Source organism: Podarcis melisellensis (assembly GCF_964234715.1).
Source record: "Podarcis melisellensis genome assembly, chromosome: 8".
Lineage (NCBI taxonomy): Eukaryota > Metazoa > Chordata > Lepidosauria > Squamata > Lacertidae > Podarcis > Podarcis melisellensis.
Genome location: NC_138540.1, coordinates 29,292,389 through 29,436,567, shown reverse-complemented (window position 1 = coordinate 29,436,567; position 144,179 = coordinate 29,292,389).

Sequence of the window (144,179 nt, the reverse complement as noted above, 5' to 3'; positions counted from 1 at the left end):
GGCTGACAGGTCAGGCAGCAGTAACCTTGCCTGCTTTGTTTCAAATATTTATGCTATCAATATATTAAAAACAAAAACAGGAATCCCTGTCTTTGGGTTACGTTCCTTACTGCTCCTGCAATGAAAGATGAGATAATTAAAAAAAGCGACAGCTTTAGCCGGAGTGTTATTTACTAGCCGATAGCAAGAACATGGTTGCTGGGTATTTTGTTGTTGTTCGGAGAGGGAGAGCGATGGAAACAGCTTTGGGGAAGCTGCAAAGGATTCTGGGACATATTCTAGGCAGCACCCTGGACGGGAAATCTGAGCCAGGAATGAGCTGGTTGAGGGACGAAATTCTTGCGTAAGGCACAAGGGCTGGCACCAGTTTTTGACACTGTCAGGTAAGTACCAGGGCCCTGGGGCCCCCTGATTCTGACGCCACTTAATTTTGTTTTATTTTTATGTGGTGGAAGCTAAGAGGAGAAGCAGAAGGAAGGGGTAGTTGCTGAAGCTGCCTTCTCCGTTCCTGCATTGCAGGGGGTTGGACTAGACAATGACTCGCGTTTCTTCCAACCCTGCAGTTCTATGATTCTATTATTCTTCCCCGCTAACTTATCTGGGTCTGATCTCCAGTGTGGCTGCTTTCTGTTGGGGCTCAGATTTCTTGCCAAGACGGTGGCAGGTTCTATCATAGAACTGGGAGGGACACTGTTAAGTTGTGGGTGAACATATCAGACGACACAGCGATTCTTCAAACAGCTCTTGTTTATTCAGAGGCCAGAACAGAACTGACTGAAGGGCTCAGTCAGCCTGCTTATATAGAGCTCCAGTACAACATTGCTGTAGCAACTTTCTAAAACTATCCAATCACTGAACGTCACTTTCGATCCTTCATTTGCACAAAAACTATCCAATCACTGAACGTCAGTTTCAATCCTTCATTTGCATAACTATCTACAGTATCCCCCTGCTGGCCCAGGGTGAGAACTTCAGTACATAACAGACACAAAGGGTCATTTGCTCTAACTCCCTGCAATGCAGTTTCATCTTCAAGAAAAGGAAGAGAATTGGTGCTGTTCGCAGTGCCACCGGCCACCTGTCCCCAAAGCTTGTAAGATTAATTGGGACCCGTCCAGCTGGGCAGTGTTTGGGGGGAGTGGGAGCTCAAAGGCCACTTTTATTCAGGGCTCCGGTGAACTGACGCCATCCATGGGACTCCATGCTCTTAGATTCAGATATCTGGAGGGCCGTCACTCAGAAGATGGAACAAACAGGCTCTCTGTTGCTCCTGAAGTAGGACTAGGACCAATGGTGGAAACTGGGGAGGAAGCAAAATTTGTGGCTCAACATTGGGAGAAACGTCCCAATGGAAACAGCTCTTTGATAGTGAGACAGACTGCCTTGGCAGCTGAAGGGCCCCCCTTCACTGGCAGGTACAAAAACATAGGCTGGACACAGTCATCTGTCAGGGATGCTGCAGTTGTATCCTGTACTGAGGAGGTGGGGTTCACACTAGACAACACACGAGATACACACCCAATCCTACAAGTCATGTCTGGTTGTCAGTAGAAGCAGGGATTTCTGGGAATACAAATGCACATCAGAAGGAGGCTCACTGCTTCAGGAACACACTTGGAGGTCCCTTTTTGGCCTCTATTCAAGTGTAAGCAAGGGCTAGCCCTCTGGCTGTCAGACTCTTGGACTCAGGGGAAGATGAGCCTTACCTCACCTACTGCTAAAAATGGAGCAAATGGAGGGTGTAACCTGGGTGCAGATACTAACAAACATAAGTCTCCGTTTCAGTGGGAAACAGCTTTGAGCCTGTGTGACAGCGTGTGGGTTTCTCACCCCCAGTTTTAGCTCCGGCCCTCACCCAGCACCGGAATGCGGCCCCTGACAGCTTCTCACAGGGTGTGGCTTAACAATCAACCCTTCTCTTCAGGGAACTCTGGGGACTGTAGTTCTGGGAGCAGTCTAGGCACCTCCTAACAACTCTCAGCACCCTTAACAAACTATAACTCCTAGAATAATTTGGGGGAAGCCGTGACTGTTGAAAGTGCATTAAATGCATGGTGTGAATGTGGCCTAATCTGACAGACAAAGACAAAATCCACCACTGGAAAACATCTGGGAACATTCCCCATGCAAATTGCCAACAATTAGCTTTACTAGGTAATTGCTGACCTGCAGATTGGCAGGTGCTGCCTCCTCACCACCCACGTCTCCCAGCCTTGTGCTTGGTTGTTGTTTAACCGATCAGCTGGGCACAATTCACCTTGCCACCCTTCATATTCATACTCTCCCGTTTCCCAGTTTTGAAGCTTTGCATGGATCAAAAGGATCACCTCAGGCATTGCTCCAGGCAAGCCCAGAGCAGGAATGGGAAAAGCCTGCGGCGCCCCCCCTCAGAGGCCTTCACAGCAGGGGCTGCTGGGAACATTTACACACTTTGCTGGTTTCCTGCTCAGGGTTCACTAGGCTTGAGCAGGAGTCAAAACTGATAACGCCCGTATCCAGGTAGATTTCCCGTTCAGCAAACTTTATACTTGCAGCCACGATATCTGTTTTGACACAGAGGCCTGCAGTATGTGTGTTCCTGTTGTATCAACTGCTCATTTGTAATTTCTTCAATTGGGGATGAGGGAGTTCTAGGATAGCAGCCCAGGCCTCAGCAAGTCTACCTGCCTCTCTCACCTTTTTGCAGCTTGAGGGCCTCATTCTTTCATAGGCAGCCTTCAGGGGGCCACATGCTACTGGTGGGTGGACACAATGGCCAAAGTGAGACGGAACATTGAGTGTGTTTTTTAACTTAGTTATGACATCCCAGGCACACGCAAGTCAGAGTTTTCTCCACACAGACGTCCCACAAGACAAGGAAGGGAGCAGGATTGTACTTCAGGTCAGGCAAAAGAGCTCGAGGAAGTTGTGGAGCAGGGTCAGCCAGGAGAGGTGACCTGGTGAGAGGCAAGGTGTGTGTCTGAGAGTCCTAAGGCATCTCTCTGGTTTCTCGCAAAGCTTAGTTATACAGAGATGCAGAGAGCCAGAAACTATATTTGCTGTGAGTTTTCCAAGATCTGCTTCTCAGGATGCCTGCCAATTCTTGGGGTGGGGTATTTTTGTTGGGGGTCAAGATTTCATGGAATTGTACAGTTGGAAGGGACCCCAAAGGCCATCTAGCCCAACCCCCCAGCAAAGCAGGAATCACAGCTAAAGCATCCCTGGCAAATGGACACCCAACCACAGCTTAAAAACCTTAAAATCCACCAGTTTCTGAGGGAGTCTGCTCCACTGTGAAACAGCTCTAATTGTAAGGAAGTTCTTCCTGATGTTAACTGGATTCTCATTCCTTGTCATTTGAACCCATTACTTCAGGTCCTATGGTCTGGCAGCAGAAAACAAGCTTGCTCCATTTAACTTTGGAGATGTTAATTTTGCTGTTACTGATATTAATCCCCCCTTGCCGTATCTTTATGTTGAGATATATTATGGCTTACACAGGGATTGTGAAATTGTGTTGTTTACATTCTGAGATGCTTTTATTTATTCCTTATTACTACTTTTGTTATGTTTCCGTAACCATGTAAAGCTTTTCATGTTGCAAGCCGCATTGAGTGTGGTTTTAACTATGGAAAGATAGCATACAAATAAATGGTGATATAGTTTGCCCTTCCAGGAGACAATAATGCAGCAATGGAACAAAAAGAATAGGTACATCTTGTGGGCCAGATTCAAGCAACCCAGCACACCAGTGGATGCCAGCACACGGACCCCCACAAGCACAATGGGGCTTCCCCCCCAATTCCCCCAATTCTGCTCTAGAGGGTTAGGAGAGCCCTCCAGATAGGGGGATTGTTCCACCAGGCAAGAGGAAATACTTGCATTGACAGAACAATCTTAATAGTGCAGTGTTGAATTCCTCCCGTGATTTCCTCGAGTTCCACTTTCCTCAGTCTGGGAAACTGTTGCTCCCTCAGACGTCGAGCACAGTTGAAAAGTTCTTTCAAAGAAAATAAGATATGAGTGAGAGGGTGTAAGCTCCTCACCTATGAAGGACAATTACTCTCTTTCACTTGGAGGGTGTGTGTGTGGAAGAGATACCATCTCAAATGCCTCTTCATGCCAGCAGAACCCTTGAATTATGCTCCTCTCCTGGCCATAAAAGACACACGTAATAGTCACCCGTCACGACTCAGGTCCTCGGGATCTGCTGCCAAGGTGTGAAGTTGTTTCACAGACATTCGGCAGCATCTTCAAGTCTCCGTATCCACGAAACGGACTCTGTATTCATCCGAAGACGCCAAATAGCCACCGGGAAGAATCACATCTGCTTGGTGTGAGGCTGTTGAAATTATCCGGAGGGGCTGAAGCTTTTGCAGACATGGCGTTCTCTGGCTGCAGAGCACGAAATTGGCAAAACTCCCTTTTAAGAAGAAGCACTTTGTTTCTCTTCCTGTCATTCCAACAGCATGGGCTGGGGCAAGGAGTGGGGGGTGCTCCTTGCAGCAGGGCCTGTGCATGTAACCCCCTCCCCCCGCGAGGTTATCTGAGGAAACGGAAGGACACCCCAGAGATCCATCAGTCAACACTGTGCTAATATGACAGCAGTGCACAGAACAGGTGCACTTCCAGAGCGTCAGTTTTCTGGGAGGGTTTCAAGTGCATATCGTAATTTTAGGTTTTAAAGTGAGTGGAAGCAACAAATCCACTTGTTTAAAAATAAGAACGCAAGAAGAGCCTGCTGGATCAGGGCAATGGCTCATCTAGGCTGGCATCCTGTTCTCACTGTGGCTGACTAGATGCCCCAATGGGAAACCCCCAAGCAGGACCTGAGCACAAGAGCACTCTCCCCTCCTGCAAGAATTTATGGGCAATGCTATAGAGCGAGATTTCAGCCAAGACTTTTATGCGACTGTCAGCACTCAAGCCTGTAGCAGGCCCTGAGGATGGGGGATATTGTGGTGGTGATGAAGACTTTATTCAGCCTATGCACAACTACCCTACTCTGACCAAAGCAAGAAGGGAGCTGCATAGAGACCACCCAAGGGCCCTAAATAGACCAGAATGGGTCATACTGGACTGCCTGATCCATATAAAGGCTTTGACCCTTAAAGCCCTAAACGGCCTCAGCCCAGTATACCGGAAGGAGCCTCTCTACTATCGTTCTGCCCGGCCACTGAGGTCCAGCACCGAGGGCCTTCTGACGGTTCCCTCACTGCGAGAAGCAAAGCTACAGGGAACCAGGCAGAGGGCCTTCTTGCCCGCCCTGTGGAACGCCCTCCCATCAGATGTCAAAGAGATAAACAACTACCTGACATTTAGAAGACATCTGAAGGCAGCCCTGTTTAGGGAAGTTTTTAATGTGTGACATTTTAATGTATTTTAATCTTTGTTGGAAGCTACCCAGAGGGACTGGGGAAACCCAGCCAGATGGGTGGGGTACAAATAAATTACTACTACTTCTACTACTACTACTACAAGTGAGGCTTACTGGCTAGACTGAGGAAGGATGAAACTCTATGTTATGAGCTTGACTCTGGGGCCCCCACCATGCCCAGAGGAAGACTGGGATGGAGTTCAGAGCACTTTCATTGCAGGGGAAGCCACAGTGCCTTCTGCTGTGCCTCTTGGCTAGGAAATGATTCCCAACCACCATCACTGAGACACAAAGGCGGGGTCCCTAGCAGTCACCCCAACAATGAGTCCTTGCAGAAGCCCAAAGACTCAGAATCGGGGCCCTTTAAGGAACACAGCTGGCTCTCCCAAAGAGGTGGAGCCTAATGCAGCCCAGGCCTCCCCTGCCATTATATGGGCTCAGATGGCTTCAGACCCCTACTGAAGAAGCACAATCTTCCCATGGGCTAGCTAGCAGGACCCACTGACACTGTTCAGGGTCCTGATTCTTTTTGACCTAGAAAACTTGCCTTATACTGAGTCCCTCTAGCTCAGTATTTTCTACACTGACTGGCAGCAGCTCTCCGGAGATTTCAAACAGGGATGCTTCCTTAGCCCTACCTGAAAATGCTGTTGGGGGTTGAACCTGGGACCTTCTGTATGCAAAGCAGATGCTCTGTCACTGAGCTACGGCCCATTTCCTCTGTGAGTCTCAAGTCCCATAAAAACAGGACACTCTGTTGCTGCCCTGGGACAGTCATTCCTTTCCTCCACCCCCGGACTGATACTGGACCCATGCTTGGAATTCAGAATAGCTTGGCTAATTGATACAAGTGCCTATGAGCACCTGCCTTGAGGCATGAAAAAGAACCGTGAATCTTAACAGCGGGACTTGCAGCATTGGGTTATGCACAACAGGAGGAAGCGGTCCTGTGTTGACCTCATGAGAAGGGCAATAAAGTCAAATGAGATGCATTTCATTCCTTTGGAATTTATCAAGCCCTCCCTCTCTCCCTTGTTCAAGAAAGGTCAAGATCGCCCTTTCTTTATGCAGAGGCACCACAGGGGATGAGAGTAATCGAGTCAGTGGCTACAGCACCTCCTCAGCAGAGAGATTTAGCATCTGGATAATATGTGTGAAGTTCTTAAAAGGCCATAAAATCATCAAGGAAAACTAATAGACGTGTCCACCTCCTAGCCGGCCAGGAAGACATTTTCTTTCCCTTTCATTTCACCCGATCCAGATGGCTGTAATTTGGGGACTTGCATTTCTGATCTCCTCAAGCCAGACAAGCCAGGGTGCAAAGTTTGCGTGGCATCAGGGTCTAACAGCAAGGCGATAAGGGTTCAGGATCTTTGGCTGTACTGGCTGTTAATCTTAGAGTCCAGAGTGCAGAGGTTGCTGTGATGTAGGGCTGCCCTTGGGCCTAATTCAGAAACTTCAGCTGATGCTGAATGGGGAGGCCAGACTGCTGATGGGGGGCATCTGCCCAAGTACTTGGGGCACCATTCTTAAAACATCTGCACTGACTACCCACTGACTACTGAACCAGGTTCAAAGTCATGCTGTTAATTTACAAAGCCCCAAACAATTTAAGTCCAAGATACCAAGATCATCTGCAGGAGTGTTGTTGGTCATTTCCCAGGTAAGGCTCATTTGACAACAATGAGAAACTGAGCATTTAAGGTCATCTGCCCAGCCCTGTGAAATGCTCTGCCACTAGAGATTCAGCAGGCAGGCACCTTCTGGTTCTTGCTTCCTGACTTACACGCAGAGTTTCATTGATAGAGAAATTTCCTCTCTTTCTCCCCCTCACATTTTTGGGGGGTTTGTGTGTGGATTTTAATAACAACAAGTTACAAGGAACGAAATAATAATTAGTTTCAAAATGGTAAGTTGTCACAATTGCCAATAAGGAAAAATGGGATACAACTATGCAATTTACTGAGTCAATAATAAAATATACCAAAAGGGAAAGGATGTGTCGTCTATGATTACAAAGCGTACCATGGTCTGAAACAAAACCATTGCAGGTGTGTGTTTTTTTAATTTCAAAAAAGAAGAAGATAAAAAGTGACTTTGAACTATACTAAATCCAGACTTTCGCAGAGACCTGTGGGACCCAACACTTCTGAGCCACTGTTTGTATATAAGATAAAATGGCAAAGAAAAAACCTCAAGAACATTGTTGTTGTTGTTGTTGTTGTTGTTTTCACCCCTGGACGCTTTTAGCTCATGTGAGATTTTCCCCCCAAAGAGGTATGATTTGCCAAGACTTGGAATAGAAGAAGAAGAAGAAGAAGAAGAAGAAGAAGAAGAAGAAGAAGAAGAGGAGGAGGAGGAGGAGGAGGAGGAGGAGGAGGAGGAGGAGGAGTTTGGATTTGATATCCCACTTTATCACTACCCAAAGGAGTCTCAAAGCGGCTAACATTCTCCTTTCCCTTCCTCCCCCACAAAAAACACTCTGTGAGGTGAGTGGGGCTGAGAGACTTCAGAGAAGTGTGACTGGCCCAAGGTCACCCAGCAGCTGCATGTGGAGGAGTGGAGACGCGAACCTGGTTCCCCAGATTACGAATCTACCTCTCTTAACCACTACACCACACTGGCTCTCCATTATTGGAATGTCAATAAATCCAGATTACTGAAACCAAAAGTCTTCCAGAACTTAGCAATTGTGGCCACTGTCAAAAGAGGTGAGACCAAGTTCCTGGCAAGCCACAGGTTCCTGTTCCCTGGCTTACTAGAGTTTTGCTGTGCGAGAAAACCCCTCTGGGTCTCATGCCATCTATAAATAAAAGCTTACAGATCAGCAGCCCTGAAAAAACAAAGCCAGAGTTTCTTGGTTTTTCTTTTCTATACATATAAAAAATAACTCCATTCCCCCCAAAGCTTTCCATTATTCTGCATTTGGCAGCTTAAATGCTACCCTGGTTTTTACCATGAGGATAAGGCCTCCGACTCCATGCATCTGTAACACCCCCTCCTCTCCTCACCCCCCCCCCCCGCTTGTCACACTGGACTTTTAAAGAGAGCTGCAGGCAAAGGCTACCCATGGAGGATCCAATCGACCCGCTCCAAATAACATTTATTCTCTAACCAGGCGCACTGCTGTTTTGCTTTATTCTATGCCGCCCAGGGCTATTTCATTACTTTCTTCACGGATGCAACTGAAAAGTTAATTTTACCCTCTGTCCTTTTGTTTTCCGCCAGAGGTGCAAAAAACAAATGAGGGAGCAGCAACCTTCTGTGTTTGGTTACCTGAAGAAAGGACCAAAGAAATGTAGAAACGTGACAGGGTGTCTCTCTGCCACTGACCTACTCTGGTTACTTAGCTTCTCTAACTGGAGATCATTAGACGGCAAACCCCTCAGGGAGGTTTTTTTTTCTGGTGCTCTGATATTTTGTAGGGGTCTAAGATTGTGGAAGCACTTTATTCCTTTATCTATTTCATAAAATGTACATACAACTTGATTGTAGGAAACCTTCAAGTGGTTTACCAAAGGAATAAAGAAATAGGATTATTAGTTCAATAATAGTAATCATCATCATCATCATCATCATCATCATCATCATCATAATATGCTGCCCATCTGATTGTGTTGCCTCAACCACTCTGGGCGGCTTCCAGAAAAATATAAAAACACAACAAAACACCAAACAATAAAGACTTCCCTATAGACATCTGCCTTCAGATGTCTTCTAAAAGTTTATCTGTTTGACATCTGGCAGGAGGGCGTTCCACAGGGCAGGCGCCACTACTGAGAAGGCCCTCTGCCTGGCTCCCTGTAACCTCACAGTGAGGGAACCACCAGATCTCCATCAGAGTTAAAACACTAAGAGAATTAAAACCAGCTATAAACTAAAAACACATCAGACTCCTACCTATCTGGGTAGGCTTCCCTAAAGGAAAATGCTTTTAGGAGGTGCTGAAAAGAGTACAATGAAATTGCCTGCCTGGTGTCAATGAGCAGGAGTTCCAAAGTGCAAGTGCCACCACACTAAAAAGTCCATTTCTTACAAGGGCAGGATAGGTGTCCCGTGACACCGGCAACAATGCCAGTTCCGCAGATCAAAGCGCTTAAGTGGGCGAATATAGGGTAAGGCGAGTTATCAAGGGCTTTGTATGCTAAGAGTAGGGATGCAGGTGGTGTTGTGGTCTAAACCACTGAGCCTCTTGGGCTTGCCGATCAGAAGGTCAGCAGTTCGAATCCCCATGACGGGGTGAGCTCCCATTGTTCAGTCCCAGCTCCTGCCAACCTAGCAGTTCGAAAGTATGCCAAAAAGTGCAAGTAGATAAATAGATACCACTCTAGCAGGAAGGTAAACGGCGTTTCCATGCAGTGCTCTGGTTTCACCAGAAGTGGCTTAGTCATCCTGGCCGCATGACCCGGAAAAACTGTCTGCTGACAAACGCTGGCTCCCTCGGCCAGTAAAGCGAGATGAGCACCACAACCCCAGAGTTGTCTGCAACTGAACTTAACTGTCAGGGGTCCTTTAACCTACCTTTACCTATTATGCTAAGAGTAACACCTTGAACTTGGATCAGTAGCAGATCAGCAACCTGTACAGATTTCTGAACGCTGGTGGTGTATACTGATGAGGTCTCACTCCTGTCAGCAATCGTGTTGCAGCATTCTGCACTAACTGCAACTTCCAGATCAGGCCTGAGGGAAGCCCCACAGAGAGCTCATTGCAGCAATCCAGTATTTAGTCTTACAACCAGAGGGCTTGAAAAGCCCACCAAGCAAGTAATTCTTGTTATTAATATTACAATTAATTTATTAGCCACCTTCTAAACAACCAACTTAAGGCAATTAACACACAAGACAATTAAAAGCAATTAAAAACGCTCATGGCAAAGACCCATTTTCCCAGCAGGAACAAAAATGTCTTCAACCGTTTCCAGAAAGTACAGCTAATAGGCGCCTGTTGTATCTCAATAGGGATGCTGTTCCACAGGACAGGACAGCCGCAGTAAAAGCTCCACTTTGAGTTCCTGCAGACGAGGTTGCTGAGATCTTTGGAACTTGCAAGAGAAACTCACCTGCAGACTGCAGTGAGCTACTGGCTGTTTAAAAGGGGTAAGGTGGTCTCTCAGGAAATCTGGTCCTGAGCTGTATGGGGCTGTATTTGTTAGCACCAGCACCTGGAACTTGTCCTGGTAGCAAACTGGTAGCCAGTGTGACTCCTGCAAGGAAGGTGTTATATGCTGGTGGTATTTTGCCCCCACAAACAACTTAGCGGCCACATTTTGCTCTTGTTGCAGCCTCTGGACTGTCCCCAAGGGTATCCCCATATGGCGTGCATTGCAGTAATCCAACCATGAGATTACCAATGCATGGGCAACTGTAGCAATGAGATAACGAGAATCAGAAAAGTGCAGCCAGGGGACTGGCTTCTCAAGTCAATGCTCTTCCTCCCTCTGCCAGCATCTCAAGGCTTTTGTGTTGTAGCAAACTTCCTCCAACTTTTAACGTTTTCAATCCAATATACCCAAAGCTGGAAGCCCAAAGAGAGCCTCGCTAAAGCTCCGTCTCTCTGTGAATAGAATTGCAAATGAGGCTTTATTTGTTTTAAATGGTTTCGGTTAAAGCTGCCGCTGCCCGCCATCCAGGTTCCTTAACGTCTTTGGGGGGAGCTCCCTGATTTAGATTGATGCTTTCCAGTCTGCCAAGCAATCAAAGCCAGGCTCCAGGAGAGACTTTAACCGAGACAGATTCAGCCAGACTATAAACAGTTTGAACTTTCAGTGTATTTACTGCTCACTTGCAAAAATAATGGTGTGCAGTTCTGAAACACAGCACAATCCGATGCAGATGGGGAAACTCTGGCCAGGTTCGGTTGGCTGGCTGGTGACCTTGACCTGACCTCCGGTCAACAGCATGGCTGTGAATTTTGGGGAGAGAGAAGGCAAAGGACAAGGCAGCAGGGTGGCCAGCAAGGTGCAAATGCACTGGTGGGAACATTCAATTGTCTCTGCCAGTGTGTTTGAACCATGCCAACCTCCCTGCTGCCTCACTTCTCTCCCTGCTGGTAAGCTGCAGTGATGCTGGTGGTAGGAGGTCAGGTAAGCACTGCTACCTTGCTGTGGTCCTCCTATCAGCCCTTAGTCAGCAGGGCCAAAGGTCAGCCATAGGAAGCTGACTCATATTGAGTCAGACTATTGGTTCATCTATCTCAGGATTATCTATACTGACTAGAGCTGCTATGCAGGATTTCAATCAAGGAACTATCCCCAAACTAGGGACCTTTTGCATGCAAAGCAGATACAAACTTAGCTGTGACCCTCCATGAAGAAGAATGGGAATTGTAGTCCAGAAGTATCTGGAAGGCAACAGGTAGAGGGGTCAAAAGCTGGGTGTGGATTCAGATTACTGAGAATGGGTTTTGACAGGAGAGTCAGGATCAGGGTATGGAGGTTTGTAGTTCTTGGAAGCCTGGGGCAGGGCTTGGCAATTTTGGGTGGGTCAGGGTGGAATCAGTAAACCTTTCCTATTAACTCAGTCCCTTGGCTCAAAAATGCCTGCGTTTATTCAACAACATTAGGTTCAGATCTTGGGAAGCCGCTATTAGGATTACAACAAGATAGTGTATTTGAGACACTTTGAACACTTTGAAAGTGAGATTTTTTTCAAAAAAAATCAAGCATTATAATACATTATAATACTGAACCTGAGGCAAAATACTGAATGAGCAAGCAAAATATCTGATGGTCGGCAACTCTAATCCAAAGTGAAGGAAATTCATTTTGATTTCAGGAACCGGCTTTGAAGTTTCTGCAGGATTACTTTTGACAATGCCTTTTTTTTCACAGGCATTTAGTTTAAAGGGCATAGAAGAATGTGAATATATTCAATCAGGAGATTAAAATGAAAAAAACAACAACCCACTTCCCTACACATCCCTAGCTATTCAGTATCCTGTGGACATCTTGTTGAAGAAAGTAAGAAGAGCTCTGCAGCAGCTGGGTCAGGTCAAAGGGGGAACATCTGGTCCAGCCTTGTGCTCTTACAGTGGCCAACCAGATGTCTCTTCTGAGGAGCCCACAGAAGAAGAGCCTGCTGGATCAGGCCAGTGGTCCTTCTGCTCCAGCATCCTGTTCTTTCAAGGTCTGACCAGATGCCTGTGGGAAACCAGTGAGCAGGACCCAAGTACAAGAGGAGTCTCCTCTTTTGTGGTTCCCAGTGGCTGGTATTCAGAAACACTGCTGCTTCCAACAGTGGCTAGGAGCTATGCATATGTCTAATCCTCTCTTAAAGCCATCTAGGTTGGTGGCCGTTTCTCCTGTTGTTGGAAGCCCATGAATTCCAGTGTTAGGAGAGAGGGAGAAAAACCTTTCCTTATCTACTTTCTACATGCCGTGCATAATTCTATACCCCTCTATCATGCCACCTCTTACTTGTTTTTCCCCTAGCTCTCTCAACCTTTCCTCACAAGGTTCGGTCATCTCAGTCACCCTCATCTGCACATGTTCCTGCTTGTTAGTATCCTTCATAAACCGTGGCACCCAGAACCTGCAAGTGGGAGAGTCATCCTTCATCTTTAAAAGCTTGGCAGGTTGGGTGCAGGAAATGTTGGGATGTCTTCATTGCTTCTGTCAAGTTCTGAACTCCTTGCCCTGCTCCTGAGCTGTGACTCCTGAGCACTGTACTGTTGCTTGCCTGAATAAGATCTCTTTCTTACTTACACATAGGAGTCTTTGACTCTTGTGTGTTCGGGGCTGACCTGATGTAAGACAGGCAGCCTCACGCAGTGGTGGAGCTTCATGCTCCGGCACCAGGGGGATAGAGAGCAGGCAGGTGCAGGGCTGGCATGCATCCCAGGGTAGTGGCATGCATCCTGGGGGCGTGGTGCGCCACCTGCGGGGCATGGCACCCAGCACGGATGGGGGGCAGCCGCAATGGTATCCTACCGGGATTGCGCTGCCAGGGGTGGTGCGCTCCGCCCGCACTCCTCTTCCTCCACCAGTGGCTCATGCAGAGCACGTTACACAGGGGCTCCATTCCCTTCTGAACAATCGTCTCTGGGATACATGCCAGTGGTGGGTGGGGCCAAATGCAAAAGTGGGTGGAGCAACAGATGTCTGTTTTGTTAGCTTCTAAACCAGGGGTCGGGACGCGGGTGGCGCTGTGGGTAAAAGCCTCAGTGCCTAGGACTTGCAGGTCGGCGGTTCGAATCCCCGCGGCGGGGTGCGCTCCCATTGCTCGGTCCCAGAGCCTGCCAACCTAGCAGTTCAAAAGCACCCCCGGGTGCAAGTAGACCTTACTGGCGGGAAGGTAAATGGTGTTTCCGTGTGCTGCGCTGGCTCGCCAGATGCAGCTTCGTCACACTGGCCACGTGACCCGGAAGTGTCTCCGGACAGCGCTGGCCCTCGGCCTCTTAAGTGAGATGGGCGCACAACCCTAGAGTCTGTCAAGACTGGCCCGTACGGGCAGGGGTACCTTTACCTTTTTTTAAACCAGGGTCAGCAAACCTACTGCACCTTGGGCTGGTGTCTCCAGCACCGATCGCGTGTTGGGCCGGAGGGCGGGGCAGTCCGTGCCCATACACGTGCACACATGCTATTTCCAGCACACTTCCGGGTTGGAGGAGCACTGGAAATAGCTTGGGCGCATGTGCACGGGCCTCCTCTGACCTGGATGTGGACTGGAAATAATGCTTGCGCATGTGCAAATAACGCTTGTGCATGTGCGCAAGCTATTTCCGGTGCTCCTCTGAACTGGAAGTGGGCAGCCGCACAGCGCAGCACCGGTAAGAGCGGGTGGTGGCAGCGGGCGGTGGGGGTCGCTGCGGGCCGGATAAATGAGTCCCCCAGGCCTTATCCGGCCTGCGGGCCTTAGTTTGGGGACCCCTGTTCTAAACTTACTCACACCCTCCTCTCTGCCATTTATCCAGGCAAGCAAGAGGCAGTATCAGAGTTCAAAACCTGTTCCAGCCTGGCAAAAACACTCTTGGAAGCAGGGCTGGTGAAGGCTGTGGGTTGGGGGGACAGGAGTGTGATGGGGGAGGGTTGTGATAGGAGAGGGAGTGGGGTCTGGGGTAGAATCATAGGGTTGGAAGGGACCACGATAGTTATCTAGTCCAGCCCCCTGCAATGCAGGAATCTTTTGCCCGACATGGGGCTCAAACCCACAACCTTGAGATTAAGAGTCTTATGCTCTACTGATTGACTGATTGAGCTAATTGTGAGTCCTGAGTGCCAGACAGAGAGACTTGGAACCTGAGCCTGAGGTTCTCAACCCCTGAGATAGGCCTTTGGTCTGATCCAGCAGGGCTCTTCCAAGGTCCTTATGCTCATCCAGTTTTAAACTCCCCTCTCTTGTTCTTTGCACTCCCCTGCACCCTCAAAAACACCTCTGTCATGTGAATTTGTCAATTTCCCTTAGTCAGTGTCTGGGTCAATATCAAAATATCACATACAGTTCCCATAGGTTCCTTTGTTCCTTTATCACTGTGCCACTAAGGACTTTCCTTTTGCTTGCTCTCCCCTCCCGCAACCTCTGTTTACCTTTGACACTTAGAATGCATCGTCACGGTAAATATTGGTTAAAGGAGGGTCATGTGCATTCCATTCTGGTCTGGTCTCTCCATATGAAATAATCCTGCTGCTTTAAGATAAATAGTAGAATCTGTGGTGGCTCGCTGTGGCCCAAATCTGAAAAATCTCCTAGGCCTCTATTCCAATTAAAATTGATATGATAGATCACCGGTGTCACAGGAGATAGTAGGAGGCTAATAAATTGTGCTAACTCTCTCCCACACACACTTCTGCTTGAAGAAATGGCTTATTTCTTAAACTCTGGCGGTCTGTTTCTTGTAATGGAATCCACTGCCTAACAGCTATTTCAGGATCAAATCTACCCTCTTCAGTAGTTATTCATGGTAAGCTGCTAAAAATGCCCGACAGAGGAACTAACTAGTAGTTTTCATAGAATTGTAGGGTTGGAAGAGACTCCAAGGATCATCGAGTCCAGTCCCTGTAATGCAGGAATTGCAGCTAAAGAATCCCTGACAGATGACCATCCAACTTCTGCTGAAAAACCTCCAGAGATGGAGAGTCCACCACCTTCTCAGGGAGCCCATTCCACTGCTGAACAGCTCTTTCCATCAGGAAGTTCTTCCTAATGTTCAGTCAGAATCTCCTTTCTTGTAATTTGAATCCATTGGTCGAGGTCCTACCCTCTGGAGCAGCAGAAAACAAGCTTGCTCCATCTTAAATATATGGTGTGGAGCTGCAGAGCTTAAGGAATCTTAATTTAACTGTCTCCCTTCTAGTCATTCATAACCCGCCTGAAATTCCTGAAAGCATCCCTCCTTCATTCTGGTGTGTGAGTATTCCACAGCAGACAACTAGATTACTCAGAACAAAACTGTTGCTGTTGCTTGGATGCAAGAATCTCTAAGATATGGGCCCCACCTCCTGTTCTGCTGTGATTTCTGCCCCCCCAGTGTGGCGGATCGTGTCCATAGGCATCCTATATTACTAGCCGCAGCATCCAGTGATAAAACGTAATTGCTGAGCAGCAAAACAGATTTCTGTCTAATAAAGCCTGCCTTTATTGTGTTGTTTAGCACCACTAAAAGGGTTTACTGCAACAGGGAAGCAATTTTCATGGTGGAGATAATGGCAGGGAAGGGGGTAAAAAGAGCATCTCACCTCCAGCAGCTGCCCAGGGTTGGATCCTGCCAATGGCCTCATTATGAGGGTGGTTGGTTTGCCAGAAACTCCACTGAATGTCCAGAGAAGCCAGGAGGAGGATCTATCCTTCCTACTTCTTACAGGTCATGGGGCCTGCTAGGCCGAGTAATTTCAGGATTTGCTGCAAAAGAGGAGGAATAAAAAGAAATAGTGCCTAGAGTGTCCGACTAGTACCTGAGAGAAACCAGGCTTCAAATCCTCAATTGACCATGAAGCTCATTGTGTGTGACCTTGGGGCAGTCACTCCTCACAGGGCTGTTGTGGGGATTAAATGAGAAGGGGCAAACCATGTATACCGCCTTGAACTCATTGGAATTAAAAGGTGGGATATAAATGCAGCTAATCGTTTTATATTAACATGCTTATTCCTGAAAGTTAGAAACACAGGAAACATCCTTATAGTCAGACTACTGGTTTATCAAGTTAATGTTGCCAAATGTGGCCCTCAGGATGCTCTAGCTGGCCCTCAGGACTCTCCCCCTTGTCAAAGCACTCCCCCTGCCCCTTGCCACACCCATCACCAAGTGCTTTGGTCTGGCTGCAATATGTGTTTAATCTGTGCACCTGCCTGGACGGAAAGAGGTGCATCCATAGAAAAGAGGCCCAGCAGAACTGAGCTTCTCTTATCTCCCTTTTGGTCAGCTGACAGTTGAAGGAGGGAAGACCTGATGGAACTTCCTCACTTCCTGCCTCTCCTGCTCTTGCAGCCAGCTGGAAGGGCTGCTTCCAGGTGTCATAGAATCACAGAACTATACAATTGTAGAGTTGGATAAGAGCCCCAAGACTCATCTAGTCCAGCTCCCATCAATGCAGGAATGACAGCTAAAGAACCCCTGACAGATGGTTATCCAACCTCTGCTAAAAACCTCCAATGAAGGAGAGTCCCCCACCTTCCAAGGGAGTCCGTTCCACAGTTGCTTAACTCTTTCCATCAGGAAGTGCTTCATAATGTTGATACGGAATCTCTTGCCATTTCAATCCATTGGTTTGGCTCTTTCCCTTTGGAGCAGCAGGAAACAAGCTTGCTCCATATTCCATGTGACAGTCCTTCAGATATTTGAAGATAGCTATCATGTCATCTCTCAGTCTTCTCTTCGCCATGCAAAACATCCTCAGCTCCCTCAACTGCTTCTCATAAGGCTTGGTTTCCAGAATCTGGATGCGATGGCCTGGGATTCGGACTCAGATGTGAACCTGAGGGATCCCAGCTTGCACAGGATTCTCCGCTTCCAGAACCAGCTGAGCCAGGGCTGGGGCATGAGCCTGAAGGGTCCTCACCTGTGCTGGATCCTCAGGTGCAGGCATCAGCTGAGTCTGCTCTGGTGATGGAGGACCCATTGCCTGCAGGTGCTCCACTCTCAGCCCCGTCAGAGGAAGCTGAGGTCGCCTCTGGGTCCGGTAACCCTACAGCCTCTCTTGAGCTGCAGAGGTTCAGGGCAGAGAGAACTAAGTTCCCGCAGGAGGAGTGCTCGCCTCCAGGCCAGGAGAGGCAAGTCATCAGAAGATCGGGGCCACCCTGTGCGTCGGAGCAGATAAAAGCCGGCCAGCCCCAGTCCCAAGTTGCGGGAGCAATATTGTTGGTTGCTAGTTCTTGCCTGAACCCTGCCTTGCTTTCCTGCTTGAGCTCCTGACATGCCCTGGCTCTCTGCTTGCAAGCCTGTTCCTGACTTCACCCGGCTCCCTGCCCTGCACCCAGCTTCAGTACTATGGACTGCCTCCACGTTGCACCTTTGACCACGGACCAGACTTGGACCTCGCCTCTCGGGTAATGCACGGGACCAGCACACTGGATCATCTCAGTTGCCCTCCTCTGTGCACATTTAAGTTGATCAATATCCTTCTTAAACTGTGGTGTTAGCCAATGCCATGTCCTAGCTTCCCAGCTCTCCTTCTGCTGCTAGCAATTTCCACCAGCACCCCCTGTTCTCTCTCTCTGTGTCTGTGAAGGAGCAGACCTTTGGGGTCCCACCAAGCAGAATGTACAGGAGGGTCCCCAAGACAGCTGGACTGGTTTACCAATTTTTGGAAATACGTGAAATAATACATGTTGCCATCTAACACACGATCATCAAGTCCAGATTAAATAAAAATTAACTAGTGATATTGAGCATTCTGTAGCTGTGCTTTAAACAGCAGCTACAGGAATTAGCAAGTGAATCTTTTCATGGCATGGAGATAAATCAAGCTTCAATTGAAAGAGAAGCAGGGCAAAAAAATCCCGGGGAAAGCCTGATCCATTGGGACAACCAATCTCCCCCTCACATTTCCTCCTCTCCAGCCCTCTATTTCCCACAACTTGGCAGCCCTTTCTTGATTTCCTTTTAAAACACTTCTATGGCCCCTGGTGAGATTTAGGATTGATTTGAAAGTGTTCTTACTGACTTATGAGGTTTTAAATAAATTCCAGGCTGTGCATACCTTTTCAATCTGCGTTCTCTTAACACCCCTGATTGGTTTTTAAGATCTAAGGCTGGAGATTTATGGAGCTGCCTTCACCTAGAGTTTAGGCTTTTTCTTGCTAACTTGTGCTGGGAACATTAATGGGCCCAGGTTTTTTATTATTATTATAATACTTTCAGAAAGTGGCATGAAAAGGTTTTCTGCACCTGATAGAAGAACATAAAAAAAGATTCATAACAGATCAGACCGATGGTTTGTCTATCTTGCCCGGCTGGATGGCTGTGGAACCACACAAATCTTGGCTTGGTAGCCTCCGGCATTTGCTGTTCCTTGGTTGACTGACCCTTTCACCTGCAGCTCTCTGGTTGGTTGTCCACTGTGCCTGTCATTCTCTCATTGGTTATCCCTTATGCCTACTATTTCCTGGTTGCTTATCCCACATGTCTACCATTCTTTGGTTGGTTATTCCCAATGTCTGCCATTCCCTGATTGGTTTTCACTTGCGTCTGGCATCTTGCCATTTTTTCTCAGATGGAGGTTATTGTCACACAACATTCAGAGGCATTGATAGACCTATTCTTCATATATTCTTCTAATTCTTTATTTTAAAAAGCACTTAAAGCTGGTGGTCATTACAACATCATGTGTCCACTATAGGGTCAAGAGCTATTTTCTTCTCTTGCTCCTGCTATGCAGATTGGCTCCCCCTCTCTGATGGGTTTTATCCTCAGAATGACCTACTTCCATGCTAGGTGGTTCAACTCAGCCCCAGGCTCTGATCTTTGGGCTTGAACCTCAGGCTGTTCCAATGAGCTCCTGCTTCAGACACCAGACACTGCCCAACGTCACCCATGGTTCAGCATGACAGCCTGGCATCCTGCCCAACACACGCAGACAGAGGCTCTTACTTGGAAGACAGAAAGAGATCATTATTCAGACTAGTAATGGGACAAGCTTGGCAGCAAACACAGTGCTCAGGAATCATGATTTGGGAGTCCAGGAGCAGAGCAAGAAGTTCAGAGTCAAGACAGAAGTGTTGAAGATGTCCCAACAAGTTTTTTTCACACACCCCGAAGAGCTTTTATGGACAAGCATGGCACACTCATTCATGAGATTCTCTGACAGTGTGGGAATGTCAAGATTGCAGACACATGCTCTGTTGGGTCAGTGGGTCTGCCTCCATCTGCAGAGGTGGTGCCTGGTTCTAGGACTTCACCATCCTGTTTGGGCTCCTGTGCAGTTGCTGCCATCTTCCACCCCTCCAGCCCCTAGTGAGGCTCTCCACTTTGTATCTCTACTCTCCCTCCCAAAGCAACTGAACTCAGGATGGAAGAGGCAAACCCCACTCCTCCAACCCAGGTTCCCCCTCTGTTTCTTTCTCCACCTCCATCAGAGCCCACCAATCTGACCTCAGTCCTGACAGTGCTGTGGTGGCTCTATACAGAAGATAAGCCTATCTGCTAGGACCATAGCATAGTGCATGATCACATGCATTGCATGCAGAAGTTACAAGGCTGAACCCTTGGCACATTATAAACCCTGGTGAGCCACTGCCAGTTGCAACACAGAAGCTGATGGACCAGTGCTCTGACTTGGTATAAGGTGCCTTCCTATATCCCTGTTTAAAACAGCCCTTTATTGGGAACCATGAGGACTGGGATCCTATGCAGTTTCAAGTAAAGGGCCACTGCTCATCCATAGGGCACTTGCTTTGCATGGAGAAGGTCCCAGGTCCAAAACTCAGCATCTTCTGGTAGGGGTGAGAGAGATTTCCTATCTGAAGTTCTAGAGAACTGCTGCCAGAGGAGACAATACTAGGCAAGATGGGCCAGTTAGTCTACTATAATTTCCTCTCTTTTCCATGGTCAGAGACAGTAATGTTTCTGAATACCAGCTGCTGGAAACCACAGGAGAGGAGTATGCTATTGCACTCAGGTCCTGGTTACAGGTTTCTCGAGGCACCTGGTTAGCTACTGTGAGAACAGGATGCTGGACTAGATGGGCCATTGGCCTGATCCAGCAGGGCTCTTGTTCTTAGGCTCCCATTTCCCATTCCTTTGCTGTGGGAATGCCAGTGGATTTGATTCAGTAAACCCCAGCCTTGCCCGCCTTGCGCTGAGCATGCTCCACCTGCGTTCTGTGAATTATATTAGCCGGGTCTTATAATTCTCTGCCGAAGATAGATGGAGAGATGTCGGCACGAATGAAAATCCATTCATATCCATAGACAGCCTTGTTACTAAACGCAGAAAAAGGGAGAGAGTTCCTTTTGTGTCTTTCATGGTTGCTAGGTTAAGGAATGAAAAGGCACTTAAAAACCAGCCTCGCTCCATAAAGAAAGCCATCATGGGCTGATAATGAAAGTCCCAAACATTCAATATTGCATTTAACCTTCAATTAGTAGGGAATAAATAATTCGAGGGAGACAGGATGCTGAGGGCAGCGGAGATTAAAGGGGCTTGCTTCCCTCACGGCCCTGTCCCATGACCCATACACCAATTTCTTTCTTTTTTGGGAGGGGGCGGGGAACAGATGCCGTTCCCATTGGGAGAGATTGCTTGGAAGGCAGGAAGGCCAACAGCAAGGGGGAGCCAGGGCCATAGACAGGGGAAGCCCACTCATTCTGGTTTTCTCCCCATCCTCCTCTGTCCCATCTGAGTTCTGTAAAGGCACCACTGGGTCTATGGTGGAAGAAGCTGGCTGGTAGCCAATGCCATCCCCTGGACTCCAGGAAAGCAAGGAACAGAGTGAATGGGGTTGGCCGAGGGTAGGCTGAGTTTGGTGGGGCACTGCCCCACTTGGCCTAACTGACTAGTCTCCATTGCTTGGGCAGGAAAGGAGACACGGTCAAAGAGATTATGGGGCAGGCAAATATGGACCCTTCTGAAATTCTCTACATTCAAATTCCTCTCTGGGTTTGGACCTCTGTTTTAATAATAATAATAATAATAATAATAATAATAATAATAATAATAATAATTTTTATTTATACCCCGCCCTCCCCAGCCAAGACCAGGCTCAGGGCAGCTAACAACCAATAATAAACACAAGTTGATTAAAATACAATTTAAAAAGATTAGAATACAACATTAAAACATTAGGATGCAGCCTCTTCACAGGAAGAGAAAGGAAAAAGAAAGAGGGGGAGGGAATCAACTTGATTCTAAGCCAAAGGCCAGATGGAACAACTCTGTCTTACAGGCCCTGCGGAAAGAAATCAGATCCCACAGAGACCTGGTGTCATGAGACAGAGCGTTTCACCAGGCCGGAGCCAGTGTTGAGAAGGCCCTGGCTCTGGTTGAGGCTAATCCAACTTCCTTAGGGCCCGGGACCTCTAGTGTGTTGCTATTTATGGACCTTAAGGTCCTCTGTGGGGCTTACCAGGAGAGGCGGTCCCATAGGTACGAGGGTTCTAGGTCGTGAAGGGCTTTAAAGGTCAAAACCAGCACCTTAAATCTGACCCTGTACTCCACCGGGAGCCAGTGCAGCTGGAAAAGCACTGGGTGAATATGCTCCCATGGCAGAGACCCTGTGAGGACCCTTGCTGCAGCATTTTGCACCTGCTGGAGTTTCTGGGACAGCTTCAAGGGCAGCCCCGCGTAGAGCGAATTACAGTAGTCAAGCCTGGAGGTGACCATCGGGGCGGGAAAGGTAAGGGACCAACTGCTTGATGTGGCAAAGGTGGAAAAATGTTGCCTTGGCTGTTGCTGTAACCTGCGCCTCCATGGAAAGGGAGGCGTCAAGGATTACACCCAAACTCCTAATGTCACTAACTGGGACCCCGCAAGAGAAGGGAGTTGGTCCCTCATCCCCATACCATCCCATTGCATTGGCTACCAGCCAACCTCTGTCTTCAAAGGATTTAGTTTCAATCGGCTCCCACGAAACCATCCAGCCACAGCTTCCAAACATCTGGTCAGTGTATCCGGGATCGAGTCAGTATGGGCATCCATCAGCAGATAGAGCTGAGTGTCATCAACATATTGGTGACAACCCAGCCCAAAGCTCCGGACAATCTGGGCAAGGGGGCGCATAAAGATGTTAAAAAGCATCGGGGAGAGGATTGCTCCCTGCGGCACTCCACACACCAAGGAGCAGATGCATAGGCATGATTCCTGTAAGAATGCTAACACCATTGTTGATAGTACTGGGTTAGATGGACCAATGGTCTGACTTGGTTTAAGGCAGCTTCCATTGTTCCTACGGGTCAGGTCCCTTACTAGAGTGGTCCCTTTGGGGCATCTGGTTGGCCACTGTGGGAACAGGATCCTGGACTAGGTGGACCATTAGCCTGATCCAGCAAGCTCTTTTTATGTTCTCAGAAGGCAACCAGTAACATTGGCCAGGTGGGGGATACAGGTGCCCCTCCCATCCATGAAACTGCATTGTTGCAAATATATGGGGGTGTCCCCCTCTTTCTTGATTACCTGCTAGAAGCAGAACTCTGGAATTCTGCCATCCTAGGCAGCTGTCCGTCCTGCATTTTTGGGGCTGAACCAGCCCTGTGTTGGCCTCTGGTTAGTTCTCTAAATAAAAAGTCAATTTTTACTGATGACATTGCAAATCAGTCTGGCAGTAAATAGCAGGAAGCTGTGCTTGAGGATACAACCAGCTGTAAATTAAAGCTCTCCGACATTGGAGAGCCCCCACCTTTAATTATCTAAGAGGACCTCCAGGAAACAAAAAGACTCTTGAGCTGTAATTATCCATTTGTTCTGCCGTCCAAGGGCAAACTAGGTTGGAGTGGTTATTTTTTATATATATACTTTATTTCCCCTTTTGAAATGCTGATTAAGAAAATGTACTTGGGCCTTCTATACTAATGACACCCTTCTCCTGTCAGAGGTGCTGTTTTCTTGGAGGCTATCCTGGATTTCAGAAAGGCTTTGGCAGCACTCTAAGACAATAGAGTCAGGAGAACATTAAAATATATATCCTTAAGTGTAGGAAGAAGAAATCGCCAATTGGTATGTGAGATTCGGTTTGGACAGAACTGATGAGTTATTGATGGCTGTCTTTTCCTGGAGTTAAGAGTAGGGCCTGGGGATGTTTTAGCTTGAAATGTGATGGGCAGAGGGAAGAGAATATCCCTTTTAAAACACTCATCTTTCTCTTGGCTGGATCCAAACTTTTGGAGCATTTCTGGGTACTCTAAAGCCTCAGGGCGGGGGCCTGGGCCCCAGATTTGCATATGCTGAGCATAGAGTATGATTGGGTCTTACTTTCTAGGGACGGCACGCATATGCAAAAATGCTTATAACCAAACCACGCCTTGGAACCACCCTTTACATTCCAAGCAAGGCAGTGAGCTTTTCAGCTCTTAGGCTTGCTTACTGAGCTGTGGGAAACTCTTGCAAGATCTCGCGGGGCTGTCCAAGTTCCCATGAGAGCATCCCAGAGCCCAGTAAGCAAGGCAGAGAGCTTCAAAGCTCTTTCCATGCTGGGAAAACCCAGCGCAAAAGGAACTTGTGAGCCATCCACCCTGATTGCAATCATTTTCAACACTGTGTAAGGTTGAAATCACACAAGTTAATTGTGTGCAAGATGCAATTGTACTGTATGGACAGAAATTTAGGTAAGAAGTGGGGGGGGGACCCCCAAAGATATTCTGGCACTTGCTGGCAGTATCTCCTATGGTGCCTTCAAGTTGTGTCATTTAGCATCCCTTCAAACATCCTGCATGGGGTTGGACTAGATGATCCTCAGGGTCCCATCCAACTCTACGATTCTAGTCTATTATTCTCTCAGAAGTTGGTGGCCTCTTCTTCTATCCCTGGGATAGCCACGTGCCAGGCATTCTTTAGCTGTGACTCCAGCATTGCAGGGGGTTGGGCTGGATGACCCAACAGGCCCCTTCCAGCTCTACAGTTCTACGGTTTTCTGTTTTCCACCTTCCTCATGTTGCATTAGAGGCCCAAATGGCAGCTGTCGTTGCAACCTGACACGTCAAGTGGAAGGAGAGCTTTTATGCTGACCTGAGCCTTGTTCGTAAATATAGGCTCAGCAGTCCCCGCAGTGCTGAGTTGTTGGTGCTGTTTTGCAAAATAAATGAAGTTGTGTTTCTCCCCTCTGTCTCCCAGGAATGAGTTCTCCCCCTCCCTTTTATTGCTGCTATAATAAACAAATGTTTCTTTTCCTAAGCTGGCCTTTTTGGGTTTGTCAGAAAAAGCAGCTGAGCATTGCCCAGACCTCACAGTTGCAGGTCGGAATCTCAAATGCCGTCAAGGAACGCTGATGATGCAAAGAGAGAAGACTGACAATTGCAAATTGTGTGCTGGAGGGGGAGGAATGCCATGAGAAAACTGCTATGGCTGTTCTTGGACAGGGATAGCCTGACTTCATAGCCCATGTGTTTGTAACCTCAAGCTGGATTATTGCATCATGTTGGGTTGCCCTTGAGCCTGTTTCAGAAGCTCCAACTAGTGCAGAATGCATTGTAATACCATTGTGCTCGGGTTTGACTTGTAGGTTTCCCAACAGAGGCATCTGTTGGAATTTTATATTTTGGTTAAAGGACAAAGGGATATGGTATAATAGGAGAATTCCCTGGGTGCCTAGGTTGAGGTTTGGGGGCAAATACTCTTGCCCCAGCAGAGATTTAAAATCACAAAATATGCAGCAAAGTAAAGCCTGGAAAGATAGGCTGTTAGACCTTAAACTAGCCCCTCTGAGTTGTTTCTAAAGTTCCTCACTTCCTCTTGCATAGAAAAAGACCACACATTTGGTAAGTTTACTTGCAAACTCCTCAAAGGTCAGATTCATGTGCTTTCCCGTACAGCAGCAAGAAAGCACAGGCAGTATAACACAGGTTCCAAAATGGCAAATGATTTGTAACGAAAGCAACACGTTCCAAGCTTGGAGCCCCTGTGAACTCTCTGATCATAGCTGATCAGGGAAGGTGACAGCAGCCTCTTGCATCTGACTGGTTCCCTCTTGCTCACCCCACTGCATCAGCTGTCTAGTTAGAAACACGCCCATCAAGCAAGCCCTGTTTTTTCTTGTTGACATCAGATAACCTTGACAAATTCTCTTATTAAATTTAATACCTTTGATCAATCACTATAAAAAACAACAACTCAGCCATGAATTATTCATAGGTGAGGGATTGCTTCCCAGGGTTTTTATGGTTATTGGGCTACCTAAATTAAACATGGAGGTAGTGTTGTTTAAGACAAAAGCAGGGTGTGATGTGTGTGTCAAGGATAAAGGTCTCGGGCTACCAACAATCTATGCACTTTCATTATGCCCCCCTCCACATCAATCCGAGGCCCCATCAAATTGCTGCAATGAGATTTTCTCAGGGCTTGTTACCTTAATGATATGAGTATTTAGTAACAGGGAGGGGGCCCCACACTGGGGAGACTTGAGGTGTTCTGCAGCAACTGACTGCATGTTGGGATGGGTCAGTCTGTCAATTTCAGTTTTTCTCAGTTCCTCATTTTTCCAGTCTCTGCAGTTCATTTATCTGTACACACACACACACACACACACACACACTTTTGCAGAATGATTTTCCAACTACAATGCATTTTATATGTTACTTTCATGTTTGCATATATCCATTTTAATGCACTCTCTATCCTAGCATATGCGTTTTCCTGCAAATTTATTGGCTGCAGAATTGCACTGCAAACATTTGGAGAAGGGCAAATTTGAAGGATGGCTGTGTTTGGGTTTTTTCATTGTTTTGGAATGTGCAAATTGGGTCGGTTTGCCTTTCAAGATGAACTGAATCAAATCCCGTCCCACCCCCCATCTTTAACTGCTCACATATTTTAAGCACAGATGTGCATGTCCCAAGTGTGTCATAGGCTGCATTTACATTGCAGTTTATTTAATTTTCACAATGTTTCCCTAACTGTTGATTTCTGCATTACATGCATCCCTCCCACTCATGCGTGATCAACTAGCTGATGACCGTGTATATATGCAGCGCTGGGAAATAGTTAAATGATTTAATTAAGAACAGGAAGTGGGGGGTGGTGAGAGCTGGAGAGTCCTTGTAGCTCATGAGGAGACCCTCCCTAGAGTCTCAATAAGACTTCAGTGAGGGTGGAGAACAGACTGGAGGTGCAGCAGAGCTTTGCTTAGGTTGCTTAGCCTCCCCGCCTAACAGCTGATGTGTAGGGTAACACAGCAGCAGCTGCCTCTTGCCCATACATCCTTCAGCCTCCTGCTGGCCCCAGAGCTTCAATTCCAGCTGTGGATATTTTTGGTACTGTATTTTTCACCTGGATTGGAGAGGGAGCCGCAGAGAGGGCATTTAAAGGGTGTTTAGAGGGCGCTCCCTGCTTGCGTGATTTTCACCTTGCATGGTTTTCACCTGGAAGCAAATGACATGGAAATGAGCACTGAACATGCGCTGCATTCTACTATATTTCTGGAAGTGCATTTCACAACGTGAGAAAACTCCAGTGTAATGCAGAACTTAACTGTTAGGGGAACAGCATGAAAATGGAATAAATTGTTGTGTGAATGCAGCTACAACAGCACATCTGGTACACAGTCTCCACCTTCCTCCAGAGGGAGCTAATTTATTCCATTTCTAGGCTGGCCACGTTCTCTACTTTACAGAGGGCAGTACTCTGTTTGAAGAGCTGTCCAGTCCAAATCTGGTTCAAAGATGCAGAACCCTAAGAAGGGGGGCCTTGAAATTGCCCACCTACTGTGAGCACTTGGACAGCAGACTGAGCAGGTTCAGGGGTCACAGGCTCCCCTGTTAATGGTGAGATGGATTATCCCTATTGTTTTGGTCTATGAAGGCAAGGCTTTACTGGTCAGGAGTTTCAGGACCATGGACAGCTCTGAATGAGCAACTTGCTCCAACAAAGGTTGTCCTCCTCTGAGTTTAATGTAGTTGGGTAGGAGAGCTGAAAATAATGCCAATATATTTCACATCTGGCCTTTGGGGGTGCAGATAGTACATGGGTAAAGGTAAAGGGTTAAGGGACCCCTGACCATTAGGTCCAGTCACGGATGACTCGTGTTGCGGTGCTCATCTCGCTTTATTAGCTGAGAGAGCCGGTGTGCAGCTTCCGGGTCATGTGGCCAGCATGACTAAGCCACTTCTGGTGAACCAGAGCAGCACACAGAAATGCTGTTTACCTTCCCGCCGGAGCGGTACCTATTTACTTGTACTTTGATGTGCTTTCGAACTGCTAGGTTGGCAGGAGCTTGGGCAGAGCAAGGGGCGCTCACCCCGTTGCATGGATTTGAACCGCTGACCTTCTGATCGGCAAGCCCTAGGCTCAGTGGTTTAACCCACAGCGCCACCCACATCCCAGTACATGGGTCTAAAAAGCCTGGGACACAACTTTTCATGGCCCTCTAGCGCTACGCTGGCTCATTTACCAGAAGTACTGTATTTAGTGTTAATCTGTAAGTGTGTATTCAATTCTGACCAAACTAAGCCTTCTAGAGCACAATGTATATCAGGCTTAGGGGGAGGTGTCCGTGAGGGTCCAGGTTGTGTCCCTGCAGTTAAAGGAAGTTTTTCTGGGGAGTCATGTCCCTTGGCCTCTGTTGTTTCCTCTTCCCCAACAGCAGCCTCAGAGCCCCACAGTTGGTCTTGCTCCTTCACTGGCAAGTCTCCAGTCTCTGAGCCTTGATTGCTGCTGGACTCTGGTGCCACAGAATCGTAGTGTTTGAAGGGACCCCAAGGGTCATCTAGCCCAACCCCTTGCAATGCAGGAAGCGCAGCTAAATCATCCATGCCAAATGGCCATACAACCTCTGTTTAATAGCCTCCAATAGAGGAGAACCCCCCCCCCCACCTTCTGAGGGATTCGGGTCCACTGCTGAATAGCTCCTACTGTCAGAAAGTCATGGCAATACCTAAGGTCCAACTCATGCACAGAGGCGCAGGGGAAGGGGCGACACCGGAATGCCATGTTTTCACCCCCACCCCGTGCAGGGATATAGTCGGCTTTCTGGCAGTCTCCTGCTGCAACAGATTTGCACTGGCATTGGCTTGCAAGCTGCTGCTGCCTCCGCTGGGAGTAGATACACTTTCTCAGCAGTCTAAGGGCCCCTCCCACCCACCTGTCCTCCGCTTTCCTGAGCTTCTCCCCAAGGAGCCCAGGACTGTTGGCAGAGCAGCTGGATTTATGCATTTGGCCTGCTTCCTACCACCCCCTCCAGGGACACCATTTGTCCTTTCAGTGGTTGCTTTTTTTTGTCTGTGTCAGGAGGAGCAGACTGACGCGGCTTGCTCCAGAAAAGAGACAAAACAACAACCCAGTGAAAACGCGAGCTTGATCAGGTTCCAAAAGGTGTGCTTGGTTGTGTTGCCAGGCTGAGGCAATCTTGGCCTCAAAAAGCAGGGCATCAGGAAAAAACAAGTGTCGTCAAATTAAGAGGCATGATTGGCAAGGCGCTCATTAAGTTTTCCATAATGTGTTCGTTGCCTTTCTGCCACCTTTTCCTCCAAAGAGCGTACAATAGCCTCTCCCTCCTCATTTGAGCCCCACAACAACCCTGCAAGGTAGGGCAGGCTGGGAGAAGGCAGTGACTGGCTCAAGGTCACCCAGTGTGGTTCATGGCAGAAGGACTGGCCTCCCATGTCCTAGTCCAACACACTAACCACCATACCATGCTGGCTCTCACCAGTGCAATCTGCTAGAAATGGCCTTGTGGGATACTTGTGTGTGTGGTGACGGGGGCAAATATGGTCCATGGGCCAGAGATTTCTCACTGCTGGTCTACACTGACTGGTAATGGTTCTTCAGGGTTTCAAACAGGGGGCTTTCCTGGGTACACCTGGATATGCCAGGGATCAAACCTGGCCCCTTCATGCCAAGGGGGATGGGAATACAGGTGATTTCCAGGTGCTGTCCCATCCAGGCACTGGCCAGATTTGTTTTTGTTTTTTTAAAATAATTTTTATTCATTTTTCAAACACATAATAAAAAACAAACAAAACACAGGCACTGGCCAGATTTGGACTTGCTTCACACAGCAGTGATGTGGGGACCACATTGCCTTCAAACCATACCCTGGCAAGGATGCACCCGTGACTCTCCTTAGCTACAGAAGTTCAGTGATGGTGTTTTGGCAACCTTTGCATGCCATCACTGATCTTTTTATCAAGGTCCTCTCCGGAAAGAGAGCCTAAAAGCCCCACCTGGAGCCGTCAAGGCTTTGTTTTCACTTGCTTGTCATAAGAGCTTTTCTGTCAGCCTTCTGTGGCTAAAGGTATTTGTTTCCTACTGGCAGAATCAAAATGTAGCATATTACAATTACATCTCGACCAAGGACAAGGAGACCCTGGGAGGCTTTTCTGACTTGGTGGCTGCAGGGTCATTTGAACTTTGCTGATTGGTTTGGAACACCCCCTGCCCCTCCTCTGAGAAGCTTTTCATTTGTCATGATGATCAATGGCCTTTGCGATTCAGCCTTGACGAGAAGGAAGAAAACCTTAGAGCAGCCGTTCATACCTCGCCTTGGAGATCTGAGGCATCAGCTTTGAGAAAGCTTGAGGATTTAACACCTCCATAGCAGACTTTGCCCAGTGAGAGAGATTCCAGCGGTTGCATGTGGAGATGAAGAGAAGGCACAGTGGAGCATAATTCTGCAACAGCACAGCAATGGGGATAGCGCTGACCCAGAGCAACTCACTCTCTGGCAGTTTCCTTTCCTTTCCTCCTTTTAGCAAACCTCACCACCAGCAGTGAAAATGGCTTCTTTGCAATTCGGAAGAAGAAAATATTCAGCATGGCTCATTTCATTTTGTTTCGTTTTTACATAAAATCCAAAATGCAAAAAAATTAAAACAATCCAAGTTACAGAATACAGAATACAGAGGTTGGGTTTTCCAGATAAAGCGAGAGCAGGTAATGTAGAAAAATAAAAGCAGCAAGACATGCCGTGAAAACCAAATTTCACAATTTGGTGGGGGCAGAGAGTTTTGTATATCTGAATCTGGTATGTAAGAAATGAAATAAGAGCTGTTTGATAGTGGAGCAGGCTCCCTTAGAAGGTGGTGCTCTCTTTTTCATTGGTGGTTTATGAAAAGAGAGATCAGGTGGCCACCTGTCTGGGATTCCTTAGCTGTGATTTCAGCATTGCAGGGCGTTGGAACAGTTGACCTTTGGGGTCACCTCCAGCTATACAGTTCTATGATTCTATAAATAACACCAAATGGCGAAGAAATGTTCCAGGTCTTCCTTACCCTTAGAAATATGCCATTCATGGGTCATTTTCAGTAGCTGAAGCCCACATATTCTTGTACCACAATGAGAGTCTGAAGTATTCATTGCAGCCAGCGGCCAGCATCTTCTGTTGAAAATTGCTGTTTGATCATCTCACCAATTCAAAAGGGCAAGTTGTGGGGAGGCTTCCACAGGGCATTTAATTTCTTTTGATCTCTCCCCCCCAAAAAAACCCCAATCCAAAATTTGGATGCCACAGCGCCTTCCCAGAATACGTGGGAAAATGCCCCCCTGCTACCGCAATCAATCCTGTGGGGTGCTTGATGTCATATGAGAAAGCATATGATAGATGGCCACATGCCAGTGATTCTCCCGATGTGATTCGTGCATTTCAGGGGGTTGAGCTAGATGGCCCCTTGGAACCCCTTCCAAATCTGCAGTTCTATGTTCCTATGATTATGATATGATCACCAGTGGATCTCGCCCCCACCCACTCATCAATTGTGTGGGGAAGGAAGGATTGCTCTGTTTGTTGCCACCACTTTGGAGCCTAATCATTTCTGAAATAGTTTAGGAGGGGGAAAGGAGGCTGTACCCCACTACAACACCCAGCTGGGTTCTCCATTGAAGAGAGTCATGTTAATACCCCCATCCCTTGAGTCTCAAAAAGAGAGAAAGAGAGACATACTTGGAAGCTGCAGAGCCGCAGGCATTTATTTTTTTTGCTGCTGTGTCTGCCAGGCTGACCCTTTCCATCACTGCCTGCCACTTCCTCCGCTGGCTGATGGCTCAGCAGTGATGGATGGGTCTGCTTCAGAAGGACCACTGGCTGGGGATGCAGCCGGTATGATTGATGGTATGAGATGGTGTTTATAGGAAGCTGATCGCTGGGACTCAGCATTGTAACCGTTTGGTGCTCTGCTTGAAGTTCATGTGGACGGGCAGGGAGGAAACGTAAGGGGACAGGAAGAGCCTGCTGGATCAGGCCAAAGGGGCCACATCTAGCCCAGGTTGCAGTCTGCAAAGTGGCTGACCAGATGCCTGGGGGACCCAATCGCAAGAGCCCTCTCCCCTTCCTGTGGTTTCCAGCAACTGGTATTCAGAAAAGCAGTGCTGCCTCCAACTGTTGAGGCAAATGAACATTTCAAGTCAAAATAAAACTGGGTCAGTGTGTGCAAGTCTATACTTCCCCCTTGACTCCACCTAGCTCCTAGCAACTCCTAACTGTGATTGGTCAAGCTATGGTATGGGGCCAAATCCATATTTCCTTTTCTTCAATCCATGTTCCATATAGCGGTGATCATGGCTGCTGTCAAACTGGCATCTGTTCAGGGCTGCCCCAAGTTGCCCGGTGACCAATGTAACAACCTCATGATGAGTTCTGACACCTATTTTTCCTGGGGAAATAAAGCATAGGCTAGTAGCCATCGATAGCCTTCTCCTCCTCCATGAATCTGCCCAATCTTCATTTAAAGCCATCCAAGTTGGTGGCCATCACTGCCTCTTGTGGGAGTGAGTTCCATAGTTTAACTATGCACTTGCATGTAAAATTACTGGCTCTTCCAACATTCAGGGCAGATCTACACACAGAAAAAAAATGCTATAAACAAGTCATAAATTAAAATGTTATAATATACGCAGTGTAAATAAGATGACATAAAATGATGACGGTAAAAGATTGTTTTATTTTGTTTTATTTCTGTTTGTGAAAATGTAATAAAAAGCAATTAAAAAAAGAAAAAGAAAATGTTATAATGAAAGGAAAAAAAACCACTATGTAAAATCACATTGAAAAGTTTTGTGCTCTACAGCACCATCTGATGTTGCATGTTTATAACACATTTAAAATGCTGGTTTTTGACTAATGCAGCTGAGTCCTCAGCTTCAGGAAGAGGGGCTCCTCTGCTTCATAGAGGAGAGCACTATCAATTAGCCAGATACCCCAGCAGAACCTCCACTGTTAGAGGCAGCAAATCTCTGGGTACCAGATACTGGGAATGACCTCTGCCTTTGTGCTCTTTGTGGGCACATCTGGCTGTGCTCTCTTGGAAGCAGGATGCTGGGTTTGATAGGCCTTTGGTCTGACTTAGCAAGGCAGTTCACATGTTCACAAGGCAGTTCACAAGGCAGTTCACAAGGCAGAAGTGGATGCCCCCACCCCGAGGGCTACATGCATGGGTGTCTGCAGGAATATTTCCAGGGCGGGGGCAAAGTACAACTCTAAAAGGGGGCAGGGAACCATCTAGTTTCTCATACAAAAATTGAGAAGCATAGTGCCTGGACATTTTGCTTAATATCTCCAGTTTTGGAAAAGTTGGGGATCTGGAGATTATGGTTCATCTAGGGGTGGTAGGAAGAGCCATAGCTCAGTGGTTAGAGCACCTGCTCTGCATGATGAAGGTTCTGGGTTCAATTCCCCAGTAACAATTCCAGGTGAGGCTAGGAGATATTCTCTGTCTGAAATCCCAGAGAGCCACTGCTGGTTACTGCTGTGGACAATAGTGATCGAGAATGGACCCAGTGGCCTGACCTAGGTCAATCCTTGGCTACACACAGGTAAACCCCCCCACTATAAATAAGTCATAAATTAAATTAAATAAGTCATAAATTAAATGGCCTCAGTCCTGTATACCTGAAGGAGCATCTCCACCCCATCATTCCACCCCGACACTGAGGTCCAGTGTCAAGGGCCTTCTGGCGGTTCCCTCGCTGCGAGAAGCCAAGTTACAGGAAATCGGGCAGAGGGCCTTCTTGGTAGTGGCATCTGCCCTGTGGAACACCCTCCCAGCAGATGTCAAGGCAATAAACAACTATTTTACTTTTAAAAGACAACTCTTTTAATGTTTTTAATGTCTGACGCTGTATTGTTTTTAATATTCGGTTGGAAGCCGCCCAGAGTGGCTGGGCGGTGTATTAATATTCGGTTGGAAGCCGCCCAGTCAGATGGGCGGTGTATTAATAATAATAATAATAATAATAATAATAATAATAATAATAATAATAATTTGTTATAACAAAAGAAAAAAAACTCCATTTAAAAATACACAGGTAAAGTTTTGTGCTCTACAGCGCCACCTGATGCCACATGTTTATAATGCAGTCATAGCGTTGTAACATGGCTAATGTGGCTGAGTCTGTTGCAATGTGGCCAGGCCCTCTGCTTGCCTGGATGGAGGGGTGTGTTTTTGTGTGTGTGTGTGTGTGTGTGTGTGTGTGTGTGTGTGTGTAGAAACCTCTTGTTTTTGCGTGGGTTGCATTACAGGCTCCATCACAAAGAGCAGGCTTCCATCTGTTCTCTGTCCACTTCTTGCCTCTGGCCTTGCATTGCCGCATTGCCATGTGGCCCCTGGAAGGTTGCCCCATGAGGAAATCTGGCCCTTGGGCTGGAAAAGGCTCCCTCCTTTTGCTCTAGGGAAATTCCCACTGAAATAGTGCACCTGAAGGTGCTTCTTTTCATTTCAAAAGGGCTGATGTGGGAGGCTTCTCCTGACAGGTTCCATCTCTCCCCTGCAGAACTGAAATGCCAGAGAGGGTCAATGCCTGTCTCTCCAGCCAAACGGCCTTGCAGTGCTCCTTCTGATGTTCCCTGGCACCTGAAATCCATTTCATTTGCTTATTGGGCCTCCACTGGGTTTTCTAATGTAAGGGAACAGCAAATCCTTTGCCAACCTTTGTCCGTTTTAATAGGTTACCATTTTGATTAAATTTTTTAAATAGCGCTGAATGATGGAAGGATTCCAGTTTGTGATGAATTAAGCTTTTGGCTGCTCAGATTTATATGTGGCATAAAGTTGTCTTTACACATCGGAAATCTATTCTTTCCCCACCATTTCTTAATGCAAAGCAACACACTGGGCAATTTATAGCCACGGCATTCACTTCCAAAGCCTTTCCACAATTGCACTGCCCTTTTGCAGCAGAAGTGATCCCTGAGCATGAATGAATATGAATCCAGGTAGAAGATGCCAATGGACAAGTCCTAGAGCAGTTATAAAGGTGAAGTGTGTTGCACTTGATGTCTGCAGCAGCAGCTTGGACCCATGCCCCAGAGTCGCTGGAATTTTGCAGACACAGCACCCCAAATTTCCTAATGGTTTCTGCCTCTCCTCAGAGATGAAGCAATATCCCTCTCTGCATGCAAAGCAGATGCTCTCCCACTGAGCTATGGCTTGCCCCTTGTACCGCAGCAGTAGAGCTGCTTCTCTCCATGCAGAAGGCCTCAGGTTCAATCCCTGATGTCTCCAGGGAGCGGTGAAAAATACCTCAGCCTGAAGCTCTGGAGAGCTGCTGCCAGTCGTGTCCAAACTTTTTTCTAAGAGGGCCAGATTTGATGAAGTGAAGGGCCGTGGGAGCCGACCAAAGGGGCAACCAAAGATGTTGGCCTTCTTTTAGGATTGAAGTTGTTGAGGTTTTTAAGAATTTTACCCCAGGAAATAAACTGCCATAGGGGCCAGATTAAACCAACTAGTGGGCCGGATTAGGCCCCCGAAACTGACTTTGGACATGCCTGGTGTAGACAATACCTCTGATGGTAAAAAAATGATTAATTTGGCAACATGGGAAGACTAAAGATGAACTTGCTGTAATTTGAGCAGTTGATCTGAGAGACTTGGCAGTCAAATAGAGGTGTCATAAACTAAGGAGGAAATACCTCAGAGAAATTTACAAGTTTAAGTCTAATTAATGCATGAAGGGGTTAACACCATGGAGCAAGAAGTCCTGCCAGGCTTAGCTATGTCACTGTCACTCCCCCTCACCCTGGGACAAAGGAAATCAAGCCGATTGTTCACCTTCAGTCAACCACAGAAGTTCAGCATGTGAAGATGTTTTCATCTGGTTGCTTTAGCTCAGACCACATAGCTCTTACAAGCCATTGTTGTGTTCATATACCAATAATTTAAGAACTTCCACCACTGTAACTAAGCCAAGCTTGACTGACTGTGTTTTCTGACTGATGTATGGAAAAGCACATGAATCTGACCTTTGAAGTGTTTGTAAGTATACCAATTTTTAACTTAGCCAATGTGTGTTTTCCCCCCTATGCCTGGGGAAGAGGGGAACTTGGGAAGGAACTTAGAAGGGCATCCTAACCCCTGTCCCCTTTCTAATATTTTTTTTATGGCGTGAAGTTCTTTTGTTCCCTGAAAAAGAAGCCATTAAAAAGTGCCACATCTGTAGGGACTAAGTTTTACACAAGAAAGGGGACAGGGTTTGGCTAACTACTATGGAGAGCATTTTGTGCTTCGCTACCCAGTGTGGTGCCCAACTTTTAGCATGGAACATTGCCACTTGGCTTTGTGATGAGGATCTCACAGCCCTCAAGAAAAAGCTCTCATGTCTCTAATGTTTGCTCCCAAATTAAGGTTTCCAGCTGACTATTTTCACAGCAACTGGGTCACCTCTTTGTTCCAGAAAGCTGCCCTCTGAGAGAGTAACATGTCATTCCCTATTGTGCTGACACCCCTTATGACAGTGTTTTGCTTCCTTTGTGTCTCTCTGGAATGGTTTACGGGATCCTAAATAAACTCATGTCATCCGTGATCCTCAATAAATCTTCATTACCTCACGCCTCAGTTGCTGCTCTAAACATTTCTCCTCCACCCTAATCATTCCCAAAGTGACCATCACTCTTGCTCAGGTCGAGAAGTTAATAATATTTTATCTCCAATGTGTACATTTAGCCCAGATTTTATTTCCAAGCTTTGCCTTTTACAAAAAAGTAAATATCATCAGTTTTGCAAAAGAGAAGACATTTTGGAGAGAGATTGAGTGTGAATTCTCCATCAAGGGGCCAAATCCTGCTCCCTCTTGTGATGGAGTAAAACAACTGGGAGGGAAATGAGGAATGACTGAGAACTATTGAACGAAGAGATGCTTCTTCAAATGCCCTTCATCCAAATCTTCTCCCCAGAGTTTGAAACCCCAAATTTCTGATGTGGAGCCAACACTTTCTGAATTTCCTCTTGTTCCATTTAAACTTCTCAACATCCACACCCAGTTTGCTGCAGCTTCCAGTTATTTCGGGTCATTTGTGTCTTTCCACCCTCCATAACTGGGGATGGACAAATGCTGTTTCCCCATTTATGGAGGGGATGAATTTGCCTCACTCCTCCTCCCCTGGAGAAAGGGGAAAAGGTAGTATCTCCCTAGGAGAGAACATTATGGCCATTTAGTTACATTGGTTGAATCTGACGAGCTAGTTTGTTTTGCAGATCCTCAAGCTGTTATATTTAATAAATATAACCTACTTATCCACATTTGGTTGTTTTGAATGTTCTTCCTGGTGTGCTGGTAAAAAAGCGTTTGGTCTGCTCTTTTCAGTGGACGATCAGATTGACCTGATTTGCTGATTCCCCAATCTTGCTCACAGCCTGGAAAGCAGCTCTCCATTGGATGACACACTTTCCCAGATTTTGCAGTACAGTTCTGCTTCCGAAAAACGTTGTCACAAGAAATCTATATTTTACAAAAAGGACAAAACAGAGTGTTTCCGGAGGTGGCAGAGAGATATTTCCAAATTTGTCTGGCAGGGCAAAAAGCCCAGAATCAAGTTTAAGATATTAACAGATGCAAAGGAAAGAGGGGGCTTTGCCCTGCCAGACTTAAGGTTGTATTATGAAGCCGCAGCTTTCTGCTGGCTAAAGGATTGGCTACTTCTTGAGGACACTGATGTGCTAGATCTCGAAGGTTACAACAATGATTTTGGTTGGCATGCATATTTGTGGTATGATAAAGTTAAGATCAATAAGGCCTTTAAGAACCATATTGTCAGAAAAGCAGTGTTTAATGTCTGGACTAAATATAAAGACTTACTGGAAAATAAAACACCAAGGTGGCTTTCACCTTTGGAAGCTAAGGCCCGAAAAGGAACCAGTATGGAAGCCTACTGGCCAAAATATTGGGAACTGTTAGAAAAAGATGGAAATAATTGGAAATTGCAGAGTATGGAGAAAATGAAGGACAAAGTGCGAGACTGGTTACACTACGCTCAGATTAAGGAAACTTTTAAAAGTGACAAAAAGTTAGGATTCCAGGTGGAGAAATCGAAGTTGGAAACAGAACTGTTAGAACCTAAGACCAAGGTACTTTCAAGAATGTATAACTTGCTGTTGAAATGGAATACACAAGACGAAATGGTTAAGTCGGCTATGATAAAATGGGCACAGGATATTGGGCATAATATTATGTTTGAGGATTGGGAAAGGTTGTGGACCACTGGGCTGAACTTTACTGCATGTAATGCCTTGAAAGAAAATGTAATGAAAATGATATACAGATGGTACATGACCCCAGTTAAACTTGCTAAAATATACCATTCGTCAGATAACAAATGCTGGAAATGTAAGGAAAATGAAGGAACATTCTACCACCTCTGGTGGACTTGCCCTAAGGTGAAGGCCTTCTGGGAAATGATATATAATGAGTTGAAAAAGGTATTAAAGTATACCTTCACCAAGAAACCAGAGGCCTTTCTTCTGGGCATTGTCGACCAGAAGGTGCTAAAGAAAGATAGAACATTTTTTATGTATGCGACAACAGCAGCAAGGATACTACTCGCTAAGAATTGGAAAACTCAAGATCTACCCACACTGGAAGAATGGCAGATGCAACTGATGGACTATATGCAACTGGCGGAGATGACTGGCAGAATCCGAGACCTGGGAGAAGAAAGGATGGAAGAAGATTGGAAGAAATTTAAGATTTACTTACAAAAATATTATGAATTATTGGAATGTTAAAAAAGATGCTTAGTTATAAATAATTGGCCATCACTAAAATAGATTAGGAACTGATGACAAGAGAGATTAAGAAAAACAAATTTGCAGGAGAACAATTTTATTGTAATTAAATAAGCAGTTTTAAAATTTGGAAATAAGATGATAATTTGCTGGACAAAATTTATTAATGATGCAAATGGGAGTGGGAGGCGTGAGGAAGTTCAAAGAGGATATGAAATTTTGTTAAACAAAGTAATACTGTTTATTGTTATTGGATGTTTTTTTTTCTTTTCTGTAAAAACCTTAATAAATATTTATTTAAAAAAATATATATATTTTACAAAAAGAAAAGTTTGCAAAAATGCATGTTTTAGGAAAGCAATCAAAGGAACATACGAACATCAGAAGAGCCTGCAAGATCAGGCCAGTGGCCCATGCAATCCAGCATTCTGTTCTCACAATGGCCAACCAGATACTCATAGGGACACGGGTGGCGCTGTGGTCTAAACCACTGAGCCTCTTGGGCTTGCCGATTGGAAGGTCAGAGGTTCGAATCCCTGCGACGGGGTGAGCTCCCGTTGCTCTGTCCCAGTTCCTGCCAACCTAGCAGTTCGAAAGCACACCTGTGCAAGTAGATAAATAGGTATCACTGTGGCGGGAAGGTAGACAGTGTTTCCGTGTACTCTGGTTTCCATCATGGTGTTCTGTTGCGCCATAAGCGGTTTAGTCATGCTGGCTACATGACCCGGAAAGCTGTCTTTGGACAAATGCCGGCTCCCTTGGCCTGAAAGTGAGATGAGCGCTGCACCCTTTGACTGGACTTAACCATCCAGGGGTCCTTTACCCTTTACCTTTTTATTATTACTCATAATGAGAAGCCCACAAGCAAGACAGGAGTGGGAGACCTGGTCCATGCATGAAACAAGGTGAGGAGACTGGTTGTGTATGGATGACTGGAAAGTTTCTAATAAGGGCAGGAACAATCAGTGAAGATGGTCCCAGGAACTGTACATCACAGAGAGGTTGGTCAGAGATGGCAAGGATAATGAGACAGTTCAGACATGGCTGCTCCATCCACTTTTAAAACCCAAGGCAGCCCAGTTTTTTCATTTGTCCCTGTTTCCTCTTTTTGTAAAGGTGTCAGGGATGCACTTTTGAAACATTTAGTTCACTTGGCTTATTAGAACTGACATCCTTTCTTCAGGTGTCATCCACACCTCCCAAGTCTCTGAATTCAAGTCTGTGAGCTGGGGAAGGACAGATGCACCTCCTGCTCTCTGGCGCCTATGCACTCTAATGCATGCACATCAATGCGACTGGCTGACCTAGGTGGTTTGTGAAATCCATGACTGCATGAAATGAAATGGACAGATATCCACCCATCCCTAGAGGGGGCCGGATTAAACTCCTCTTCCCATATGCCACAATCCCAGTCCTGATCACATATGGCTGCTGTTTTAAAAACGAAAAATTTCTCAATAACCTTCCAGATATAAGATATGCAATCACACATTTCCCATATCTCGTCTGTTTTCGACCGCTGGCATCTTGTAGTGCCACTCAGCAGCTGTTGAGGTTTCTCTCGAAAATTATGCAGAGATGGCTGTCTGGAATACAATTAGTACAGGAACTAAATTACGAGGCAAATTAGTACAGGAGAGGCAATTGTAGGGTAAATGAGTATAGCAGTTTGCCTCTCCTTGGGGGCCTCCAAGACCTTTTCCCCACTACCCAATGATACAAGAGCTCAGGGTCCCCCAGTGGGACTTTTTCAGAGTAGATTCAGGAGGCAACACTTCCCCACCGAAACATGCAATCTTAGACTGCTACTGAAAGTTGCAATGAGCACCACTTTTGAGGATATTCAAAAAGGGGATTAGAAAATTTCATGGATGACAGATCGTGTGCATGTATAAATCTGCAGAAGAGCTTTCCATGAAGAAGAGTCCCAGGTTCAATCCTCAGCATCTCCCGGAAGGGTTGGAAATTTCACCGGCATGAGACCTTGGAGTGCTGCTGCCAATCAGTGTAGGCAATACTGAGCTTGATGGACCAAGGATCTGATTCAATATAAGGCAACTTCCCACATTCTGCCAGGAGGGAGAGGAGGGGCAATGCAGGGTTGCTGCTGCTTGCAATAGCAACCACAAATCTCTGATAATTCCCCCTGGATGCTTTGGAAAGCACAGTAGACAGACTAAAGGGTTGGGGGAGTTGGGCATATTTAGCCCGGAGAAGGGGAGACTGAAGATGATTGCCATCTTCAAATATCTGAAATGCTGTCACACAGAAGATGGAACAAGCTTGTTTTCTGCTGCTCCACATTTTATTACCCAAACCAATGGATTCAAATGACAAGAAAGGAGATTCTGACTAAGCATTAGGAAGAACTTTCTGATGGCAAGAGCCGTTTGACAGTGAAACAGACTCTGTCAGAAGGCAATGGACTCTCCTTCACTGGAGTTTTCTAAACAGAGGTGAGGTGGCCATCTGTCGGGGAGACTTAATTGGGATTCCTACTTTGCATGGGTTGGACTGGATGGCCTTTGGGAATCTCTTCCAGTGCTACAATTCTATTATTCTATGCTTCTAAGTCAAGGTCATTTGGGGAGGGGGGCAATTTGAAAGTCCTGTCCATGGTGGATAAATGAAATACTGATGCAGATGTTGGTCATGCTTTGCATGGTTACCTGGGACTGTTCGTTCTTCTGTACGTCTCTGACCTGGTTTAAAAGCATTTTTCACCACCATGAACTGGAAGTCATTGGAAAGGCTCTGCTGATTAAGGATCAGTAGGATAAAAAAGGTAAAGGACCCCTGGACAGTTAAATCCAGTCAAAGGCGACTATGGGGTTGTGGAGGTCATCTCGCTTTCAGGCTGAGGGAGCTGCCGTTTGTCCACAGACAGCTTTCTGGGCCATGTGGCCAGCATGACTAAACCGCTTCTGGTGCAATGGAACACCATGATGGAAACCAGAGCGTACGGAAATGCTGTTTACCTTCCCGCCACTGCAGTACCTATTTATCTACTTGCACTGGTGTGCTTTTGAACTGCTAGGTTGGCAGGAACCGGGACAGAGCAACGGCAGCTCACCCTATCAGGGGATTTGAACTACCAACCTTCTGATCGGCAAGCCCAAGAAGCTCAGTGGTTTAGACCACAGTGCCACCCACATCCCTTCATCAGTAGGATTGCTAGTCCACTGATAAAATGTGGTGTCCTCCAGGTCTAGTTGGGCTCCAACTCCCACCATCCCCAATCAATGGCCATGCTGCCTGGGGCTGATGGGAGTTGGAGTCCAGCATCAATTGGAGGGCACCAGGGAAAGGCTGACCTCCCACCTGGAGATAGCTCATAACTAGTAGTAATGGATAGAGCTATCCTCCATGAATTTGTTTAATCGTCTTTCAAAGGTAATCTAAGCTGATGGCCAACCATCTTTCTTAGCTATAGTGCAGGTGTGGGGATGCTGTTGAACTCCCAGATCCCATCATCCACGAACACTGTCCATAATTTCTTATGGGAGTCTAACAACATCTGGAGGACACCATGTTGTCTACCTATGGATAGTGAACTAGATGAACCACTGTTTTGGCTTGATATATGGCAGCTTCCTATCCATGACTAGCTAAAGAGAGACTTGTTCATCAGCATTGTACACCCAAAATGGGCTTTGGATATGTTGAACACTGGGGCACCTTTGGGATAGCCAGGGATGGGCTCCACTTGACCCATGATGGAACCAGAGCAGCATCAGCCACAGACTGGGAATTCTATCCAGCCACGGAAATCGTTACGGTAATCTCTGTTTATTCCTCTTTGGTCCTTTGCGTCTCTCCTGTCAGCCAAAGAGGGAAGAGAAAAATGGCGAGTGTCACAGCTAGAGAACCCTGAAAAGGTCAGAGTCATATTTCAGGATTACCTTTCAGGGCTCCCCCCCCCCGAGATCAATATGTAGAAGCATCTTCCTCGACATGATCACAGCTCAAACATTTCCCACAAGGAACTTGTGGGCCAACATTTTAATAAGTGACCAGGAGTCTGGTTTTGAGACATTAGGGGCTGGCTTTTGTCTTTGGTATCCAACCACGGTATTTCTAAAACTCAGACCACCTGACTTTCTCCGTGGACCCAAACTGCTCTTATTTTGGAAGTGGGAACGCCACTGTTCTGTTTATTAATTGTAGAAATACTCTTGTATTAATGGCTACCAATGGCTACTAGCTGAGATGGCTATGCTTCACCTCCACAGTCATGACCGTCTTGACTCCTCTTCTTAGGAGGGAAATTCTCCCACACTCTAGGGCAGGAGCACCATTCCTGGGGGTTGAAGAAAGGCCCTTATGCAGGAAGAGCAGGTGCTCTACTACTGAGCAACTGCCTCTTTATAAAAACACTGCACTGAAAGAATCTGGATGCACTTCTGTATATAATCAGATCACAATGACTTTTGGGCAGTGTTTTATTATCATCATACAGATCTGGGCCAGCCAAGGCACGTGAAAGATGCAAAGGAAGCCAAGGATCTGAAAGTCTTGCCAACCTGTGCACGTTCCAAGACTGGAATTAATTTTAGAGCTTCTCTTGGCTGAAGCAGAATTCTGGAACCTGAAATGAGGGGTAAATCAAATTTAGAGAACAATCAAGGAGCAGGAAGAGCAGAAGGAGAGGGCTATTGGTCAGAGGCAGTTGATATTCTGAATAGCAGCCGCTGGAAACCACAGGAGGGGAAAGTGCTCTTACATTTGGGTCCTGCTTGTGGGTTCCCCATAAAGGTCAGCCACTGTGAGAACAGGATGCTGGACAGATCTCATTGGCTTCAATGAGCCACTTCAAAAAAGAAACAGACCTTTGTCAAAACACCAGAGCTAATTTTAAAACCATCTCAATCATTATTGTGCTCGTCTCCAGAATAAGCCTGAAATTTTTGCCAAATAGACACATTTTTGTATGCAATTTTCCCCAATATATGCATTTTTTTTGCAAAGCAAATCGTTTGTGTGTGTGTGTGTGTCCCATATGTGCATTTATATGCACACTTTACCTTAGCGTATATCCACACTGTTGGGAAACTGTGTACGTGCAGCTACTCACACAGAGACAGCCAAAAAGCAATGTGAAGGAGTAAGTCTGCCTGGTGATACAGAGGCATGGAGACAGCTCCATGATTGGTCAAGCTCTCTCAAGAGAGTCATAATTAATGGCCTACTAACTGGAATGTGTTAGTTCAGTAGTTCATTGGTTCAGTGTCAGTGTATGAGTTGAGAGCTGTGTGAGAGAGAGCTAGCTAAAGATCCGTGTTCTGTTCCTGTAAATAGTCCACTGTATATAATAAACACCTAACTACAAGTTTCTGGTTCCTGCTTTGTCTATCCTGTCTGCAGCCAAGTTGCCAATTGCTTCCGTGGATTCTGCGTTTACTCTGCTAGGTCTGGCTAAGGTCCTGCAACTAGTCAGAAAGCTGCGAAACACCAATAGGTTTTGCCAATACACACTTCTGTTTGTCTCATGACACCTAGGCACAGGCCGAAGAGGTTTTTCTTCCTGGTTTACTGCTGAATTGCAACAAATGCCAATGGGGTTTTCTGTGGCTTGACATTTGTTCTGATTACGCAGTTAATCATAGGTTTTCCTGGGGAAAGCGGTGGGACAAAAGAAAAACCTATTGTGCCTGTGCCTTGACATCAGGGACAGATGGAAAAAATCATGGTGCAAAGGGAAATATAGATGAGAGCACTTGAGGGCTCACTTGATTTGATCTTTTGGAAACAGCTCCCTTAAGACTGGATCTGGAGGGTGGGGCAAGGCAAGGAAAAAGACATGGACTCACACTTTCTAGGCGTGCGAAATGTGAGCAAGGCCTTTGCCTATGCATTTTTGCACACATTGCTTGGCTGGAGAACTGCGCTGCAAAATTCAGAAGTGCACAGTTCAAAGGATGGCTGTGTTTCAGTTCCTTATTTCACAGAACCATAGAACTGTAGAGTTGGAAGGGATCCAAATGATTGCCTAGCCCAACCCTCTGTGCTGATGATGCTGATGATGCTGATGATGCTGACGATGCTGATGATGCTGATGATGCTGATTCATTTCCATCCTACCTTTATCTTCAAGGAGCTCAAGGTGGTGTGCATGGTTCCCTCCTCGCAAGATAAGTTAGGCTAAGAGGCAGAGACTGGCCAAAGGCCACCTGGTGAGCTTCACAGCTAAGTGGGAATTTGAACCCTGGTCCCGCCCAGCTCCTATAGTCCGATTAAGTATTCCGATTAAGTATAAGATTAAGTATTCACCTTGAAATGCAAACAAATCAGCTCTCTTGCCCATTGTTTAATGCCATCTCCAGCTTCCTCTGCTTGGCCTTCCCATCCCTCATTGTGAGGCTATAAAACCTCTGTGCTTTATAATGATGCAGAATCCCTGACTTGCATGGACCTCTGCCCCAGCTACATCTTTGTCCCCATTCAATTAAGAGCCAGTCCCCTCTAGTTGCTCAGAAGGGACTTTCCGGAGCCCCGGAGGGCATGTTGCTGGTGACGCTCTGAGCTATCACAGGGACCGACTTGCAGAAGGAAGGCACTTTGGATTGTCTCTGCTCACAATGGAGCCTAATGAGAAAACATGCCACAATGATTATAGATAAAGGCAATTACCACAGCATAATTAGTTCCAAACACAAGAGCTTTTTGTCAAGCGGCCGTGGTGCCATCCTGGAGTATTCTACAGAGTTTTGGCCCCAATCTTTAATCAGCAGAGCCTCTCCAATGAGCTCCGGTTCATGGAGGCGCAAAAGGCTTTTAAACCAGGTCTGAAAAGTGCAAAAGGAATAAATAGCCCCAGGGAACCATGCACAGCACGACAGAAGTTTGCATTGTTATTTCATTTATCCACCATGGATAAATTGTTCCTGCCAACCCACCGCCACCTGGTGACCTTGACTTGCATGCTTTCCAAAGCGGCCTGGAGGAATTATGGTTAACTCTTGGTTGCTATTGAAAGCTGCAGCCCGGCGCTGCCCACTCCTCTACCCCAGGCAGAATACAGCAAAAGGGAACATGGGAAACGGCCTTATACTGAATCAGATCCTTGGTCCATCGAGCTCAGTATTGTCTACACTGACTGGCAGTGGCTCTCTAGGGTTTCTGTCAGAGGATAATAATTCCAGCCCTACTGGAGATGCTGGGGGATTAAACCTGGGACCTCCTGCATGCAAAGCAGGGGCTCTAACCACTGAGCTATTGCCTTTCACCTCATGATAAAATAAGAGCCTCGTCCTCATGGTTCTGAATAGAGGGTTGTTTTAAACACCAACGTAAGAAGCTTCCTTCTACCGTTCAGCTCAGTTTTATCTACAGTGACCAGTTTACAGGAATACAAAACCATAAATCCATACAGCAAGCACATAAAGAAGTTAAAAACAAGTTGAGGTTTTGTCTTACTAGCCTTGCAATGCCTAAATAAACATCCTGTTTGACTGACCATTGGAGTCTGGATTTTATTGGCTGTCCAGGCTGAACCCATCAATACCAGTTGCTGGAGGCCACAGGAGGGGAGAGGGCTCCCGGGCTCAAATCCTGGCTGCTGGTTTCCCATGGTTGGCCATTGGAGAGCAGGATGCTGGGCTAGATGGGCCTGTGGAGTGATCCGGCAGGCTTATCTTGTTTCCTTAAAGCATCCTGGATTCCTTTAACTGAAGAGGCTCTTTCCGCCGATGGTGGAGCTAGATACTGAGATGTAGGAGCTGCAGCTCTCACCTAAGGCTTCATCTGAGTTAGGGATGCTGCTGAAACAACATTTGAGTTCTGCCCCTATGGAATCTTCAGCCTGAGCACTGCATGGAGCTGTCCAGGGTGCTGTCGCTTTGCCTTGCTGTGCTCCAAACAGAACACTGATGACTATTGCTCCCTTAATGGTTCGTATTACACTTAATGTTTGACATTTCATTATGACTTTATATGTGTTGGAAGCCACCCAGAATGGCTGGGGCAACCCAGCCAGATGGGTGGGGGTATTATTATTATTATTCATGGTTTTTCTGGGTCAGACCAAAGCCACCAATTGTTGGTCTAGATCACTGGTTCCCAAAGTGGTTAGTATTGCCCCATAGAGTGGGTGGGATTACCTAGGGGGTGCAAAAAGGCAATGGGGCAATGGGGGGGGGGTGCTGGAGGTTTAAATGACTGCCAGACATTAAAAATCTGGTATCACTGGATCACGTTCCATCACTTGTTTCCATCAGCTGCCGTCCACGTAGCCATCTCAGTCTTCCTTTACTGAAAACTGGTCTCCAGCCCATTAAAACTGGTGGATAGTTGTGTCAAGAGGGAGCTGTCCCTTGAATCTTTGGTGGGAGGGCATCCGATCTCTTCTTGGGGCAGGATTTTCTCCACGCAAATGAGGACCACAAGCACCCTCCCCTTACTTAGATGGTTGCCCCATAGGCATCTGCATTTGCCCTAGCAATCATTCCGCCCAGGATTGCACAGCAGACGTGACCGATACCACAATATCTCAGAGGCTCTGGAATGGAGCTGGAGCTCGGAGCATCTTCTGTGCCGTTGCCAAGTTAAATGGCTTTAAGATTAATACCAGCATAAGTAATTGTTTACATTAAACTCCATTATGCTCAATAAATAATTAAGGAATCAGATGGAATGCTCCGCTTAACATTGGGCAGAGCAAGCAGTGGGAATCTGTGCTAGAGAAGGCCACGTGTGCACAAGCAAACTCAAATGCACCCCCCTCCATGCGCACATGCGCGCGCACCCCCCCATCTCTTACAGCAAATGAAAACCATCCATATTTCCCCCTCGTTCTTGCATTATGCAGGAGTGACATTTTCTGGGCATCAGAATGTGTCTCTTGGAGAGCGAATCTGCAGGTGCTAGGATGTGAAGGGAAGCCATATGGATGCCTTCATCCTGCATGCCATTCTTTGGATTCTCTAAACTGTTAAAAAATAAATAAACCATTGTGCAGCTGAGCATGCTCAGATCCACAGGGGGCACCTCACTGCCATTGGAGGGAAAGCTTGGCGAGCCCATTTTCCCATATAACATTTATTGTTTTACATTTAAGAGTCTTTTCCAGGAATTAAATACACTTGGTTTGTATAAGACCAGTTTGCTTACCAGAATCTAAGGGGAACATCTCATTTTCTTCCTCTGCTTTGGCGGGTGGTGAATTTAAAGGGCACTGTTATGTTTTTGGTGAGACTTTAGCAAATGGGTTACCAGACTGATTGAGAAGATACAGCCTCAGGAGCATCAGAAGCTGTGTCATACCCTTGGTCTATTTAGCTCAGTATTGTTTATACTGACTGGCAACAGCTCTCCGGGGGTTTCAGGAACACCAGTGTGGATTGAACCTGTGTGCTCTTCCACAGAGATATGTCTGTTCTCCATCCTTGAACAGGATAATGCATGTGCATTGCTTTGAAACTGATATGCCAGCATTAACGATCAATATTTTGCATTTATTTAGCAAATTTCCAGTGTCCTTAAATATTTCATTTCCTACCCTTCAATCTTCACAGCAGACCTGCATGGTAGGCCTGCAAGGGCTAAGATGGGGTAGTCTGAGCAGTCTGTGAGTATGACATAAAAAGGTAAACTGACCATTAGGTCCAGTCGTGGCTGACTCTGGGGTTTTGCGCTCATCTCGCTTTATTGGCTGAGGGAGCCGGCATACAGATTCCAGGTCATGTGGCCAGCATGACTAAGCCACTTCTGGCGAACCAGAGCAGCGCACGGAAATGCCATTAACCTTCCCACCTATTTATCTACTTGCACTTTGACGTGCTTTTGAACTGCTAGGTTGGCAGGAGCAGGGACAGAGCAACGGGAGCTCACCCTGTTGCAGGGATTCGAACCACTGACCTTCTGATCGGCAAGTCCTAGGCTCTGTAGTTTAACCCACAGCGCCACCCATGTCCCTTGTGACATAGCTAGCCTCTAAACACCTAGTAGGACCTAGGCAAAGATATTCCAGAGTGTAGCTGCCAGTCAGTGCAAACAGCACCGAGTTAGATGGAGCAACAGACCGATTAGGCAGTTTCTATGGTAGACTGCTTCTCCAAAGTGGAACTCACGGCATGTGACTCTCTTCTCCACTCCTTCTTTTCCCTTTGTATTCTCCTTTGCACACTCTCTTTCCTTGAATAATATAAACAGGATTAAAAACAAGCAAGCAAGCAAGCAAGCAAGCAAGCAAACAAACAAACAAACAAACAAACAAACAAACAAACAAACAGAGAAAAGCCACCAGCAGGTCTTAGTAGCACCCAAAACTTTGCCTTCCTAATTACTTTAGATCTAGGGTTGTTTATTCAGCCCTCTCCCTCCTTCCCTCCATGCCTCCCCCCCCCCACAATTCACACCATTCCAGGTCATTGATTGATCATGTGCTCCTTGTTTAAAATTGCAGCCTGTGCAAATTGAACAATAGTTCAAAGCCAACATTGGGGTCATTGACTTAACGTATTGAAGAAATGTCCATGTGGCATGATATATTCTCGTTCCATGCCATTATGGCTTTATTAGGCTGAGAAGCTGCCTGCTTAGAGAGGATTTGAGCATGCTGTGGTCTCTTCTAAGTAAGCCCCTTTGGAGAAAATCCCACTGGGGGATGTTCCTGAAATCCTTCTCATCTTGAATTCTCTGTGGATTTTCTGCATTGCTTGGTTTTTCTTCCAAAGAAGAATCGGTGTCACCTCCCAGTCTTCTCTTCTCTAGGCTAACCATACCTAACTCCCTAAACTGTTCCTCACCAGGCTTGGTTTCCAGACCCTTGATCATCTTGGTCACCCTCCTCTGCACACATTCCAGCTTGTCCATCTCCTTCTTAAACTGGGGTGCCCAGAACTGGACATAGGACTCCAGGTGAGGTCTGACTAAGGCAGAATATAGTTGTACCATTGCTTCCCTTCTGGGTTTGGGTGTTTAGTCTGTGGTGTAACCTAAGGTTACCAGATGTTTTTCCAATGAATCCGGGGACACTTTAAGCAAGCAAGCAAGCAAGCAAGCAAGCAAGCAAGCAAGCAAGCAAGCAAACACTACATGTTGAGGAGCAGTCCCATCCCAACTCCTACTTGTGTGCAAGCAGGAGGAGGCAAGGATCACTCAGGCAGCGCGATGCCTCCCTTCCGATTGGAGCAGCCCCAATCCCATTCTTAAAAGGTAAAGGGACCTGACCATTAGGTCCAGTCGTGACCGACTCTGGGGTTGCAGCGCTCATCTCACTTTATTGGCCGAGGGAGCCGGCGTACAGTTTCTCGGTCATGTGGCTGGCATGACTAAGCCACTTCTGGCAAACCAGAGCAGCGCATGGAAGTGCCGTTTACCTTCCTGCTGGAGCGGTACCTATTTATCTACTTGCACTTTGACATGCTTTCGAACTGCTAGGTTGGCAGGAGCAGGGACCGAGCAACGGGAGCTCACCCCGTCATGGGAATTTGAACCGCCGACCTTCTGATCGGCAAGTCCTAGGCTATGTGGTTTAACCCACAGTGCCACCTGCGTCCCATTCTTACTTGCGTGCAAATAAGAGGGGGCGGGGACTCCTCAGCTGGGAAGGGATGCTTCCTGTTGCCTAACTGAGAGATCCCTGCCCCCTCCTGCTTGCATGCAAGCAAGCTCTGATAGGCAGCGTGAAGCCTCCCTTCACAGCTTAGTTGCTGGGGTCAGGGAAGGTGGAGGTAGCCCGGAAGCTGCATCTTAGAGCCCCTGCACCACCTTCATATGGAGACTTCAGAGCAGCTCCTGAAGCCAGCCAGAGCCAACTGCTCTGGGCTGCTGAGACTGCCACTGCTGTGTTTCCCAGGGATATTAGATGAAATCTGGGGACATTCCAGGGATGGAATTTGTCTGGGGACCTATTCACAAATCCGGGGACTGTCCCTGGGAAACGGGGACATCTGGTAACCCTAGTGTAACCAGCTAGCATTTGGTCCTAGGCCACGTATTGGCATTTCCGTCTGCTAAAAGCGCACAGGACTTCTGGGTGCACCGTAAAGAACTGGTGTCACAATTGTTGAATGGCTTATCAGATGGAGGTGTTCAGATGGCGGAAGGCCCATGAAGGAAGCCTAGTGGGAAGCAGAACTCTCAGAGCAATAAGCGGCAGAGCTAAACATTACGTTTGACTTTGTAAGGTTGTTGTTTATCAGCTTTATTAACAGAAACAACACCTCCTATCAGCCTCTAATGACCCACAGCTCGCTATGGAGGGGATATCACTTGGCAGACTAATTATTGTACTGATAGGAGAATTGCGTACTCAACATTTCCCATTTGTGTCAAAACTGGCAGTCTCGATAAGATTGCTTTATCTGAGTTGCCATCAGCCCTGGGACGCTTTTGCCAATTGTTCTCTTAATGTTTTGAAAACACACACAAATAGATCATTAAAAAAGTTGATGGGAGTTGTAATTCGGCTATATCTGGAGTGCCACATTCTCTCCCCCCAGTGTGGGCTCCACCCTTACATCTTGGCTTTGCCCCAGATGTAGAAGCTCCATTCCATCCCTACTAGCCCCCTGGCTCCACCCCCTGGCTACATGGGCTCTTGGAAGTGGTGGGGGTCCCAGTTCTTGACTAGCCACAGATGTCTGATTTGGGGAGAGACTGTAGCTCCCTCTTGTCCTGCTGCTTCCCAGCCCATGGAAAAACAACAACACTCTTTAGTGCTCAATCGGAGCAAACAGCAATTTGAGTTTCCCCTGGATTGCCGTTTGTTCCTATCTATCATTAAAGAGTGGGTTTTCCCTTGGAAAGGAGTGAGGCAAGGGGAAAAAAATAAACTGCTCAGGTATGTGCCTAGAAAGTGCGGGTCAAGCGGAAAACTGCCCGGATCCGTGCTTTCTAGACAAGTGGCAGTGTGGATGAGCCCTCAGTCACAGAGCATCCATCTCACATGCAGAAGGTCCCAGATTCCATCCTCAGCTTCTGCTGGTAGGGCTGGGAATGTCTCTTGCCTAAAACCCTGGAAAGCTGCTGCCAGTCAGTGTAGGCAATACTGCGCCGGATGGGCCAATGGTCTGATTTGGTATAAGGCAGCTTCCAGAGTGTTCCCATTATTTGCACACTGACTCTGTTTTGCTGGCTTTTGCTTAGTGGCCCTACTCAGGGCTTTAGGATGAGGTGGGCTACACATATACAGTGGTATCTCGGGTTACATACGCTTCAGGTTACATACGCTTCAGGTTACAGACTCCGCTAACCCAGAAATAGTACCTCAGGTTAAAAACTTTGCTTCAGGATGAGAACAGAAATTGTGCTCTGGCGGTGCAGCGGCAGCAGGAGGCCCCATTAGCTAAAGTGGTGCTTCAGTTTCAGGTTAAGAACGGACCTCCGGAATGAATTAAGTACTTAACCCGAGGTACCACTGTAAACACAAACAATGGATGTGGGTGGCGCTGTGGTCTAAACAACTGAGCCTCTTGGGCTTGCCGATCGGAAGGTTGGCGGTTTGAATCCCTGCAACAGAGTGAGCTCCTGTTGCTCTGTCCCAGCTTCTGCCAACCTACCAGTTTGAAAGCATGCCAGTGCAAGTAGATAAATAGGTACCACTGTGGCGGGAAGGTAAACAGTGTTTCCATGCGCTCTGGTTTCTGTCACGGTGTCCTGTTGTGCCAGAAGCGGTTTAGTCATGCTGGCCACATGACCCAGAAAGCTGTCTGTGGACAAACTCTGGCTTCCTCGGCCTGAAAGCGAGATGAGCGCTGCAACCCTATAGTTGCCTTTGACGGGACTTAACCGTCCAGGGGTCCTTTGCCTTTACCTTAAACACAAACATGCCAGGGGATTTCTGCTGTTCTTTCCTATTGCAAATAAAAATGCCATGGAACCTGACTGATTTGATAACTGGGGGAGGGGGGAATCAAGTGTTCTTTTGCGATGTAAGCAAGATGTTCATCAATTAATTTTTCAGAAAGCTTTCAGGATATTACAAGAACTTCCGTGCTGACAACACACCATGTGGCTGTGTTTGTGTGTGTGGCTAACGCTGCCTCTTGTTTATTAATGGATGTTCCAGGAACATGTGGAGTTGCTAGGATGTAAATATTTGAAACCCCTGACAGCCAAAACCTCCTCCCCCTCCTCCGTCACATCGTTCTCAAATCAGAGGTTGCTATCAAGAGAAAGTCCTGCATCTCCCTTTTCGCAAAACACATAAAACGTTTGACTTTGAGGATCTAATTGTTCTTTGCCTGTCTGATGCGTCTCTATCCCTCTTTTTTGCCACCCTTCGTGGAGGAAACCAAAACAACAACGCAGGAGCTAATTAATTATTTGTGCACCATTGAAAATAAACCAGGAGCATTAAATGTAGCTGTCAGCCTTCTCATGGGGTTGAGTTTTCCGAGCAATTAACTCGGGTACTGAATCGAGGGCATTGATTTCTTTTAAAATAAAGTCAGTTTGATGATATTTGATCATTAAGACCTAGTCCCATAACTGATGCAGTTTTTTTTAGGGGTAGGGATGTGTTCATTTGATTTGCTTTCATTTCCTCATTTTTTCAAACAAGCTCAGTTTTCCACATTTCCACATCAGTTCACAATTCCTTTTTTTAAAACTCTTGTGAAAATTAGCTAGCATCTGGGTACAAATTTGTCTTAAACCCCCTGATTTGCATTCAATTTTGCCTAATGCACACAGTTTCCCCTAATTCACTGCATTGTAATGTTATTTTCATGAATAAATGCATTTATATGCACACTTTACCCTAGGGCAGGCATGGCCAAACTTGGCCCTCGAGCTGTTTTGGGACTACAACTCCCATGATCCCTGACCACTGGCCCTGTTAGCTAGGGATGATGGGAGTTGTAGTCCCAAAACAGCTCGAGGGCCAAGTTTGGCCGAGCCTGCCAAGGGCTTTCCCACACTTGCTCTTGTACCACTGCTTTTCCCTAGTTAAAAAACTAAATGAAAAACACTCTTTAGCATTCCATAGGAGCAAATGGCAATCAGATTTTCTGTGGATTACTGTTTCCTTCCATTTAGAGGTAAAGAGCAGGTTTTATCTGGGAGAGGAGCAGGGCAAGGGGAAAACCACTTGGACCCACACTTTCTAGGCATGGCAGTGCCAGATTTAGGGTGGTGTGCAGTTCTGCTGCACAGGGAGCCAAGACAAGGGGGCATAAAATTGAGAAGCTCCATTTGGGGAGACGACAATTTTTGGCCTCACACAGGGCACCATATTATGAAAGATTACCAAAGTCCACCCCTGGACACAGGAGAAGTGGAATTGTGGACGAGCCCCTAATCTATGCATTGCTTGGCTGGAGAACTGCATTGCAACATTGGGAGAAGAGTGAATGTTGAAGGATGGCTGTCTCTTGTTCCATTTATTGTTTCAGGTAGTGCCTATCAGGTAGGTTCTCCTTTAAATGTTACCTGATGCCAATTTCTCTTCTGTTCCTACCGAGGGCATTGCACTAGGATCACGACTCGCAGAATATATTCCCCAGTTAAGAATCCCTGTGTTCAATCTGCAACTGCGGCTTTTTTGGGGGAAGAAGGGCAGGATATTATTATTATTATTATTATTATTATTATTATTATTATTATTATTATTTCCCACTTCACCTCTGAAAAAATTAGATGGAAGCATTATTATTTTTCCCACTTCACCTCTGAAAAAATTAGATGGAAGCATTATTATTTATTCAGCTTCTTAGTTCCTTTACACATGTGTTTCAGAGAGACATGGGAAAATACTAGAATGCACAATGCTTCAATAAAACAAAAAAATAATTAAAAACAAAGCCCAATACAATTTATTGCCCATCCAAACCCCCAGGCCCAACAAATTTAATTTTGAAGTCTATTCCGTTTGCATGATTTTGACTTCCCCTCTGTGAAAAAAGTTGGCTTGATGCAACATTGGAAGAGCTGAGGACACCCGGTTTCCTTCTGATGACGTGAACGCAACTGACTCGGCAATGTCTTGCATTCGTCTGGAGGTATAAAAACTCCCTTTAAGCTGTTATTAACCCCATCTATCATAGTGTCCTGGGGGCTGAGAAAGAGGCACGATGAAATTGATAAGCAAGGGCTTCAAGGTTAAGGCAAACCAGCAGAAAACGTGCCTTCTGCTTCCAGCTAAAGGGTTGCTCAATGAGTGACGATAGCAGGTGCTTTGCGGAAGATGGTGGAGAGAGAGAGAGAGAGAGAGAGAGAGAGAGAGAGAGAGGGAGAGAGAAGGATGCTTTCAATGGAAATTCTCCCCCACAAAGTTTGCCCTCAGGCAGTTCAAGGTCTCCTTCCAGGTCTTTTCTCCTGCCACTGTGAGCAGGGCTGCAATTAGTCATCCAATGTCCACGGAAAACTCCCACTTCTGTGCCCTCCCATTCCAAGGGAAGAATTTAAATAAAACAACCATGCGGATGATGATCAGTGCTGGACCAAGATGTTAAAATGCATTAAACTGGGGTCATCCCTGGACAGAGTCTGGTGTGCAGTGGTTCGTCTGACCTGGGGTGAGTTAAGGGGAATGGCACAGGTGCTTTGCATGCTCAGATTCAAGCTCTGACATCTCCAGGCAGGATTGGGGGGAAAACCTCTGTGCCTAAAACTCTCCAGAGTCGCTGGCAGTCAGTGCAGACAATATTAATCTGGCTGCAGCAATGGCAGGCTGCTGCTTAATGCTGGAGCCCCCAGCTTGGCATGCCAAAGGTACCAGTTTCAATCTGGGTGGGGATGGGAAAGTTCCCTGCCTCTAACCCTTGAGAGACACTGCCAGCCAGTGTAGGACAATACTGAGACAGATGGACCAATGGCCTCACTTGGCATACAGCAGATTTCTATTTAAACCTACCATGAGGACTAGAATCTTGATTATTGTTCTGTGAAGGACCACAACTCAGTTACTGCATTAGTCCTGATGGTTCTTCCTCCTCCTCCTCCGAACAAGGCATTCTGGGAAAGGCAGCCCTGGAGAGTCCCTGCATTGCTGCCATTTCATTATGGTGCCTGGAAGTTGTTCTAAATTTAGTTAAGATTTGGAAGTGTTGGCTTTGTGCTAAATTTAAAGCAGAATTTCTAGCTACTGTGATAAAGCACTGGCTGGTAGAGGCACTGTTCTCGTCCAGTTCACCCAGAATGCCTTACCTTGGCTTAGCCAGGATTTTTTTTTTGGGGGGGGGACTATAATTATGGGGGAGGCAGAACCAAGTTACACAATTGGTCAGTTAGTTAAGTATATTTATTTCTTTACTTGGTTGGAGGAGAAGCTGCCCCCTGCCCCCCTGGCTATGCCCCTGATGCCTTACTATGAGGAAAGGTAAAAAGAAAGGTAAAGGATCCCTGGATGGTTAAGTCCAGTCAAGGGCGACTATGGGGTTGCGGTGCTCATCTTGCTTTCAGGCTGAGGGAGCTGGCGTTTCTCCACAGACAGCTTTCTGGGTCATGTGGCCAGCATGACTAAACCGCTTCTGTTGTAACGGGACACCGTGACAGAAACCAGTGCGTATGGAAATGCTGTTTATTCATCCTATGTGGGGCTACAAAGAGCCTCACCCCACATTTCTGACAAGCCACACAGCCTACTCTTGTGCCCTCAGTAGCATGTTCACCCCAGGCATAAGTCTGAGTGACAGGGAAGATTTTTAATGCATTGTTCCCTCCTGACATTTGGCGAGCACGTCTCATGATTTCCTATTGTGCTCTTAGATTTGGGTTCCCAAGGCACCTCACAGAAATAAAGGCCACAACTTGCTGTCTCTCAGTTGAGCTGGCTGCAACTGTAAATAATAAAAAACTATTGTGATTCATGCCTCTTCTTTGCTAACTAATCAGAGAATGGAGATCTGGGAACTGGAAGAACTGAGCTCTGAAAAACAGGACTAGAAATGGATTGGTTAACACAGGTCGGCCTGTTGGAAATCCAGCGTGTCTATGCTTACTTAGCTTCCTCCTGAGTGCAGAGATTGCTCGTTGAACTCTCAGCGGCTTGTTTGAATTCAGTCTCATTTCCTTCTTGGGTAGAATTAGAAAGCTTTTCCTAATGACTCGGCAGCTGGGTAAGAGTCGAAAGTTGCAAAAGCCTCCTGTTGGGTTACTTTCTCCAGGCAGCCAAAGGAACAATCATGGAGTCCGATTACATCTACATGTGGGTGCTTTGCTCAGTGTCAAACTTCTACCAAACACCTTCCAAAAGGAAGAGGGATAAGAAAAGGTGAACCCAATAATTACAGCGCCATGGTGGTAGGATTTCTGCGGGGGTGGACTGCGTTCTCGCACACAGTCAAAAGAACGGATCATTTCTGGTGACAGGCTGGGAATTAAAACAACGGCAGCTTCCAAAAATTAAGAAGACCCCGTCTCCTGAAATTACAGCAGTCGACGGCTTCGACAATTACAGCTTTTACAGTTCTGCACTGGTGTCACAGCACAAAATGAAATGAAATGAAATCTTTTGGAAAGGAAGATTGTTGTGCCTGTTTTGGAATCATTTGAATATCTCACAGAGTTAACATGGGGGGGGAACAGGGAGGAGAAATATCCAGCCAATGTCATTTGCACGACGTGCTCTTCCAACTGTTCCTATTTACTAAGGACAGTCCTTGTTTATTCTCTGGACTGTGTCCCTTGTAAACCATTGTCCCCGATTTTATTTTGTTTATTGGAAGGATTTGTTTGCTGGAAGGATTTTTACTCGATTCTTCTGCTTAAAAAAAACCAACAACAACTTTGCAAAGTTTGCAAAGGGATTGGAAGGGGAAGAGGAAAAAAATCACACCCAGTCACTGGTTTTTAGGGATCACCCACACTTATTTTTTGCCCTGCATTTTCTAGGCACAGGTCCACAATTCAAAGCTCTGCATGCGAGAGCTTTCTTCTTGCCCTGCCACCTTTAACATTGAATTGGAACAAATGGCAATTTGGGTTTTCTGTGCTCCAAGTCAGTGGTAAAGTGATTGCCATTTGCTCTGATTCAGTGGTTTTTGCAGGGACAAACAACAACCGCAATAGCACTCAGACATGGAGCATTCAAGCGTGGTTCTGTGCCTAGAAATATGGCACTAAGGAAGACTGGACGAACCCATAGTTACAAAGTTTTCATAATGAGCAGCTGGAATGAAAAACAGCTCAAGGAACCAAAAATTGCTAAGCTGAGCTGAGTGGAGTGGCCCTGCTTTCCTTCTCTTCCACCCTTTGGAATAGCTTCTGCAAGGTGAAATTTGATGGAGCAAGGAGCCTGGTGAAGCTGGTTGAAGGAGTTGAGAAGAGAAGACTGAGAGGTGAAATGACAGCCTCAGCATATGAGGGAGACCAAGATGATAAAGGATCTGTAAACCAAGCCTTATGAGAGATGGTTGAGGGAGCTGAAGAAGAGGAGACTGAGATGTGATATGATAGACATTTCCAGATATCTGAAGGGCTGTCACGTGGAAGATGGAGGAAGCTTGTTTTCTGCTGCTCCATTGAACCAATGGATTCAAATGACAAGAAAGGAGATTCCAACTCAACGTTAGGAAGAACTTTCTGACAGTAAGAGCTGTTCAACAGTGGAACGGCCTCCTTCTGAAGGTGGTGGGCCAGTGTGGTGTAGTGGTTAAGAGCAGTGGACTCGTAATCTGGTGAACCGGGTTCGCGTCTCTGCTCCTCCACATGCAGCTGCTTGGGCTAGTCACACTTCTCTGAAGTCTCTCAGCCCCACTCACCTCACAGAGTGTTTGTTGTGGGGGAGGAAGGGAAAGGAGAATGTTAGCCGCTTTGAGACTCCTTCGGGTACTGATAAAGTGGAATATCAAATCCAAACTCTTCTTCTTCTTCAAAGGAGGCTTTTAAGCAGAGGTTGAATGGCCATTTGCTAGGGATTCTTTAGCTGTGATTCCTGCATCGCAGGGAGGTGGACTATATGACCCTATATGAGCCTTCCAGCTCTACAATTCTATGACAGGTGGATGGCTGTGGATGGGCTTCCTGCTAGGTTAGATATTGGAGTGGCCATGGCTATGTCCCCGTTGGCAAGGGAATAGTGGACTAGATGGACCTTTGGTCTGATCCAGCCAGGCAGTTCTTATTGAGAGCCAGCCGTGCTGCAGGGAAGAGCCAGTGGCTGGCACTGAGCGGCCTGTAATAAGATAAAAGGGGCGGGAGGGGGGGCGAATGTGCAATGACCTTAAGTGACATGGAAAGAAATCAAATCTGTTGAAAATTCATTGAGCATAAAAGGGTACTTTTTGACATTTCAGAACAAGAAGTGATGAAAAACTATGTTTCTGCTCAATCATATTGTATTCCCCGAACCTCTCTGTGTTGCCATAAAATGCCACACTGGTTATGAATGTTAATGATGTCATTAAAAATGGTTTGGGCAGAGCGCATCGATTTTTTCCCTCCTCCAGAAAAGGCCCGTTATTTAGAGGCACCGGAAATGAAAATGAATGGAAATGGAAATGAAGCCTGGAGTGCACAACGTCGTCGTTGGCTTAAAAGAATCGTTGGCGTTTCCATTGTGAGACGCCTGGAGTATAAACAATCAAACCGGGAGGTGCGGAAGGAGAGAAAAGAAGGAAAGAAAAAGGGAAGATTTTGACTGATGAGAAGCAAACCTCCCGTGAAAAAAATTATGAATGAAGTAATTATTAATGTGCAGCCTGTTTACACAGTTTGGAGAATGAGTCGAGTGAAACTCTTGACAGTCGGCGGGCACAAATGAATTTCAGAAGCAAAAGAGCTCAGCAGTCGAGTCAGGATTATTAATGAACTTGTTGGTGTAATGTTATTGGAAACTGGACTCACTCCCAATTAATAACTCTGTAAATATAAAGCTATTTATTACATTTCTGCATGGCAGCGCATCCTTCTTCTGCGTCTGTTCAGATGCAAAAGAGCCAAGGCTAGACTGAGAAGCCTCCTGTTCCATGGTCACCTGTAGAGAAATGGTTGAAACAGCTTTGTTATTCTTAGGCTCCAAATCTCTCTCCCTGGCTTCCAGAGTTCTGAATTACACGGTCTGCTTTCTGGAGCAGGGCCAATGCATTAAGAACCCTCCATTGCTCCATTTCCTATTTTCTGAATTTTGTAAAGAAAGATAGGACAGTCCTCACCTTCCCATTGTGGACATGGGTATTAGGAGAACACAATCTTGCTATGGGGAAGTGAGGCCTCCATGAGATCTAGCATGCTGCACAGCAATGCTTTTGGGAGGGAATTTGCCTCTGGAGGTATCCAAAGGAAATAAACATTGGAGGGAAATTAGAGGAATTCTCTCTATTATTTAACAGAGGCATCATTCTAGATTTAAGTAGGTAGCCATGTTGGTCTGATGTAGTCTAAACAAACAAACAAACAAACAAACAAACAAACAAACAAATAAATATTGTCCAGTAGCACCTTAGAGACCAATTCCAAACACCCAAACCATATTTGAATATTTTTTAAAACCATCTTTTAAAAAAAAGAAATTCAGAAGTAACAGGGTCCAATTTTATGGTTCAGGGACAGCCTGGGCAAAATAGATACTTCTCCGCAAGACATCTGAAGGAATGAATAGATGATGCTCCATGCAAGGCAGAGGGAGGGTCATTCCACAGAATAGGGCAATGGCAGAAAACAGCTATTATGTGGTTTGAATTTCTCCATTATTCTTTGTGACAAATCTAACCTTGGTAGGGATAGGTGAATCTGTCAACTTTGGGATCTTTCAATTTCTCATTTTTCTAGCCCAAAGTTCAGGATTTTTTGAAAAGTCATCATGAAAATTAACCAACATTTTAGTGCAAATTTCTCCTAATATGGAAATTTCCCATATACATATACGTATTTTGGCAGAGCAATTTTCCCAAACGTGATGCATTTTTTTTTTTGCCTGTTACTTTCAGTAATATATGTATTCTATGCACACTTTGCCACAGTATAGGCAATTTTTGTATACATCCCTTAGCTGGAGAACTGCACTGCAAAATCTGGAGAAGTGAAAATCTCGAAGGATGACTGCGTTTCAGTTCTCGTATTGTTTCAGGAAGTGCAAATCAGGTAAGATCTCCTTTAAATGCAAGCCAAATTGAATTTCTCCCTGTTCCTAAGCCTAGGTGCAGCAAGTGTCTTGTGTGAAGAGTCTCTAGGCCATAACTCAGTTGACTTGCTCACCACTGTACGGAACCTCCTTGCATGGCAGAAACCATGCAGTTTGCAATGCTGCCTACAGTTCTGTTCTGTGCACCTCCAAAAGGATATTGTTGGAAAAGGATCATAATGATCAATGGGTGGAGTGGCTCCCCTATGAATAAAGGTTGCTGTGTTGGGGTTTTTTTTTAGTTTAGAGAAAAGGCAACTAAGAGGAGACATGATTGACGTTTATAAAATACCACACATAGGCATGGGTAAAGCGAATAGAGAAAAGTTTTTCTTCCTGTCTCATAAAACTAGAACTCGTGAACATCCGATGAGTGTTGAGAGATTCAGGACAGATAAAAGCCAAGTATTTCTTCATGCACACCCTCCAACATCCCTCAGATTAAAATAGAGACATTTCACTTCTCCCTTCAAATGACCCTCCTCGACTCCCCCATTTGTTGTCCTCCCCCGTAGAGCATTTATACCCCCACTACAGTGGTACCTCTGGTTAAGAACTTAATTTGTTCTGGAGGTCCGTTCTTAACCTGAAACTGTTCTTAACCTGAGGTACCACTTTAGCTAATGGGGCCTCCCACTGCCTCAGTGCCGCTGCTACGCAATTTCTGTTCTCATCCTGAAGCAAAGTTCTTAACCCAAGGTACTATTTCTGCGTTAGCAGAGTCTGTAACCTGAAGCACCTGTAACCTGAAGCATCTGTAACCTGAGGTACCACTGTACACCAATGGGTCACAGCACACACACCCTCCACCGTTCTGAGAAAACTCCTAAATCCCAATTTTATTAATTTTATTTTATTCTTATTTTATTCTTTGGTAGTTTTACAAAAAGAAAAACACACAAGGGGGCAAGATTAGATGCAGAAACGCAAAGCATTTCCCCCCTTCAAAACTCAAGACTCCTTGCCCTCTGCTCCACTCCCCCTTTCCCCCCACCAAGAGTGGTCTTGCCCTCTTCCTGCCTCTCCTATGAGGCTGGGTCTCAATGGCAATTGTAACAAAAACTAATCCATTCAAAAGTATGTATTCTGACAAGGATTACAAACTCAACTAGAGATTACAGACTCAAACAGAGTTTACAAACTCAAACTCATAAGGATATGTATAATAATTCGTTACAGTATTAAATATAGGAGTTTATGAGTAGAGATAAGTTCATGTTAGTCCATGGTAAGATTTGACGTGAAGATCTGAGTTTCAATCGTTGAGCAGAAGTCAGAAGTCAATTATGGACCAGAAACCAGGACAGGGCCCAGTTTTGATCTTTCACCTTCATCAGCTGATTTTTAAGGGGTTGTGTAAGTTTGAAGAATTCGTATGAATGTATCCTGCTATTTTCTACGTTTCTCAAAAATAACAACTAAGTGTGGGTAGATCAACGAGCTGTCAAGGGAGAAGGTTGGCAGTGGCAGCCATGGAGAGGCCCTGGAGAGGCAACAGGATGCCCCCTCTCAGCCCCCCTCTGCCCCCTCTGCACTCACTCAGAAAAGAAACTCTGGTTCATCCTTCTCCCTGAGCTTGGCAGGGCTGACACTGGCAGGGGAAACAGAGACATTCCAGGGTCAAATCAGAAGCCGGGATGTCTTTTGTAATTCTGGGACTGTCCCTGGAAAATAGGGACATTTGGAGGTTACGCTTCAAGCAGTGCTTAGTTAAACTGTCAAACTCCCTCCCATAGGAGGAAGTGATGGCTCTGAGCTTGGGTGGCTTTAAAAGAGGACAGGGCAAATTCTTGGAGGCTGTGATTGCTATGCCCTGCCTATCCATGGTCAGAGGCAGTACTGCTTCTGAATACCAGTTGCTGGAAGCCACAGAAGGGGAGAGTGTTCTTGTGTTCAGGTCTTGCTAAAAGGTTTCCCAGATGGGGGCATATCTAGCTGGCCACTGTGAGGACTGTATGCGGGACTAAATGGGTTATTGGTTTGATCCAGCAGACTCTGCGTATGCTCAGTGACTTTCCCTAGAAAAACACTTCCTTCTGTTATCCATTTCTCAGCAAGGCCAAATACCACTGGCTTCACCTCTGTCTGCAGCCAGTCAGCAGTCCAGCTGATCTGAGGATGCATCTTTTGTGAAAACATGACTTTATTGTCATCATCACAGCTCCAGGCAACAGGAAGCTGACAATAAGAATAATTTGTTGGTGGGATGTTGATAAAACCCCGGTTATTGCAAGCCATAAATTAAATGCGGACATTTTTTTGTACCTCTCTTTCCCACCCAGGGAGCAATATCCACTCACAGCAAACTCCGAGGAGAGGCAGGCATATAGAACGATCCATCAGCGTCAACAGCCTTACCGAGAAGCCCCATAAAAATTAAGGAATAATTTTTCAGCACAATAAAGGGTTTTACGGATGCTGAAAGAAGGAAGAGCACCAAAGCGTTCCTGCCCTGAGGAGGCGGATGCACGAGCAGGCGAGATGGGAGAGGGGATTTCTTTCCCTGTTTTTAATTTGCCAGGCTCTTGTAAACAGCAGATTAAAGGAAGAACAGCAATTCCAAACAGCCCGCTTGCGTTAGGGATTCGCTGCCTCAAAATAACAACAATTTGCTTAGCGGATGAAATGTTCTGGGTGCGGGGGGACAGATGTAGCATTTTAACAGCAGCATATTAGCTTCATCTGCTGGGCTATGAACCCTGCTTTGAAAAATGCTTTATTCATGGGCTGCCAAACATGCAAGTCAGGCATGGGATCGGCTCTCAGACTTCTGTCTCCCTTTGTGCTCCAGGTGGGCAGCTTAGGGACTGAAGAATCACAGTGTTGGAAGGGTCCCCGGAGGCCATCTTTCTCAACCCTGTAGGAAATCCCGAACCAGATTTAGGGAAGTAAATAAAAGATAAAATAAAAAATAGTCCAGAAGCACCTTAGAGACCAACAAAGTTTGTTCTGGGTATAAGCTTTCGTGTGCATGCACACTCCTTTAGGGAGTTGGTTCTCCTAGTGCAGAGGTGGAAAACTCTCCAAAAGCCTTTGTCTGGCCCTTGGGACTCTTCCCAAGTCACACCCCTCAATGACTTTGCTGTGAATGCTCCCCAAGAGCTCTTGTCTGTCTGGGATGTGTCCCTGAACTGTGAGCAGGTCTGGATGGAGGAGGAGGAGGATGTGTCTCTCTGGAAGTCTCACTTTTACATCGCTGAAATGTGGCCAGCCGCACAAAGATAAGAATCCCACCCAATGCCCCACCCACTTTTGCCTCTGGCCCCGCTCATCACTGGCATGCACCCCCCAGAAGGTGAGCAACAAGGGAATGTGGTCCTCAGGCTGAAAGAAAGGTTGCCACCTCTACCCTAGTGAGAAAACCCTGCTAGACTGCTCTCCTCCTCTTCACCTTTCCACCATGAGAACAGGGTGCTGGACTAGAAAGGCCACTGGCCTGATCCAGCACACTCTTATGTTCTTTTGTATGTCATCATCTAATACTGCAGCTTTATAGTAAACATCTTGTACATGTCAAGGAGGCCTCTGACAACCCTTACAATCTATTGCACAGGCAGAATTTGAAATCAGGTCACTTTGTTCTGCCTCAGTGTACTTTTTATTATTATTAAAAAATTGAACTTTCTTTTTTCATTTTTGTAATGGAAATTGAATAGGTGCAGAAGGTGTGGACATTAGGCTGACTTGCAGTGCACAGATCTTTCAAAGCAAGGGAGAAAAATGGAAGCCTCCAGCATAGGAAAATAAAGGTTTTAAGAAATTAGAGGAGAAGTTTTATGCACGGCACATCCAGAGATCATGCTGTTTGACTCTGCCTTCCTCTCTGCTCTCCCAGTGCAAGCTTTCCCACTCCTGGTCTTCGGTCTCAGACTTCACTACTACTTAGCACATCAACATAAGAAGAGCCCTGCAGCTAGATCAGTCCAAAGACTCTTCTAGCTTAGCATCCTGTTCTCACAGCAGCCAACCAGATGCCCCAACAGGAATCTAACAAACAGGGCTTGACGACAACTCCATTTCTTTGTGTTTGCCAGCAGAGGCATAGTGTCTCCAGCAGTGGAGATGGAGCATAGCCATCTCCAAAATGTTGCAGTTGTACGCTTGCAAGATTAGCTTAAATGTTGATGATGCATATATTTTGGAGAAGGGAGTTGGACTAGATGACACTTTTAGTCCCTTCCAACTCTACAGTTCTATGGGAACCTTCTCCTCCATGACTGTGTCTATTATAAGGCCTAGAGAAAGCACTAGTAGTGACGTGTGCATGACCACCTAGCAGTTGCATGGGATTTGTGAACCCTGCTTCCTGGGTTCCTGCTCAGCACCCTCTCTGTTACCCCAGGCTGACTCTCCAGCTGCCATGGAGAGTCTTGTAGAAAGGGAACATGACCTCTTTGTGGCCTTTCACGTGATTGAGCTAATGTGGTATTTATTTATATGGCAGCCTCAACCAGGGGGTGACCAAGTCTTTTGCTTCACACCACACATCTCTTGCCCCTTGCCCTCCTTCTGTAAGCTATTCGTTTCTTAAAAAGTTGTTTAAAGCCCAGTTGGCCACACTATGAAATTCAGTGCTGGTGGGACTCCACCCAACCCACCATCTTTATCTCCCAGAATCATCTCTGTCTATAAATTAACATATGCATACATGTGTCATGGGATGGTGGCCTGAATTCTTAGGTAACTAGCAACACTGCTGGCTTCAACTCAATCTCATTTTAAGGTGCAAGTCTTGTGTAGTGGTTAGAGTATTGGACTAGGACTCAGGAAACCAGGGTTTGAATCCCCACTCAGCTCATAAAATTTCGTGGGTGATCTTAGGCCAGTCACTGCCTCTCAGCCTAACCTACCTTATTGGGTTGTTGGGATTAAACAAGGACTAGGATCAGGGAGACCAGAGTTCTAATGTCTCCACTTAGCCATCTCGCTCACTGGGTGTGACTTTAGGCCAGTCACTGCCTATCTCATAGGGTTGTTGTGGGGATTAAATGAGGAAGAGGAGAACCATGTATGCCACCTTGAGTTCTTTGGAGAAAAAGGTGGGATAGAAATACAATAAATAAAATTCACAGCCTTTTGAATGTATGTGATGAGGAACGATATACAAATTTAATAGGTAATAAATAAACTTCAGAGCGAGCTCTGAGACACACAGAAAGAAGAAAATCAAGAGGAAGATCTGCATCCTTTGCAAGCTAGTAGGAGATGGTGGAGCATCTGTCTTCTACAATCCCGGTCCTTGGAGTATAATGAGATGAAAGTGGAAGAGGGGAGCCCTGTTCTCTGACATGCCTCTGTATTGTGGCTAGTTAAACCATCATCTGTGGTGACAGTAAAGGCCCAGCCTGACGTGGATTGCACTGCCTGCCACTTCCTCTCAGTGGCGACCTCATGCATCACTGCAGGATCCCACAGGACAAGCTTCATGCAAAGGCAGAAGTTCTCCTGAGAACCTTGAATGAGGATTGCTTTCAAAAGAAGAAGGACTGCTTGATGTTGCTCTGGAGAATAATTTTTCATGACAAATTGCTCTTGTAATTGGCCCAGCTCCTGCCCCGCTCTGAGTTTCAGACGGCTTCCTCAGAAACCAAAGAATGGGAAGATGGAAACCTCTTAAAGAGTGGGATTTTGTAGGGAAAGCACCAAGGCAAAGGAAAAGAGAATGCTCAGACATGGAGCTTTAAAGCTCAGAACTATGCCTGGATAGTGAAGGGGAAAAGGTAAGTGTGACTAAGCCCTAGGTCAGCAGACCAGAGTCTTAGTGCTCTGTCTGTGGTCCTGATGGCATTTCTCTGTCATCCTAGACACCGGATCAAGTTGTTGCAAATGCTGCTTCCTAACTGTACATCTTAAACAGCATCTTAAAAAGCAGAGACATCACCTTGCCAACAAAGGTCCGTATAGTTAAAGCTATGGTTTTCCCAGTAGTGATGTATGGAAGTGAGAGCTGGGCCATAAAGAAGGCTGATCGCCGAAGAATTGATGCTTTTGAATTATGGTGCTGGAGGAGACTCTTGAGAGTCCCATGGACTGCAAGAAGATCAAACCTATCCATTCTTAAGGAAATCAGCCCTGAGTGCTCACTGGAAGGACAGATCCTGAAGCTGAGGCTCCAATACTTTGGCCACCTCATGAGAAGAGAAGACTCCCTGGAAAAGACCCTGATGTTGGGAAAGATTGAGAGCACAAGGAGAAGGGGACGGCAGAGGACGAGATGGTTGGACAGTGTTCTCGAAGCTACCAGCATGAGTTTGACCAAACTGCGGGAGGCAGTGGAAGACAGAAGTGCCTGGTGTGCTCTGGTCCATGGGGTCACAAAGAGTTGGACACGACTAAACGACTAAATAACAACAACAAGCTGTACATACCTAAATCAACCTGGGCTAGATGGACTCTCAAGGGTCATTCCCTGCCATTTGCTGTTCTACTCTGTGACCTCTGTTTCAGACAGAATAAGAACAGCCTCTTTATGTAGCCCCTACTGCAGATTATCCAGAGGCCATTTGTGTGAAATGCTAATTGGAGCAAGTTGTCTGAACTGGGAGCGGTCCATGGTTCAGTACTGTGTGGCAGCTGTCCATAGTGCTGTAGATCTTGTACCTGACTGACTCCCTACATGACACAGTTACAGGGAGGTAGCCAGACAACACCATTACTGGCCCCAACAACATCAAACATACCATCTCAGGACGATTTAATTGCTCATCTTCTAACATTGTGTATGCCATCAAATGCCAACAGTGCCCTTCAGCTTTCTATATTGGACAAACAGGACAAACCCTACACCAAAAGATAAATGCACATAAATCTGACATTAGGAATCACAAGACAGAGAAACCAGTAGGAGAACACTTCATCTCCTAGGACATTCTGTACAAGATCTCAAAGTAGCTGTTTTATTACAAAAGAATTTCAGAAATAGACTGGAAAGAGAAGTTGCTGAATTGCAACTTATTACCAAACTTAAAACCATGGAGAGACCTGGTCTGAATAGAGACATTGGATTCTTACCTCATTATACATGATAAAGCTATTTTTAGCCATCTCACCCCTTGCTTTTTCCTATAAGACCAATTGCAGTAATTAACAATCGTCAACAGGTTTACCACACCTATCAGCCAACCACCCATTTCCACCACCCTTCTGAGTAATACCCCTCCCCACCCTCTCACTATATATGAGGGTCTGGTGACTTCTGTTTCAGTGTATCTGAAGAAGTGTGCATGCACATGAAAGCTCATACCAATAACAAACTTAGTTGATCTCTAAGGTGCTACTGGAAGGAATTTTTTTATTTTGTTTCCCTACCTGACCAATGTCTGTGACCTCTCACTTATATGTGTGCAGGCCCACAGATTAAAGTTAGGAACTCCTGCTGACCAAAACTGGATAGGTAGATGGATAAATAAGATTTGGTTTCATGCCACTTAAGGATCACACAGTAGCAAAGGTGCCTCTGTTTATTTTTCTGCGGGAGGCCCAATTCGTTGCACAGCCTGTGAGCTTTTTCCAAATGAGTAATCAATTATTCTTTATTAGGTTCATTCCCTTCATTAGTCATTTCTTCAATGCCTTCCATGCTTCATTAGCCCCTTCTCAAGTAAAAGTGGATTTCAAGAGCTACAAAGCACTGGATAATTTATTTTATTGAGCAATTTATTTTCTGGGTACATTTTTAAAGGTCAATTAATCAATCTAAATGGAAGGGTGAAGTCTGGCTCACCATGGAGCTTCTGCCTTGAAGGAAGGGAGATTGGGAAGTATACACTCATGTGGCGTATTGGCTTATCCCCCACCAAAAAAATAAATAAAAAATCTCTACACACCTGGGTATTGCAAAAGACACATTAAGAAATGAGATTGCTTTATTGTGTCCTGAACCTGGAATGGCACTTTCACAATTAGCAGTGATTAGGTGCATCATTAAGCAGACTGCTGGCTTCTTGGGTGAAGCAAAATAGGATAGTATACATGACTATCGGAGATGGGAAAAGATGCAAGACGACCTTTAAAGAAATGTAGAGCTTGCTCATGGCGAAATTACACATTATAGCTGATGGGAAGGGGAGTTGCCACTGCAAGAAGACATTGGTCTTCTTCACTGCATTGGTCCTCTGTAGCATTGAGCCGGGCAAGGGGATATTGTTGCATTCTGAATTTGTGAAGCCCATGAGGCAGATCAGGGCAAGGAATCTTTGAATACGATCATGTCACATCACACATTTTCCTCCCCCCCCCCAATAATCACATAAAAAAGCAAACTGCTTATGGATTTTGCATGTTAAGCAAATATTATGAACAAAGTAAATAATAAATAACTGTGATATCAATCCAACAGTAAGTCACAAAATGCAAATGCCAAAGATCTTAAGGCATCAAAAATTTAGAATAGCATTCAATTCAATTAAACCCAACCTTCCACAAACTGATGTCCTCCAAATCTGGCTGTTGTTATTATTTCAATTTTTTATCCAGCCCTTCCTTCCAACAGAGCCCATTGTGGCAAACACATCAAATATATATATTCATTTAAAAAAAAAAACATTTTATAACCAGTTGGAAACATTTTCTCAACCAGAGATTTCAGGGTTGCTTTCAAATTCATCCTGGAAGTTAATAATGATGGAGATGGATAACCTTGCCAGGCAGGGCATTCCACAATTGGAGAACTGCCACAGTAGAGTCTCTGTCATGGGCCAATGCTAACTGAGTAGCCCTTTGTGGCACTACTGCCACTAATGCCTCAGTTGCTGATTGTAGGGTCTGAGAAGTCTCTGGGGAAAGAATTTTTTGTTTCTCCCTGTCTCATAACACCAGAACTCACCTACATCCAATGAAACAGAATGTTGGAAGGTTCAGGACAGATAAAATTAAAGCCCTTCTTCATGCAACACATGAACTGCAGGAACTCATTTCTGCAGGAGGCAACCTGAATTGTTTCAAAAGAAGATTAGACAAATTCATGGAGGTTAAGGCTATAAATAAAAGGGAAGTGGGTGGCGCTGTGGGTTAAACCACAGAGTCTAGAAGGTCAGCGGTTCGAATCCCCGCGACGGGGTGAGCTCCCGTTGCTCCGTCCCTGCTCCTGCCAACCTAGCAGTTCGAAAGCACGTCAAAGTGCAAGTAGATAAACAGGTACTGCTCCGGCAGGAAGGTAAACGGTGTTTCTGTGCACTGCTCTGGTTCGCCAGAAGCGGCTTAGTCATGCTGTACACCGGCTCCCTCGGCCAATAAAGCGAGATGAGCGCCGCAACCCCAGAGTCGTCCGCGACTGAACCTAATGGTCAGGGGTCCCTTTACCTTTACCTTTTAACTAAGGCTATAAATGGCAACTAGCCACAATGGCTATGCTTTACCTCCATTGCCAGAGGCATAAAGCCTCTGAATGTCAGTTTCTGGGAATTGCAGGAGGGGAAAGTGTTCTTGTGCACCACAGTGGTCTAGCAACATACACATTTAACTTGCAGGAGTTCAGCTTTACGCGGTTGGCGGCCCATGGTTGAAATCTCACAAGTGAAACATTTGGAAGGGAAAGAGCTTAAAAGCACTTTTTGCACAGGAGTTTCCCATCACAGAAAGTGCTTTTCAGGTCTCAGACTTCCTTACTGGGCTCTGAAGATGGTTCAGAAAATTCAGCAGCCGGGATGCTCACCAGGACAAAATGGTTTGAGCATATTACACTGATCCTGGCCGGCCTGTGCCAGCTGCCCATTAGTTTCTGGGCTTTATTCAAAGTGCTGGTGTTGACCCATAAAGCCTTGCACAGCCCAGGACCACAATAACTCAAGGACTGCCTCTCCCCATATGAACTGACCTAGAGCCTGTTGCTTCACAGAAATGTTGCTTCATCTCCTTGATCAATTTGGTTGTCCTTTTCTGAACCTTTTCCAACTCCGCAATATGCTTTACAAAGCTAAGTGACAATAACTTACAGTACCTTGTACACAGTACAATGGTACCTTGGGTTACATATGCTTCAGGTTACATACGCTTCAGGTTACAGACTCCGCTAACCCAGAAATAGTACCTCGGGTTAAGAACTTTGCTTCAGGATGAGAACAGAAATTGTGAGTAGCGGTGCAGCGGCAGCAGGAGGCCCCATTAGCTAAAGTGGTGCTTCAGGTTAAGAACAGTTTCAGGTTAAGAACAGACCTCTGGAAGAATTAAGTTCTTAACCCGAGGTACCACTGTATTATCCCAAATGTGTTGCACCACATACCGGGATAACGGCATTATGATATCAGCAGTTTTATTTTCAATTCCTTTCCTAATTCCCCCTAACATGGATATTCTGCTTGGCCGAGCATGCTCTTTTGGTTAATCACCACCCTAAGCTTTTAAAACTAACCCATAGCTGGCTGCTGTAGAGTCAACCGGCACAGCCTGCTGTAATGGTGTGGGTGTCAACAAGTGCGTCCCTCTTTTATTCCCCAATTTTTCACCTTGCAAACAGGCAGGAAGCAGGGATGCAGGTGGCCCCTGGCTATTGCAAGGGCCGGTCCCATGACCTCCTTGCCGCCCTCACTCCAAATGTAAGAGGGAACGGATGTGGGGGCGGTCGCTGTGATGGCCCTTTTATGGCTGTTTTAAAGCTCAACAGGCCGGAGAGATTTAATCATCACAGCTTGTGAGATGGGACGGAACGCAATAAGCATCTGTGGCTTTTAGGAGGAGTGTCAATGGAGAAGGAAAGCAGAGCCAAGACCTGGGCTGTCCCAATGAAATCTCTCAGGAGTGGGCAGAGCCTAATGGGATGCCTCGTTTTGTGGGGAGACTCAAGAGTCTCCGAAAAGCTTGAAATGGTAAAGGGAAATCCTGCCGTCCTTTCACCACTTTGGCACTACTCCCATGTTTTTATTTCTTTAATTTTCCTTTGCAATAGGGAAGAAGAAAAACAGATAATAATAGTGGCAGTGATTGCTAAAACAAAGCAACAATAGCAATCCATTTGCCAGTTGACACTGAGAAGAAGAATATCCCACCAATCTTGTTTTAAGCATGCACATTGATATCAACGGTCCAATGAGGTGAATCTCCACAACCTCTTCCATCTGCACTTAGAAATACAGGAAGCTGCCTTATCACGAGTCAGGCTATCAGCATATCTAGTTTAGTGCTGCTGACTTTGGCCAGCAGTGTCTCTCCAGGGTTTCAGACCCTTGAGCCCCTCTTTCACCTGCTGTTAGGCATTCAGTTCTCTTGATTTGACACTGGCAGGTTAGTGAAAACAAGACCTTATTGCTTTATTTGTTACATTTATCTATCACCTTTTCCTCCAAGGAGCTCAAGGTGGTGTTCATGGGTCTCTACTCCTCATTTATATCCTCACAAGAACCCCATGAGGTAAGTTAGGCTGAGAGGCAGTGACTACTCTGCCAGGTCCTGGTCCAACACGCTAACCATTAAGCCACCCTGGCTTTAAAGAGTCAAGCCATTGGTCCACCCGACTCAATATTGTCTACGCTGATGGACAGCAGCTCTACCTGGAGATGCTGGGGATTGTACTTTGATCTTCTCCAAGCAGGGCACCAATTCTCCTACTGCACTATAGCCCTTCCTCTGAAAATAAGACAAGAGTCTAGCCTCCATGGTTCTGAATAAAGGACTGATTTAAATTAGGATGTAAGGAACTGCCTCATATGGAATTGGTCCATTGGTCCATGTAGCTCAGTCTTGTTGACACTGGTTGGCAGAAGCTCTTTGGGATTTCAGAGAAAGGAGGACCCTTCCCTGGCCTTCTGCATGCAAGGCATCTGCTCTGCCACCAAGCTATAGCTGCTCAGTCAAATATAATTCCTCAGCAGCATCAGCCTTAGCAGAAAGAACAGATACAGGAGGCCTGAAGGCCTATAAGCCCAAGTAGATGTGATGTAAATGGCTTCATATGTCATCATCAATGTTTACCTTCTGACACAGGATGATGATGATAACAACAACAACAACAACAACAACAACAACAACAACAACAACAACAACAACAATTTATTTAAACCCCGCCCATCTGGCTGGGCTTCCCCAGCCACTCTGGGCAGCTTCCAACAAAATATTAAAATACAGTAATGCATCAAACATTAAAAGCTTCCCTAAACAGGGCTGCCTTCAGATGTCTTCTAAAAGTCTGGTAGTTGTTATTCTCTTTGACATCTGGTTGGAGGGTGTTCCACAGGGCGGGCACCAATACTGAGAAGGCCTTCTGCCTGATTCCCTGTAACTTGGCTTCTCGCAGTGAGGGAACCAGCAGAAGGCCCTTGGTCCTGGACCTCAGTGTCCAGGCTGAACGATGGGGGTGGAGACGCTCCTTCAGGTATACTGGGTCGAGGCCATTTAGGACTTTAAAGGTCAGCACCAACACTTTGAATTGTGCTCGGAAACGTGAATTGTGATAGGACCCTAAGTACACCACTTTGAATTCTGTCATGGAAGAAAGGTGGGATACTAATGTAATAAAAGCAAAAAGATAATTCATAGGATCCTAGAATTGTAGCACTGGATGGGACCCCTAGGGCCATCTAGCCCAACCCCGTACAATGAAAGAAACATAACTAAATAATCCATGGCAGATGGCCATCCAACCTCTGTTTAAAAGCCTCCCATGAATTCAGAAGGTGGGATAGCACACTTTGCAAACACGTGAAGAGGACTGCTTTGTGTGTTCACAAAGGGTGTGCAACCCCCCAACCCCCTCTTTTTGGTGTCCTGTGTCTTTATTTATTTCAATTGGGGGGAGGCAGGAATCGCCACACAAAGGCTGCACAACCCCCCAACCCCCTCTTTCCCCCTTATTATTTTCCATTAATTAATAAGAAAAGGCACTGTGTAGGAAAATTATCAAAGTGAGGCATCTGGGCTGACATTCTCATGGATGGTATGAAGAGTCTGTGTAGCTCTTACCTAAGTTTTTGGGTTGCCGAAAGTTCATGAACTTCCTTTCTTCCATTCTGCAAATTACCACTCATGCCAAATCCCCACACTTCCTAAAAAAGCCACCCTTGGCAGATGTGTAAGCACAGGAAGGTGAGAAACTTGTCTACCATGTGTCCAACAGGGTGTCAATTTCCTTGAAAAAGAAGAAGAAGCTGTCTCTTTTACTTTTGAAGAAATCAGTGTGGAAAGATTTTTCCTCAAATGTAAAATAAACAAACAAAAAAGCTAGAGTTACCTGGGAGTTCTTCCATTCCCCATTAACCATAGAATCACAGAATTGTAGAGTTGGAAGGGACACCAAGGGTCATCTAGTCCAACCCCCTTCAAGGCAGGAATCACAGCTAAAGAATCTCTGATGGATGGCCATCCAACATGTGCTTAAAAATGAAGGAGAGTCCACCAGCTTCGAGGGAGTCGAACAGATCTTACCATTAGGAAGTTCTTCCTAATGTTTTGTGCTAACCAATTAAAGCGCAGGTAACTCCTCTCATGAAGAAGGGTCATAGTTCAGTGGCAGAGCATCAGCTTTGCATGCCGAAGGTCCCAAGTTTCTGGCGGTTCCCTCACTGCGAGAAGTGAGGTTACAGGGAACCAGGCAGAGGACCTTCTCAGTAGTGGTGCCTGTCCTGTGGAACACCCTCCCATCAGATGTCAAGGAAATAAGCAACTATCCTACTTTTAAAAGGCATCTGAAGGCAGCCCTGTTTAGGGAAGTTTTTAATGTTTAATGCTGCATTGTGTTTTTAATATTCAGTTGGGAGCTGCCCAGATTGGCTGGGGAAATCCAGCCAGATGAGTGGGGTATAAATAATAAATTATTATTATTCAAGCCTTGGCTTTTTCAGGTAGAACTGGGAGGTATTTCCTCTCTGACACTGTGAAGAGCTGCTGCCAGTCAGTGTAGACAATACTGAGCTAGCTGGATCAATGGTCCGAGTTGGTATAAGGCAGCTTCCTATTTGAATCAGTCCTTTATTCTCAACCATGGGGACTGGAATCTTGTCATCTTTTTGGTAGGGGAAGGGCCACAGCTCATTAACAGAGCAGTTGTTTTGCATGCAGAAAACAGGTGTATTGTCAAGTATAGGAGTTCCCTTCTCTCTTCAGTGGCTCACTGATAAGAATTAACGAGCATATGGTAGATTTATAGTCCTTTTATTTCAGCATTATGTTACAAGCACAAACAGGCAACCCTCCGCAAGCATATCAGTTGCCTTCTCTGACTCCTCCTCACTTCCGCAGCAAGAAGCGCTCCAATGGGAAGTCCCTCCCCCCTGCATCTCCTTTGTTCTCTGACATGCTTGGACCTCCGAGTTTCGGGGGGGGAAGGGAGGGGGTTCCCCCCACTCCTGATTGATGCGTCACCCAGCTGCTCCCTCCCTTCTGGTTGCTTAGCTACTATCTCATAGCTGGGTAGCTCCTCGCTCAACTGTGTAGCTTCTCTGTCTGCCTGTCTCTCTGTTTCTGGAAATGCTGGACTTGGGGTGGGTGGTGGGTGGGCAAATATTCCCCCTGCTCTTCTGTTAGGAGCTGATCTCCCTGCGATTGCATTCCCCAATCTTCCAATCTAGACCAGCCCCTGACATGTATCCTGTTATAAGCTGTGGTGTATGTACAGAAATTCAGGTATTCATATTGTCTTTTTGGGAGACTCTGGGCAAATTTAAATAACAAAAAGAAATCTATGTCTTTTTTTCTTTTTTTTCTAAAAAATAATCTTATCATTTTTATTTTTATTTTGTAGGGTAAGGGCCATAGCTCATTAGCAGGGCAGCTGCTTTGGGTGCAGATCTTTTGCCAGCGAAGAAAACTTCTGGAAAATGGGAGGATATATTTCAGTAGGCAGGTTTAACACCACTGAAACACCAGTGTAGTTGTATCAAATGTCACAATTGGATGAGTGGATGGCAAATTTGAGTAGGGTAGAGTGCAGTCTAGTTAAGTTTTGGAAAGTGGAAATAGAGGGTATCTTGTGATATCTCTGGAGACATTCATAATAATTACGAAGCAAATAATGCATTTATCAAATGTGATCCTTGATTGTAATTAAGTTCTAAGGAGTGTTGTGCAAGGAATGTGAGTCCCTTGATTGAGCTGAATGTAATTGGAGCTGTAAATACCATCATAATGTTATTTATTAGTTTTGGAACATACATCCCTATGCTTGAAACAAAATAAAATAAATGAACATGTCACATCCAAAACATTATACAAATGGAATAAAGAGGAGGTACTATTACAATAAAAATGAGTCAATGCAGTGAGAAAATTCCTCTATAAAAGGGGTGAAGGATTCAGAGAAAACAATCCATTTGTAAGACTTAGTGGGCATTCCATACATCTATGCGGAAAGGTTGGGTGCTACAACTGAAAAGGCCTTACACTTTAGTGAGGGACCCAGCATGTATCCCTGGCACACAGAGTGCAGACCATGAGATTAACATGAGACAACAGTGTGATGCAATAGCAAAAACCGCTTATGCAATTCCAGGCTACATCAACAGTTGTAGTGTGTCCAGATCAAGGGATGTAATAGTACCATTCAATTCTGCCTTGGTTGGACCCCACCTGGAGTCTTGTGTCCGGTTCTGGGCATCCCAGTCTAAGAAGGATATTGATAAGCTAGAAGGTGTGCAGAGGAGGGTCACCAAGATGATGAAAGGCATGGAGGCCAAGCTTTCTGGGGAATGGTTGAGGCAGCTGGGGATATTTAGTCTGGACAAGAGAAGATGGAAGGGTGAATATTGGAAGGGCTATCACATGGAATATGAAGCAAACATGTTTTCCGCTGCTGCAGAAGGTAGGACCCAAACCAATGGGTTCAAATAACCAGAAAGAAGAGTCTGATGAAACATTAGGAAGAACTTTACAGTGGTAAGAATTGTTTGACTGTGGAATTTCCTCCCTTGAGAGGCAGTGGACTCTCCTTCTGTGTAGGTTTTCAAACAGAGGTTGGATAGCCGTCTGTCAGGAATTCTTGAGGTGTGATTCCTGCATTCCAGGGGGTTGGACCAGATGACCTGTGGGGTTCCTTTCAAACTCTACAGTTCTATAATTCTAGGAAACTCTAAAGTAGGTGAGCCTGACTCCATCCTAGAAGTCATCTCAACAAGTGGCTGCCCTTTGTTTGCAGAATGCGACCCCGGTTTTCAAACCCATCCTGGGCAAAGTTTCCACTGTCACCTTTCCTCTCATCCATCTTCTGCAACTCCCTGGGAAGCCAAGTCTCCAATTTCATCTGCTGAGCTGCCACACGGGAGAGCGTTTGATTTGTGTGGCCTTGTGCATTCCTTTAGCTTTCAAGCATCCAGCTCTGGGCATGTCCTTCTGATGGAGATTACCAGATATTTCATCCCTCCCAGTAGAGGAAGGGAGACCAGTTAATCACAGACTCATAGTGCTTGTAGGGGGAGCTTGCAGGCCATCTCTTCCACCACCTTACCTTATGCAGGAGAGCCAAACCACCCCCAGCAAACAACTCTCCAGCCTGTTTGAAGCAGTGGCTGGTGCCCTTTGAGACAGAGTGGAAGTCAAGGAGAGCAACAGTATGGGGACCCGGAATCAGTGACAGCCAAGTACATGCAGGTACTGCTATGCAAGGTTTTTAAATTTCCATGTTATCGTGTATATAAAAGAGAGGACAGTTAAAACAACAGATGACAATTAAAACACAAAACACGTAACTATAAAATTGGTACACAGAATGAATACACTTGTACACAGGTTATAATAGCAAAATCCAAGTAAAGAAATATTAGCGTTACCTGATGATTTAAGTATAGGTCTGGATTTGCCAGGCTTTTGACAAGGGTTGTCTCGAAAATGATGCTTCTGCTCTATATTTAATGAATGCCAAATCATATAAAAGGTGTCTGGAGGCTCTAGCCCTTGCTGACATCTCAAATTATGCATAATTTTCTCCATTATAGCTATATTCCAGAGTTAGCGGTGCCAAGCACCCCGTGTGAGATTTGGGGTTGCTTTTCCTTTCCCCCCCCCCATATAATTTTTATTAATCCACAAATAAAACAAAACAAAGTGCATAAATTTCACATCTTTTCCATTTCTTATTTCTCTTTTGGACTTCCCTCAACTGTTCCGTAAATCATTCATAGTCGTAATTATAATTACACATTTCTCAAATTTGTATTGACATTATTTATCTCTTTTTTTCTTATTCCCTTTAGACAATACTTTTTACTTTTCTTACAGTGCTTCTTTAAATCCCTTAAGCATCTGTCCTTCACTTAAACATTCCAGATATTCCACAAATTTCCCCCAGTTCTCGATGAACTTTTGGTCTCTTAAGTATCTAATCTTCCCTGTCAATTTGTCTAGCTCTGCATAATTTAACAGTTTTATTCTCCACTCTTCTATGGTCGGTATTTCTTGCTGTTTCCAACTCTGGGCCAGTAACACTCTTGCAGCTGTGATTGCGTATCTAAAGAATTTGCAGTCTTCCCTTTTTATCTCATTTCCTATCATTCCCAACAGAAAGACTTCTGGTTTTTTCGTAAATGTGTATTTTAAAATCTTCTTTAACTCATTGTATATTTTCTCCCAGAAGTCTTTCACTTTCTTACAATCCCACCACAAATGGAAGAAAGTACCCTCTTTATACCTGCATTTCCAGCACCGATTGCATGTCTTGTACATTTTTGCCAGTTTTACCGGCGTCATGTACCATCTATAGAACATCTTCATCGTGTTTTCTTTTAACGTCATACAAGCAGTGAATTTTAATCCCTCATTCCACAGTTTCTCCCAATCTTCGAATTGTATATTATGACCCACATCCCTGGCCCAGCTGATCATCACTGACTTAACTTCTTCGTCTTCCAAATTCCAATATAACAACAGTTTATACATTTTAGATAAATTTTTGCCATCATTATCAATAACCTCACTTTGAAATTTCGATTCCTTATCCGCAAAGCCTCGTTCTTTACCGTCTTTCTTAAACATCTCATTTGTTTGGAAGTAGTGCAGCCAATCGTATACATGTTCTTTTACCTGCTCATACGGTTTTATTTTCCACTTTCCCCCTTCTTTAAATAACAGTTGGCCATATGTTATCCAATTACTTCTCATATTGGTTCCCTTTACGCTCAAAACTTCTAGGGGTTGCTTTTCCATTGTGTTGCAATTAGCACTGGAGTTGCCAAGATCATATATAAGACCGATTCTTTTGACAATATATCTACATGGGTATCATAAAAAAAATATTTAGAAACACTAATTTGGGGCAGCGAAAAATAGTTTCTTTAGTAGCATTTTACATTCCTGTCAAAATTAAATCCCCAAAATTACGCAATGCATACTATTGACGCTCAAAGAGAGAAGGTGAAGGTGTATCAATGGCAAGGATAGCCCAGAAGGCTGTCTGGCTTGGCATCTGGCTTCCTGAAAATTTGTGGACCTTTACCGATGCCCAGTGACGTCAGCCTCTGGCTCTGGCTCAGATGATCACCCAAGAGTGCCTGTTTGCTGACTTTTCTAAGACTGCTGCTTCCCACAAAGCCCTTTGAAGGTGATCCACGCTCTGTAAACAAGCATCTGGCCACAACCCTGCTGTGCTTCTTTTTGTGATGGAAACAATCAGCTATAAATAAACCTCTAGCTCCTGCCCAGATTTGGTGTGGAGGGGGAAAAGAACTGGAGCAAGGAAATGTGGTTGTCATCTGCCTCTCAAGGCATTCCATCCTGTCAGTTGCCCTTTCAAATTTCCATGGGGTGGCTTAACTTTCAAGAGAGAAGGACTATCAGAAGCACATTAGGCCAGTTGTTCAACATCTGCATCAGCACTGACCTCTGAACGTGCAGGATGGAAGAATTGGAAGCCACTGATGAACTCTTTTACCTTCAGGTAATTTCCTGCTAAAGCAATCTAAGCCTCTAGCCATCTTGTGGCACTGGGTTCCCATTTAGTAAATTGACACTGTGTGAAGATGGCCCAAATTCAGCTTCAGGAACTGGGATTTAGGTAGATTGGCATTAAAATGTGAATGGAACCAAATTTCCCGTCTGTTTCTACTCCTCAGTAAGATCAGGGGTTGGCAGGGTTGGGGAAGGGTGCCAGTGACCTGACAGCTGTGACAATATGTGTGCATGCACAAGGTCCGGAATTAATTTCACCAGATTCTCCTGGTGGAACCAGGATGATGATGATGATGATGATGAAGAAGAAGAAGAGGAAGAAGAAGAAGAAAAGGAGGAGGAGTTTGGATTTGATGTCCCACTTTATCACTACCCTAAGGAATCTCAAAGCAGCTAACAATCTCCTTCCCCTTCCTCCCCCACAACAAACACTCTGTGAGGTGAGTGAGGCTGAGAGACTTCAGAGAAATCAAAGAAGTGTGACTAGCTCAAGGTCACCCAGCAGCTGCATGTGGAGGAGCAGGGAATCGAACCTGGTTCACCAGATTACGAGTCCACTGCTTTTAACCACTACACCACGCTGGCTTTGTGCAACGCGAGGAAGATGTCGGAGGCAATCATGCTTCTGAATACCAGTTGCTGGAAGCTGCAGTGTGTGTGTGTGGGGGGAGTGCTCTTATGCTCAGGTTTCCCAATGGCATCTGGGTGGCCACCATGACAACAGGACGCTGGACTAGGAGCCACGTGCCAGGAGGAATGACAAAGGAATGGAATGTGGAGAAAATAACTTCATCCTTAGACATGTGTGAAATGCAACTTTGTCACCGGGAAAACTTTTAATGCCTGATTTGTTCCCTGCCGTTTGACATCTCTGCCATCTGCTGAGACTAAAAGTCCGCTTTGCACGATCCTGTTTCCTCCACCCACAAAGGGTTTTTTCTGGGAGCACTGCAGGGCTGTATGGGGAATGGTGGCGGTTGGCAGCAACGTTGCCAGCCTCCTGTAACATGATTACACTTTCAAGAGTATAAATAATTATTAATAAACCATAAAGAGCATGGACTCTGTTAGAAAAAGCAGCAGCTAACAGATGGTCCGTAGTTAACCATAAAATTATTTTCACTTGAAGAGACTGGGTGATGTAACAGCCTGTGAGATCCTAGGACCTTTTTTTTAAAACAGGAGCAGAAGGCATGCAGGGTTTAAAACTTTTATGAACGCGGCCCCATCTGGCTATGCTTTTGATGATACAGTTTAGTCCTTTCTGGTTGATGGAGGAGAAAACTGGGAAGAAACCATGCTAGAGGAGATCTCCTCTTTGATACAAGGTTTTAATTTATGGCAGTTCATCAAAGCTTTGGCCTAATATGCCCCCAAGAGACCTCTGGATCATCCTTTGTGGTCTCCAAATGCTACAGCGAGGAAGAAGGTACTCCTCTCAAGTTATCCATTGTGAATGTGGATATCAGTGTTATTAAAATAGTCAGCAACAGCACTCTCTTATGCATGTCTGCTCCTATGCAAACCCTGCAGAGTTCAATAGGGCTTACCCCCAGGAAAGTTCATAATGTACTTTCCCAATCACCGCTTTCCAAAATTCTCTTTACGATTGGAAGAGAATTTCATTCAGTTTGCATCCTTCAGGGAATTCTTCAGATTTCACAGGTCTTTTAATTTTGTGACATGGGGGGAAATGTACCAAAATGCATATGGCATTGTATATTTTAATAATGAAATAGATTTAGAAATGTGTACATTGGGATAAAATCCACATTTAAATATTTGTTTTGGAAAAATATATTGATTGTTTGCACAGACATTTTGCAGGAGGGAAAAAAATACAGATGGAAATTGAAATGGGCCAGAGTAGACGTATGCATAAATACGTGTGAGATAGACATAGAATGGAAATAGGTGGCTTCACCCATTCCTGCTTCTGATAGTTGTCTCATTTTCAGGGTGCAGGGTTTGGGGGGTGCATTATTATTGCAGAGTGGACGTGGGTGTTGAATATGTTCTTCCTTCAAGTAAAAAGGGTAAAAGGTAAAGGACCACTGGACAGTTAAGTCCAGTCAAAGGCGACTATGGGGTTGCGGTGCTCATCTCGCTTTCAGGCCGAGGGAGCTGGCATTTGTCCGTAGACAGCTTTCCGGGTCCTGTGGCCAGCATGACTAAGCCGCTTCTGGTGCAACACCGTGACAGAAACCAGAGCACATGGAAATGCCATTTACCTTCCCGCCGCAACAGTACCTATTTATCTACTTGCACTGGCATGCTTTTGAACTGCTAGGTTGGCAGGAGCTGGGACAGAGGAACGGGAGCTCACCCCATCATGGGGATTTGAACCGCTGACCTTCTGATCGGCAAGCCCAAGAGGCTCAGAGGTTTAGACCACAGTGCCACCCGCTAACCCCCTTCAAGTAAACACTTCTCCAGGACTCTCCATCCTCTATGAATGTTCTGGCTCCCACTGGATTAAGGACTCAGACTCAGATTAGTGCTCAATGCATGAAGGTCTGACAGAAGCCTACAGTTGTGGGACTTACATGTGTACCCCTGACCCCCTACACACCTTTAACCCTCCTGTGTTTCAGCAACCACAAATAAGGCCTTTCTTTCTTAAGGTTCTTCAGAGACGGAAAAATAGTATGGGTGGCAATCACTTCACAAATTTATTATTTATTGCATTTATATCCTACATTTCTTCCAAGAAGCTTAAGGTGGTGTATATAGTTCTCTTCCTCCCTATTTCATCATCACAACAACCCTGTGAAGTATGTTAGGCTGAAAGACCGTGATTGGCCCAAGCCCATCCAATGTGTTTCATGGATGAACGAGGATTTAATGTCCTTGTAAAGCACTCTAACCACTGAAAAAGGTAGTTTTGGCCTATCAAATACCAGCGTGTGGCTCCCAGGAGATTTTATATGAGGAACATGAAAAAAGTTGCCCATTCCTGGCTTACACAGAGTTGTAGCCAGCTAAGTCCTACTCTGAGTAGACCCATTGAACTTAATTGGCCAAAGTTAATCATTAATTTCAGTAGGTTTACTCTGAGTAGAACTAATATTGGATGCAACATCCAGTTCTACAGAAATACTCCTCGTCTCAGCTTCTGCTCCCTGAGAAACAAGTGAGCAAATTAATTCTCTCTAATTGGAGCTTCACTGAAGTATTCAGAAATAAGGAATGAAGCTGGTATGAGCGATTCATCCTAGTTAAAATGGAGCCGTGGAATAAGAAAAAAAAGAAACATAGAAGGCAACAGAGGCCAATAGAGTTTAAGTAGACATTTCAAGGATAAAGATTAATATAAACTATCAGCAGGGAGGCTGTTGCAAGATACAAACAAGCTGTTAAGGTGGAGAATTTAAGGATTCCTACAAATTAGTAATGCAAGGAAGGATAATTAAAGGGGGGGGGAGCAGCTGTTTGCTTGGAGAAAAAAAATATTTTCATGGCCACTGACAGAATTGACTGTGCAAAAATAAAGCAAAACAAAAAATGAAACAAGGAGGAGTGAAAGGCTAAGAACACCACCATCTTTTCAAAGTGGAGATATTAGTGGAAAGGAAACATGGAAATGGAGATAGAAGTGAGAGACTTGGGACAGAGTAGAAACAGCCACAGCATATATGGGAGACCAAGATGATAAAGGATCTGTAAACCAAGCCTTTTGAGAAATGGTTGAGGGAGTTGAAGAAGAGGAGACTGAGATGTGATATGATAGACATCTTCAAATATCTGAAGGGCTGTCATATGGAAGATGGGGCAAGTTTGTTTTCTGCTGCTCTGCAGGGGAGAAACTGAACAGATGGATTCAAATGACAAAAATGGAAATTCTGACTCAACACTAGGAATTACTTTCTAAGGGAGTGTAAGAACTGTTTGACAATGGAATAGACTCCCCCAGAGGGTTCTGGACTCTTCTTCATTTGAGGTTTTTAAACAGAGGCTGGATGGCCATCTGCCAGAGATTCTTTAGCTGTAATTCCTGCACTGCAGAGGGCTGGACTAAATTCCTCTCAGGGGTACCTTCCAACTCTTCAGTTCTATGATTCCAGGATACCCATAGCTATTTCCATTGCCAAGAAATGGCGACAGCCCAAATGAGGTGGTGGAAGCAGGCTTAGAGCTGTCCTAGCAAGCTTTCTGTTGGAGTAATGTTAGGATCCTGGACAAGGCCTGGGGTGCTGGTCAGTGCTTAAGAGCAAGGCTTTCAGGACCATGGACAGGAGAGCTTAAGGTAAGAACAGGAGGGAAGTTGCTTCAGTACAGTGGTACCTCGGGTTACGTACGCTTCAGGTTACAGACTCCGCTAACCCAGAAATAGTACTTCGGGTTAAGAACTATGCTTCAGGATGAGAACAGAAATCGTGCTCCGGCAGCACAGCAGCAGCAGGAGGCCCCATTAGCTAAAGTAGTGCTTCAGGTTAAGAACAGTTTCAAGTTAAGAACGGACCTCCAGAACAAATTAAGTACGGTACTTAACCTGACGTACCACTGTATTGACTTGTTGCAACTGCCAGAGCCTTTTCATCTTGCCTGGTGGGTCCAGACTGAAGTTCTGAATGGGAAATATGAGGAAGAGGTGTTGTGATCACAAGGAGATTGTGGCATTTCAACAGGTTGTCTCTTTGGGACTTATGCAGGGCAACTGTATTAACCTGAAATTGCTTAGCTAATAATAGAATAAGAATTTAAGAAGAGCCCTACTGGATCAGCCCCATGGCCCATTTAGTCCATCCTGTTCTCACAGTGGCCAACCAGATGCCTTTCGGAAGCCCCCAAGTAGGACATGAGTGCAAGAGCACTCTGCCCGCCTGCAATTTCCAGGAACTGATATTCAGAGGCTTACTCCCTTTGACAGTGAAGGTAGAACTCAGCCCTTGTGGCTAGTACTCACTGAGAGCCTTGTTCCCCACAAATTTGTCTAATCCTTTTAGGCTGCATCCTTTAAAGAGGTAATTATGCATAGAAATGTATGATGTCACGGGAAAGGGGTGTGGTCTTCTGGTAAGACCACAGTCATACGGGTGATGGGTTTCCTTTAAAGGCCATCACAATAAGGCACTGGACAGCTGCCCAGGCGTCATTGACGTAGGAGGTCACCATAGGAGTAATGAGCTATCACCCTTGGCTACTGGCCAGTCTTTTGAAGTCACCAGTCAGGGGAGTGGAAAAGTTTGGTGGCATCATCTTGATTAGCCTTTGGCTAATTAAACAATCTATGGCATTTCAAACTGTGAGGGAGGGTGGTTATCCTTTTTTGTTACTAGGTAATGTATTTTTGTGTTACAGTGGTACCTCTGGTTGCGAACGGGATCCGTTCCAGAGCCCCGTTCGCAAAATGAGCAGAATGCAACCCGTGTCTGTGGGCTGGGATTCGCCGCTTCTGCACATGCGCGTGATGTCATTTTGCGTGTCTGCAGATGCGCAAGCGGCCAAACCTGGAAGTAACCCTTTCCGGTACTTCCGGGTCGCCGCGGGATGCAACCTGAAAACGTGCAAATGTAACAAGAGGTATGACTGTATTATATTGTAAACTGCCCTGTTATCCTCAGATGTCATTATTCAATAAAGAAGAAGAAGAAGAAGAAGAAGAAGAAGAAGAAGAAGAAGAAGAAGAAGAAGAAGAAGAAGCATATAAACCCAGTAGTGCCCTTGCTTAATCCTAGTTCGGATTACAAAACATGAAAAAGCAAGATATACGTGTAATAGCTATGGTAGACTTCAACTACCCTGATACCTATTGGAACTCAAACTCTGCCCATAATGTAAAATCCAACTAATTCTAGGGCACTGTAGCTATGAAGTCCTAGAGAGGAAAAAGGTGGGTAGGGTAGATACTGGATTTGGGTGTTGTGCAAGGCGCCACTGAAAGTTGAGATGCCAAGGTCCGCCACTGTGATAAGTCATGTGCAAATATACTTACAATTTCAATATCACTGTACATCAGTTGCTTAGTGCATCTTTACCCTGCAATCCTATACAAATCTATTCAGAAATAAGTCCCATTGAGTTCAGTGAAACTTACTCACAGGTATGTGCATATAGCCATAAATGGGACATATATTTATATTTCATTGGATCAGAGACCACGTATGCTAGATTGGGATATATATATGTGTGTATATAGCCACAATTGAACTTGTGTGATTTTTAAAAATAAATTGCTTATTGTTTACAAGTGAGGTTGTTTTCCTAATATTCAGCCAACGACCCTCTATCTTAAAGCTGGGTTGTCATTTCATTAAAGGACTTGGTGATTTATCTCTCAGTCTCTCTTGTGCATAAGCACACACTAATGTCCATATGGCTTGGAAACTGCTGATGCGATGCCGGGGAGCTGTTTATATGCTGGAGTCGAGGTACTTAATTAAAAAGGGGCAACTTCTGGGATCTCTTGGGAAATTTATGCTCGCATAGGGAACAAGAGCCAGGCTGACATTGTGCTTGAATCCCACTGGGAGCCATTTTCACTGGTCACCCTCTGTCAAAAAGCAAGGCAATGAATCATAAGGGATGGAGGCAATATTTATCTAGGTTCATCCTGAAGCTTCAGGCAGGCTACAACTGATGCTTGAGGAATTCAATATTTGAGAGTTTAGGAAAACAGGAAGTTGCCTTATACAGGGTTGTTGTGGACTTTAAATGGGGAGGGGGAGAACCATCTATGCCCCTTTGAGCTCCTCAGAGAAAAAGATCAGGTAGAATGCAATAAATAAAGACAGAATCCAGCACTGCATTCGGGATTGTACAGGATTCCTTCAAATACAGTGGTACCTCGGGTTACATAAGCTTCAGGTTACATACACTTCAGATTACAGACTCCACTAACCCAGAATTATTACCTCAGGTTAAGATCTTTGCTTCAGGGTGAGAACACAAATTGTGCTCTGGCGGTGCGGCGGCAGTGGGAGGTCCCATTAGCTAAAGTAGTGCTTCAGGTTAAGAACAGTTTCAGGTTAAGAACTGACCTCCAGAACGAATTAAGTACTTAACCTGAGGTACCACTGTAGAGGCCATTTTTTAAAAACATCACATGCCTAATTTCCAAACTTGATTCAGGTAGGTAGCCATGTTGGTCTGATGCAGTCGAAATAAATAAAAAAATTGTCCAGTAGCAGCTTAAAGACCAACTAAGTTTGTTCTGGGTTTAAGCTTTCGTGTGCATGCACACTTCTTCAGATACCTTATCTTATACCAGAAAGCTTATACTCAGAACAAACTTAGTTGGTCTTTAAGGTGCTACTGGACAATTTTTTAATTTTTTAATTTATTTCAAAACTTGAGTCAACTTCAAAGAAGAGGGGGGTGGAGTAGCAGAGAAACTGAAAAGAAAGGAAAATTTCTCTCACCCTTTCCTCCTGCAAGCTCTCTACATCTGCTCATCTCACACACAGCCTTTACCTTCAGTTTTATAGTTTGGTGCTTCAGGTGTTTATGATCAAGATTACTTTGCTCAAACTGCAGACTTTAGATCAATAAATTCTGGAGACACAACGGCTCTAAAGGGCACCCTTTTCACAAAATTCTCATTCTATCTCTCTCTTTCCTTCTTTCTGTATTTAAACAATGGAAAAATCAAGTGTCACCAGGGCTTGTTGAAAATTGGTCACACAATGCATTTCCCGCTTGATGGGAATGTTTCTTTCCAAAATGTTTGAGTCCAAGAAATGGCCAGTTTTCCTTTGGGCACACATTGGGCAGCTGCTTCTCTTGGCATGATGTGATAGGACCCAAATCCCAGCTATGCAAAATAGCTAAAATCTGTGGTTGCAACAAGGCAGTGTAAGATCTATAGTGATGGGGAGCACAATAGTTCAAATCCCCCTGCTTACAAATAGAGCTCACCTGTTGACTTTGTCTCAATTATTTCCCTTCTTCCTAATCAAATCTCACAAGGTTGTTGTCAAGCTAAATGGTGGAACCAGTGATTTTTTCTGAGGGGACGCATAAGTATGCATATCTCTAAACATTTTGTGAATCTAAGTTTGGCCTCATTGAGGGGCAGTATTTCAATATGAGTAGGAAAGTGAGAGTACTCCCTAAACATATTTTTTTTTAAGAAAAAAAGCACTGGGTGGAACCATGTATGTCACATTGAGCTCTAGGATAAATATTTAAAATTCCAGAGTGGTTCAACAGTTAATCCCTCTTATCTGGGTAACCTGGAAGTGGGAGCACTGGGAAAGCCACTTCAGGCCTGCCCAGGAGGTGGGGTTGTGGGCTTCATGCCCACCCCCATGTGAGCGGGGGCTGATTTCAGCCCCTGCGAGAACAGGGAATCCCTGCCAGATCTGCCCTATTTAGGGCCGACTCAGAGGGGGCTCACCCTCTTTCGCCGGCTAGCCCTCACGTTTTCCCATCCTCCCTCCCTTTAGGTATGCTTTAGGTAGGTCTTTGACTTTGCTATGGACTTCGGTCTGTCGCCGCAAGGGGCATGGTAGGAATTTTTCCCAATTGGCAATTTGTAGCCTTTTGGTTTTTCGCCTACCTCGTAGCAACTCGTCACAACTTTTCTGCATTGGCGGTAGGCATTGGTAAGAAGGGGTTAAGAGGATGTGTGTGGGGGCGAGGAACGCCATCACCTCCCCCCAGTGAGCGAAGGGTGGTCCGTTAAAGGACTCCGGGGGGCATGGCCCTATCCGAAGCCTATGGAGGTGTGGGCCAAAGGCACGCCCCAGAGCGGTGACCCGGGGGAGCTCCTAGTCGACGTGCCTTGGCAGGAGACTCCCCCGATAAAGTGTTAACCCTTCCCCGTGTCTCCAGCAAATGGGCTGGAGCCGGATAGTCGATAGGACCAATGCCTAAGCCAATGCCTCTCATTCCTGAATTCAATAAAGTTGTGGCCTAATTCACCCAATTAACCTTAATTATGGTGTCTTGTGTCTTTATTTATCCTGGTGGGGGGCGGGAACTCGCCACGCAAGGAAACAGTGCAGGAGGAAGCAGTAACAAGTTGCCAGTCTCTGTAGCCACAGCAGGTGCTGTGATTCTTCAGTGGTTTGACTTCACCCCTGGAAGCAAATTCTATTGCCTCTTGAGACAGTCAGATCCTAACAACAATTTGATAATCAGATAATGCTAATATTCTTTACCTGGATTTTTGTTATTTTAACCCATGCGCAACTATACTTATTCTACATGCCTGTTTTAATAGCGTTGTTTCCCAACTTTTTATTTTCACCTGTTGCTATAACTGTTCTCTCAGTTTTATGTACATTACAAAATGAAATAAAATCTTCCCTTTTACACTGTCCCTCTTTCTGCCACACTCTCACACCTGGTGCACACTCTCTCTTGCTCATATATGCAGACACTCCTCCACCCCCATGTCTCACACAGATCGAGTGGCACACAAGTGCTAAGGTCCTACAGAAAGGTCAATGGCCTTTGAAGGCAGTTCAGAAACTGCAGCTACTACAGAACTCGGCAGCCAAGGAAGAGGATGTCTGAATGTAACAGCACCAACCCTGGCCCAAGAGCATTGGCTGCCAGTGAATTTCTGGGATCAATCCAAAGTGCTGGTTTTGACCTACAAAGTCATATGCAGCTTGGGACCCCGATACCTCAAGCTCCTGGGCCCTGGATTCATCACTGCAGTCACTTCTTCATGTGCCCCCTTCATGGGATGGTGGCAGCACAAGAACAGGCCTTTTCATTGGTGGCTTCCTGGTTGTGGCATGTTGTCCACAGTGAAGTGTGCTTGGCATCTTCATTACCAATTTTTAGGTGCAAGGGAAGTAAGCAATGTTCCTGCTTACTCAAGCATCTGGTTTTTCACTGAGATAGAAGTCTGATGGTGACTTAGCCTGTCCTGGTGTTCATCTTTTAGCAGGCAGAGGAAGGATTTGCCCATTTTAGCATAGTGTTGTTTTGAAGTTGTTTTAAACTTTAGATGTTAGATGTGTGTGTGTGTGTGTACACACACAATTGCAAGTCACTTCGAGACATTTTATGTAGTAATGAATAAACATTGCCATTTTTCTTATTTATATTACTATTAGTGACAGCCAGTGGCGTAGCGTGGGGGGTGCAGGGGGGGGCGGCCGCACTGGGCGCAACATCTGGGGGTTAGGGTGCGCAAATCCACGGGTTAGGGGGCACAAATTACTTGCCTTGCCCCGGGTGCTGACAACCCACGCTACGCCACTGGTGACAGCAACAGCTAAATCATCTAATTAGCACTGAAACAAAACTTAGAAAAAAGAATCATCTGCGTACAATTTGCTACCTTTGGTTTTCCCCGGAAAGGTCTTTGACCCTCGTTGGTATTGCAAGGCACTTTGAAATGTTTTATGCAGTGAATGCCATATTATTATTAGTAGTAGCATTAGTATTAAAAACAACAGTTAAACAATATCATTAGCAATGAAACAAAATATTTAAAGAACAATCTGTACGTTTTGCTACCTTCCACTTTCCCTGGAAGAGTCTTTGACCCTTGTGGGTGGTAGAAGAGATCTATCATACAACATGCTTGCCTGTGCTCCTAAGTCCTCCTTGTCACTGCGGAGGAGGGATGGCCACAGCCTCCCCCCCCCCCCATAGTATTGATGTTTATCGCTCCGTGCTACATTTATTTCCAATTATGATTCATTTCAGTCCAATTAAGCACCAGCTAGACTTCGGTGTAGTTATCCAGTCCAATACTCCTAATTAGTTTGCGAAGTATTAAAAGTCAATTTTAATTATTTCCAATGGGTTTCAATGAAATCTCAATTAGACGTCTTATCTGTCTGTTATAACCAATTGCTCTCCATTTGGCTCTCCAAATGCAGATTGTGTCTGTTGGCTTTGCCACTGAATCACCATCTCTAATACGCTGTTTACGTTAGCTATGTTGTTGAGTGGGAGGGAGAATTACTTTCCTAATAGTGAAATGGGATTCCAGGAAGTCCATTCATTTTACTCAAAAGACATGCTTCATTTTCAATGAAAGCAGACGGGGTGCCAATTCTCTTTCCCCACAACTGGACAGGAGCCACTGCTGGGCTGATTTGCATGCCGTAATCCATTTTTAAGCAAGAAACATTCCTGGCCATATACACACATTTGGAGCTGAAGACTTGCTGCAGTGAAGGAAATAAATGAATGCTGCTGAGTGGGGAATTGACCCTTCAGTGTGGCAGCACCTACTCTTTGGAATTACCTCCAGGGCTTGCACCACTGGACTTCATGATCCAGTTGGTCCTTCCTCGTCTGTAGGGTCCTCCAAGACTGGTTATATCCCAACATGTCATTGACTCAAAGATAGTTCACTGGTTGTGGATTTATACTGGACTGTCCACACATCATTTTTGCTTTGTTAGTTATGTGATGCTTCCCCATGGTTTATTTCATTATTGCCATCTGGAGGGGTGCTATTATGCTACAGCAGAACAAAAGCTGGACATTTGGTTATGTGCTAGAAAACCCACCCACATTCTAATGCTCCTTGCTCCTAATACACACATTTTTATATGCAATTTTTTCCGGTGTTGTCAGGGAATGGTCTGAAGACGAGGACTAGGGAATGCATTCTATGGCAGGCCAGCTTCTCTCTGATAGAGAGCTGGAGGGGGAAAGAGTCACCCCCCATGTCCACAGCATGTTCAGTAGGAGAGAGAGAGAGAGAGAGACAGAGAGACAGAGAGAGAGAGAGAGAGAGAGAGAAGCTGAACAACTTAGGGAGGAGTTACCCAGTTATGAGATAATGACAAGGGAGCCAGAAGGGAGGGGGCAGATAGTCGAGACATCACTTGAGAGTGTGGGTGACCCCCCCACATGGACTTGGAGGTCCGAATGTATCAGAGAGCAAAGGAGACAGAAAGAGGGAGGAACTTCCCATTGGCACCTTAATTGCTGCGGAAGTTGGAAGGAGGGTTTAGAGTAGCCAACTACCCTTCTTGCAGAGAGCTGTATATTTGTGATTGCAACATGATGCTGTAATAAAAGGACTATAAATATATCAAATGCTCATTAATTCTTATCTGTGAAGTTACCAAAGGGAGAGGAGGACTCTCCACACCTGACAGGTGTAGTATACAGTATTTGCAAGCGATTTTCTTTCTTCTTCTTCTTCTTCTTCTTCTTCTTCTTCTTCTTCTTCTTCTTCTTCTTCTTCTTCTTCTTCTTCTTCTTCTTCTTCTTCTCCTCTAATATATTCCCACTTTCCTATGCAGTGGTACCTTGGGTTACATACAGTTCAGGTTACAGACTCTGCTAACCCAGAAATATTACCTCGGGTTAAGAACTTTGCTTCAGGGTGAGAACAGAAATTGTGCAGCAGCAGTGCAGCAGCAGCAGGAGGCCCCATTAACTAAAGTGGTGCTTCAGGTTAAGAACAGTTTCAGGTTAAGAACAGACCTCTGAAATGAATTAAGTTCTTAACCCGAGGTACCACTGTACTATACATATTTTAAGAACAGACCTCTGAAATGAATTAAGTTCTTAACCCGAGGTACCACTGTACTATACATATTTTTGTACACATTTCCAAAATTTGGAGAAGTAGGAATTTCCAAGAAGAGCTGCAGTTTGCTTTACACATTGCTTGGGGAAGTGGGAAATCAGGGAGCTTCACATTAAAACTTGAACCGAACTGAATTCATTCCCCCATGTCTATTCACTTTTTGTTAGGGTACCAAAGGCCCCTCTAGTCCTCAGTTTGGTCCACAAAGTGGCCATCCAGATGACTTTGGGAAGGATGTCCAAAAACAGGGGCATGAGCATGATAGCATCCCTCAGTAACATCTATTTCTAGGATGAGGAAAAGCCCCACTTCCAGCTCTGGGGGGCTATTGAGAACAGTTCAGCTCTGGATGATCCTTTGTGATATCATCCTGATTAGGCCTCTGATTCCCAGCTTTGCCGCTTTAGCCAAGACAGCAGCTGGTGATTTATGGCTTTGATTATTACGGCCACCCGGGTATCTTTCCTGTTATTAATGCCATTGCCATCCTCGTAACTCTGGCCTGCCTGCAAAGTGATGGATTGATCTGTAGGCTGTTTGGCAGGGATCACGGGGGGTTCTGAGGGCTGTGTGCATTGTGCGCCCACCAGATTTCTTACGCACGAAACAGCGGGAGGAATCCGGCAATCGATAATCCCCGAGGCTGCTCGGTGTCACTCAGGGATGGTCCGCAAATGATGGGAAGAAATATGGGATGTCGATGCTGATTGTGGCTCGGCATCCCCGCCGCCCTCACTGTGTGTCCATAAGATTGTGCAACCTCCCTAGTTATTGCCGGTGAATCACAGCTCATCTCTGCGGACCTGCACTTTGAATAATATGGGAAAGCCGGCATCCTGCCATGGTGGCATCACTATTCATTAGCGTGATCCTTCGGAGCCCCCCTAAAAATGTCAAAAGGAGCCATAAAAGTGATTTGAGCCCTGACTAGTTTCATGTGCTTGGTGTAGGACACCTTGCAGCCGCATGATGCTTGACAAGTCAAAGGGACTGCTTTTGGTTGATGACTTCCTTAAAGAGGTTGTAAATAAGCTCACGGTAGGGAGATAGTACTACCAAGGCCGTCTCCCCACAGCCTGGATTGGTAGCTGATTCTTCATTGAGTGTTTTAGCCTGGCTGGGCTATGTCCTTGAGCTCTTGATATGGCTTCTTGTTTGCATGGATGGGGGACAGAGAGGTGCATGCAGAAACCAGCTTGCCTTACCAAGATAAAATTTACATGAGTAAACTCTGGTCCTGCCCACCACTGGTATATGGCCTCTGGAACATTGCCCAGAATGGAATGTGGCCCTCCAACAATGGCTCACATGAAGGCCTTCACTATGATGGTGTGTATGTCTTAGAGCCATTGCACACAAACTCTACTAGGGAAATTAGTTCATGGTTTCATGATAGCTTGAGAACTTCCCTCTTTTGTTGGTTTTTGGAAATTTGGTTAAAGAATAGAAGGAGAATTCCCTGGATGCCTAGATTTAGGTTTCAGGCAAGTACTCTTTGGTGAGAGAACCCCAGCAGAGATTTAAAATTACAAAACATGCAGCAAGGTTAAGCATGGAAATACAGATTGTTATTTTTTTTTATATATAATTTTTATTAGGTTTATAATATACAAAATTCAAATTCCAAATACATGTTTCCATAAATCTAGTGGACTCCCCCCATCTTCCGGATACTGCATTCTCTGTAAACCAAAACCTCAGCAATTTGTTGACTTATTTTAAACATAATAATATATCTTCCATTTTATCGTGATATCTGGTCTCTAAACATTTCAATCCGAATCCATTAATTTTTAGTTTCAACACAATAAAATTATTTCATTACACCACTTCTGTCTTGTTGTGCCTTATTTACCAATTCAAAGATTTACCGATACTGAAGCTATAATTTCCTAGAGAGAAGCATTTTTTAACATTCATACAACTTATAATGCTTTTTCAAATAGTCCTTAAATTTTTCCCAAACTTCCTCCGTTTCTTCTTCTCCCGAGTCTCGGATTCTGCCAGTCATTTCAGCCAGTTCCATATAATCCATCAGCTGCGTCTGCCATTCTTCCAGTGTGGGTAGATTTTGTGTCTTCCAGTGCTTTGCCATCAAGATCCTTGCTGCTGTAGTAGCGTACATAAAGAAAGTTCTATCTTTCTTAGCCACCCTCTGGTCTACCATGCCCAGGAGGAAGGCCTCCGGTTTCTTGGGTAAGGTGAGTCTAAGCACCTTTTTTAGTTCATTATGTATCATCTCCCAGAAGGCCTTCACCTTCGGGCAGGTCCACCAGAGGTGTAGAAATGTCCCTTCCTCCTCTTTACATTTCCAACATTTATTATCAGACAGGTGGTATATCTTTGCAAGCTTGACTGGGGTCATGTACCACCGGTATGTCATTTTCATAATATTTTCCTTCAAGGCACTACATGCCGTGAATTTCATTCCGGTGTTCCATAACCTTTCCCAGTCTTCAAACATAATGTTGTGCCCCAAGTCCTGCGCCCACTTTATCATGGAGGATTTAACAATCTCATCCTGTGTATTCCATTTAAGCAGCAAGTTGTACATTCTCGAAATTAACTTAGATTTTGGCTCAAGCAACTCTGACTCTAGTTTCAATTTTTCCTCCTGGAAACCCACTTTTTTGTCCGCTTTAAAAACTTCCTGGATTTGAGCATAATGCAACCAATCTCGCACCTTATTTTTTAACTTTTCCATACTCTGCAACCTCCATTTATCTCCAATTTTTTCAATTATTTCCCAATATTTAGGCCAATGGGCCTCCATATTGAGTCTTTTACGTGCTTTGGCCTCCATCGGTGAGAGCCACCTCGGAGTTTTACTCTCCAATAAGTCTTTATATTTTGACCAGACCATAAAAATTGCCCTTCTGACAATATGGTTTTTGAACGATTTATGAACTTTAACCTTGTCGTACCACAAATATGCATGCCACCCAAAAGCATTATCAAATCCCTCCAGGTCGAGGACATCGGTGTTCTCCAACAAAATCCAATCCTTCAACCAGCAGAGGGCTGCAGATTCATAATATAACTTCAAGTCCGGCAGGGCAAACCCCCCTCTTTCTTTCGCATCTGTTAGTATTTTAAACTTTATTCGGGGCTTTTTGCCCTGCCAGACAAATTTAGATATATCCCTCTGCCATTTTCCAAAACATTCCACCTTATCCACAATCTGGAGGGCCTGAAACAAAAATAGCATTTTCGGCAATACATTCATCTTTATAGCAGCTATTCTGCCCAACAAGGAAAGTTTCAGTCTTGACCATGTTTCCAAGTCTCTTTTGATCTCTGACCAACATTTCTCATAATTGTCCTTAAACAAATTCAAATTTTTGGAGGTCAGGTGCACCCCTAAGTACTTTACTTTTTTAACCACATTTAGTTCTGTTTCTTTTCTGAACTCCTCTATTTCAGTAGTTGTCAAGTTTTTTGCTAAAACTTTAGTTTTTTGTTTATTCAGCTTGAATCCCGCCACCCGACCAAAGTCAGAAATTAATTCTAACGCTCTTTTAGTACTAGAGGCTGGCTCCTGTAATGTTAATACCAAGTCATCTGCAAAAGCTTTCAGTTTATATTGTTTCTCTCCGACCACAATTCCCTGTGTCAACCGGTCATTTCTAATCATGTTCAATAGCACCTCCAGGACTGAAATAAACAACAGAGGAGATAGAGGGCACCCCTGTCGTGTCCCTTTTTCAATTTTGAACTCCTCTGTCACCACGTTGTTTACTATCAATTTAGCTTTTTGTTCTGAATAAATTGCTTCTATTCCATTTTCAAACCCCCGCCCTACTCCCATCCTTTCCAAATTTTTCTTCATAAACATCCAAGAAATGTTGTCAAAGGCTTTCTCCGCATCAATAAAGATCAACACCGCTCTTGTATTCGAGTTAATCTGTAAAAATTCCAAAATGTCAATGATGTTTCTTGTGTTGTCAAATAAATGTCTGCCAGGGAGAAAGCCTGCTTGGTCCTTATGAATCACTTCATTTAATACTTTCTTAAACCTGCTTGCCAGAATGTCTGCAAAGATTTTGTAATCCACATTTAGGAGTGAGATAGGACGGTAGTTTTTAAGTTGAGTTTTTTCAGTTTCTGATTTTGGTATCAACGTGATGAAAGCTTCTTTCCACGTTTCCGGTGCCTTCCTCCCCTCCATAATCTGGTTACAAACTTCCAACAATGGTTGTATCAATGAATCCTTCAATGCCTTATAATATTTGGAAGTAAGTCCATCAGGTCCCGGAGACTTGCCCAGTTGGAGGTTCTGAATGGCGCATTCAATTTCTTGGATTGTAATATTACAGTTCAGGGTTGCTCTCATTTCCTGGGGTATTTTTTGTAATCCATTAGTTGTGACAAATTGGTCCACCTCCGAGCCTTTTTGTGGCCTTTGTGAATAAAGTTCTTTGAAATATCTCTGGAAACACTTTCTAATTTCATCGGGTTTCTGAACCATTCTCCCTTCAATCTCTAGATTTGTAACTGTATTAAGCTTTTGTCTCTTTTTCAACTGCCAAGCCAACAACTTCCCGCACTTATTAGCAGATTCAAAGGATCTTTGTTTCATTTGTTTAATTTTCCATTCCACCTCTTGATTTATCAGTTTCGAATATTGTGCCTGGAAAAACTTCACTTCTCTCAATACTTCCTTTGATTTAGGCCTGGATCTCAGTTTTTTCTCACCTTCTCTTATTTTCTCCAAAATCTTCTCCTTCTTTTCATTCCAGAGCCTTTTTTTAATCGTGTTCTGCTGTATTAGAAACCCTCTCATAACTGCTTTACTTGCGTCCCAGATTGTTCTTTTTTCCACATTTGTCTTTAAGTTTATTTCAAAATAGTCCTTTAAAACTTTTTGGGCCTTCTTAACAATCTCCTGATCTCTTAACAAAGCGTCATTCATTCTCCATCTGAAAGATCCGGTTGTATTTAATCTCAATTCCATTCTCAAAGCGTTGTGGTCGGAGCAGGTTTTTGGGCAGATTTCCACTTTTCTGGTCTTAGGTGCCAGCCCTCTAGTTATCCATATTTGGTCGATTCGCGTCCATGTCATGTGGGCCTCAGAAAAGAAAGTTCCTTCCTTCCCTAGAGGGTTCTTGATCCTCCATATGTCAATCAAATCCAAATTGTCAGTCATTTCGAAAAAGGTTTTTGGTAGTCTGCCGTCTTTCGTTATATTAGCACTTTGCGACTTATCCATATTCACTGAGGCGACTCCGTTCATATCTCCCAACATGATAATGTTGTTGTAATCCAAATAGTCCAGCATAGTCTCATGCAGCTTCTTGAAAAATTCCGATTTTCCATCATTTGGGGCGTATATTCCTAGAATTAAAAACTTTTCTCCTTGTGTCTGAATTTCAATTGCCAAAATTCTACCCTGTTCATCTTTAAATACGAATTTTGGTGACAAGTTCTCCTTTGCATATATCACCACTCCTCTTTTCTTAACTTTGTCCGATGAGATAAATTCTTGGCCTAGCCTTTTGTTAATTAACACTTTTCTGTGGAGTCTTGTCACATGTGTTTCTTGCAGGCAAATAATGTCCAATTGTTCTTTTTTCAAAATATGAAATACTTTTCTCCGTTTTTCTGGAGAATTCCCGCCATTTATGTTCCAACTAAGAAGCTGTAGAGACATCCTGGTCTACTTCTTAAGTATCACAGTTGGGTATCTAATTTGTCCTCCGTTCCCGAAGGCTGTGGTGCCGGTCCGCCTCCAGATGGTACGGGTCTTGGTGGTGATCCCGGTGGTGGAGGCCAAGAATCTACAGCTCTCTTTTGGAGGTCCTCCTCGTTGTCGTGTAGGAACTTCTGGTGGTCCTCTGGTGTTTTAATTCTTACCTTCTTTCCTTTATAGGTGAATGATAAACCTTGAGGAAATTCCCACCTGTAAGGGATTGCGTTGTACCTTAACAATTTAGCCAAGTCTGTATATGAAGCTCTAAGGTCCAACAGATATTTAGGAATGTCTCTATAAATTTCTGCCCTTTTGCCTTCAACTTCCAGAGATTTTTTAAAATGTTGGCCTAGTATCTTGTCTCTTTCCTCTCTTGTTCTCAAACAAACCAAACAGTCTCTGGATTTGTCTTTCTTAACCGATCTTCCCAATCTGAAGGCCGTCACAATTTTGAAGTCTTTATCTTCCTCAACCCCCCAAAATTTAGAAAACAACTGTGTCAAAAATTCCTCTAGGTTGCCCTGCTCCAGCTCTGGGACGGCCCTCAGCCTAAGATTACATTCCTTACTTTTCAGTTCCACCATTGACAGGTAGGCTTGCTGTTCTCCTACCTGTCTTTTCAGAGGTCTTACTTCCCCTTTGATCTCCTCCACCTTTTTGCACGCTTGCTCAGCTTTTTGATTGGCTTCCGCAGCTAATTTGTAGTTCTCCGCCGTAGCTCCTTGCAATTTCTCAATAGCCTGAGTATGCTGGGAAACCTGATCTGTTAACTTACTGATAGTAGATGTAGCTCTGTCAATTTTAGATGACTGATCGTCCACCTTCTTATTCAAAAGTGCCAGTTGTTCCAAAATTTGTTTCAAGACTGGATCAGTTCCTCCAGTTGCCATATCTTCTGTTGCAAGCGTTTCAACTTCTTCCTCCTGCGCCGTCAGCACAGTTGGTACCGAGGATCTGCGTTGATGAGTCAACGTTGTTTGAACAAGCTGCCCAGCTCTCTTATCTTTTTTCTTTTCTTTAGCTTCCTCAGCCAAGGCTTCCTTAGCTTTAGATGCTCTTGTTTTCCCTGGGCCACTCATTCCCCAGCTGCCTCTGTTCAAGGTCAAATAGTCTTTCAATCCATGAGAAAGGCAAGTCCAGAATGTAAACAATTAAACCACAAAAAATCCCAATAAGGTACAGTTCCCAGACCTCTATGCCTCCGCAAATCCACTAGGGGGGGTTTTCAAAAGAAAGAAAGTTTCTTTTCCACCATCAAAGTTCCTATTTCAACTTTTATAGTCCCCAAGTTCGAAAAGGAGGCTTTCAGATAGTTCTGTTTCAAAATAGTGCCACAAGGTAGCAGAAAGGTTCCAATATCAGTATTAAAGCGATAGTGTATCCATCAATGCAACAATTTGTACTTAAGAAAAAGTTTCAGCAGCCTGACAGTACTCCTTTGCAACACTGGCAGTCCGATAGCTCGGTTATCCCTTCAATTCCACGTCACTTCACAATAGGAGGAAGATTCCTTAGCGCAGTAACCCAAAAGATTTAATCCTTCAATCTTTTTGATTTCTAAAAGAACACAGTCTGTTAATGCCCCTTCATACTAATTTCAAAGTCTCTTTTGAGCGCTTCAGCCCACATCGGGTTCTTTGCTTTGCTCTGATTAGCAGGACCGGGAGACGGACTTCCTGTTACTCGCCTCCCGTTTTCAGCCGAATTAAATAAATTTGAGTCAATCTTTAGTACCCCTTACTCACGGGTAAATTGCAGCCAATTCCGATGATTTTCAAGAAGAAAGGTCGACGCTCATCAGCAACAGCAGCGCGGCTTCACTTCCGCGAAAAGAGCGATGAACTCACAGCGCCGCTCCCCCTTTCACGTTCCGGGGCCTCTTACGAGGTCCCTTCCTCGTTTCTGGGGGGGCTTCTGGCACCCGCCGAGTCCCACGGCCGCAGGCTCGCTCTGCCTACGGTTTGTCTTAATGGGTCTCCGCTTTGCCGCAGCGGACGACCCTTTTTCGCGGAGCCCCTCTTCACACGGTAAAGAGGACCGCCATTGCCGTTTTGCGCCGCCTCCGGAAGTCTGAAATACAGATTGTTAGACCTATCAAATATCCCCTTCTACGAGCTACCCACGCCCCCCTACCAAAGTTAAAAATGGTTGACTTACAGCCTCTTCAAAGATCAGAGTCATATGCTTTTCCATATGGCAGTGAGAAAAGACAGGTAGTGCAATTTAGTTTCAAAAGTGGTAAGAGTTTCTAAATCAGTTGTATAGAATTTACACAATGATGGCCTGCTAAAGCCATGTGGTACAAGCTTGGAGCATTCAGCTTAGACATTCTTACATGGTGGGGAAAGGAGAAGAACAAAGCGTTTGGTAACCCTTCCTTCCAAGGCTGTGACCTAGCTAAGCCCGAAAGGACAGATTACTCTATGATCTTAACCCCTCTATGCATTAATTAAACACGTTGGTTATAGGAGGCTGGATCTATCCCACATTTTTGAGAGAAGCCACAATTGGCAATTTTTTATAGCATACCCAGGGAAGAAAAATTGACAGGCTAGGCAAAGGCCAAATGAAATTACTTCAGGGTCTTGATCTGGACTTTAATTCAACAGTTGGTTATCCCTGAAACTGATGATTAAATTGTTTTCCTGATGTATGCAGTTCTCCAGTTGCGGGAGGGAGAGAAGTTGGGGGCCCATAATTAAATCCATAAGCTCACCCTCTGGCCTTCAGCAATTTCAGCCATCCTCCTTCTTGCTGAGTTTAACAAAGGCAACACTAAGCCCAAGGAGGAAGAAGCTGGCAACCTGTACTACTTGCTGTACTCATTAGTAAGAAGGCAGGCAGGCAGGCAGAGGCTGGCAGAGAGCAAAGCAATGTTGGTGGGGCAGTGCCCCCATTTGGCCCAAGGGACCAGCCTCCATTGACACATAGAACGGTACCTTCCAAATACATGCTCAGAAAGAGTAACACTTGGAAAAAACAATGACCCTCGCCCAATGAGAGCATTTTTCTCAGTTAATGTAAATAATATCAATCTGTGCCTCCTGCTTTGCTACTCAATTGGAAGCAGCGGGAAGCTGGGACATGGCGGTGGAAATCCATTATGTAATTCAATCCACTGCCGCCCAGGCATCCTCCTCCTCCTCCTCTGATTGTGTGCTGCTGCTCTGTGCAGGAAGGGCTCATCTGGGTAGCTCCAGGCACCTGCTTTTGATCGAAAGCCTGACATATCACCTTAGCCCCCCGCCTGGTGTGTGCTGGTGCCAACCATTGGCAGAGACAGATTGTGTTTGTGATGCATGGCAGTCTGGTGTGTGCAAAATTCTTAGGGGCACAAAATTGCGATACCCGGTGCTGCCTCAATACAGCTGCACATTTCTGTCACTGGGCTCTGTTGAATATGGATGTGAACCAGGAAATGACATCTCCAGACAATGGAATGACTCTTCTTTTCTTATCTCTGTGGCTGCAATCTTCTGGGTGATGTGGATGCTGCTAGGCAGTTGAATGCACATGTGTACTCCGTCTGTTTCCCACCCTCCCACAGCCTTGCCCCAGACACTGGCAACCCACGCTACCCCACTGTTTCCCAGCCCTACCTGAGGAAGAACCTGGGACATGGGAACATTGGAAGCTGCCTTATACTGAGGCAGGCCACTGGCCCATCCAGATCATTACTGTTGATGCTGACAAGCTGCATCTCTCCAAGGTTTCAGATGGGGAACTTTTACTCAGTTGTACAGTACCTGGAGGATGTCAGGGATGGACCCAGGCTCCCTCTGCATGCATACCAGACACTCTGCCACTCAGCTACAGCCTTTCTCAATGCAAAACATGTGCTCCAACTGCCGAGCTATTTCCCTTCCATAATGATGACAAATCTCCCTGGCGTGCTTCTGCTGGAGCATTTATTCCGATGTCTTTTCTCCGTGCCTGTCCAAAACGCCTTGTAAAGAAGAGCTCCCCAGAAAAAGAAAGGAGCCCTCCACAAGTGGGTGACTAGATGTCTCGCAGTCTTCGCTCCGATATCTGTCTAAGTGTTCCTGACGTAATCGCCCTTTCTCTCTTTTTGATGAGAGAACAGCAGAGAGCTGAGCTCCGGCAAATCCCCTTAAGGGGGGAGCCAAACAACAACAAAAGATAAAGCAATTTTCACGAAGCCCTCTTTTTAGGCTCATTATAAAATCCCTATTATATCCCTTTATCTGCGAGCCAGAAGTGTTATTTCAATTTAACAGTGGATGAGAAATGCAAAGGAAATGTAATCAAAGGGCTATAGATGTACTATTTAATGTCAGGATGACAGATGCTTCAATTAGAAAGACAGGCTCTTCTCTCCCCAAAATAGATAAATATGAAATTTTTATAAGATTGTGCTGTTGGGTGTTTATGGTACTGTACTGTTACAAGCCTTCATTATGATATAAATTCAAAGGAAAAGCTCTTATTTCAAGGGGGCCCCTAATGGGTTTGCCAATATTTGTGTAACTCATAAAAACTGTTTATCCAAAATGCCACTTTTTGCCCATCTCTGCTATATCTTAATCTCTGATAGGAGAACAGATGGACACTGATGTGGCAACCTTGTCAGTGGAAGGAGGAGATAAGTCTCCTCTGGATAGAATCATAGAATTGTAGAGTTGGAAGGGACCTCCAAGAGTCATCTAGTCTAACCCCCTGCAATACAGGAATCTCAACTAGATCATACATGAGAGATGGCCATCCAACCTCTGCTTACAAACCTCCAAGGAAGGAGAGTCCACCATCACTCATGTTGAATGTCTGTTCCACAGCTGAACAGCTCTTGCTGGCAGAAATTTCTTTCTGATGTTTAGTTGGAATCTCCTTTCCTTGTAACTTGAACCACACCTGCAAATGGACAAAGCAGGGTTTGAAGTCTTCCCTAAGCAGCTGATCAGTCCTGACAGTGAGCCTCCTTGGCTGCAGAAGGAACAGCTTAGTGCAGCTGATCCCAGTGGGGCTCACAGCCAATGCAGTTGGGCAGGGCTGATTTTAAGCCCTGGTTTGTCCATTTGCTTGTGTGGTTTGAATCAGAAAGGAACACTTGAGAGCCCTTGTGGTGTAGTGGTTAGTGTGTCAGACAATGAGCTGGGAGACTGAGGTTCATGTCTCCAATCAGCCATGAAGCTCATTGAGTGATGTCAGTCTGGTCACACTGCTTCTCTACATCACAGGGTTGTTGTGGGGCTTAAATGGGGGGAGGGTGGGGAGAATCATGCATGCAACCTTGGATCCTTGGAGGAGAAAAAGGTGGGCTATAAATGCAAAAGATAATTAATATGTGCCTTCAGGTGTGGAGCAGGTGGGTGTGATTTGGGGGAAATGGCCTCACAGGCCAAACTGGGACCCATGCTTGACCTCCTAGATGGGAGGTTCCTTACCTTGGCAGTAAACAGACTGAAACACAACTATCCTTTGAAATTTGCACTTCTTTTCATTTTGGGATGCAGTCTTCCAACCCAACAGGGTGCCCAAAAACCATTGCTGAAAAGGGGCAATAGTGATTTTATTGTGCATCAAGAAAGGTTACAACATTTAGGACTTTTTTGTTTGGAGAAAATATTAGTAAGGGGTGACATGATAGAGGTTTATAAAATGCCAGACAGAGGGTTTAATCTCAGAACCAGTGTGGTGTAGTGGTTAGAGGAGGAGCATAGGAAGCTGCCTTCTACTGAACCAAACCATTGTGCCATCTAGCTCAGTATTGTCTATGCCAGTGCTCTTCAACCTTGGGTCCCCAGATGTTGTTGGACTCCAATACCCGTAATCCCCAGTCAGCTTAGCCAATGGTCAGGGAGAATGGGAGTTGTAGTCCACCAACATCTGGGGACCCAAGGTTGAAGAACGCTGGTCCACACGGACTGGCAGTGGTTCTCCAGGATCAGCAAACAATACTAAACTAGATAGATGGATCCACAATCTCAATATAAAACAGCTTGTGTTGGAGTGGGTCTTTATCTCAATGGCAGAGCACAAACTTTTCATGTAGAAGGTCCCAGAATCAATTGCAGGCATCTCCCAGTAGAACTGTCTGAATCACTAGAGAGCTGCTGCCCGTCAGCGTGGATAATGCAGAGCTAGACAGACCAATTATCTGACTAGGTATAAAGAGCTCAGCAATAGAGCAAAAAGATCCCAAGTTCAATCTGTAGTATCTCTGGGTAGAACACAGAATAGATAGAACACCACCAGACAACAATGAACTAAGATGGATCAAGGGTCTGGTGCTAAGGTAGCATTGTAATTTCACCAGGCACATGAATGGTAGAGCGTGCAAGGGGTCCTAGGTTCAGTTCCTGGCATCTCCAGGTAGGAATGGGAGAGACCTGTTTGAAACCCTGGAGAGCTACTGGTGGCCAGTGTTGTTAACTATGAGCTAGATGGACCAAGGACTCTGTATCAGCCTGCTCCAGAGACTTCCCATGAGGGAGCCCTAGGATGCCCAGTTAGTGCTTGTAACCCATAGCGTCGCAGACATCCTCTTTCATTTCTCTCTTAGTGGCTTGACCAAGGCTTCTTTATCCCCCACCCAAGCTCAATATGCCACCCGGAGGTCCTCTTTTGCCTTGCCAAGATGTTTAATCCTGCTCAGACCTTTCTTGGTATATACAAGCCAGCTGTGTTCCTAATCACTTCTCAAAGTGGTCCTTAATCCCCCTGCTCTGATATTAAACACTCTGTGGGAGCACAGGTCACAAAGGCTTTGCTCAGAGATGCTATCCTTTGACAAAACCAGCGAGGGAGGGTCAGCCCCAAAGGCTTCCATTCTTCCCAAATGTTCAAAGTCCAGCTCGTAATCCAGGTGCCACATTAGTTCGGCTGCAGCCTTCCTGACCGCTGGTGACTCTTTTCTCTTTCATTAAGGATGATTTCCTCTTGGTCTGTCAGTTTGCGTGGACGTCAGAGTCTTGCATTGCTTTTTGCAAGACTGACCTCCTTTCCATCTCTCCCCCTCCCCAATTTTATTACTAATCTCATCTGTTAATGACTTCTCCTTCTCTTCCCTTTTCTTAAATCCAAGATTATCTGCCTAGGCAGATTACTGAAGTGTCCTCGGAGGTTATTATTACGATTGCTCTGATTCCTTGTCGCTTACAGATAAAAAAAAAGAAAAGAAAAGGAGAGGAAACCCATTCTTGAGAAAGTGATATCTCTCTTTGCATTCCAGCAAACAGCAGCCCACATCAGCTCAGAGGCAGATTTTGCATCTTGTTTATCATGGATTTTGAGTCAAATCCTTAGGACTGCTAACCATAGTGCGGCATTGCATCGCACAGTTCCTGCAAGTTCAGATGACTGAAGAAAGCACACCCCCATATCCAAAGCACACAACTCTTACGTCTAAAACAATTCATTTCTAGTGCAGCAAAGGGTATGAACTGTCAACCCTCAGAGGAGTGTCTCCTCATGAATCACAGCTAATGATGTTGCCAGTGTTTGGAATGCAAACTTGTACTCCTCAGAATAGTCACCTATTTCCCCAAAAAGTCATTTTCTGACTTGGATTTTAAAATGAGTTTCCGAGCATGCCTCCTTGTTCCTTAGCACCTTGAATGTGGCGATGGCAGTGCTAAAAACCCAGGAAGCCTGGGAAATGACATTTTCCTAGGGAGCCTGTGAAGTGAAGCTTTCTCAGGTTCATGGGCCTTTTGTATGGGCATCAAGTGCTCTGGGAACTATATATCCAGGGAAACACGTCTGAACTTCCTCCCACTTCAAGCATTCCAACTGCATTTACCCAGGACTGCCGTGAACTTTCGTCTCTCTCTTCTAAATATGTTTTTGTTCCTGTTTTGGGGAATAGCTTGTTGCAAAACCCCTGTTTTCATGACTTGTCATTCTTTGGAGTGTAGCTCTTTCCCCAGTGAGTCTTTAGAAGTCAAGTCTCTGAGTGGGTGGTGGGAGTGGGTTTGTCCTGACTGCAGTGCACATGCATATAAATCTATGCTCATAAACAATAAGACATCATGCAGTGTGCAACCTGCACTTTGCAGCTCCGGAGACTCACTTTGAATGGCTAAGAGCATATTATTATGGCTTGCAAGCATTTCACTAATCAAAAGAGCAAACACTTCCTTGCTTTTTAAGTTGGAGGAGGCTGGGATGAAGAAATGAATGCAGAATACAGAAGACAGAGCTGAGCTTTTTTGGCAATGTGAATTGGGTAGCATTGCTCCTGGGTGGCTGTGAGACTTGGGGTCTCTTAATGCAGATGCAGTAGATGGCACCAGAAGACTCCAAAACCCAGCAAATGCTGCCCCCCACTCACCTGTCAATCACAAGTCATACCAAAGTCAGATCAAAAGAACTATTCTACCTTTGCCAGATGCCACCTGGAGAGCTGTGTCCATTTCTGGGCACCCCAGTTGAAGAAGAATATTGAGAAGCAGAAAGATGTGCAGAGGAGGGCATCCAACATGATCATTATGATCAAGATCCTGGAAACCAAACCTTATGAAGAAATGTTGAGATGCTGAGGATTGGTGACTTCATGTTTGAGAAGTGGAGGAGCTTTCAAACGACTGTTTGATGAAACCACTGGGGAAGCTGGGATGATATTGTGAGATTTCAGAGACTCTGGGGCATTCCAGGTTTTCAGGCATGGAACATTCCCTGCCCTACCAGGTGATTCCAAGGATTAAACCTGGTAGCTTCTGCATGCAAAGCAAATGTTCTACCATTGAAGTATGGTCCATGTTGCAGCATTTGAGACTTTTCAGTTTAGACAAAAGGCGAGTAAGAGGCCACATGATAGAAGTGCATAAAATTAGAGACAGTAGATAGCAAAAAACCCCTTTTGTTCCTCTCTTGTAAGACTAGAACTCAGGACATTCAAAGAAACTGAACCTTGGAAGATTCAGTGTAAAAAAAAGTCATTCCTATTGGGTGTAGTTAAATTATGGAACTTGCTCCCACTTGAGACAGTGATGGTCACTAAACTAAAAGGTAAAGGTAAAGGGACCCCTGACCATTAGGTCCAGTCGTGGCCAACTCTGGGGTTGCGGCGCTCATCTCACTTTATTGGCCGAGGGAGCCGGCGTACAGCTTCCGGGTCATATGGCCAGCATGACTAAGCCGCTTCTGGCGAACCAGAGCAGCGCACGGAAATGCCGTTTACCTTCCCGCCGGAGCCGTACCTATTTATCTACTTGCAATTTGATGTGCTTTCGAACTGCTAGGTTGGCAGGAGCAGGGACCGACCAACGAGAGCTCACCCCATTGCGGGGATTCGAACCTTCTGATTGGCAAGTCCTAGACTCTGTGGTTTAACCCACAGCGCCACCCACGTCCCGGTCACTAAACTAGATGGCTTTAAAAGAGGATTAGACAGATTCATGGAGAAGAAAGCTATCAATAATGATTATTCATTCATTCATTTATTTTATATACAATCTCTCATCCAAAGATCACAGGGCTGTTAACTAGCCACAATGGCTCTGTTCTGCCTCCACATTTGGAGGCAGCAATGCTTCTGAACACCAGCTGGTGGAAACTGCAAGAGTATAGAGGGCTCTTGTGCTCAAATCCTGCTTGTGGTCTTTCCATGGGTATCTAGTGGGCCAATGTGAGAACAGGATGCTGGATTAGATGGGCTGCTGGCCTAATTCTGCAGGCTCTTCCTACATTCAGTTTTGTTGGCAACTCTGTGCCTTTGGAAAGATACATCCATGCCATCTCCCTCTTTGTTTCCTAACACTTTCATACAAATTAGGCATCTTCCACTCCCAGCAGCTGCTTGTCCTGAGATGACAAGGCAGCTCCTGAGATCAAGTTCTGATGTAAAGTTCTTAGCAGCTATCATGCACTCCTGCAGGCAATAACCTTTCAGGAGAGATTGGAGAAGGAGAGAGAGAAAGAGTTTTGGCCTGGTGGCCTTCCCGAAAAGCCCCCCCTGGATATACGTGCAGCTTCTACGACAGCACTTGAAGATTCCAAAGGTCTTAGAAAAACAAAACAAAAAACCCAAATCTCTGCTGGGGTGTATTTATGTGTACACTGAAAGTAGGTCAGGGAACAGTCAGCAGAAAAAACACACCCCATTACTATTTAATCTGGAATTATGGATGTCGAATAAATGATGCATGGGATTTTCTTTCAAAAATATTTTATTTTAAAGAGATACAACATCGGAGACATTGTAAACATATGCTGTCTGTCAGTTATTTCACTGAGTGGCACAGTGCCATAAGTAGATCTCTCCATGCCCGGAGCAGACTTTCTGCCCTACATTCCTCCCTTGAAAAAGAACTTAGAAGAGAAATAATGGAGTCCTCAGGTCTCAGGGAGATGGAATCCACAGGGGCCTTGCAAGTTAAGGAGCTGGGGCCAAGGTCTTCGCCAACCCAGTGCCCTCGAGATATTTGTTGTGTTTTTATTAAGAACTTAGGAAATCGGTGTTATGAGTCCTGTGGAGGTGTTATGGCGGGTGGTTAGATCCAGAACAGCAATAGTGGAAGCCAGGGGCATGGGGGGGAGGAGGAGCCAAGAGGGCTTTAGCACTGGGCACACAATTTTTAGGTGGTGTGAGTCAGGCACTCCCATCCAGGGATCCCCATCCCATCCTGCCTGCGGCCAGAGGTCTCTGGGCCCCAGTGCCTGGCCTGGCCTCTCTGCCATGTCTCCAGCCTGCTCACTGAATGGCCAATTGGCCAGCATTGGAGAGGGGGGATTTGCTTGCTAAGGGCTGAGTCAGAGGCAGGGAATCAGTGCAGCCCCACTTGACTTCAGTGGCCAGGACTGAGCTGGCACATGGGCTCTGTGAACCCTCTGGTGTTTGTGGTAAGGGCTGGCCTTGTGTGGTGGGTTTCACCCTCTGCATCCTGCCACTGCCTGACACATGTGTGCCCCGGGCAACAGAAAAGGACGTAACGCCACTGGGAGGAGCCTGGGAGCTGGACAATCCTAGGGAGGGTCTTAGCAGGATGGGAGAGGTGAGGATGGGGCCCCAAGGAGTGTCTGAGCCCTGGGAGGAGACCAATAGTCTTGGGGATGAAGAGCTGGATCCAGACAAAAGTCTAAGAAGGGGAGCAGGGGAGCATTCTGCTTCTGTGACATTAGAAACCCCTACCCAGATAGATACCTCCTACTATGGTGATGCTCTTGGCACCTCCCCCGTTGGTGAGGAACCTCCTTCTTTGGAGGGGGTGACTGAGATTAAATTGGATGCTGAGATGGCACCACTAGTTCCAGGACTCCATCTGCTTGCCATGCTTGGTGCTGTTCAGAAAAAAAGGGCAGTGAGTGTGCTGCTTGTTGGAGCAACAGGCTGCTTAGCTGTGTGTTTATACCTCTCCTTCACCTCCTACATCTTGTAATCTATGTCTTCCCTATGTACCAATCTGTTAAGAACACGAGAAGAGCCTGCTGGATCAGGCCAATGGCCTATGCAGCCTAGCATCTTGTTCTTACAGTGGCCAACCAGATGATCCAATCGGACCCATGTACAAGAGCACTCTCCCCTCCTGCGGTTTCCATAGTAACTTAATAACCTAAAAAGAACCCTGCTGGATCAGGCCAATGGCCCACTGAGTCCACCATCCTGTTCTCACAGTGGCCAAACAGATGCCTCAGTAGGAAGTACACAAGCAGGACCAGAACAGAACTGCACAATCTCCTCTTGTGGTTTCCAGCGACCATCATCTAGACATTAAAGCTTTCGGCAGAAACCAAGCAAGGTGTCTGAGTTCTTTGTCCGGAAGCAAGGATTTAAAACGATGAGAAATAAATAAATAAATTGCCGGGTTTTGATCTGATGGTTCTCATTTTGCTTTCTCCACCGGCGCAAATCCTGTGAATCCATTTGGATTAGCTCATAGGAGTCACTCAATGTCCTTGTTTGACTTTGCAACGCACAGAGGTGGGAGAAGCTTTGTGGTGTTTTGAAAAGAGTGTGAGTACGGTTATGGCTAGAGATGGGATAATCTGCTGATCTCAGTTTCTCTCCTTTTCTCATGAAAATTCACCAGCATTTTAGTGCAATTTTCTCCTTGTTTTCTTAGGCAATTTTGCCCAATATACACTTTTTTTTTTGCAAAACAAAATGATGTATTTTTGTACGTTATTTTCACCAATACCTGCATTTTGCATTTTCTCGGCTGGAAAACTTCATTGCTAAATTCAGAGAACTTTGAAGAATAGTTATGACGGGCTGAACATTGATTCTTGGTATAACAGAGCATGGTCAATAGCAATGACTGAAAAACTAACGTTTGCCAAGGGCAAGCACAATCCATATTCCTTTTATAACATATGGCAAATGTTTATTGAATACATAAATTGTTCAGACTGTGGCAGGAATCCACCCAGCACTCATGGGAAAATGTGGCGTGATCTCTTAGAGTAATCAAATGAAACTTTAACACATGACATGATAAAAGTCTGTAATTTTATCAGGACAGGTTACTTTTTTTTTTTTTACTGTTGTAACAATTGTTTTCTCAAAATTTATCTTCTGTACCATAAAAATAAATAAAAACGGTAAAAAATAAAAAGAATGTGCATTATTTCAGAAAGTGCAGATGAGGTAGATACACCTTTAAAAGTGAACTGAATCACATTTATTCCACATTCCTAGTTATGGCTTTGATTTTTTGAAGTCACGTGCTGTGCCTCCTTGGCTGGAGGCAGTAAATACTTCTGGATACCATTTGCTAGAAACCACGGGGTGGGGGGTGCTCTTGTACTTGGTTCCTGCCAGGAGGTTTCCCTTAGGCATCCAGTTGGTTACTGTGAGGGTAGGTTACTGCTTCTTCTTCTTCTTTCGATCACTCATAGCTGAGTAAGATTATCTTCTATAAACACGGTTTTAACAGTGATTCCGTAAGTGACTGTGGAGGCCAATTCTGGATCCACACGTCCTTCCACAGTGGGGACATTGGTTTCCAGGCGGGAGTTGATCACAGTATGGATTTGTCAAGCGTGCCTTCCTCTTAGCACGTTTCTCCCTTGCATCCTGAGTTCGAGTGTCTTCAAAGCCCATGACACCTTTGGTAAAGGCTGTTCTCCAACTGGAGTGCTCGCACAAAATGGACCATTGGGCCATCTGATTCAAAAGGCTCTTTCTACAGTCTTACGAGGATGCTGGACTAGACGGGACACTGGCCTCATCCAGCAGAGTTTGTCTTATGTTCATCCAAAGTTCTGTCCCTGTGCTTTTGTCATTCATCTTTCCTGTGATCTGCAATCCTCATGGATCAGCAGTTTGAAGCGATCCACCCACCACCATTAATCCAATCTGCAACCATTATGTTAATGTGCTTATTAAGCACTTTTTGATTCTGCAAAAACATCTGTACGGATTTTGCAATGGGGGCTGCTTGTAGCATGTGAGGGATGGAGCGAAGGATCCTTAGATGTTCCATAAGCTGTGCCAAAGATTTATCCTCCCACCCTGTGATTTGTATTTATTATTCACAAATAATGGGATGGCTCTTTATTTTTCAGCAACCCTATTAGTTTGTCTTTCCATATGGCCACCAGCTCATGTTTACCAAACAGATTTAATTCTTCCAAAATAGCTCTTTTCCTTTCCTTTTCTTTTTCTAAAAAATGTCAGGGAGAAAATAATGCCATTAGAGTCTTCTCCCACTGCACTCTGGTCCGATGAAAATATTTAGCAAGCTATCTACCTATTTCTGCAGAGGGCAGAATTGCACTACTAGATTTCCAGATGCTTTTGCGAATCTATGGCAATGATTATAAGGATGTCAGAACCTCTGTGGAAGATTGCAGTAAAGGCCCATTTTATTCCATTGTTTTCTTTCCTTAAACAGTGAGCAAGGTGTCTCTGTGTTAGTTCACAAGCAATGCACAAAGGCTGCAACCATCGCCTGTTTTTCCCCAGGGTTGCCTGAGGAATTGGTTCTCTTCCAAAATACCAACTGACCTGATCCACACTTTCTGGACTAACACGCATACTGGAACACAGCTTTCTTTCTTCATCATTCTGCTTAATCCAAAGCTTAGTGTGCAGAAGGTCCCAGGTTCAATCCCCGGCCTCTGCAGATAGGACTAGGAATGTCCTCTATCTGAAATCCTGATGAGCATTTGCATGCCTCCATCTGTGGGTCCCCAGGTGTTGTTGGACTACAACTCCCATCATCCCTGAGCTCTGGCCTTGCTAGCTAGGGGTGATGGGGGTTGTAGTTCAACAACATCTGGGGACCCACAGGTTGAGAAAGGCTGATTTAGACAATGCTCATTCCAGATTGACTTCATATAAGGCCATCACCAAGCCTTGTGGCAATGAGTTCCACAGGTTCATTATGCATTGCATAAAAATAATACATCCTTTAACTTACCCTGAACCTCCTGGCAGTTATCTTAGTTGGGATCATTGTGCTGCCTTTGCGTATCATGTAGTATGTTAGGAACATAGGAAGTTGCCTTATACTGAGTGAGACCATTGGTTCATCTAGCTCAGTATTGTCTACACTGACTGGCAGCAGCCCTTCAGGGTTTCAGACAGGGAACATTCCCCATGCTCCATGGAGATGCTGCTGGGGATTGAACCTGTGACCTTCTGTATGCAAAGCAGATGCTCTACCCTTGAGCTATGGCCCTTCCCTTAAAACAAAGGAATGTAGGAATCTGTCTTCAACTGAGTCAGGTATACTGGGCCGAGGCCGTTTAGGGCTTTAAAGGTCAACACCAACACTTTGAATTGTGCTCGGAAACGTACTGGGAGCCAATGTAGGTCTTTCAAGACCGGTGTTATGTGGTCTTGGCAGCCGCCCCCAGTGACCAGTCTAGCTGCTGCATTCTGGATTAGTTGTAGTTTCCAGGTCACCTTCCAAGGTAGCCCCACGTAGAGCGCATTGCAGTAGTCTAAGCGGGAGGTAACTAGAGCATGCACCACTCTGGCAAGACAGTCTGCGGAAAGGTAGGGTTTCAGCCTGCTTACCAGATGGAGCTGGTAGACAGCTGCCCTGGATACAGAATTGACTCAGAACTAGACCTTGTTAAGTTAAGAACATAAGAAGAGCTTGCTGGGAGCCTGAGGGGAGATGACTGCTGTGCTCGAATCCTGCCTGAAAGTTTCTCACAGAGGCATCTATCTGGCCACTGTGAGAATAGGATGCTGGATTGGATGGGCCATTGGCCTGATCCAGGAGGCCCTTCTTACGTTCTTCTGTCCACAGAATGCTGAGTGTTAGATGGAAAAGATAACCAGAATGGCCAGCTGGCCAGCCTCCTTGTCTCCTGTTTGGAAGAAACAATGAAACTTTTTTTTGGCGGCAGGTCCCGCAGCGATGCTCACACACTCTTGGCAAGATCCAACACTGTCCTGCTGTAATGTGGCTGTGGACTCCATTAGCTGCCTTTGTAGGCTGAGGCTAAGCAGCGGTAAAAGAGAAGAGATCAGGTAGGCCATTCGTTGCCTCAAAATTCTCCTTCCCCCTCTCCCTCCCTCAGTTTGGCTGCCCGTGAGACTCAGGCTCTTTGCACTTCTTTGTTCTGTGGGTGGGCCAGGAGGTTCCAGGTCCCTGCATTAGCTGAGACTGTGGTTTGCACAGCCAGAGGTCAGTTAAGTGAGGGGAGAGCAGGTCCCTCAGCAGCCAGAATGACACAATTCTCCTGGTAAACACCTCTTGAAGGACAAAAAAAGGGGGGGGGAGAGGAAGTTGTGATGAGATCAAGATTTCTCTCTAGGGGAAGGAGTCCCCTCCAGACACTGGAAGACTGCCCCATACCCAATCATCATCATCATCACCATCATCATCATCGGATCATCGAATTGTAGAGGCAGAAGGGACCCCAAGGGCCATGCAAGAATCACAGGTAAATCACAGGAATGCTCATGATCCTCAATGTATTAATGGCCTTCAGCACAACAGGGGTTCCAGGCACTTACCCAGGATACATGTTTCCTTTTGGAAATGAGGCACAGCGGAGACTGTAGTGTCTTTATGCCATATGGTTCATTTACACATATATACAACCTGAGCCTATGATGGCGGGGTTCGCAGCATTAACACTCCAAAAAAGTCTTGTTTCTCCCAAAGCCGCAGCCTTGGATTCAAGGAGAACGCAGCCATGGCATTTTCTCCTCCTTTTCAGCCCGCAGCTTTTTCCTCTAGGTCACATGACAGCTGATTCTTCTCTCCAGACTCCTGCTTTGTTTGAATAACTATCTTAGAGATGGAGGAGGGGCTCCATCCATTTGCCATCTGCCACAGAGCACCTTTTCCTTGGTTCTATTAATGACCAATCACATTTCCTTTTTCTCTCTTAATGGTTCAGCTATTCCAGCAATTGAAACCGTGCTGAATCCAGGAATTAGAAGGGGACCCAGGTATTTGACCTACTTCCCCACCAAAAATACCCCTCTCTTAACACTATATATAAGAATGAAGTCAGAAAGGAATTACTTTGACATGTGCTCCTGAACATTATCTGTATTGCTATGTTAGTAAAAACCATCCAAGTATGAAAAGCAAGGCTCATGCCGGCCCTAGGATTGGGAATTGAAATCTGAGGTAGTCAGGGTGAATATTTATTTATTTTGTTTATATTAATTTATATTAATATTTCTATATTGCCTAATGCCAGAATGGGTTTCTAAATAGTTTGCAAGGTATTAAAAAGTTGCATGAATGCTAAAATACAAACATCCATAATTAAAATATGGAATAAAGCTACCCAATTAAAACATTAAAATAGAAACGACCGTAATTAAAATATGCAATAAGAAAATCCCATTAAAAACACCAATGAATTAAATATTAGTTTATTTTTCTGCTGCTTCGTATAATACTTATCTCTAAGCAGCCACCATCACTTAGCAATCCCAGTTTCCAAGTGACTTGCTCCAAAACACTTTTGTCTTTAGCTCTGTCCATCATATGCTCTGGCTCCACCCATCTTTGGTTCTGGCTCTGTCCATCACCAGCATGAAGCAGCTTATCCCCATGGGAATGCAACCCTTGGGGGGAAAGGATGCCCATCCCTGGTTTATACATATATCAAGAACAGGTTTTGGACATATAATGGAAGGGGAGTGAAGGTCAAAGGTTGTTGGCATCCATCTGTCTTGAGAGACAATAACATGCACCTCCAGGGGTGAAGTCAAACTGCTGGGTTAGCAGCACCAAAGTGATCTCCCCAGGGCACAAGCCTGGGCAGTGTGTATGGAGGTCCTGGGCTGCCCAGATGACAAGACCCTACTCTCAGCCTCGCTATGTGGTCCAGAGGAAAGCAGAGCAATATATAGGGCAGCTGCTTGGTTACAGGAGTTGCCAGAAGGAGGGATACAAGGTGCCACGGTTGCCTTAGGGACTCTACTCCGGATTTGTGTAGGGTTTACTTCTTGGCCTTTTCTTCTCCCAAAGATATCCTGCAAGGCAGCAGAGGTTTAGGACCAGAGTTTTCCTTTTCCTAGATGTTCTACCTTCCCAGGTTGACAAGCCCCATCTACCCCTCACTTCCTTCTACAGCATGTGCAGAAACTACTTCCCTGACCATTGGACTTACTATTGGTCTCATCTGCTCAAACTGTCAGAGCCTGCTTCCGCATGCAGGGGAAGTCCCTAACTCACCAAGGGTTTGAGACTCATTAGCTACCTTCATCTGCTTTAGCTGTCCAGTTGGAGCCATTTCCTAGGGTGTGGCTGCTGTTGCATGCTGACAGTTTCTAGGAGCTGTAGGTGGCAGCTGAGTGCATGGTGAGGACCAAAGGTAGGCAAACTATCACAGAAGGATGACCAGAGATACCATGGGCCTATGGGATGGATGTTAGGGGAGGGGGATAGTAAGGTCTAAGGTAGGAACACATATTCATAATGGACACATGCTGTAACTCCTGTAAATGATCCAGAACTTCTTGGGAGTGTGTGAAGGGATACACATGTCTCATGGAGTCATAGAATTGTAGAGTTGGAAGGAACCCAAAGGATCCTGTAGTTCAACCCCCTGCAATGCAGGAATCACACCATTAGCATTGTGCACCTAACCTCCCTACATCAGAGGGCACATCTACATAGTGGCCAATTGACGTTTATCCAACACGTGCACTAAACATTGCAGAGAGTCCATGTGTAACTATGAAGATTTGACCTCCAAGTCATTTCCTCCAAGATGTTGTGGCTCAGGGGTCCCAAGTCCAATCCCCAGCATCTTCAGATAAGTCCAAGAGAGACCCTGTCTGAAAGGATTGGCAACAGATAGTAGACGTATCAATGTTCTGGCAGCTTCCTAGGTTCCTATAGAGACTGGGTGCATCTGGAGGGTGGGGCCAGTCCTTGGGCTGCGCAGACCTATTTAACATTTATGAACCCATCAATCCATGACAGAAGACATCCTTTAGAACTCCACAGAAGCAGTAAAAATGGAAGAAATCAGATCTTTTAAGCAAGCAGCTACTTGGGGATTCAAGTATTATTGACAAGCTTAAGGAATGCATGTTTCTATCTAATGCAAGGAGATCACAAAGCTGCGGAGGGTGGGAAGGAGTTCTTTCTATGCTGTTATATACTTTAGATGAAATATTATCTCCAGTTGTCCAGTTGCTACAGGAGGGGAGAATACGAAAATGGAGATCAATAAAAGAGGCCCGGGTAAAATGGAGCGTGGTCTTGCTGGAGGGAGAAGACCATCCCATCAAAGATTTTTATCTCTCTGACAAATTGAGAGTGCAATCAATTCTCTGCCACTTCAAAGTGAGTCAACTTGCTGATATCATTCTTCTCCTCCTGTGTTCTGCACCGCGTTTGTGGAATACAAATGAATTTAGGAGCCCACAAGTTGGAGGGAAATACCTCCTATGAAGAGAGGGTGGGGGATTCTGCATCAGCTTGCGATGATTGGAAACTCACTTTTGTACAAATCCCACTTCAGAACAATGGAGGTTTGATGAGGCAAATGCTTAGCTTTTGATATTCAACGGCTGGAAAAGGCAACGACTGTTTGTGACAAATGAGATATGTGGTATGGACAGGATCCCTTGCGAAGAGATGACAGAGAGGTGTGAAGTAGAAGATGTTGCCATGCTTGGGTTGCAGATTGAAAGCACCCACTTATTATGGAGAAGAGAGCAAAGTGGTGACTTACCCAGAAGAACAGCAGTGTGGTGTAGGGGCTAGAGTGTTGGACTAGAACCTGGGAGAGCAGGGAACAAATCCCCTCCATGACATTTCCCCCCCCCAGCAAAGAAAGTGAGTTGAAATCACTTCCCTGTTCCACTCCACTTGTGGAATATTAACTCCATGCCTTTCCTTTACTGTTTATCTGATTTGCTCTGTTCCAGGCCCTGTTCCTCTTGAATTCTGCTCAAACTTCAATAATTTCTAAAAATAATCCCAAAATTAGGATACTCAAAGATTCAGTAGTTGTGGGCTTCTCATTATGGGCATCTGGTGTGAACAGGATGCTGGGCTTGATGGGCCATTAATGTAATCCAGCAGGGGTCTTCTAACCTTCTCCTGTAGTTTTCATTTGGCGCATATCACCTCCTCCTTAAGGATGGAGGGGAAATTTGTTTTGGTTCATATGAAGTCACACTTCCTGAAACAACACATGAATGGAGAAATCCTGTGAGAGGTGGCTGTCTCCAAATATCGGGAAGCATTTCTCCAACCAAAAATTGTCTACCAAATGCATATAGCAGGGAGAAGTGTGCATAAACATGCAGATATTGCGATAAAGGAAGCATATGCAATTGTCTTGTATTATGGAAAAATTGCTCGCAAAAATCTGTATCTTAGGGAAGATTGCATGGAAAATGTGTTTGTTAGGGGAAATGTGCGCTGAAACTATTTTGAATTTTCATGAGGACTTTCTTTCTTTCTTTCTTTCTTTCTTTCTTTCTTTCTTTCTTTCTTTCTTTCTTTCTTTCTTTCTTATCACAAATTGACACAGAACTGAAATTAAGATTGGAAACATGAGAAACCGAGAAACCAGAATGGACAGCCTTGCCCATTTCTAGCTGCAATCCTCCACATGTCTCTGAGCAAGAAGTTATTTCAAGAGAGCCAGTCTTGAAAACATGCCTAATGATTGCTGACTGAGAGGATGGCATTAGACAGTGTAATGCTACTGCAATTATTGTGAGACAATGGCTGGCGTGACCTTGGATGCCCATTTCCCACTCGTCTGAGGTGTGCTATGGGGAGGAACGCTTTACCCCACCTTCCTTAAATTACTGGGTTTTCTGCTTAGGCAAAGAGCACTGAACGAGGTTGGAACTGCCAAGGAAGTATAAAAAGTAGAGCCGCTGGCACTCTCAGTTGAGACCAATCCTTTTAATTCTTCCCGGCCAGCATCCTGAATTCAAATGATGCTCATTAAGCCGAAATGCGACAGAGCTGGGCAAAAAGAAATAATAAATCTGAGCCCTCTCGAGGCAAAAACTTGACAGACTGAACTCCTCCTCATTTGCGCAAGTTGAAGGACAGATGCAAACTAAGTTAGATGGAGCTCGTAAGTGATTGACAGTTCCATGTTCGCCTTTAAATTTGTCAGTCTCCTACAACTGCCGACTTTGCTACAGCACTGTATTCTCCTGACAAAGGGTTTTGATTAAAAAAAAATGCTTCCCCTACTTAACTGAGGTCGGTATCTCTCCTCACTTTTTGACTGCACTCTATTCAAGCACACAGCCTTGTGGATTAGACAAGTTCATGGAGGAGAGGGCTATTGAAGGCTACTAGCCAGAATGACTCTACTCTGCTTCGACAGCAATGCTGTGGCAGCAGTGCTTCTGAATATCATTTGCTGGAAAGCATAGGAGAGGAGAGGGCTCTTGTACTCAAATCCTGCTTACAGGTTCCCCACAGGCATCTGGTCAGCCACAGTGAGAGCAGGAGGTTGGACTAGATGGGCCATTGGCCTGATCCAGGAAGTTCTTCTTATGTCCTTCTGTTCATATGGCCAAATCCAACCCATGCTCTGTTAAAGAGAAGCTTCTGTGACTTGTATATATTTTGCAAAAATCAAACATACTTTCCTGATGTATAATGAATTTGATTATGTGCTAACAACCAGTGTAGTACATTGGTACCTCAGGTTAAGAACTTAATTCGTTCTGGAGGTCCGTTCTTAACCTAAAACTGTTCTTAACCTGAAGCACCACTTTAGCTAATGGGGCCCCCTGCTGCCACCGCGCCGCCGGAGCATGATTTCTGTTCTCATCCTGAAGCAAAGTTCTTAACCCAAGGTACTATTTCTGGGTTAGCGGAGTCTGTAACCTTAAGCGTACGTAACCTGAAGAATATGTAACCCGAGGTACCACTGTACTGTGGTTAGGGAGGTCCACAAAATGTAAGAAGTAAGGCCTGCAGTGTCCCTCTCTACCCTCTCTACTACTTCCATGTGGTCCCCAACAGGTTGACATGAATGGAATGTGGCCCTCATACCATTAACCTGAAAGATCCCCTGTCATTCTTACAGGCCCCAGATTGATAGCTGTAGCAGCTGCTCCAAACTAAGGAGAGAGAGCTTGGTGATTTGTGCCTGCTATAATGTGTGAATGCTGATGCACTCACATCCGCCTTCTGGTTTGGGGCCATGATGGGACACGATGCTTGTTTTGTGTACAGAATGTTCTGGAAGGATGCTGAGTGCCAGCCGAGGCTTTCAGCTGCAAGAGACTTCTTCCTACCCACCCCCTTTCCTTTCCCATCATTTCTCTCTGATCATCTGTATCAGTTTTGCCTGCTATCACTGTTTGCCAAGCATGGGCTGGGTCCCCCCCCTCGCTTCCCACCTGTCAGGCATCCAGAGGCAATGCCAAGAGGCAGCTGCCAGTCTCCTGGGGAGCAGGAGCGAGGAGTTATATCCGCCATATATTTTGCGGCTTCATCATATTGCCCATTAATTTCCAAAATTCCTGACAGTTTAAGAACTGCCGTGAATTACTGCACAGTAAAGGCGAACGCCCAGCCTCAGCTGTGGGGAAGCTGGTGGTGGGGAAGCCTGCCAAGAGAGGCTTAATAGCAGAGGGAGGTGCACTGTGGAAGTTGCTCTCCTTGCTCTTTGAGCTGGGTTAGAGATGCAGGGAGGCATAGAGGGCTACAAAGGAGTAGAGCAAAGGGCTATAACTCAGCGGTAGAGCAGATGTTGCTTCCATGCAGGAGGCCCCAGATTCGGTCCTCAGCACCTCCAGGTAGGCCTGGGAGAGAACCCTTCCTGAAATCCTCCTGCTGCCAGCTAGTGTAGGCAATATTGAGCTAAATGGAGGCAGTGATGGCCACCAACTTGGATGGTTCTAAAAGAGGATTAGATAACTCCATGAAGGAAAGGGCTATTGATAGCAAGCAGGGCCAAGGCAAAAGAGCAGGAGACACCCCTCCTGTAGTTTCCAGCAACTGGTATTCAGATGTACATCTGCCTCCAACTGTGGAGGCAGCCATCCATGAGAGTGGTGGTGATAAAAGGTAAAGGTAAAGGGACCCCTGACCATTAAGTCCAGTCATGGCCGACTCTGGGGTTGCGGCACTCATCTCGCGTTATTGACCGAGGGAGCCGGCGTACAGCTTCCAGGTCATATGGCCAGCATGACTACGCCGCTTCTGGCCAACCAGAGCAGCGCACAGAAATGCCGTTTACCTTCCCGCTGGAGCAGTACCTATTTATCAAATAGATATCAAATAGTTTGACATGCTTTCAAACTGCTAGGTTGGCAGGAGCAGGGACTGAGCAACAGGAGCTCACCCCATTGTGGGGATTCGAACCACTGACCTTCTGATCGGCAAGTCCTCGGCTCTGTGGTTTAACCCACAGCGCCACCCGCGTCCCACCCGTGGTGGTGATACTCCAAGTGAATTTTGGTTTGGCAACACCTTTCGAAGACACTGTGAAGCAACGGGTGACTCAAATAAACCCTCTTGCTTTCACCTGGCCAGGGGAGAAGATCTGTGGAAGACTAAGTCATTCTACTGAGGAGGAAGGTCTTGGTAAACACTGTTAGTTGGTCAAGCGAAACATAGCTGTGTTGGTGTGGGTTAATTTCCACTGCCACCTTTGCCCATACTCACTGAGGCAGACATGGGTTTGCAATACATGACCAAGTGCACTCATCATCAATGACTCATGACTGTCTGTAACATCCAGTTGCGCACCCAACTGACGGCCAGCCGGTCTGGTGTGGTTAGTAATGTGTGTGAAATGTATCTGAGCCTGAAAATGCCTCCTGTGGATGAGACAGAGGGAGGGAGAGAGAGTACAAGGCTGCAGAGATTCCTAAGTGATATCTGCTATAGCCAATATATATTTTTTTCTCTTATGAGAAGGGGGAGTGAAAAGGCAGTAAAAATAAACCAACCAACCAAAAATAAAAAAACAAAAAAACATTACCGCCTCGTCGCATGGAAGAAACAAGTGAGAAGAATAGATTATTGAAAAGTCCAAACAAAAGCACACCTGATGCCTCTGAGGTGAAGCAAATTTAAAACTTTAAAAGAAGAATAGGTGATTTATGGGATGGAAGGAAAGTGGATGATAGATGGAGCCCATTTTAAACTCAGATGGCGAGGTAATCAAGAATCCCCACATGGAAGATCAGAGATCTTCTCCATTTCAGAGGCTGATATTGTTATCAGCAACAGCAGAGAGATAGAGGCAGAGAAGATTCTCTGTTGATTAGTGATGCTGACAAAGTATGCAAATAGTGGTATTGCAATCCAAATTTTTGTAGCTCATAATGCTCATTTTTATTTCAAGGAGGATACTTGCACGCTGAAGCTCTTATTACTCCACTTGGATTTAAATAGTAAGGGTTGTCTGTTATTAAGACAAACATTCACACCATACATTTAATATAATAATAGAATTATAGTGTTGGAAGATTCCCCCAAGGGTCATCTAGTCCAACCCTCTGCAATGCAGGAGTCACAGATGATGAATCTCTCTTACAGATTCAACCTTTGTTAAAAAATAAAATGAAATCCAGTGAAGAAGAGTGTTGGTGTAACGTGAACAATGCGTTAAATGACAAATTGTTTGGTCTCATTTCTTAAGTTAGCACCCCCCGCCCCAAAATCTGGATGTTCAGATGTAAGTGAGTAGGTGCACTGGGTTACCATAGCAACAGAGCAGAGGTCAAGTGTATGACATGCTCCCTTTGGTTCAGGAATGCAGAGATGGGCAATGATAGTCTCTAGGGCATTGCTTTCATTAAGTCTGTGCATTTCTGTGCCTACCCTGTTGTGTGTCTGTGTTCCTGATGTCCTGTTGCAAATCCTGATGCTGTCCTGTTTGCTGTCCGACTCAGAATCTGTGAGAATCAGGGGAAGAGGCTGTGGGTTTCTATGCAGTATCCTTAGCTAGTATGCTGATAGTGTGAGTAGAACTCTGTACATGTGTATCTTGACTTCAAATGCCAGGAGAACTGTACAAAGTAGTAGGTAGTGTTCAGATCTGTCTTGTGTCTGGAGACAATTCACACTTTGATACTTTGAACTGTACGGATGAGGAATTTTCCACTGAACAGGGGACTCTGGAAGAAGCTGTTCTGCTGGGAGCAGGAAGTCTATGAAGACTGGGCTGGGGCTCCGCAAGCTCTGCTGATATACCAGCTGTCTTCCATAAGTCACCAACAGAGAGTCCACCACCTTCACCAGGATGTATCATATCATTGTTTCATGAGAGAGAGAGAGAAAACTTTTCTGTATCTACTTTCTCCATGCCATCCTCTTACTAAGCTTTTTGCTAAACTTCAAAGTCCCAAACACTGCAGCCTTTCCACATAGGGGAGTTGCTCCACCCCCTTGATAATTTTGGTTGTCCTCCTCTGAACCATTTCCAGCCCTGGAATATCCTTTTTGGAAGTGAGGCAACAGGAACTGTACCCAATATTCCAAATGCAGTCGTACCATGGATTTGTATAACAAAGGTATGATATTGGCATATTTTCGGTCGCTTTCTGGATGATCCCTAGCAGGGAAGGGATCCTTTCCTAATGATGCGTAGCATATTGTTGCCCCAGTAACAAGTATGTCCCAGGCAGCGTGGCCAATGGTCAGGGATGATAGAATTTGTAGTTAAGTAGCCTCTGAAGGAAACCACATTGGCCACTGCTGACCTGCAAGAGAGTCATCATAGAACAGACAGACTTCAAAGCATTTCCTCCTCTGCCTTTACCTCATTTGCCTTGGCCCACCCTCAGCCCCAGTGGAGCCATCTTGGTGTGTAACCATTGAATACAAACACTTGTAATGGAACCCATTTTGAGATAAGTTCCTGCTGATAAAATAGAAGTGAACACAGGAGGAGAAAGGGTTGGGGAGAGCTGATTCAAGTAAAAAATGTAAAAAATCACAAGTATGCAGCAAAATTGATGTTTCCCTTTATAATGAAATCATGGTTTATGCACTACCAATTACACAAATAAATGTCCGTCGGGAGAGGCAACTCAAGTAATCACACTTTAATAGAATTTTAAAGGAGTTCATATTCAAGCCATTAACTTAACGCACAGTATAACGAAATCTACCTCTACACAGATCCATTTTTTGGGGGGGGGAGTATAAAAATAATTTATATTTTATCAGAATATACCCCCCCAAAGAGTACAAGTGAGATTGTATGTGTGTGGTTCAAGGTGTTACGGTGGAGAATTCTAGGTCACAGCTTCTGAAAGCAAGAGAAGAAGGAGAGCTCTGCTGGATCAGATGAAAGGTTCACCCAGTTCAGCCTTCTGCTTTCCAGAGTGGGCAGGAGTATGCTTCCAGAAAATGTATGTGCAGGCTATGAAGGAAGTAGGGATCTCCTGCTGTTGGTCCCTGAACAATGGATATTCATGGCTAGATGACCCCCACTGTTGGAGGCAGTATAAAGGGGAAAGGGCCATAGCTCAGGTAGAACATAGTCACTATGGCTGGTAGCCATTGATAGCCTTATCAGAGGTGGATTTAAGGCAATGTAACCAGTTCTCCTGCACTGGGTGCTGAGCGGAAAAGGTACCCGGTAAGCACTTGCCCAGCTATGGGAAGGAGGTGAGGGCTCTGACAGGGTCCCAGAGTTCTCCCTCCTTCTTCTCAAAGCCTAGTTAGCACTTGCCCAGCTTTGGGAAGGAGATGGGAGGGCTGAAGAAGAAGAAGAAGAAGAAGAAGAAGAAGAAGAAGAAGAGGAGTTTGGATTTGATATCCCGCCTTTCACTCCCCTTCAGAAGTCTCAAAGCGGCTCATTCTCCTTTCCCTTCCTCCCCCACAACAAACACTCTGTGAGGTGAGTGGGGCTGAAAGACTTCAAAGAAGTGTGTCTGGCCCAAGGTCACCCAGCAGCTGCATGTGGAGGAGTGGAGACGCGAACCCGGTTCCCCAGATTACGAGACCACTGCTCTTAACCACTACACCACACTGGCTCTCACACTGGCTCTCTAGGACCCTGATGGAGCCCTTGCACCTCTTTCCCATAGCCCTGTTCCTGACTTACCTGGCTATGGAAGGCAGAACAAGGGATGGGTGGTGGAGCGCCACATTTTGGCCTTGCTCAGGATGCCATAGTACCCTTGGTCTTATCCTCCATGAATTTGTCTAATCCACTTTTAAAGCTGTCCAAGCTGAAGTCTATCACTATGTCTTGTGCTGGGGAATTTCATGATTTCACTAAGTGCCATGTGAAGAGGCAACCTTTCCCCCCCTGTCCTGAATCTTTCAACATTCAACATTGGACAGTTGATGTGTATGTTTCCATACTCATATTCAACATTCACCAAAGGAAAAAGAAGAAGTCTCCAACAATTTTAAACAGTTGGAAAACTGCTTCAGGGACTGGGAGAGTTATTTTGGTGATGTCAGTAGGGACCCACTGCAGTTAGTTTCCCCTGGAAACTTCCTGGATGGAAACTTGCAGAACCATCCAATATATGGTTTGGGAGCACTTCAAAACCACCCTCACAGCACCAAAAATGACACATCTGTCTTCTCTCTCAGCTTCAAACCTCCACGTTGCCACAAAGCTTCTTGGGTGTCACCCTCTCCCCAGCCTAAAGCTACCTTGTGGACCACAAATAGCTCAGGCAGCACTAGAGATCCTTCTGGGACTCTCCTAATCAGCAACCTGGGGAATGGAGAGAGAGAAAGAGGTGAGCGTCCTTTCCAAAGGAGGTCACTTGCCTTCAGAACTCAGTGGTGATTTGGAGGAAGCAGATGGGAAGTCTTCTGCCTTCTGTGCTGCAGCCCATTCTAAAAATACTCTTTGCACCTTCATTAGGGATTTATTTATTTTTGAGAAGAAAATGAGGACAACTCTCCCTAGACCTTTTACAGAACATTGTGCCCTCACCACATTCTTGGACAGCACCAGATGGGAGATATGCTTGGAATGAATCAAGCAGAGAAAGCTTCTGAAAGCTAAGGTGCCATTTGGATAGAGTTTCCCCAAACCCAAAGACCACATTCCATTGGAGGATGTTGAAATTAATTCCATGGCTTCCAAACTCAGGTTGTGAATGACCCCCCCATTAAACCCTGAGGTGGGACTTTGGATTGGTTGTGACCTGACCAAGGCTGGTCTGGGGTCAACCTGGTTTGGACCAGAGCCCTGAATTGATTTGGAGGCCAGCCATAATTAAACATACGTTTGGTAGAGGGATGGGGGCGGTGGCTTGGGGCTTTCAAATTTTAGCGGTGCCCTGTGTGATGCCAAAATTCACCACCCTCTGCCTCTCACGTTCCGTTCTATATCATTGTTGTGGTGCTGTCTCAGCTCAGTGCCCGGTGTTGGCGAATCGATTGCTCTTCCCTAAATTTGCCCCAGTTGCACTGCAGAGAGCAGGATTGAATCTTCCACTCACCAGCTGGGGAGTAGAGGGTTCGGTCCTGCTATGTGCTGCGTTGCCCATGCATTCCCTCTGGGGAACATGATGGCAAATCAGCCCCCTGCAGCATTCTTCGCTCTGAGCAGAGAGCGGAATATTCCTGGAATCCACTTGGTCCTGCCCAGCTGATAGGAATGTTGTAGGTTTGGGGGAGTGTCAGTCTGGATGATCCCCCAAGTTCCATCCCATTCTTGGGCTCTGGTATCCAGCAATGCTAGAATCTAACAAGAGTAGTTTGCAGAACTAGTAAGACAAGTTTCTTTGGAAGACAGTGACCCTAGCTGGCCACTTAAGTGTCCTCATCAGCATACCAAAAGAATGAGTTAAGATGCAGAAGCTACAACTAAGTGATGGTGCCCTCTGGGCTAATGGGTGAGCCTTTCCTCCCCTCTCTTCTCCTAGCTACTAGGTAAGAGAACAATAACCAATGTGTTTTTGTGTGTGAGAGCTCATCTGAAAACAGGCTGGATGCGGGAGACACAGAGACATGCTTGCTTTGTGCTGCATCCAAATCTGTGACGAACGGAGAAGCGAGATCTGTTGGGGGTAATTCTGTGAGCCCCTTTATTTTATACTCAGGTTGAATGGAGGTGTAAATGCAAGCATATAAATCTCGGAGCATACCAGGTTACTATCACAGCCAGGAACACAAACCAGTCAAAAAGCCCAGACTGAGTTGGTTACTCCTCACACCAGGTGCCAAGATAACACTCAGATTTGGCATTCTCCAAAGACGCCCATGAAATTTGCTCTGGGAGATGGTTTGTCAAAACGGCTCTCTTGAATTCAGTTCTCTGCTAAAAGACTAAATGTGAGGTGGGCAGCCATATGGACCATCTGCAATCTGTCACATTTTGAGCAGTTCTGTTTGAAATTTAGAGGCAGAATATAGTTGCATGCTTAAAACACAATTTAAGATTTCTCTTTCACATTTGGAATGGTGAAAATCTGCTGGAAATTGATTCTTGCAAAGGCACCCTCCCGCCCCCAGTTCAGATTCTTGTTCCCTTATCCATTAGAACTGGTATCTAATGGCTGCCTTGAGATTCACTGCTTGGCGTTTCCCGGACTCTCCTCAGATTCATATTATTATCCCCCACTGTGCTAATTGTTCATCTCTTTGTTTCTTCTTGCAAAGCCTCTGGAGGGGCCTTGACATTTTATTGATTAATTTTACCAAGCTTGCTTGTTTTATTATTTGCCTTGAATCCCAGTGCTCCCATCAGAAATGAACATGGATTTGAAAACAAACCGGGGGGGGGGGGGAGGGAGAGAATGAGGACACTTTGGAAATTTCCCCTCAGAACAGTATGTGCCAGATTCTGTCCCTGCAGGAACGGCAGCAGATCATCTCTGATGTACCTGTAGAATTTTCTAGAAAGTATTGAAATTCAAGTGGATTATATTGGAGAAACTTTTGCAACTGAAGTCATAAATTACTCTGCACTCCTATAGTATTACCAGGAGCTGATGGAATTGTAATGTTATTCGTGAAATCCACGAGAATAAAAAACTGGTGATTTTCTGTCTCTTTCTCTCTTTCATATCAGGATGTGGTTTTTCGGAAAGGCTTGGGAGTTTCACTTTTCCCCTCCCCATCTTCCTTTTCACAGGGTGGATATTGTGTCAAGTGGGCAATTTAAAAGCCCTAGAACAGAGTGGTTCTTTTTAACTATCAGAAGTTGCTTGTGGTTAGACAGGAAATGTATAATTTAATGGAAGAATTAGATACATACCAAACCCACAGACAGAATTTGGTTTTTCAAATACATTTTTTGACATCTTGAGAGGTGAAACTCTCCCCCCCCCTCTTTTCCATTTTTACTTCTCCCTTTCCATCTTATATTACCTCCCTCATGGTCAAAATTTATACTGTAAGCTCCTTGCAGCAAGGAAGTTTAAGAGAGAGAAAATATGGTAAAGCAGTGCTTTTTTCTAGGAAAATAGGTGCCGGTACTCACCATGAAGTTGTTACAGCAAGTGTCACACTTTTCATTCCAAAAAAGAGGGGTGCAGGTACTGCGTACCCTTGAGTACCCCGTTTTTAAAAAAAGGGAGACTGCTGTAGAGCAAGGGAGGGGTTCGAGTGGCCCTCCTGGATTGTATCACAGTTTGGAGGTTGGAATGCGCACATCACAACCATCCCATTCACGACGTGCTCTTTAATTCAGGAGTGGCTAATTTTTGCCCCACTCCCCACAGTGTGGTCAGGTTCCAACTACCATGAGCTTGGTCAACAGCAGATCCCTGTCTTAACCGATGCCTGATTGCCCATGTGGCTAATCTGAGTAAAAACAGCAGCCAGGGGGAAATGCTGGCAGAAAGCCTGAAAGAAAAAAGCCCCAAAACCTGCAATCAAAATGTTGTCTTTTTTTAAGGGGGAGGGGAAAGCAATTTTCTACATGTCTGCAAGCACTATTTTCTACTTGAAAACTGACGCCAGAGAATATTCAGCGATTTCTACACTTCTGCAAGTGCTTTTTCCTATTTGAAAACAGACACCAGAGAATATTCAGTAATGGCCTGGCCTGTTTCGCCATGTGTGCATGCAAGCAGGGAGACGATAAAGCAGAGAAATGAAATGCGATCTGAAATTGAAATGGAAGCCGTACAAAATGCTTGTGTACACCTGAAGAACATTCGTGTTATGTAAAGTACCAGATTTCCCTGTTCTTTACCTGGGATGTTCGTTTAGCAGACTATCATTTGCAATGCAAATATTGTTCCTGTAAAGAGATTAGGCTCAAACACTTTACAGTTATTATTTTTCATTGCTTTGAGCCATAACTCGGCTTCTGCGTCTTCACCTGCCTTTGCTTTTCCATGACTTGGAGCTCAGATTGCTAAAGAGATTAATTTCAGCCAAGGCTTGACTCTGAAACGTGGCTCAGCAGAGTGTACTGGTTTCACAGTCTTCCCCAACCCAGTGCCCTCCAAATCTTGTTGGACTATAACTCCCACCATCCCTGGCAATTTTCCATATTGACTAAGGCTCATGGGAGTTGTGGTCCAACAAGATCTGGAGGGCACCAGGTAAGGGAAGGTCAGGATATGACAACACCACCATAGGTTATATCATAAGTTAGCTCTACCTGCTTGTGCACCCTTAACAAAGGGCCGGTAATACTGGTCATTGACCACAGCAATGAAAATTTGATGTTGACAAAGGGTTACTTGCACAGTAACCTGTCAGTATTAGTGTCTATGGGGCTTGCTTGAGGGGCTCAGTTTTTCGAATCCCTGGATCAGCACAGTAGTCCAAGAGGTACAAATCAAAAGTTAGCAATCCATTCGATTCTTGGAATGTTTTCAACACAGTTCTCAGCCGTTGAAACACACATGAATATGCATTGAGAGGAAATGTTTAAATACACATTAAAATCATTATTTAAACATGCTTTTTGAGGGGATTTTGCAGATTAATGCTGCTAGAAAGGATGAAACGGAATTACTGGTAAAACCCTGTGAAAACAACAGATTGGAAATAGATTTGCCCATCCCTGCTGGCTATTAGAAAGTAAAATATTCAACAAATTCAGAACAGGAAGGGATGGGTTTCTCCTTTTCCCCATCTTAAGTGAGGTTGGCCAAATTTTTGCAGTGGAGGGAATTTAGCAAGCTAGAGACCAGTAGCCCAGGAGTTCTGAAATAAACCAGAAGCTATGGCAAGGATAAAGACTGAGCTGCTGGTTCAGGACCATGGACAGCAATCCTACAGTAGAGGTGGAATGTCCCAGCTGTTCCAGCAATGTATTGGAGCAACTGACATAGCTTATGCTCCAGGCTTAAGAGTCAAAATGAAAGCCCCATACCTTAACTTCTGCATCTGGTCAGTTAAAGGGCAAGTGCCTTTTTCTGTAGCCATTGACTTAGTCTAGCCAGCAGGGCAATTGCAGGGACTTCTTTGGGGAAAGCTCCCCAGGTCTTTCTTGATTCTTGGAGGTGTCTGTGACCCAGTCCTTGGAAGCCTTGGAAGCCAGTGGCAGAAGTATCTTTCATGCTCAAGGGATAAGCTGGGGGGCCAGGAAGTGGATTCATTTCTTTCTCCTCAGAGCTGCTGTTGAGTCTGCATGATTATACTGTGAGGATCCCTGATCCAGAGCCATGACACCAGCATGGCTTTTGGACTTTACTGATTCATAATGTCACTGGTCATAATGGCATAATTCATAATGGCATGGTCAAAGTAGCCTATTGTGGCCCAGAGAAGGCACTCCATGCCACTAGGGCCACCCGAGCCTCAAGTGACAGCAATGGATCCAGAAGCTGTGTACCCACTTCTTCAGAGGAGTAGGCAATCTCCCAGCCATGCAGTCTAGGGTACCACCCACTAACTGTGGGATGGGTTTTGATATGTAAGAGAAGATACATTAATTACAATTTGTCAAAGACAAATATTTATAGTTCCACTGACTGCTTACAATGTTAGTTGTTTCCACGCATTGAGGTATGTCCTAATGAGGATTAGAGATGATTTCATACTGTGGGAGGAATCACCTTTCCTGATGCTTCCAGAACAGACCCAGGACTTGCAAGAAAAGTTTTTTAATTTATTCTGTCTCAGTTGGCACCCTGAATTCTGGATGGGGAAGAGTTCACTTCAACTCCTACTCACAGTCCTTATAAAGGTAAAGGGACCCCTGACCATTAGGTTCAGTCGTGGCCGACTCTGGGGTTGCAGTGCTCATCTCACTTTACTGGCTGAGGGAGACGGTGTACAGCTTCCGGGTAATGTGGCCAACATGACTAAGCTGCTTCTGGCGAACCAGAGCAGTGCACGGAAACGCCATTTACCTTCCCGCCGGAGCGGTACCTATTTATCTATTTGCACTTTGACGTGCTTTCGAACTGCTAGGTTGGCAGGAGCAGGGACTGAGCAACGGGAGCTCACCACGTCGCGGGGATTTGAACTGCTGACCTCTGATCAGCAAGTCCTAGGCTCTGTGGTTTAATCCACAGCGCCACCCATGTCCCTACAGTCTTATACAACTGGGTTAAAAAGTATTGTGTTTCCAGGTGAAAGGCTATTATTTCCAGGCATGCTTGATCTTCAGTAGATCTCTCTCTCTCTTCTCTCTCTCTTCTCTCTCTCTCTCTCTCTCTCTCTCTCTCTCTCTCTCTCTCTCTCTTTTTAAAAAGAAGTTATTCATCAGCTGGTCAAAAAGTTGTCTAAAACTGTTCTAAACATGCCAGTAAATATTTGCTCCTCTGCCTTCTGTCTATGGAAAGAAAGAACATGGTGCCTACTAAATCCATTTTGACAGATAATCAGAGTTCCAAGGGGAAAAAATAGGTTAAAAATCTGTCAGATGTTTCTTCCTTTCCTTCCAAATCCTATCATTCAACTGGAAACAGGAGCTGGCCAATATTGGGGAATAGCTCTATTACTTGAGTAAGCTCTGAGCACTCTGTCTCCTCTCCACCTGCATATAGATTTTCTCTTTAATATATATATAAAAAAAAACCACTGCTGAGACTATGTTTGCATTTACTGAGCCAAGAAAAAAGAGGGAGTGGATTATCAAGGAGAACAAAGCAGAATAATGCTGATTTATAAAGAGAAATATCGACTGCTATTGACTCATCTCCTGTTGCAGACTAGGGATGTTTCCAATATTATAAGATTATGCTTATCCTAATCTCTTTCTTCATTTTTGGTTTTCAAATTAGCTCTCCTGGTTTCAGAAGTATGAGAAGTTAACTAAGTGTAAGAGTTTGATATGGAGATGGTGTCTCTAAATCACCCCCAGTTCAAATTAATTCACCATTGGCAAAATTAATTTCATGGCAAAACTTCTCTCTGTGCTGATGGCCACTATCCCCCTCCAATGTCCCAATGCACCAGCATGGCTTTTGGAATGGTGAACTGATCCGTAAAGTCACTCTGGCCATGGTCAGAGTAGCCTAGTGTGTCCCAGAGAAGTTCCGCCAGCAGAAGCTGATGGAAGGCACTCTATTCCACCGAGGCTACGTGGGCCTCAAGCAACAACAATGGATCAAGAAATACCTCCAAGCTGCATACCTGCTTCTTCAGCGGAACCATATCTCCATCAAGAGTAGGCAGTCTCCCATCTGTCTAGTCTAGGGAACCATCCACTAACAGTGTCTCAGTCTTATCTGGATTGAGCTTCAGTTTACTTGTTCTCACCCCGTCCATTACCAAAGAAGACAATGGCCCAGTACATCCACTGCCAGACCTGCAGATGTAAAGGAAAAGTAGAGCTGTGGGTCATCAGCATATTGATGACAACATACTCAAAAACTCTGGATGACTCTACTCAGGAGTTTCATGCAGATGTTAAACAGCCAGGGGGATAAAATCGAATTCTTAAGAATCCTGCATTGAAGGACCTTTCTGAGTCAACCAAAGCTCACCCTCACTCAACTCCCCAACTTCCTGTCTCACATCTACCTAACCAACCCCTTTCTCACATTGAGCCCCTCTCTATCACCACAAGTGAGGTGGTGATAGAAGACAGGAGGCTTCTCAGTGTGGCTTTTTCTGACCATGGTTTCCTCTTGCCTGAGACCACTGTCTTGACTCATCTCTTCCATTTCTGCTCTTGCTGGGAGGCTTTTCTCCCTCCTGCTGTTCTTTCAGTTGAAGTGGGTGATTGGGCTCACCCTTCCCCTTCCCTCACCTATGCTGATGCCCAATGATGTCATTTCCTGCTCCTGGGCCAGCCTGCAACTTCATGGCTCCCAATGATGATGTCACTTTCCCAAGCTGGAGCCTGTGGATGAGCCGGAAAGGCTCTAGGGCAACATGAGATTATGGGTCAAGTGTAGAGCAGCTCTGAGCCCCTTGTACCCATCTGAGTTCAACAAGAAGCATTGCCAGCCAATATGAGCTATGCAAAATCAGTTCCTATTCCCCCAACCTGCCAAGGGAAGGTGAAGAAGGTCACTTTGTCTTACTGAGTGCAGCCTGTGAGTGTCGACTTTCTTCAGGCTAAGCGGAGGCCAAATGGAGTTAAGGGTCACATTTTCATTAAAGCTTCCTTAATTGGCTTTGAATCTACAAACACAAATTCAATACTGGAGTCTGTGCAGTCGAATGGATCCAAGTTTCTGTTTCTTCAGGGGAGATTTGCTGAGCAAAGCAGCTGCTGTTCGTTTGGAGGAAGCCTGCCTCTTTGTCACGCAGAGCTAGCTCTCTCTTAATTTCCCAGCACAAATCTGTGTTAACGCAAATTGGCATTTCTGGCCCCGATTATTGATTCCAGGACGCTGGCAAAATGGTGTAGATCCCCTGCTCTCCCTGCTGCTTTGAATAAGGTTGGAGACTTTGAAGTATCTTGGCAACTCTGGTTAGAAAACTGGTAGACATTTTCCTTTCTCGGTAGCCTTTTATAAGTCATGTCTCAAATATCTAAATTTCCAAGCACGAGTCTCCAAATCCTCATCACAACATGGGGTGGGTATTACAACATTTGGCTTCTTCTCTGGCTTAGAGCTTAATGTGACCCAGGTAAAAATCCCCCTAAGGCAGGCATAGGCAAACTTGGCCCTCTTGATGTTTTGGGACTACAACTCCCATCATCCCTGACCACTGGTCCTGTTAGCTAGGGATGATGGGTGTTGTAGTCCCAAAACATCTGGAGGGCCGAGTTTGCCTATGCCTGCCCTAAGGTAAGAAGACCCTGTTGGATCAGGCCATCTCATTCAGCATTCTGTTCTCACAGTGGAAAGCCAGATGCCTGTGGGAAATCTGCAAGCAGAACCCAAGCACAAGAGCACTCTCCCCTCCTGTGGCTTCCAGCAACTGGTGTTCAGAAGCATTGCTGCCTCTGTCTGTGAAGGTAGTGCATAGCCTGCATTGCAGTTAATAGCCATTGATAGCAATCTCCTTCATGAATCTGTCTAATCTCTTCAAAAGCTATCCTTGTTGGTGACCATTGCTGCTTCCTGCAGGAGTAAGTTCCATACCTGAACTATGCGGTGCATGAAGAAATATTGTCTTTTAACTGTCCTGAATCTTCCAACATTCATCTTCATTGGAAAAGTTTTTCTCCCTCTCTTAATGCTAGAACACATGGACATTCGGTGAATTTTATTGTGCCTTAGCACATTTCTTGTCAGGGACCGTGCTGAGGGGGACTGCATTGAGGAGGAATGGTGCGAGCCACCCCCTCCCCCTCCCCCTGCTCCTGCTCCTGAATCTTCCCAGGAGCAGGAGGATAGTATAGATTTGGAACAGTGGTTTGCAGAGGGACATAGTTCAGAAGGCAGAAGCTGGGAAATACTGGGTGGGGAACAGCTAGGTGAAAAGAGAGGTTTAACAGATTCACAGTCATTGGACAACATTCCTCTGATCTTTCCAAAGTCTCAAAGAGCTCAGAAAGTCTCAGAACAGAAAGCACAGAGGATACAAACTCAGCTTACAAGATGTAGGAGTGATGTACATTAATAGGGATGGAAGGGGGTGTGATCCTTAATTGGGAGCACCACCATTTCTAGGAGATGTGTTCTTTGTTCTCTCGCTTTGATTATTAAAGTTTCTAACTGGTAGGACATTCCTTTCTTTGATCTTATCTACTGCCACTGGGGGAGGAAGCCGATTACCCAAAGCCTGACATTTCTGGACATCACAATAGATCGGGACAGCTGGAGATTTGTTGTGGGGCAGATGATGATATTCACGTATCTGAAGGACCATCACATGGAAGGTGGGGCAAGCTGGTTGTCAGCTGCTCCAGAGGGTAGGACCTGACCCAATGGATTCAAATGCAAGAGAAGAGATTCCAGCTAAACATAGCAAGACCTTTCTGTCAGTAAGAGCCATTCAACAGTGTAATGGACTCTCTCAGAAGATGGTGGACTCCCCTTCATTGGAGGTTTTTAAAGAGAGATTGGATGGCCATCTATCAGGGTTTCTTTAGCTGTGATTCCTGCATTGCAGGAGTTTGGAATAGATGATGAAGAAGAAGAGTTTGGATTTGATATCCCGCTTTATCACTACCCGAAGGAGTCTCAAAGTGGCTAACATTCTTCTTTCTTATGACTTATCTCTCCATCTACACTGTACATAATCTTATAAACATCTACCATCATCCCTCTTAGTTGCCTCCCTCCTAAATTAAAGCTTCCCAAATCCAGCTGTTCTTAATAGAGTCCATGCTCCACCTCCTCAACAAATCTACATGCCCTTCCGTGCTCCTTGGCTGGTTTTATGATACCCTCTTATCAGTGGGGTGAACAGACCTTGGAAGAGGAAGAGCGAAGGTAATGACCCCAAGTTCATGAGCAACCGGCGTATACCTGTCAGTTGATAAAGAATACAGCGACCTTGAATGAACCCAAATTTGTCAGCAGAATCAAAAGAGAATAGACAACTATGCTCCAACAGAAAAGGGTGGGTGAGAGGTGATCTGTCTTCCTGAAGAGCAAGCATCCTTAATTGGAATCGTTATTTTAGCGGGGCTTTGAAATTAAAATCCCCTTTCTTCTCCCTGGAGCTATTGTTCCTACAATTCCATGGGCTGAATAGAGCCATTGCCAAGGCCCAGTGGATTATGGGTATTTTGTTTCAGAATTGCTCAACAAAGGAGAGGGAAGGAGAGATTATCCCTTCAGAGGATGCTGCCTTTTGAAAGGGAAGGATCTTTTTATTATTAGCATTATTTTCCCCATAATCGTGGGGCTGTAGTCTTTTGTGAAATGCCCATTACGTTAATCGCTTGAAGGCCAAGCTGTTGACAAGCTTATTGCACTGAATTGCTTTGAGGTTCTTAGTCCGTTTTAACCCAGAGGGATGGGGTGGGCAACCAAACCAAGGAGAGAGCTAGTAAAACAAGTAGCAGCTTCTGGGGAGCAACAGCTAGAGAGTGGTCAATGCATGTTTGACTGGTTTGTGGGCTTTCTGGAGATATGAAGTCTGAATCAGGTCACATTCACATCACTTTGAAGAGTCCCAAATGAATTCTGGGAGCTGCAGTTTGTTAAGGGTGCTGAAAGTTACCCACAGGGGTGCAGATGTGAACCCAGTTTAGCATTAGCAAAGCTCTCCCAGCTCATGACACATCCCTGAGGGTCATTACTAATCCCCCTTCCCTACCCACACTCACCTGAATAAGTACACAATGATCTGGATTCAGGCCACATCATACCATGCATTTAAAGCACTATGATACCATTTCAAACAGTTATGGCTTCCTCCAAAGAATTCAGCAAGTGGTATTTTGTTCAGGGTGCTGAGAGTTGGTAGGAGACCCTTATCCCCCTTCACATAGTTAACAATTCTGGGTGGTTCAACAGTCAGTCCCTCTTCATAGGGAACTCTGGTGTTGAATCTCTGTGAAGGAATAGACGGCCTCCTAATGACTCTCTGTGTAACCCTGAAGAAACTACAGTTCCTATAATTCTTTGAGGGAAGCCATGCCTGTTTAAAATGGTATCATAGTGTCTGGGGTGAATGTGGCCTCAGAAGGGCTCACCTTAGATGATGTTGCCCACCCTTCCATGATGCAATTCTGAGTCCCAAGAAAAAACAACAACAACAACAACAAACCACCCAGTTTGGGCTATATATCCTGCACTGAAGAACAACCTACACTGACTGCAAAGTCTCCTCCATTTCTGCAGAGCTTTTCACTGTCTAGGGGGCAAGCTGGGAGGGAGACAGACAACCAGCCATCCAGGGGAATAATGGAAGGGAAGGAAGCAGATACAGTGGTACCTCAGGTTAAGAACTTAACTCGTTCTGAAGGCCTGTTCTTAACCTGAAACTGTTTTTAACCTGAAGCACCACTTTAGCTAATGGGGCCTCCTGCTGCTGCCGCTGTGCCACTGGAGCATGATTTCTGTTCTCATCCTGAAGCAAAGTTCTTAACCTGAAGCACTATTTCTGGGTTAGCGGAGTTAGTAACCTGAAGCATATGTAACCTGAAGCGTATGTAACCTGAGGTAGCACTGTAGTAGGGATGGGGGAAAGATTCATTTGGCCCACGGAAGATTGAATCTGACCTGATGCACTCAGACCTGTTTGTTAACTGGAATGCATCCCCTGGTCCCCTGGATTTTGCAGTGCATTTTTGCTATGGAAAAAGTGCACTCCAAATTTGCATGCCCTTTACATAAAAATATTTATTTAACAGAATATTTATAAAGCATGTATGTATAAACATCTAAGCAGTTTACATACGAAATGGTTGTTTTTACTGGTGGTTGCATGGAAAAGCATGTATATTGTGTAAATGTTAGCCTTTGGAGTTTGTATGCAACAGCAGAAGTTACCTTTAGTGCAATGAATCCTTGCTTGGAGCACACCTTTAATTGGAAGGCATTCAGACTGAGGCTTAGTGTAAACTATGAATGCTTAGGTTTATCAAGGGAAGTACACTTAATAACATCACCATTCAAGATTCTGAGAAAATGTGAGGAGGAAGTTGCAAATAGGATGCAGCCTAAGATGTATCAGTCTAACATCAAATAGATAGGCAAATAGAGCGGGTGGTGCTGTGGTCTAAACCACTGAGTCTCTTGGGCTTGCTGATCGGAAGGTCAGCTGTTCGGATCCATGCAATGGGGTGAGTTCCTGTTGCTCTGTCCCAGCTTCTGCCAACCTAGCAGTTCGAAAGCACACCAGTACAAGTAGATAAATAGGTACCACTGTGGCAGGAAGGTAAATGGTGTTTCTGGTTTCCGTCATGGTGTTCCAGAAGCGGTTTAGTCATCCTGGCCACATGACCTGGAAAGCTGTCTGCGGACAGATGCCGGCTCCCTCAGCCTGAAGCAAGATGAGCGCCACACCCCATAGTTGCCTTTGACTGGACTTAACTGTCCAGGGGTCCTTTACTTTTTTAAAAAACCTTTTTACCTAAATGGATAGGGAGGTCAGCACAGAGGTTAAAGGTACAGGGATAGCCTGGAGGTCCCTTGCACCATCTCTTTTGACCCCATGCAAACCCCTTTCTGCAAGCTGAATTGCACCCAAAATTCTAACAAAATGTGCGTCCAAGATGTGTACAGAGTGACAGAATGAGGCAGAACAGGATGCAACGGAATTCCAAAGGTTGGAGGGACCAATGACTAAGTGCCAGCATGACCCAGACTGGAAGCGATTAGCTGCTCCACCCCATTCATAGCAGATAGAGGAGACAGTGCAGAAAGGAACACAAACTCAGATACGCTGAGAGACCCAAAAGAAGCTGCCATCTAAATGGCAGCAGTTAGTCAACATTATTGATTCTCTTATTTCAGAAATTAGCTGTTGCTAGGTAACCAAGCAATGTTTGGGTTGGGTCACCCTGGGGTGTTTTAATTGCAGTAATTGCTCATTTGCTGATGATGCTAATCTGTTTTTTTTAAAAAAAAATTATGAAATGCACATATTCATTGCCTGTAGAGTTCCTGGGCCTCCTTGATCCTGATAGAAAAGTGGCTGTGACAGTTCCTTCTGAATTCCAACCACACAAAAGCCAGGTGTTTCCAGACTTACCCCACATCTTTCCATGCTCTTTCCAGGCAAGCAAACGGCATTACCTCAGTTCAAGCACATAGCCCAGCCAGGTGAAAGCACTTGCAGAAGCTTCAGAGTAAGGCCCATAAAAGGTGTGAGGCCTGGAGAGAGTCCCGTGAGCCAGACAAAGAGGCCTGGTTTTTTGGGGAGGGGCAAATTTAACCCCTGAGCCCAAGGTCCCCCCCCCCGCTTTAGTGAAAGAGGTGAAACCTGCTTGCTCTGTCTTGCAATACCTGATCTGTGGTGGTTGCAGTTCTACCCTTTGACCACTTCCAGTGATGGCACCAAAGCACGGTGGTGGTTTCAAGGGGGTGCATATGTGTTTTTGCATATACATGCCACCCTGGAACATAATTACCGGTATCACATAAGATGAGATCGTACTGCATGCAATTTTGCATGCACTTTTTGCGTGCCCTGAAAATGCATTGTAAAAATGGAGAATTCACAGGCTCCTTTAGGACCATTGGACTGGGTTGGTGCACTGCAAAAAAGGGACTCAGGAAAAGTCTTTCTCCATCTCAATTCCTCATTCCTTACTCTCACAATTGTATCCTGGTCTTCAGACTTTACAGGCCTAACCAAGTTCGGTTTCCTGCTCCCTTTTGGCTCTTTCAAACAATTGAGGCAATCGGACCTCCTTGGAATCTTGTCAAAACACATTTGACTGCTGTTCTCTTTGCTTTCTCTATTTAGGAGTGAAGTCCCTAGCTCGGAAAATGCCCCAAAACAAAAAAAACAAACCCTGATCAACTTGAGAATGCAAATGGCTTTATCTCTCTCTCGAAAACAAATTGATATTGAGAGAAGGAGCTCATGCGAGTCATCTGAAATAACCAGAAGGGAGGTGGAAGATTCTCATCATGTGGAAGTTGAAATCAGGCAGACCGCAGATTCAAAGCTACGCCACCTCATATCTGGAAGCCAAAATTTGTAATTCTGTGATGGCAAAGCCATCTAGATAAGATGCCACAACTTTTACTGGTATAAGCAGTTGGGGGGACGGTCCTATCCTCCCCTTTCAGCAGTGTCAAAATCAGGATTTAAAAAAGGAAGACACACATCACCAAGGGCAGCCGCCAGCAAGTATCCCTCACAGTTCTGATGCAATCACCAGTTATGGCCTCTCATTCGCCATGCATGGAAAACACCAGTCACCCACAGAAGCGTTGGTGGGATGCTGTCACGGAACTTGAACCACCCCCTTCCCCACCCCCATGTCCCTATTTTTGAAACAGAAAGCATCAACACCCTATTGCTCAACCATAACATTGCCTAATTGGGTGGCGTTGTGGTCTAAACCACTGAGCCTAGGGCTTCCTGATCAGAAGGTTGGCGGTTCAAATCCCCATGACAGGGTGAGCTCCCATTGCCCTGTCCCAGCTCCTGCCTACATTGCAGTTCGAAAGCACATCAGTGCAAGTAGATGAATAGGTATCCCTGTGGTAGGAAGGTAAACTGCATTTCAGTGCGCTCTGGTTTGCTTCACGGTGTTGTGTTGTGCCAGAAGCAGTTTAGTCATGCTGGCCACAGGACCCGGAAAGCTGTCTGTGAACAAATGCCGGCTCCCTTGGCCTGAAAGCGAGACGAGTGCTGCAACCCCATAGTTGCCTTTGACTGGATGTAACCATCCAGGGTCCTTTACCTTTCTTTTCTTTCTTCCTTTTAATAAAGCCCTTAACAACTTAGAACCAGTTTATTTGTGAGATTGCCTTAGCACTTGACTGCTTCAATCTGCAGAACTGTCACTGTCACAGGTACCATGTAAAACCCATTCCACAGTTGTAAGAAATCAATACTTTATTGTGGCGGCATCTACACTTTGGAACTATCTGCCTATTGACAGCTGGCAGGCACCTTCAACTCTAAAATTCTATGATTCTTTGTGGCACCTGCTGAACACATTATTGTTTCGACAAGCCTACCCAGATGTGTAGAATGCTGCCATGTGTTTTTAATTTATCACTGATTTTATATTTTTGAATGTTTTTAATTGATGTGTTTACTAATAATGCTATTGTTTTATTTTTCTTTTAAACCTCCTCTATGAGGAGGTGCATACATTTTAGGCAACATACAGTAAAATAAATAAAGCCTCACTAAAGCCTGAGACACTTATGTATTCAGACCCTCCAAGTGACCCTATTTTCCAGGGGGATTTACTGACGCCATCCCAGTTTCTGATTTGATCCTGGAATGTCCTGCTTTTCCTTAGGATGTCCCTGTTTTCATTGGAGAAATGTTGGAGGGTATGGAGTTATGCGAAAACTGAGCCAAGGACATAAGTAACTATAGAAGCTTTAGACGACATCTGAAGGCAGCCCTGTATAGGAAAGTTTTTTTTAATGTTTAATATTTTATTATGTTTTTATATTTGTTGGAAGCTGCCCAGAGTGGCAAGCCTGTCAGATGGATGTGGTATAATAATAATAATAATAATAATAATAATAATAATAATAATAATAATAATAATAGAACAGGACATCCCTATTTTCATCAGGGAAATGTCGGAGAGTATGCATGTTATATCTATGTTACATATAGAATTCTGAAAAGTGATAGAACTTGAAAATACAGGAGCTTTGTCTTTTACAAATCTTGACAGTGTCTTTTTTTTCCTGGTGAGAGAAACTGCAGGCCAAGGATTTGCCCTCTGTTAATTAATATTTGCTCGGAGCACCAGGAGACCAAACAGAATTGCTTTTAAAGCTCGATCTAGCCCCACAGTTCAGAGGTTAGCACGGGGGGCAATCCTGGGACCGGAGCGCCGAGCATCATGGTTAATCCGGTCCTGATGAGGAGCCTAAATTCTCCAAGGATCTTTGAGACACCCAATCAGCATCTCCTGTTGTGCAGCAGATTGCAGACGACAACTCAGTTAAAGAGCTGGATGGAAGGATTATGGGCATAAAGATTTTCTTCATATCAATCATACACTTTGAGAGAGGATGGTGGGGAAAGAAGACGCCCCGAGACCTTTATCTCTAATCAGACAGCTTTTTATTTATTTGGAAATAAACAAGATTGAGAAGGCGGCATGGGTGGCTAGATCATAAATAAGCCCCCGGACTTGCCTGTTCGCCATAAGTAAATAATTGATTTTCGAAGGGAATTCTGCTTATGCAGAGCTATTTCAATTACCTGGAATGTGGTGCGGAGCATTGCGTGAGGTTAATGCCTCGCACGATGCAGAACAGACATGCTGCTTGCCCATCCAGAGCCCATTTTGCATCTCATCCCTCCGACAGGGAGGAATGATTAACAAAGCAAAGTGATTGATACCGGAGGAAGATGACAGTATTTAAACCACACGAGCACAGCTCCGGGTGCAATTTGTACAAATGTTTCATCCATTAGGATGATGGCTCGTGACATATGCGCAGCCAACTGGGATTAAAGAGCATCCTCTTCAGATGCTGTCAGGGGAAATGGGTGTGTGTGTCAGAGCACGAGGAAACAAGATTCTTTAGTGCCACGGTTGGTTGTTTAAGGATCCTTAAGCCAAAGTTCTGGAACAGGAATGTGGAGCTGGTGGCCGTAAAGATGTTGCTGGATTCTGGCTAGTAGGGGATGGAGTTGCTTAACTTTCATTTATTTCACAAAAATTATGCGCCACATGTTTGTTAAAAAAACAACACACCAAACAAACTCCACAATCCAAGCACTTTACAAAGAGAATGAAAGAATGAAATCTTCAGCAAAAACTGCAAAAGCAACTCTTCAGCAGATAAAATCAGCAAGAAACTAAAAACAGTTTGAAACATCCATACATATTATATTTGTCTGGGTAAAAAGTAAAGGTAAAGGGACCCCTGACCATTAGGTCCAGTCATGGCTGACTCTGGGGTTGCGGTGCTCATCTTGCTTTATTGGCCGAGGGAGCCAGCATACAGATTCTGGGTCATGTGGCCAGCATGACTAAGCCGCTTCTGGCGAAACCAGAGCAGCACACGGAAACACCATCTACCTTCCCACCGGAGTGGTACCTATTTATCTACTTGCACTTTGACATGCTTTTGAACTGCTAGGTTGGTAGGAGCAGGGACCGGGCAACGGGGGCTTACCCCATCGCGGGGATTTGAACCGTTGATCTTCTGATCGGCAAGCCCTAGGCTCTGTGGTTTAACCCACAGTGCCACTCGAGTCCCTATCTGTCTGGGTAGACTTGTCTAAATAAAAATGTTTTTAGTAGGCACCAGAAAGTGTACAGTGATGGCGCTTGATGTCAATGGTCAGGGAGTTCCAGTGTGTAGATGCTGTCCCACTGAAAGATCAATTTCTTACAGATGCAGAACAGGTAATATGTGGCACTTGTAATAGTGCCAGTTCCATTGATCAAAACCTGTGAGCATATAAGGGGTATCTAGCATGTAAACTGGTCCTAGAGTATTAAGGGCTTTATATACTAATAGTAACACATTGAACTTGGTCCGGTAGGAAATTGACAACCATTATAGGTCTCAGTTCAAATACATGGAGAGCTACAGGTTTCACATCCATCCATGAGAACATTAAAAACCCCTGCTAGATAAGACCAAAACTTCCTATACCATGGCTTCCTATCTTCTTCAAGAGCCAGACTGATAACCACAGAAAGGCCACAAGTGAAAGCATCTGCTCTCTTTCACTGCTAAGAGCTCAGCTGGTTGAGACCAAAGGTCTATCTTGTCCAGCTTCCTATTCTCACAGTGGACAACCAGATGTTGTAGGAAACCCACAAACAGGAGCTGAGCACAAAAGCACTCTCTCCCCTCCTATACTTTCAGCCACTGGTATTCAGAAGCATGGCTGAGTCCAACCAAGAGGGCAGAGCATAGCTATTGTGGCTAGTAGCCAGTGATAGCCTCCTACCAGTGCAGTGTAGTGGTTAAGAGTGGTAGACTCGTAATCTGGTGAACTGGGTTCGCATCTCCGCTTCTCCACATGCAGCTGCTGGGTGACCTTGGGCTAGTCACACTTCTTTGAAGTCTCTCAGCCCCACTCACCTCACAGAGTGTTTGTTGTGGGGGAGGAAGGGAAAGGAGAATGTAGCCGCTTTGAGACTCCTTTGGGTAGTGATAAAGTGGGATATCAAATCCAAACTCTTCTTCTTCCCCCATATATTTGTCCAATCCTCTTTTGAAGCCATCCAAGTCACTGATCGTCACTGGCTCCTGTGGGAAGAAGTTCTACAGTGGTACCTTGAGTTACATACGCTTCGGGTTACAAACACTTTGGGTTACAAACTCCGCTAACCCGGACGTAGTACTTCGGGTTGAGCATGGTAATCACGTGCCGGTGGCACAGCTGCAGCGGGAGGCCCCATTAGCAAAAGCACACCTCAAGTTAAGAACGGTTTCAGGTTAAGAACGGACCTCCGGAACGAATTAAGTTCGTAACCCAAGGTACCACTGTATAGCTTAACTATGCACTGCATAAAGAAGGGCTCATTTTCATCCATCCTGAATCTTTCAACATTCAGCTTCCTTGGGTGTCCACAAATTCTAATGCTATGAGAGAGGGAGAATATATATATATATTGTCTATCTCCTTTCTCCATGCCATGCATCATTTTATAAACTTCTATCAAGTTCACCTATCAAGGAGGACATGAGTGCAACAGTCCTCTTCTCAATTGTCATTCCTGGCAACTAGTATTCAGAGGCAGAAGGTCTGTGAAGACTGAGTTTCTATTTGGCAACAATAACTAATAGCCATGGATTTGTCCAGTCTCATTTAGGTGCATCTAAGTCTGCGGACTAGTTTACCTGCCATCTTTTTCATGGGTGCATTCAGAATTGGCAAATATTGTGTTATTTCCCCTAACTTTAGCATTAGTGCTTCCAGGTTTGTTTCCTAATGTTCCCTCCACACCACAGCACCTGTTGTGTTATGGATTTGTGGCTTTTTCACCAATATCATGCTAAATTTCATTTGCACCAGAGAGGATGATGTGACACAATAACGAATGTCATTGAACAACATTGCTACTCCACCATTCATTCCACACATGCCTGTTTCTGTTCTTCCATGATTTCCCCACGAAACAGCAGGAAAGGACTGCATGCTCATATATCACCTCCATTTCCATCACTTTACTCTTTCAATTTTCTTGGTTAAGGAGGCTGCAAACATATTTTTTTTCTGGAATCAGACAACACGAAAATGAGTGTTAAATATGCCCTATATTCCATTAGTTTTCTGGAAGTAGGATTTTATGTCTCATGAAAGCTCAAATGCATAAATTAACAGCAAGAGAAATGTGATAGAAATGGGGGGCGGGGAGCCTGCTGTGTAAATGCAGCCTATGTGCTTTCAGATGTTGTTGGATTTCAGCTCCCATCATCTGCAGTCAACACAGCCAATGCTCTGGAATAATGGAAGTTTATTTATTTGCACTTATTAGTTCCTGTTCCCCCTACAAAAGTTGACCCAAAGAAAAAGGGATGTGGGTGGCGCTGTGGTCTAAAGCACAGAGCCTAGGGCTTGCCAATCAGAAGGTCAGCGGTTTGAATCCCCGCGACAGGGTGAGCTCCCATTGCTCATCCCAGCTCCTGCCAACCTAGCAATTTGAAAGCACGCCAGTGCAAGTAGATAAATAGGTACTGCTCTGGCAGGAAGGTAAATGGTGGTTCCGTGCGCTGCTCT